The following is a 139,950-nucleotide window of genomic DNA, read 5'->3' on the forward strand; positions in this document are numbered from 1 at the left end:
AGCGTTTAAAAAGTTCTGTGAACATCAGGCTCACAGCACTCAATAATTTCTTTTGGATTTTTCTGGATTTTCCCTTAAATTAATCTTAGGACAAAATGCATAACTCTGCATAAACAATATAATTATATATGTTTTGGCTGTGTTGCTTCTTCGTTGCTGCACACGGGCTTTCTCTAGTTGCGGTGAGCGGGGGCTACTCTTCGTTGTGGTGCATGGACTTTTCATTGCGGCGGCTTCTCTTGTTGCAAAACACGGGCTCTAGGCAAGCAGCCTCAGTAGTTGTGGCATGTGGGCTCAGTAGTTGTGGCTTGCGGGCTCTCGAGCGCAGGCTCAGTAGTTGTGACACATGGGCTTCGTTGCTCTGTAGCATGTGGGATCTTCCCGGACCAGGGCTCGAACCCGTGTCCCCTGCATTGGCAGGCGGATTCTTAAGCACTGCGCCACCAGGGAAGTCCTAATTATATCTTTTGATAAAATATTTAAAACCACAGTAGGCATTTTTGGGGGAAATGCACCTCTTGTTAGATGGCCATTTGGGTTTTCCTGTGGTTCATGTATCATTGATCGATAGGATCAAACAAGCCTCGGTGGACATTAACACTGAATTGATGACCATGTCATAGGCCACTCAGAAGTCGGGGGCTCACGCGAGTACTTTGACGACTGGCTGAGTGTCTCATGTGAGTTGGGGTTTACATTGCGTTGCGGTTAGTTTGATCCACATCCAATCAGTAGATGATGGGGCTGGATGGAGAAGTGAGGGTGGCAGTCAGGTGACAGGAGGAAAGGCTGTGTCTGAACAGAAGAGGATACCTGCCTGAGTACCTGCTCTATGACATGTCACCCAAACTTAACTACTCGAGACAGGCACAAGTTTCCTCTCTGTCTCTGAGGGTCAGGCATCCCGCAGCCACCGGGCTGGGCGGTTCTGGCTCAGACATCCCGCGAGGCTGCCGTCAGGGTGTTGCCGGGCTCCATCGTCTGGAGGCTTCCGTGGGCTGGAGGGTCCACGGCTGCCTCGCAGGGTTAGCCTTGTCGTGCTGGTCGTCAGCTGGGGGCCTGCGTGCCCAGCCTCGTGGCCTCTCCAGAGGGGTGGCCTGGACCATTTTACGTGGCGGCTGGGCTCTGAGAGGGGTTGGGGGAGAGACAGAGAGATGAGGGTGGGAGAGAGGTGGGCAGAGAGAGAGAGACCGCCACGTGGGCCGCCCCCGAAGCTCCCGGCCCGCACCCCCAGGGCCGCCCCCACCACCCTGGGGCCACATCTCTCGTCTGGGATCTTCAATTCCTCCACTGAGGGGCCGTGCGTGGCACACCCCGCACCCCTCCCCTCTGCCCCGCTAACAGCTGGCAGCTGACCCTGGGGCCCATGCCACTCGGGGCGTTGGGCTGGGCTTTGGGACGGGGCACAGTTCGGGTGCAGGTGGTCTTCCTTGCTTCACAGGGACCGGTGGGGAGGGGAGACTGGCCAGGTCTCCCGGGTCCCAGGCCGGCCCCTGCGGAGGGACGTGGGGCAGCGGCCAGAGGCGGTGCATCCGCCTGGTTCCAGTGCCCGGGGTCGGTGCGGGGAGAGCAGTGAGCTGCCCTTGCCGGGCCTGCAGCTGCCTGCGCGGTGCAAGGTCCCCTGGTGTCGCCGGGCGGGGCTTGGCGCTCACCGCCCTCGGTGCCGCAGGCGGCGCGGGGAGCGCGCCGATGAGCCCCTCCTCCGGCAGCTCCTCCACGCACCTGCCCCCCCCCCCCGGGACGCCTCCACCCCCACCCGGTGCTGCTGACAGCCTTCTCTGTCCCTGTGCTTCTGTGGGAGTAGCTTGTGAACATGCCCCCGGAGGCACTCGCTGGGTCAGAGGGCTGGCCGCTTTCAATGCCGAGCTCCCACCGGGGGCACGAGGCCCAGGCCTCTGCCGCAAGGACGGTGCCACTGGCCCGGCCCACCTTCCCCGCTGGGGCAGGTTGGGCCCTAATCCAACAGCGGGCACCCTTGAGTGGAGCTGTGAGAGGACAGACCAGGGAGAAGCCAGTGATCAGGGGCAGAGGCGCAGCCGGGAGCCTGGACCCCGAGGCTGCGGCACCGCGGGCGTGGACGTCAGCCACTCGCAGACCTGAGACGGGTCTCGGCCCCTCGGGCCAGGGAGCCCACGCTGGCGCCCTGCCTCCTGCCCCCGGACACCTGCCGCTCCAGGGCGCACGCAGCCCTTCCGCTCGGGAGGTGCCGCTCCGCAGACTTCGGGGAGAGCGGGGGGAACAGGAGGGGGCGGGTGAGGAGGGGCCCAGGGCGGGCACGAGGCTCTCCAGGGCGGGGAAGGAGCCTGCGCCCCGGGTCAGGGCACCGGGCTTTCAGAAATGCTGTCCCGAGCCTCCCTTACCAGGTGGAGTGAATGGCCCTGGGGTGGTGGGGGAGGAGGAGGGGGTCGGAGGGAAGGGCGCCCTCAGGAATGGGGCTGCAGCGACCAGGGACTCGGCCTCACCTGCAGGGCAAGGGGGCAGGTGTGTGGGCCTGGTCAGGGAGGAGTGAGGCAGCTCAGCTGAGGAAGAAGGGGGGTTGTGCAGGGAGCCCGGGGAGGGCACACAGCCTCTGACCCCACGGTCCCCCACGCAGCAAGGAGGCTGAGGCCGGGGTGCCGTTTGTGGGAATAACGGAGAGACCGCGTACACCCTGGTACACGCCCGCCGCCACCAGGCGGGCTGGGTCCCGGCCCCCCCCACACATCACTGACCGGGCAGAGTGACACCCACGCCTGCCTGTGCAAGAAGACATCGCGAGAGAAGATCTCAATGCAGGACTGAGAGTCCACAAATGCCCCAAAGTCCGGTTCTATTTAAGCCAGAAAACTATGCGTTCACCGTCACTCCCCCGAAACCCGTTTAAAACTGAGCACACGGCGCCCCAGGGCAGCATTCGCACAGCCTGTGTCTTCAGAAGACATGGTTTTAAAAATGTCTTAAGGTAACAAGGATAGGACACCAACATGGAGGCCAAAATACTCTGATGTGGGGCCAGTCTGGGGCCAGCTGGCCATCAGGCAAGGGGCCTGTGGATGGTCACCCTGGACCCCGAGCTTTCTTCTCTCTGGTGGGTCCTTCCGGAGGCCCCCCAAGCCTGGCTTCCTTCCCCAGATCCCAAGGTCCCCGTGGCAGGGAGGGCGGGGCCCCTGCTCTTCAGGTGCCCGGGACACCCAGCCCCAGGGAGGCTCTGACCTCTGCCTGCCAAGGGCAGCTGGGGCTCCGAGAGGGCGCAGGCCAGGGCACAGACCTAGCCCTGTCCCGGCAGATGCCCCCCAGGGTGGGAGGCAGACCACGCCCATCTCCATCCTGCTTTGGGGCACCCGGGCCAGCACCGGTAGGGAGCCGGTGAGTCCCGTTGGTCTCCCCAAAGCCTGGCCTGTTGCATCCCTGCGTTTGCACGGACTGGGCAGAGGGAGGGCGGCTGGCGGGGCCCCCGGTGCAGGGTGCAGGGTGGGGGTGCACGCCTCCCCTCCCAGACTCCGGTGGCCTCACCTCAAGCAGTGGGGCCTTTGTTCCTGCCGCTCTGAGCGCAAGGCTTTCTTGCTCCCCAGCGGCGCTAATTACACCTCTGCCTGCTCCGCCCCATCCCCGGCCTTTGAAGTGGGTGCTGCCCCGCCAGCCTCGCACCCCTGTAATTGCAGCTTCCCTCCAGGCCCTGCTGCTGGTTTTATTGGTTTTTTCACCAGATTGTTGGGGGAAATGACAGTGCAGCTCCGAGTAGAAGGTAGAAGCTATGCTTTTATGGGGCTTAGATTAACGTGGGTTAATCTGTCAAGAATTTTAAGAACAGGCTTTCTGTGGCAAGGATGGGCTTGGCCTGGAGGTGGGAATGGGTGCCCCCGGCCAGCTGGAAACGACGGCCTGGTGGGCCAGGGGGAGGAAGCAGCCTGGTGGCCTTGGCACCGAGGCTGAGGGGTGCGGCCTGGCCTCCACAGGGCGGATGTGCGACGTCCCTTGTCCTGCCTTCGGGGCACAGCAGTCACAGAACTAGCACAAAGCAGAATGCCCTGTGGCCGCCTGGCCACTTCGCATCCGCTCCCTTCTTATAACCAGCTAAGAAAACTAACTTGGGTGATTACACTAATGCAGCTTTTGGTATTTAGTTACTTATTTTAAAATTTTATTTATTTTAGTTATTTATTTTTGGCCGCGTTGTGTCTTTGTCACTGCGCGCGGGCTTTCTCTAGTTGCAGCGAGCGGGGGCTGCTCTTCGTTGCGGTGCACGGGCTTCTCATTGCGGTGGCTTCTCTTGTGGAGCACGGGCTCTAGGTGCATGGGCTTCAGCAGTTGTGGCACATGGGCTCAGTAGTTGTGGCGCATGGGCTTAGTTGTTCCGCAGCATGTGGGATCTTCCTGGACCAGGGCTTGAACCCGTGTCCCCTGCATTGGCAGGCAGATTCTTAATCACTGCACCACCAGGGAAGCTGGCTTTTGGTATTTAAAGTAATCCAAAAGCCTGTTAGTGGGGGAAAAGCAGGGTCATACTCTCTTCTACCCAACTCCACTCCCCCATCTCACATTTGGTCCCAACATAATGGGTGGAGCCTTTAGAGATGACCACTCCGGCAGTAAGCATGCTTCTAGAAACAATTACTTGGGGTTGGGAGGGGGGTTGTGGTGTTGGAAATTCAGCATGGCTTCCTCCTCCAGGCAGGCTCCTGGTGACAGCGAGCTGCCTTCCCTCTTTCTGGGATGGGCTTCCCTGGGCCACATTTGCGGCAAACCTGGCTGAGCCCAGGACCTTCAAAGGAAAACTGACAGGGCCTCCTCGAACCCTAAATGTGACTAATGCTGAGCTCTTGGACAGGGTTCGTCTAGGCGAGTCTATAACAGAGAGTCCCTTAGAAGCTCCTGGGGTGTCATCATAGGGCAGAAGAGTGTGGGAAGCAGTAAGTGCGTGCCTGAGGCACGTGGCAACCCCTCAAGGAGCAGAGGTGCCCCCACTGGGGACAGATCCGGCCATCTGGATCCACGTAGATGGATCACATGGAACTTCCCTACCGCCGTGGTTTCTAGACTTAAATCTTAACGTAGGAGACCCTGTCCCCCTAAAGTGACGTTACATGGAGCTCCAGTCTGTAAGCAGAGTAGGAGCAGAGCTCTGCTGGCAGAGGGGTCAGTGTCGAGGAGCCTCACCTTCTCAGCGCGTCTGCCTCCTTCCCCTGCCCCTCTGCTCTCCCCTCTGCACCCTAGGGTGTGTCCTGAAGATAACCTATGAAGCACTGCCTTAGCTGTAGTCGTCAGGGTTCGCCAGAGACACTGAAGCAACAGGAGAGAGAGAGAGAGGCTGGTTTTGAGGAGGTGGTTCCGACCTGCAGGGCAGGCTGGCAGGCTGGAGACCCGGGGAAGAGCTGATATTGCAGCTCCAGTCTGAATACAGATTCCGGGCAGAATTCCTTCCTCCTTGAAAGAACACCAGTCTTTTCCCTGAAGCTCTTAACTGGTTGGAGGAGGCCTGCTCACCTTATAGCAGGTGATCTGCTTTATTCAAAATCTGCTGATTTACGTGTTCATCTCATCTAGAAAACACCTTCACAGCAACAGCGGACATGTCTGACCAAGCATCTGAGTACCGTGGCCCAGCCGAGTTGACACAAAATCAACCGTCACGCCAGCGAACTTCAGGGCATCGTTCATTTCCCAAATGGTGCACCTGCTCCCAGGACATTTCCTGTGGGCTCTGGGCGGGCAGTCCCAGCCCCCGGAGCGTGGGGGCCTTCCTGACAGTGTGGGGCTCGGCTGTCAGCCCTCTCCTTCCTGACTGTGTGTGGGTCATGGGCGCCAGTGGGCAGTCCCTCCCGCCAGTCAGCGGCGAACGGGTGTCTGCGAGGAAAAGCAGAGGGTAGGGACAAGCTGGGCTTCAGGCCTCATCTGGCGCGAAGTTCGCTAGTAAACTCTGAGCTCCTCGCGACGGGGCTTTGTTTAATCCCAGGACGGGCTCAAATGTCTCCTTCCGTGACTCTGTCCCCAAGTCCCCAGAGGGAGAGCCCTCCTGTAGGTCCTCCCGGTACTTTTGTTGTCTGTGTGGTGAGGTCTAGTGTGTGAAAGCAGAGACCAGCGACAGGGGCGTTGAAAGCTCTGCGTGCTGGCGGAGCAGAAGGGCCCAGGCGGACACTGCCGGGAGAGCGTCGGGGACCCTGGGGGAGCTCTGAGGGACACCTGGGCTTCGCGTGTCTCTACTGATAGGAGGACCTCAAGGGCCAAAGACACCCAGGAGAGCAAAAGCAGGGATTTGGGAATGAGAGGCACCTGGAGGACGGGGAGGGAAGGGCATTTGTCTTGTTAAGAAGGAGAAATGTATTAGTTATTGAAATTTTTGTGATACATTTTTTAATCACACTAATTCTATTTTTAGACATTTAGATTGTTCTACCTTTTCTCCACTGTAAGAAATGACCCCGTACCAGTGAAAATGTTCAAGTCAAAGGCAGCATTTTGTGTATAGATTTGAGATTTTAAAAATAATTGAAATCAATACTGGGATGTCACAGATGCCATTAATATTTAACCGCCCCCCCTCCCCCCAAAAAAAGGAGAAACAGCCAGACAGGTTCCCGGGACATCTGTGTGTGTGTGTGTGTGTGTGTGTGTGTGTGTGTGTGTGTTTCTCCGTCAACCTCGTCTGGCTCATGTCAAAGTAAACTCACTCTGGGCCCTTCTAGAGGTTTACATCAAGGACTCTTAAGGGCTGAGGTGTGACCCCACCTGCATATGGTCAGGTTGGCCGGACACAGTATCGGGGATTCTGGCAGAGGACGTGAGACTTCTGGGCCAGAGACAGAGGCAGTGTGTCCCTCCCATGATGGCAGCAGGCAGCATCTGTACCGGCCCCACAGGGTGACACGAAGGCCCAGGCGATACGCGCACACGCAGTGGGTTGCCTTGTAGGAACCCGAGCTTAGGGAACATGAATGTTGTCTAAAGTGCAGTGTATTCGTTTGCTAGCACTGCTGTGACAAAGCTCCGCAAACCCAGGGGCTTAGAAATGTACTGTTCCACTGTTTCGGAGGCCAGAGGCCTGATATCAGGGTGTCACCACTGTTGCTTCCTTCTGAGGGTCCAGGCTGTCCCTTAGCTTCTGGGGCTTTGCTGGCCATGTTTAGTGTCCTTGGATTTGTAGCAGCATCACCCCGATCTCTTCATCTTCACGTGGCATCTCTCTGTGTGTACGTCTGTGTCCAAATGTCCCCTTTATATAAGGGCACAGTCGTATTGGATTAGGGAGCCCCTGTTCTAGAATGACTCCAGCTTAACCAATGACATCTGCAAGGACACCTCACATTCCAAGGTGCGGGGGTTAGGATTTCAACCTGTGAATTTTAGGGAGACACAACTCAGCCCATAACAGGTGGCAAACATGAACCTTTGTCTCTGGAGGGGACAGTGTCTCTAATCTACGGGACAGTGTCTCTAATCTACGGGACAGTGTCTCTAATCTACGGGACAGTGTCTCTAATCTACCAGACAGTGTCTCTAATCTACGGGACAGTGTCTCTAATCTACCGGACAGTGTCTCTAATCTACGGGACAGTGTCTCTAATCTACGGGACAGTGTCTCTAATCTACGGGACAGTGTCTCTAATCTACGGGACAGTGTCTCTAATCTACCGGACAGTGTCTCTAATCTACGGGACAGTGTCTCTAATCTACCGGACAGTGTCTCTAATCTACCGGACAGTGTCTCTAATCTACGGGACAGTGTCTCTAATCTACCGGACAGTGTCTCTAATCTACGGGACAGTGTCTCTAATCTACCGGACGGTGTCTCTAATCTACCGGACAGTGTCTCTAATCTACCGGACGGTGTCTCTAATCTACGGGACGGTGTCTCTAATCTACGGGACGGTGTCTCTAATCTACGGGACGGTGTCTCTAATCTACCGGACAGTGTCTCTAATCTACGGGACAGTGTCTCTAATCTACCGGACAGTGTCTCTAATCTACGGGACAGTGTCTCTAATCTACGGGACAGTGTCTCTAATCTACCGGACAGTGTCTCTAATCTACGGGACAGTGTCTCTAATCTACCGGACAGTGTCTCTAATCTACGGGACAGTGTCTCTAATCTACCGGACAGTGTCTCTAATCTACGGGACAGTGTCTCTAATCTACCGGACAGTGTCTCTAATCTACCGGACAGTGTCTCTAATCTACGAGACAGTGTCTCTAATCTACTGGACAGTGTCTCTAATCTACGGGACAGTGTCTCTAATCTACGGGACAGTGTCTCTAATCTACTGGACAGTGTCTCTAATCTACGGGACAGTGTCTCTAATCTACGGGACAGTGTCTCTAATCTACCGGACAGTGTCTCTAATCTACGGGACAGTGTCTCTAATCTACGGGACAGTGTCTCTAATCTACTGGACAGTGTCTCTAATCTACGGGACAGTGTCTCTAATCTACGGGACAGTGTCTCTAATCTACCGGACAGTGTCTCTAATCTACGGGACGGCAAGCATGTTGGCTTATTGCTCCCAAGACAGACACTGTCTCTGAATTTCAGGCCATTCCCTCTACAAATACCCTTGAAAAGATATTTCAGAACTAAGGACCCTTGGTGCCCATGAGGCCCACAAGATAAGCAGGAATAAGATAAGCCAGAGACCCAGGGAGAAGTGTCTCCTGACAGTTTGTTATCAAGCATTCAATTCTAATTCTAATTTCTAATTCCAAAATCTATGTACCGTTCAAGGCCATGTGATGCCATGTGATGCAACTCTCCTTATTTAACCAGCAGGAGTGTCATCACGGAGAATCGGGGAGCAGCCGTTAGAATGACGAGACTGGTGTGTATTTATTGGGAAGTTGTTCACAGTACAATAAGTGAACAACGGAAGCAGCAGTGGCTCTGTGTCTCGTGCTCCCAGTACTTCAGGGGCTATTCTAAGCGCTTACTCTATGTACCACCTCATGTAACCCTCCCAACAAACTGGCAAGGCAGGGGCTGTCATTATGCCCATCTCACCCAGGAATTAACAGAGGCACAGAGGAGTTCAGTTATCTGCCTAGGATCTGCACAGCTAATAATTAACAGAGCCAGCATTCAAAGCCAGGAATTCTGGCTTAAGAGTGTGTGTTTTAACCACCGTTCTGCGTCGCCTCTGTCTAGGCACAGATGTATGACATAATATCACATTGTGAAACCACATCAGCTATATGTTTACATATAGGCTTATGGAAAGATCGAGACTAAAATTTTAAAAGTCATTGTCTAGAATTAGAGACACTCTTTCCCCTCTTTTGCTTAATTATATATTTATACAATGAAAATGAGTAATGTTTTATGGGTAAAGTAGTTGTTATAGAGTGAAACTTTTCTTAAGGGCAAAGAGAAGACGGCATTGTCCCCCCTATAAACACCTTTAATCCCAAGGCAGGACGGGGATCTCTACTACACGGCTCATTCCAGTTCTTCTGTGAAGTTCCTCTTCCACAGCTGAAGGATGAGAAGAGGACTCAGGTTTTCCCATCGTTTCCCGCGCTTTCCAAGCCCAGAGATCTTTTCTCTGTCTCAATGCTTCTGGGGCTGCAGCAGATTCCTCGTGCGCGCTGGCCTGCACGACAGTCAGCTCGCAGGCCGCTTCGCTGATCTCTCGTCAAATAAGTCATCGATATTAACTCATGAAGTATAAAGAGTAAACAACTAAACATAAAAGAAATTGTGAGTTTGTTTGAAACGTACATCATTGAAAGAGTCCCAGTCTGGAACTTAACTATGGTCATCATTGGATTAATGGTATTTTTCTTAGGTATGATAATCTTACTGTAGAAACATTGGAGTGTGACCTTATTTTAGGAAACACATGCAGAAATATCTGGGGTGAAGGTCATGTTAACAATTTGTGTCCAAATGGTTCAACAGAAAAAGAGTTTCTATAGACACATATAGGCATAAGAGAGAAGCAAATACGACAGAGTGTTAACAACTGCTGCATTAAAGCACATTTTTTGTCAACTTTTCTGTAGACTTGAAAAGTTTTTTAAAATGTTGCAAGAAGAAGAAGCCTCAAACATTTTCACAAATGAGGCCCAGTTTATCACCAGAAAACAAATTCTTACCATAGTCAAAGGATTCTAGACCATGGGAAAGCCTGGAAAGCCCCCTGGTTAGTTTTATAAAGCTGGGAGAACCTTAGCATCACCCCACGATCAAGATAGTAAGTTCACCCATTGACGACATGTTTTTGAATGCCAGGATACAAGGCTGAGGCCTACAAGGTGTGGCCTGGGCGCCGGGGCTTCAGACGTTATTCAAAGGGTCACCTGAACAAGGGAGCTCCTGCAGGGAGGCTTCCCCGCAGGACTCAATCAGGCCAGGGAAGTGGAGGGTGCTGGGGAGCCGCCCCACCTGGGACAGCCCAGGGCAGGAAGAAGCACAGCCTGGACGTGGCGTGTGTGTGGACAGGGGAGACTGCAGCTGGGGGGCAGGCAGGGCCGGCCCCCAGGCCACACCCAGCATGTTGTCTTTATTCTGGGAGCCACTGAAGGGAGACCAGCCAGGCCAGGTCTGGAGTCTGCAGAGGTGGCTACTGGCAGGTGCAGGAGGCCCAGAGGGCATGGGAGATGGCTGAGCAGAGGCAGTGTGGGACGGGGGTGGCTGGACCAGGAGTGCGGGGGGCGGGAGGCAGGAGTATTTGGGGGTAAACTCAATGGGACTTCCTGAGGGAGGTGCCAAGGATGAGTCCTGGGTTTCTAGCCTGCACCCAGGACGGGGTCTGCTCTGAGTGGGGAGCATTGGGACAGTGCCTTTGAGATGCCGGCGGGTGGGGGATGTCAGGCGAGTAGCTGCAGATACGGCCCGATGCTCAGCACAGAGGTACAGGCTGTGTCCCCTGCGTCCGGGGGTAAGACTGGGCTCCAGAGGCCTGTCTGGGAAGAGAGCGAGGAGAAGAGAAGGATGTGAGTGTGAAAGCACGCATTCCAAGGGCAACGCTGGGTGGACTCGGCCGTGTGTTAGAAGAAGGATGCACCACGACCCCGTGTGCTGACCCCAGGAATGTAAGGATGGTTCAGCATTAGGAAGAGAGCTTGTGATTAATTCCATTGACAAGTTCAATAGACAATATGTGAAATCATATCAATCGGGGTGCAGGAGCATTTGAGAAAAGGCAGCAGCCCTTCCTCCTCTAAGGAAAAGAGGAAAAGAGAAAAAATCCTTTAATATGATAGTGCTTCCAAACTCTACTGTGATTCCCACTGAACTCAGGAGTGAGAAAAGCTCGTCATTGTCACTGTTTCCAACATTGTGGGTTTTTTTTTGTTTGTTTGTTTTTGCGGTACGCGGGCCTCTCACCGTCGTGGCCTCTCCCGCTGCGGAGCACAGGCTCCGGACGCGCAGGCTCAGCGGCCATGGCTCACGGGCCCAGCCGCTCCGCGGCATGTGGGATCTTCCCGGACCGGGGCACAAACCCGCGTCCCCTGCATCGGCAGGCGGACTCCCAACCACTGCGCCACCAGGGAAGCCCTCCAACATTGTTTTGAAGGCTCTAGTTCATGCCATAAAATAAGAAGACAGGCTGGCACACATATTAAAACAGAAGGGCCAACATTATTTTTATTTGTAGACAATGTTTGTCTAGAAAAACGAGAGATTCTAAAATCACTTAGTAAATTTAAAGTTGTTAGATACAAGATAACTGTACAAACATGAACCAGTTTTCTTTTTTTTAATTAATTTTTTTGGCTGTGTCCCACGCAGCTTGTGGGATCTTAGTTCCCCGACCAGGGATCGAACCTGGGCCCTCGGCAGTGAAAGCACAGAGTCCTAACCACTGGACGGCCGGGGAATTCCCCCAATTTTCTTTATACTAGCAATAACCAACGACAAGTGGAAATGGGGGGATTATGTTCATGATGATGATAAAATCACAAATAAATTTATAGGATATTTACAGGAATGACTTTATAGAAAAAGTACAGGATCTCTATAGTCAAAACTATAATTTTTTTGATGAATTTAATTCAAGGTTGGAATAAACAGAGAGATACACATATCCCTGAGTGGGAAGACTTCATATCATAAAAATACCCAGTATTCTGAGATTAATCTCTAAACTTATTGCCATTCCAATAGGTATTCCTGTAATGCTTTCTGCTCATTTGTTCAAATTTCATTTGAAAGGCAGAGATGAGAACCAATCGTATTTAAGGTCATATGGGACAATACGTGAGAATTGCTAATACATTCTTGAAAAGTGAAAACTAGTGCTTATATCCTTTATCTGTCTGTATGAACACTTATTATAAATGCTGTTGTCAAAATAATATGCTGGGAAAGAAAACAGACAGAGGTTAGTAGAACAGAGATTAGTGGAATGGATCCAAGTATACGTAGGCGCGAAATCCACCATAAATGTGACATTTCAAGGTGGTGGGGAAGGAGAGGTATTTAATAAACTGCGTGTGCATAGCAGCTTTCTGGAAATAGAGTTCAACTCACTGCATTCCAAATATGCAAGACCACACTCCAGAAGGATAGAGAGTTACACAAATACAACCGCAGAAAATTCGAAAGTCCTTCAAGACACACAAGTCTTAAGGAAACTGTTGCTGATTAAATAAAGAATTTAAGTACCTGGCAAAAGACAAAAGCATAAAAAAGTATCCAAAAAAAAGCATTTAAACCAAAGCATCAAAAAAGAAGTGACAGGGAGAAAATATCTGCAGTAACCCCTTAGCAGACAGAGGGTTACTAGCGCTAGTTATCTACAGAGGCTTCTTGTGATAAGAAAAGCAAGCTCTATTCTCTTACTCAGTAACCTAATGAGACCTCCCTTATTAGATCACTTTCAAAATGGAATTCTAGCCTGCATTTCCCGCAGACAGTGGGTGTCACGTGCTCCTCGCCAGGTGAGTCAGCGATTGATGGGAGCACGGCTGGGTGCCAGGTGGCAGCCCAGCCCTGGGAGGGGCCCTGGCCCAGGAGCAGTGAGCCTGGGGTCGGTTATCCTCACTGTCCAAGCTTGCTGGGTCCTCCCAAGTCCATCGAGACTCACGGTCACATGCCAAGTGTTCTCTTCTGTTCCCCAGAGACATTTCCAAACATCCTTAGAACAATGGTCATTAAATACCAAATTATGGCCGATTTCAGAGGAGCGTTTGTGCCTTTGAATGACTAAAAACCACTGAGGTTCCACAGTCTGCAGAAGTGACAGGTTAGTTTAATAGAAAGACCAGGGGATTAGGTGATATGTTTTTCTAACCTAAAGTTACCATTTCAAATTTCTCCTTCACCTGTCGCGTCTCCCCGTTTTCCTGGAGGAAGCACTAGCCCTGGCTGGCATACAAGCCTCTCTTCTGGGCTGAACAGCTCCAGAGAAGTGGACACACAGTGGAGAGGGGCAGTCAGCACCACTTAGGCAGCATGTGTTCGGGGACCTTCTCGGGAGGTTTCCTATGCTTTCATTCGGAGGCAGTTAGCCGGCCCAGGATGCGCTGGCATTCCGGCTTGCTCTTCCCGGGACTTCCCAAGAGGGAAATCCCATCTATGAAAAGTTCGCGCAGCTTCTGAACAGCCACACAGATAGGGGCAGGGTCGTGCTCTGTTCTTCTCACACGCATTTGTCTTAGTGGGTTCTGGGGACGCATCTCTGTGACCTTAGTGCCTGTGATGTGGGGAAAAGCGATTTCCACGGCAGATGAGCCTGGGGAAAACTGGGATAGAAAGCCGTAAGCAGCTTTCTTTGTTGCCAAAGGCTCAGAGGCTTCCACTCCTGGGCGCTTGTGTGTCCCCGGGGAGGGACGTGGAATCCCCCTACCCTGGCTGAGTCCCTCAGAGCCGTGTGACTGGGACGCGTTTGCAGAAATGCTGCTTCATGTAAACTGAACCCAGCACGTAGCTCACAGGACGTCCCTGCCGTGCAGGGCTTAAGAGGCACGTTCTACAGATGTGGAAACAATTCAGAGCATTCATGTGACTTGTCCAAGGTCACACGGGAGCCAGTCTAGAGAAGGGGATTCTGAGCTTTTCTCTGCGTTCAGGCACATATTTCTGTAGCTTTAAAAACGAATAAATTTTCACTAAAGACCCTTGTTGACCGTCAGGAGTCTGACTAGTATTACTGGGTCAAATGTAATAGAAGGAAAACCTTTTTGGAAGGGTTCCAGGTAACATAATTTTGATTTTTCAAATCTGGTTGTTAAAAAACAATACATGATTTTATTTTTATCAACCAGTTAAAGGTCAGCAAGAGACTTGGGGGTCAGAGGTTATCGGTCATGTGGCGAGGTCAGCAGGAGTCACAGGGACGCTGCCTGGGTTGGTGGCCCTGCCCGAGGGGCCACCTGCCCATCCTGTGGAAAGTCACCTGTCCTTCTGACCTGCCCTGCCCCACCCAGGGCCACCGTGACCCCGAAGTTCTCATCAATTGCGAAAGAAAAGAGAAGAGCTCAATTTGTTCAATTTAAATTCCTGTCCCTTCTCCAAAGACCAGGCCTTCCCTCTCTGGGGGGACTACGTCCTTCCTCTCATCAAATGGTGCCCGTATCTGTACCGTGTGTGAGCATCTCACAGCTCCTGGGGTCCCGCGGGGTCAGAGTCTCCTTCCCTACCCTGTGGGTCCGGCCGGACCCGGGTGGACAGGGGCCCTGGGGCAGGGGTGAGGGAGGCCCCCCCCCAGGGACCCCTGGCGCTCTGAGGAGGCAGGTGTAATTGGGGCGTCACAGAGTTTCTTCATGTGACCCCAGAAAAAGAGACCCTCTGACTAGGATGTAAAACACCTGCGTGTGGACAGACAGACGGAGAGACAGACAGCAAGAATCTCTGGAGTCACAGCGGCTGTTTTACGGGAAGAGCCTTTCACATATGCTTTCTGTGCCTACAGCCCCCTTCTCTCTGTCTCCTGTCTCTGTCTCTCCCTCCCTCTCCCTCCCCCTCCCCCCAAGCCCTAACCCCAGGGTCTGTGTCCTCCACAAGCCCCTTGTGTGTCAGACCGGCCTCTGCCCACACCTTGGAGCTGGGGCTTCCCGGGAACAGCTTGGGGTTCACAACCATAACGCTGCCTCTGAAACGAGGAAAGGGTGCCCTTTGGGGGCCTGTGAGTTCTCTCCCTGTCCCCTCTCCCTGGTCTGTCCTTGCACACTCAGCGGAGGGGTTTTAAAAAAGAATAATCACACTTAGTAACTGCCCGGCCTGGAGCAGCGTTGCACGTGGACCGCGGTTTGGGGAGGCCAGAGCCCAGTGGCCGGTCGCCAAGGAAACGAACCACCCGCCTCGCGGCCACGCCTCTCCCCGGACGCTCCTGTCTCCTCATTAGCTGTTGCCCTGAAGGACTGACTTCCCTCCCGAGGGAAATTCCTGAAACCCAGCGGTTGACAAACCCACACGCCCCTGGGGAGGGCTGGGCACCAGATAAAAGCCCTGGGCGGCCGCGTGGGGACCGCGGCCAGCTCAGGACCGCCCACCGGTTCTGCTCCCTCCTCCCGGCGGGTGGCCGGAGCTCCCGTCCTCTGCCCGCGGTGGGCGCGGGGTCTGCACCCAGGGAACACGAGCGGGAGTTTTCTGGTTTGCTCTCAGCTCTCCCGATGATCTATTTCTGTCTTTCCTTTGGGAAAAATGCGCTTTGCCAATGACTAATCTCGGCCCCGCCGAGATGTTATCAGCTGTCACCTGCAGGGCAGGACCACAGCCCAGGTGTAAATGAGATAGAGTGAGGCTGCATTGCAGCCCGACCTGCCAGCACCACCTGAGTCCCGTCCCCACCGGGCGCCGCTGTCCCTGCGCAGGCCCCGGGGATGTGGCCACCGCAGTGACCGCCGGGGCGAGGCCGCCCTGGAAGGGCCGAGCCAGGCGTGCGAGGAGCGGGTGCCTCCCGGTGCGGGCGTGTGTGGAGCCCCTGGATGGAGCTTGGGAGCCGGGGCCCCTCATGTCTGTCCTGCTGACTCTGTGCGTCGTGCTCCTGGCCCTGGCGACCCCGGGCCGAGGCGCCGGGAGATGGGAGCCCTGCACGGGTAAGTGGGGGGCACGGGGCGGAGCACGCGCGGGGGGCCGGGAGGGGCGCCGGGCGTGCGGTGCCACTTTCTCAGGCCGAGTTCAGGTCACGGTGCTAAGTGGCCACGGGAGCAGCGGCAGCTGGACCAGGAGGAGGGACAGAAGGTTAAAGGGGGCAGCAGGGCGCTCACGAGAGGAATGCCAACAGGGTGGGGACTGCTTGCAAAGGGCTACCCTTCCCCCATCCCAGGCCCATTCACAGTACTTACCTGCTGGGCCTCCAGGAAGGCCTTACACCTGCCGGAGGAATGAGGCCTAGCGGCTGGCGGGTCACTCGCCCGCCGTGGACAGAGAAGCCAGGGCTGCACTTGGCACAGTGCAGACCCGCCGCTGGGGCCGGGCAGTCGTGTCCCGCGAGAAGAGGGGCACGTGGGGCCGGCCCCAGGCACGCAGACCCCCTCCAGCGGAGAGCGGAGTCGGAGGGGAGATCCCATCCCCTTCTCCTTAGAAAGGCCGAGTTGACCCGCCAGTGACCACGACATCACGCCTCTCTGCAGTTTCTACCAAGAGACTTTATTTATCCGACCTAACGCTGACAGACAGAGTAAAGGGGAAATGAGACCGGAAGCTAGAAGCTGAGCTCGGGGATGGGAGTGAGCGATGCGCGTGCGGGCCTCGCCGAGGGTGGTGGCGCTGAGACGGCTTTGTGCGTGGGCCCCGGTTTATTTGCAAATATCTCATTCTGGGCTCCGGGAATCCTCCCGGGTCCCCGCGTGTTATGGCCCTTTGCTCTGACGGCACTTGGTTCCCAACGATGTGATCAGGAGGTGGACCATGGTGACCCAAGTTTGGAACGCCAACCTGTGTTCACACCGGAAGGGGGGGTTCCATAAAAATCCCCAGCCCCCCAGGGAACAGCCAGGCCGTGCGGGTGGAGGGGAGCAGCCCCCGGGTGTGTGCTGGGAAGGAACACCAGGGCCCCCAAGGCCCCTGCACCTGCTGCGGTCACAGCTTTGGGACGTGTGATGTGCAAGCCACACAGAAGCCAAGGCCACCGGTAGCCCTGAAACACCGCCGCCCCCCACCCGGCTTTGAGCGTGGAGGACAGACCTGCACACGGGGTCTGGGGCGCAGCACACGACCTGCGTCGTCCTGAGCACTCAGTGTCTCCCAGGTGGGGTGAGTCACAGACGTGTATCTTCATGTCCCCTTCAGCACTGGGAAGAGAATCAACTTGCATAGTAATAATAAAGGTTATTTATGAAGCCCGCCCCCTCTCCCCTGAAGGTATGTTGCAAATAGTTAAAAGATGACCCAGTTATCAATACCCACAACCAGGGGGAAAAGATAAAAGCCAAGTAAATAATATGAACTAAATTTGGAAGCTCCCAAGACACTCGATAACGGCTAGTCAGGACTCAAATAGTTACAGGTCACTTGGATCGCATTTGGTTTTGAAAAGCACAGGAGGTTACACCGCAGGGTTTGTGCAGGTTTGGATTTCACTCTCCCTTAGCCCTGCTCCTGGGTCTGTGGTGCTGTGTGTGAAGTGTCTGGACCTTGGCTGTGACGACCTCGGGTTTTGAAGTCCTGTCCCCCTTCCCCAAGCCCGTCCGAGTCTGTGACCATGAGACAGCAGCCCCCTACGGGAGGTCGTGGGGACAGTTTTGCCGCTGAGGAAGTTGAGGTTACATCTCTGCCCCGGGTCTGGTGCAGACCCTCTGATAAGGGCTGGGGCCTGGGGCTGGCCCTTCTGCACAGGGGCATCTGAGGATGGGTCAAGTCTCAGAGAGCCTCAGCTGACCCTGGCAGGCTGTCAGCACGAAGAGGCTGCGGGGGGCAGGTGGGAGGCGCAGGCTGGGAAACCAGCGGCAGCTGCTGGGCCAGCCTCAGGGCGGGAGGGTGAGGAGGTCTGCAGCAGAGAGGCCGGGGCTCCGGGCGCGCAGCGGGTGTGTGGGGCGGGTTCCCCTGGGGTGACTGTGGCAGGCAGGATCCTGGGGCCTCGTTGACCCCAGAGCCAGCCTGGGTCTTCTGATACTCGGACCCCTCCGCTGCTCCCGCAAGCCGGGCCGGCTGCCCCGGGACAGAGGCTGAGCCAGGAGTGGAAGACCTTCCGCTCCCACACAAAGTCCACGACTCCGGGGGGCGTGATGTGCGTGGTGCCAGGAAAGTGGCTGGGGGTGTCCTGCCAGGGGACAGCTTGGTGGCCTGAATTCTAGACCTGGGCTCTTGGTCAGGGAGTGACCAGCCGCTGTGGCCAGAGAGCCTGCCGTCCACCCCCGACTCAGCCTGGCCCGACCCAGCATTGTCTCCACGTGGGCGGGAGGCCAAGGCGGAGGGGTTCTGTGGAAGCCGTAGCGGGGGCAGCTGGACCCCAAGGCTGGGTCACTGGCGGGGTGCAGGGGGTGGGCGCTTGGAGCGGGGTGACCTGCCATGGGGTGTCAGAACGGTGTCCTCTGTCACCTCGGGAAAGTCAGAGGCAGCTCCGCAGCCGGGGCTCAAGGCCGTGCCGAGGCGTGGGAACCGGGCGAACATAGCACCCTCAGCACCCCCTTCCTTCCTTCACCTGCTCGACGCCCCTGCAGGGAAGGCGCTGCGCCCGCACTGTCACACTGTAGCCCGGTCCGTGCGTGGGCAAGGCTCTCGGCAGGTGTGGGGGACCCCGGGGCAGTCAGGTGGTCACACCTGGGGTCTGGGGTGGAGTGCATCCCTGGAGCTAGAGGAAGTGCCCAGGAAATGAGGGGCACAGATCTGCATTACACAAGCTAGTTGGGGTGTGAAGGCTGCAGGCAGGTGGCCCAATGAGGGGCGTGGGGTTGCAGGGGGAGGGAGCCCTTCTCCTCCCTTGCTGGCGCCTCCCAGGAATTCTTCAACCCTGTCCTTTGGGCTCTGTGAATGGAAATGCTGCAGGAAGGGCAGTGCTGCCCAGGGAGTTGGGGAATCCTGGCCACCTGGAGAGGCCTGCATGCCGGTTCCTGGGAGTCCTGTGTGGGCATGACGCCCCCTTCTGGGCTCCAGCAGCCGCCAGCAGGGCCGTGAGCAAAGCCGATGAGCAGTTTGCAGTTAGGGAGCTGCTGCTGGATCCCCAGTCAGCTGTCCTTTGTCCACGTGCGTGCCACTTCCCACCCCGCCCTCGGTACTGGGGGCCCCCGAGGCTGCGTCCCAGCTGCCCCAGCCCCAGGCCGGCGCCCTGTTCAACACCAGCTTCATCTGAGCTCCACACCTCAGGTGGCCCCTGGAGCCACTCTGCGTGGGCCACAGGAAGGAGAGGCCGCCAAGGGGCGGGTCATGTGGGGACCGAGGCTGAAAGGCCCACCTGGCCTGCTTGACAGTTTTGCAGGGCTGGAGTGTGGCTGGCAACTGGAGACACACTGTCAGCCTGACGCCCATTTCCTTTTAAAGAATTCTCAACCGTTAAACCAGGGTGTTGTTTGTCTGCACAGAAATTAGGAAACCAAGAATATTCTTTCTTTTGTTTGTTTATTTTGCGGTATGCGGGCCTCTCACTGTTGTGGCCTCTCCCGTTGCGGAGCACAGGCTCCGGACACGCAGGCTCAGCGGCCATGGCTCACGGGCCCAGCCGCTCCGCGGCATGTGGGATCTTCCCGGACCGGGGAACGAACCCGCGTCCCCTGCATCGGCAGGCGGACTCTCAACCACTGCGCCACCAGGGAAGCCCAAGAATATTCATTTTTATAATGCAACCTCATACACTATATGCTGGTTCTTTGGTTTTGATTTTTAAGAGTAAATCATAGATTTCCAGGAGGTCTTTTTCCGGGATAAGATCTAGGAAGCCACCAACGCACGCTTCGGGGTCTGGGCTGTGTTTCCAGCCAGACTCCCCCATCTCTCCCTCCCCCTCCCCCGCAATCCTCCTCCCCCCACCCCGGGGGGATTCTGCGCTCTGGGCTTACAGGGACCTCTACGTCTGTGTGGGGTGGGGATGGGAGGGCACCCACTTGTCTCCCCATCTTGAGAGTCTGCGGAGCGAAGGGGACGTGGCCCCTGGCTGTCACCCTCGGAGTCCCAACCACACATCTCTGCCTTTAGGAGGGTCCGGGCCGGGGGCTGGGGGCTCCCCGAGCCTCTCGGAGACCCCTCCTCACCCAGCAGCCATGCTCACGCTAACACCCCCACGTGACCCCACCCCCAGCCCCGAGCAGGAAGCCTGAAAGCCGGTTCCTTCCCGCGGGTCTCGGTCCTCGGAGGGGCTGGGGCTCGGGGTGGGGAGCTCACTTTTCATCCCACCCCCAGGTCGGGGCATGGCGCTTTGGGGACTTTGTGGGGGTCTCCGGCGAATCCACTCTAGTGAGCATCTCTGGCAGTGCCAGAGGGTACTTACCCGCCGCAGGGAGGTGCGAGAGGAAAAGGAGGATGCCCACCCCGCCTCCACGGTGACCCCACGGTCGGTTTGCAGCCCGGAGAGCGCCCCCTCCGCCCCCGGTAGGGCCTCAGGTGATGGAAGGGGGAAGGGAGGTGACCCCGAAGGCGGGAGCTGCCCACCTCTGGGCGGGGCGGTGTTGGGGCCACAGCACGGGCCTCGCTGTCGCCCCTGCCGGCCTGGCGGGACCTAGGGGAGCGCGTGGACCGGGTGTGGGTGTCTTCCTACGCCGAGGGGAAGGCGGAGTGTGTGCGCGCGCGCGTGGATATGTGAGTGTGCACGGGTGCGTGAACACGTGTGAGTATTAGTGTGAGTGAGTGTGCGCGCCCGCTCGCCGCTGGGAAGAAGCCGGAGGACATCTACCCAGGTGGTGAAATTCGGTTGTCTTTCTGGCCCCGCGCTTTTCCGCGGTTGCTGCAGCGGGTAACCGAGGGAGACGGGGAATTCTTCCAGGCCGCGGGGGCGGCGGCTCGGCAGCTCCACGTGGCGCAGGCGGGCGGTACGGTGGCTCCGGGCTGGGGCTCTCGGGGTCAGAGGTGGCCGGGCTTGGGTGCTGCCGCATGGGGACGGAGCTCAGGTGGGCGCTCCGGGGACCCCTGCGCTGATGAACGGCCCTCCCCGGGATGCCTCGCTCCGCGTGTCGCGCGTCGGGGGGGGAGGTGTCGAGCGCTGAGCTTGGGGCGCCCCAGGGAAGGGTCACCCGTCGTTGGTGACTGGCCGCCGCCGCCGTCCGCGTGCGCTCTGTCCCCGACGCAGCTGGCTCCATCCAGGGTCGGGGGCTGCAATTCAGTGGCCGTGCACTTGGGCAGGACGCGCTGCACCTTCGTCTCCATAACTAACCCCGAGGCAGCAGCTCCCAGTGAGGGACGTGCCTGCTTTTGGCCACAACCGGGACTGTCACCAGCTGCGCCACCGGCATCCTCCGGCCCCGCAGAAATATGCACAAACGTTCTGTCCCCATCCGCCTGAGGCCCGCCGCTCCTCTTGTTAATGCCTTAATAAAAAAGCCCACACCTCACTACATCATTACAATTGTTTATTTTATTTTTTTGTAATTGGTAATGATAATGGGCTCCGCCTGAAATCCGGAGTGTTATATTTTATGCAGTTAAATTCGTGCTTCTGAGAAGGGCCTGTGGGTTTCACTAGCTGGCAGAGGAGTCAAGGCGTACAGGAAGCTGGGGCCCCACGGTTCACTGGTCTCTGGGATGGGGGTGCTGGTGGGGTTGGCATAGAAGAGGCCCTGGTGGGCAGAGACCCAGTGAATCTTCTGGCCCCTGTAATAGCTGGGGGAATTGATTTCTCACACCTTCTCCTCCATACGAGGGTCCCAGGAGGCAGGGGCAGGGTCCCCTAGAGAGTGGTGGGGAGGGGCGGGGCCCCAGGGGAGGCTGGGTTCAGGACTCCCACCTCCCTCTGCAGCCCCAGAATGTAGGAGGAGGGCCGTAGGGCGCTAGTCTGTCTGTACCCATTTCCACCACCCAGTTCTAGTTGCAGGAGGCCCCTACTTCCACCGACAGATTCCCTGAGGACCCCCATTTGGGGGATAGTGGCACTGGAGAAGCCAGTCAGGGAGTCTGGACCCGGTTCTCTAGGGGAGACCGCCGGAGGGTCAGGTGATCTCTCAGACCTGCGCTAAGGGGGCATTCACTGCTGACCCCCCTCCTCCTGGGGAGCGTCTTGCTGCATTTCATGGCCTCCTGGGAGGGAGGGAGGGGTCACGTCAATAGCAGGGTAGGGTTAAGAGCTAGAGGTGGCCCTGGGAGGAGGGGGGAGGTGGAGGGAAGGCTGGTTAGGAATGAGGGCTGGCCATGGGAAGCTTGGGGCTCCAGGAAACATGGGGGCCCCATCCAGACCGGCCCCAAGGGTCACCCTCAGGCCCCAGAGTGTGGTCCCTGGAAGTCACCTACCTGCTGGCCTCTTCCCCACCCAGCCGGGAGCCGGGGCTGGGGAGGGGGCGTCGTCACTAGTCTATGTGGCACAGACAAAGCAGGTTGGGACGTTTGAAGATTGAATAAAGCTCACAGTTCGAGGAGGGCTGGAGGGACAGGCGCAGCTGGTGGTCAGCAGGAATGCTCCACTCCGGCTGCGTCCCAGGAGGCCAGGAGCCAGTGGGGCCCCGCCTTCCGCGCGTCCTCAGGCTGACCAGGGAGAGCCAGGCCGGGGGCAAGGGTCCCTCTCGCCAAGGGGCCGCTGGCCAGGCGGCATTGGCCACCACAATCTCAGACACACAGCACAGCCACCCAGAGCTGCCCGGAGGTACAGACGCAGGAGTCGAGGGCCTTGGGGCCGACGGGGTGGGCCTCCAAGCTCAGCACCCTTGGAGATGCTCCCAGGGCATGGCTTGGCTCCAAGGCTGCTGAGGCCGGAGTTATTTACGTCAGCCCCGGGGCCGGAAGCAATGAAACATACAGCCAGCTGGGGAGGACGGAGAGTTTATCCACTCAGCTCAAGACCCCGTGAGGGGAGGGGAGGCCACACAGCAGCAGGAGGGGCAGAGACGGAGCAGAGCAAGACCCCCAAAGACTAGGGGGGAGAGCGGTGTCCATCGCTTTCAGGAGAAACCTGGGACCCGCAGTAATAGGGGAGGGCTGTTTCAGGTTCATCTGGACCTGATCTGGAGGCTACGGATGGGCTAAGCCCTGCTTGTTGGGGTCCTAGGTCAGCTCACATTCATGTAGAGGTGTAGACCACAGCTCGTGCTGGGTTAAATCCTGAGGGTGGCTGGTGGCTGGCAATGGCAGAGGTGGGGGTGGCCCATAGCACCTGGCAGGCCCTGGGGGGACGTGCCGGTCAGCTGCGGGACGTGCCCGAGGCGGGGACGCAGCAGGCGGGGCAGCAGGCGGGGCGGCAGAGCAGGTACGCAGAGGAGAGGGTCTGCGGCAGGACGAGGGGCAGGGGGCGGGCTGGCAGCACGAGGGGGCTGAGCAGGGGGCGGCCTCACAGCACACGGGCTCGCAGCACGCAGGTGTGCAGCAGACAGGTGTGCAGCAGACGGGCACACGGCAGGCCTGCTGGCAGGGGGAGCAGGTGCGGCAGGGGGGCTCGCAGCTAGACTGCCAGCAGCACGAGGCCGTGCAGGGGCCGGTGCAGGCTGGTTGGCAGCAGGGGCTGGACACGCAGCTCACTGGGGCGCAGACGAGGGTCAGGCAGGGGGCCGGGGCGCAGCCGCTGGGGGCGCGGCAGCGGGGCTCGCAGCAGCTCTCTGGGCAGTCGTCCACCTGCCAGCAGGAGCCGGTGCAGGAGTCACAGGGACCAGGCAGGCAGAGCCGCTGCCGTAGCTCAGGGCGCTGGAGCAGGCGGACGGGGTGGACGCGGCCATGGTGGGGGCGGTGGCTGGAGGAGGGTGAGAGTGTGTGTGGCGTGCTCGGCTGTTGGCTTCACCCCCTCCTGGGTGTGCGGGCTGTCCTGGGGAGGCCCCACACCCCCCGTCCTGGTTGCTGCTGAGAGCAGGGCCACAGAAAAAGCGGCAGCTTTGCCGTTCCAGGAGCCATCGCTCAGCTCACAAAACTCTTGAAATTGGCTCGGGACGCCTTTACTCGTTTTCGTCCTAGAAAGAAAGCCCAGGGTGGAGTGTAAGTCACCTTGCCATTTTAGGCGGTGTTGCAAGTCGGGGCCGGTGTCTGTGGGCACCGGATCCTGGCCCCTGGTTAGGGTGAGCGCTGCTGGGGTCGCCCAGCTGGCTGAATGAGGTCATGCGCCTCTGTGGTTGGAAGGTTGGAGAGGAGGTGTATCTGGGTTCTAAATAAAGATAACGTGAGTCATGCTTTGTAGGCAGCAGTAACAGCACAGCAGATGGGTCGACTCACACAACAGAAATGTATCTCATAGTCTGGACGTCCGACGTCTGAGGTCAAGGTGCCGGAAGGGCTGTTTCCTTCCAAGGCTGTCGGGGAGAGCCTGCCCCAGGCTGTCTCCTAGCTTCCGGGGCTTTTCTGACAATTCTTGGGGCTTCTTGGCTTGTGGAAGCGCCACCCTGATCTCTACCTTCACCTTCACAGGGCTTTTTCCGTGTGTGCCTGTCTGCGTCCAAAGTTCCCCCTTTCATAGGGACACCAATCAGGTTGGATGAGGGGCCACCCCCAAGACCTCATTTTATCTTGATTGTATCTGCAAAGACCCTATTTCCAAATAAGGTCAGATTCACAGGTGCTGGGGGCTGAGGCTGCAGCGTCCCGTTGCGGCACAATTCAGCCCCTCATGAGTGCTGTCCCTGCTCTGAGGCTGACACTTGGCCGGAGTCTGGGATGGAGGGAGAAGCTGAGCAGGTGTTGCCTTTCTTCTTCCTCAGGGACAGTAGTGAAGGGCGGGGTGCAGGCAGCAGGTGGCCCGACAGGTTTGGAGCACACCCAACATTTCTGTCAGTCCAGGCGTGGTTTGAGCTCATGGGCTGATTTCTTTTTAGTTTATTTTATGGAATAATCATAAAAGGAGTACAGAGAATTCACGTATGCCCGTCTCCCAGGTTTCTCTAGTGATAACGTCGCACAGAACTGTAGATCAATTACCAGGTCTTGGAAACCAGCATTGGGACATTACTGTTCACTAAGGACAGACTTCTCGGGGTCACCAGCTTCCCAGGAGTGCCCTCCCTCTGTCCCAGGACCCCACGGTGCGTTCGTCAGATCTCCTTAGTTGGCTCTAGTCTGGGACCATTGTTCACAGTTTCCTTGTCCTTTGTGACTGTGACACTTTTGAAGAGCAGTGATCAGGTGTGTTGTGGGCTGTGCCTCAAGTTGGGTTTGTCTGACATTTTCTTATGATTGGACTTGGACTGTTACATTTAGGGGAAGAATCCACAGAAGTAATGTGTCCAGTGAAGCAGGGGTGACTTGGTGTTGTTATGTCTAATCACTGAAGATGTGACTATTTCTCCCTTTGTAATTAATGAATATCTGGGGGAGATTCTTTGAGACTTTGCAGATATCCTCCTTCTGCTGAAACATGTGCCCTGTGGTTTCCGCACCCTCTGGGGATCAGGCCTACAGCATGGTGACTACCGTGTGCTAATGGGATTTCCTACTTCTACGGCCCAGCTCCAATTAGTAATTAAAATTCTTCTCTAGGGAAGAGTTGTTCCCCCCCAATATGTTTATTTGTCCTGTTATGGACTAAAGAATGTTAATTTTATTGAGTTTGAGTTTATTGAGTTCTACTACAATATTATCATGATTTTCTTGTTCGAATTGCTTCAAGTTTGGGACAATGACCCCTCTCTGACATTTTGACCACTGGAGCTCTTTCATTTGTCTTTTGGACCCTTCCAGCACCCCTGGAGTCAAGCACTTCTCCAAGGAGCCCAGGTCCCTTGTAGTGGATGGTGGCATTTAGAAACCAAGGCCTGGAGCTAGGTGTGCTCACTGCTGCTGGGTGTCGCTTCCCCCATGCCCCCTGGTGGAGAGAGCAAGGAGGTGCATGTATGTCAACTCACACATGCCTGAACTTGGGGGAACGCCTTCAGGCTTCCACCGTTAAGGATCATGTTAGCTGTAGTTTTTGTAGATTAGCTTTCTCAGGCTAAAAGTTCTCTTCTGTTGCTGAGAGATTTTATCATGAATGGATGTTGGGTTTCGTGAAATGCTTTTTATGCATCTGCTGAGATGATCATATCGTTTTCTTTGTAAGTCTGTTAACATGGTGAATTACATTAACTGATTTTTTAAAACTTTTTATTTTGAAATAGTTATAGATTCACAGGAAATTGGGAAACTAGTATAGAGAGGTGCTGTGTACCCACATTGATTGATATTTGAATATTGAAGAAGTCTTGAGTTGCTAGATAAACCCCACTTGGTTGTGATGTATTGCCTTTCTGGCATGTTGCTGGATTTGATTAGCTAATAGCTTGTTCAGGATTTTCATATCCGTATTCGTGAGGATATTGGTCTGTAGTTCTCTTTCACTGTAACATCTTTGGCTCTGATAACACGGTTTTCGTCATGGGAGCTGGCAAGCTCCTTTTCCATTGTCTACAAGAGATGGTGTAGAGTTGGCATTTTGTCTTCTTCAAGTACTTAGTAGGAATTTCTAAGAAACTGGAGTTTCCTTAATAGATATGGAAATGCCAGTTATCTGTTTCCTCTTTCATGAGTTTCGGTAGTTTCGTCACTGAACCAAACGTGGGCCCGCTTGCGCAGGCACAGTAAAGCCAATCTACTGACGCCGGATTGTGGTGAAGGAAAGCGCAGTGTTTACTGCACGCGCCAAGGAAGGAGTTCGGGTGGCTAACGCTCAAAAGACCTGAACTCCCCAAAGGCTTCCAGGAAAGGTTTCTAAAGACAGGGTGAGGGAAGGAGCTGTGGTATGTGATCATCTCGTGATTGGTTGGTGGTGAGGTAATCAGGAATCAGTATCTTCAGCCTACTGGTTCCAACCAGTCTGGGGGCCACAGGCTTGTGGGCAGCATGCAGTTAACTTCCTCCACCTGGTGGGGTTTCAGTATCTGTGAAACAACTGGGTGGTGAGACTCAGGATATTACCTACAGCCCTTGAGGGGGAACTAAAGCTCTTTGACTTTGTTTAATGGCTAAACTATTATTACTTTGTCTTGCTTGACTGAATTTTCTACATTTTCTCACTTCTCTGATTAAATGTATTCTTTGGAACTCAGGGAAGGCCCAGGAGGCTACAGTTTTTCTACCAACGAGAGGCAGGTGGAGGACATGGGGGCGATGTGTCCCAGGAAGGCCCCACAGGGCCCTGCTTGGTTACAGTTTGTGCCTATCAAGGAGTTGGTCCATTTCATCTAAGGTTTTGAATATATAGGCCTAATGTTGTTTGTAGAGTCTCTGCGTTATCCTTTTAATTTCTTTTTTAAACATTGATTTTATTGAAGTATAGTTGATTTACAATGTTGTGTTAATTTCTGCTGTTCAGCAAAGTGATTCAGTTATACACATATACATACATTCTTTTTCATATTCTTTTCCATTATGATTTATCACAGGATATTGAATATAGTTTCCTGTGCTGTACAGTAGGACCTTGTTGTTTATCCATCCTGTATACAACAGTTTGCATCTGCTAATCCCAAATTCCCAATCCATCCCTACCCTGCCCACCCCCCTTTGGCAACCACAAGTCTGTTCTCTATGTCCCTGAGTCTATTTCTGCTTCCTTTTAATTTTTGAAAAATGTTTAGTGATATCTCATTTTTTGTTCTTGACACTGATACATTGTTCCTTCTTGTTTTTCCCTGTCAGTCTGGCTAGAAGTTTATCAATTTTGTTGATCTTCTTGAAGAACCAGCTTTTGTTTCAATGAATTTTTCTTTTGTTTCAATCACATTGATTTCTGCCCTTCTACTTCCTTCTCCTCACTGGGGGTTCCACTTGCTCTTCTTGTTCAAGTTTCTTCAGTGGAAGCCTCGATGGTCGGTTTGGTACCTTTTTTCTTTTCTCACGGAAGCACTTAGGACCACACACCTTCCTCTTCTTCAGCTGCACCCACACATCCTTTCCGTGCGGACCATCCTGGTCTATAATCTGAGGCTTTGAACGAGCTGATCTCCATGGCCCCTTTCACTCTGATTCCATAATTGCTGACTCACACACAAGTTTTAAGGACAGTAGAATCCGGGGGACTCACGCGCAGCAGGATTTGGGGGCAGCCGAGCCTCTGGGTGCTCAGTGTTTGGACTTCCACTTTCTGCAGCCCGAGGCCACCGCAACCGGATTCATCACGGCTGTTCACATTTTCACTCGCCTGGAGGACGTGCGATAAAGGAACACGGAAAGCTGGCTGGATCAAAGAATGATCGCGCCCAGCGGGAGTGAGCATTGTTTTTATTGCAAAGGTCTCTGAAGTCGGGGCGCCCCCTCATCCTCGCCTCGCCCACCTCGGCTCCCGGCAGGAGAAGACGGGGAGGAGGCTCTTCAGATCAGTGGAGATGCCTCTGTGGGCGGGACCCTGCGGGCAGATGAGCATCCCGTCCAAACCCCCTCGTCCCCGTGCCAGCCCTGCCGCCTGCGTGGCGCGCGCTATCTCCGCCTCCTGAATGTCCATGTGCCTGGTGAGGCCATGCGGCTGCTGGACCCAACGGAGAACATTTGAGGAAGGTTCGGGTTTGGGGCTGGCAAGCTTGGGCCTGGAGATGGACTGGTTCTGCTCCGCGTGCGGACTTCTCTGCGTCAGCTGACTAAGGCGTCCTGGACGCACTGTTGCCTGTTTATGTGAAGTGAATTCACGCCAGCTGTTTACCAGCCGCGTGGATCTCACTCAGGAGACCTACTCGGCAACCCTGGCAGCTGCCCTCTTGCAGGCAGACACAGATGCTCTCACAAATTCAGGGGGGAAGTTACAAACTGACCCACAAAGTGGCCCGGCGCAGGGCTGACCGCACCATGAGGGGTGGGCAGTCCCTCTCCCAGTCCCTGTGAGGCAATCCCATTCAGGGAGCAGCTCCTGTCTGCCTGGCAATATCCCCAACCCCTCCCACAGCCCCCCAAGAAAGGGGGGACCAGCCTCCGAGAGGTCAACACAGAGGCTGCCGTGGGCAACAGCGGGTTCCGGGGGAGCGGGGTGCAAAGGCAGCGGCTGTCGCTCTGCACTCTGCTTGGCCCACTGGACAAGGTCAGGCATTCCCGGGGGCTAACACAGACTCTGGAGGATGACTGAGGGAGGGGACGTGTGTGGATTTGAAAGCGTGGATGTGCGTGCGGCCTGAGCCCGCCCAGGGCGCTGTGTCACGTCTACTGCTCATTGCCGGTGTCCTGCTCTTTCGATGCCTCCCCTGTAGCTTCCATGGCCTGGTCACTACGTGGCCTTTGGCTTTCTAGGCTCTGGATATCCCAGGGACATCTCACGCTCCAGCCTAGAGAGCCCAGGTCCCGTTCGAAGCCCAGCAGCCCTGCCTCACTCCACGTTCCCTGACGTCCTTTAAAGCAAGTGAAGAAAAGCAGATTTAAACACACAACAGGGACGGGCCAGTTGCCCCTTTGTGCTCCATCTTTTTTTTTTAATTGGAGCCTAGTTTATTTACAATGTGTTACTTTCTGCTGTACAGCAAAGTGAGTCGGTTATATACATATATATATTCTTCCTCATATTATTCTCCATTGCAGTTTATCACAGGATATAGAATATAGTTCCCTGTGCTCTACAGTAGGACCTTGGTGTTTATCCATTCTATATATACTAGTTTGCATCTGCTGAGCCCAAACTGCCAATCCCTCCCTCCCCCACCCCTCCCCCGTGGCAACCACAAGTCTGTTCTCTATGTCTGAGTCTGTTTCATTTTGTAGATAAGTTCATCTGTGTCATATTTTAGATTCCACATATAGGTGATATCACGTGATATTTGTCTTTCTCTGTGTGACTGACTTCACTTAGTATAATAATCTCTAGGTCCATCCATGTTGCTGCAAATGGCATTATTTCATCCTTTTTTATGGCCGAGTAGTATTCCATTGTGTATATTTTTTCGTACCACAGCTTTTTTATCCACTCACCTGTCGATGGACATTTAGGTTGCTTCTGTGCTCCATCTTTATATTTTTTCCTGTTTCCTTTTTTAACCAGTGTAATAGGAGAAAAGTGATACCTTGCCACTGTTTAATTTACACTGACTATATTGACTTAGATTTCATCATATTTGAGTTGTTTCTTTCTTAGGTTGCCTGCCTTTGGGGTAAGGATTGTTCTTACTTTTTCCTTGCTGGTGTCCTGGGTGCCTTGGTCCTTCTGTGTGTTCACCCTTTGTCTGTTTTAAGAACGGCAAACCCCCTTCCTGCTCTGTCCCGTGACAACATTATGGCCCGTGGTGTCCTTTACTGAGCGGAAATCCTTGTTTGGATGTGAGCAAACGGACCAGCTTCTTTCTGATGGTTTGTGTGCAGTGTTGAGAAATCCTCCTTAACCCCAGGTCGCAAAGAGAGCCCTCAACTTCTCCCTCTGACATGGAAGTCCCACTTTCCACCCCACCTGGAGTTGATGACCTGTGTCCTGTTCAGGGAGGAATCGGGCCTGGCTTCTCCCCCCACCAAAGCCCAGCTTTCCCACCACCACCCACTGATCAGTCCACCCTCCGCGGATCTGCGTGGAGCCCGGACCGTGTGTCGTCCCCGCTTGCGTGGGTCTCTGAGCCCTTGGACCTCCCCATCACTGGTCCATCTGCCTCTTCTTGGGCCCAAACTGGACTCTTCTGTCACTATGGCAGTGTCATCAGTCCCACTGTCCCGCAGGGCACACCTAATAGTAGCCTCACCTAAGTTCTTGGAAATGAATTGTCCTGGTCCCTGGGCACCCAATGAACTGAACGAAATCCACAGAGGAAAGAGAATCTTATTGGTCATCTCGTTTCCCTCCCTCCCCACCCCCAGTGGAGGGGCCCATCTCAGAGACTGTCTGAAGCTGGCCAGGTGTCCACCTGGCTGCAGGCCTGTGGCTCACACCTGTGCGTCCAGCATAAGGCAGTTGCCCCTTCACCAAATAACCCCGGTCTTCACGGCCCCCAGCACGGGGGACCTCCCCAGGGGACTTTTCCAGGGCACGAGGAGCCTGGCTTCTGGCCAGAACTGCTTTGAGAGATCTCGCAGGCCAACCACAGGCCTCACAAGGACGCTGCCCACTCCCCCCAGACCCGGGGCACAGCCTCACCGGCCACGGCCGCGGCCACACTCACACGCACATCTGCACCCCCGGCCTCCTCTCAGGCCTCCTGTGAAGACACTTTGCCCACTCTGGCCCTTCCTCCCGCCCCCTCCCTGGCCCCAGGGCTCATCAGACTGCAGGCGGCTTCGTCCTGGGCTCCCTGGCACGCCCGTTGGTGCCCTTCCGGGGGGTGGGGGTCTTGCTGGCCCTGTCGCAGTACAGGGTACAGCCTTCACTCCCCTCCTGCTCTGCCTGCTGCTGGGATTGGCTCCTCCGACACCTGCGGCTCAGCCCTTTCTCCAGCCCAGCTGAGCCCCTGACACAGACAGTCGCCACCCTCCCATTTTACAGATGAGGAAACCGAGGCTCGGAGAGGTGCAGCGAGTCAGTCGTGGGCCAGATCTTACGACGCTGAGGTCCAGGTCAGGGCCCTGCTGGTAGCCAGCTTTGAGTTCATCTCCCTGTGGCCGCCACAGTCTCTCTGCTAAATTATAGGCACCACAGGGCAACGACTCTTTATTTTGGAAACTGGCATTTCAAGAAGCCTTTGTGGAACAGACGAAGGCCATGCAAATGAGTGCAAGCCCGGCTGTTTATCCCGCCGGCTCTGGCAGGGGCCCACCAGCGTCACCTGGGCGTGGCAGAGTGGAGAGAGGGAGGCCCGGGTGCGGCCTGATGGAGGCTGTCGGCGAGGGAAGCTGGGGCTGGACCAGCAGCGGCGCCCCATGTGCCTGGTTAGGGAGCAGATCCGGTTTTCTCCGTGGGGTCCTGAACTGGACGTGGGGACAAAAGTTAGGGAAGCTGCTGGTCACCGGCCACGTTCTGGCCATTCCGGGCAGCAGCGACCGAGGTTGTAGGTCAGGCTTCTGTGGCCAGGCGTCTACGGCTCGGCCATTGTCTGTCTGTCTGTCCAGCCCGTCAGCATGAGTCCAGCAGGTGCCAGTGTACATGTCCCATCGGTTAACTTGCTGGAGTCTATCACTCAGGCATCTGGACGTCCCTAGGTGGCACTGACCTCTGTGAACTCGGTCACTCACTCATTCCTGCGTCCAGCGGGGCTTTCCCGGGAAGGCACGAATGCACTGTCTCTGTTAACCTGGGGAACCCTCGGCAGGTGTGTGGGTGTGTGGACCAGGCTCAGGTGGAGAGAGCCCGTGTGGATGAGTACCTGCCAGGCCACAGGCCGCTCGGGCCTGCATGGGTTCTGGGGGGAGGGGGGGGGGACCAGGAAGAGGCTGTTTCAGTTAAACAATGGAGGGACAGACTCGCACTGAGATTAGCCGAGTTCGGGTCCCCCCAGTTGCCGGTGCCTGGGGCTTGGCCGGGCTGAGGCATGTCCTGGAAGCCGAGCGGCCTGCCTGGTGGAGGGCCCACGTTTCCTGAAGGAGGGGCCGGACGCTGGTGGGGCCACAGCTAAAACCACGACGGAGGGCCACTGCCAGACAGGGCCCACGTACCCTGTGTCTCTCAGTTTGTGGGTGAATTTAGGATGCACAGTGTTTACTTAGAGCCCCGTGCTCCCCAGGGACCCCAGCCAGGCACAACCACACAGGATGTGGAATCTGACCCCCGGCCTGGGCAGCCCGAGGCTGGGGTCAGGGTCCATCCCCCAGAACACGGACACCCCTCCACCCCTGAGATGCCAGACGCCTCCCTGGCGTCTCTCTGGGACCCCGTCCCCGACACACACAGCAGCCTCGGGGTGGCCGCCGCCCTTGATGTTGGAGTGCATCAGAGCGCCGAGCTGCGAGCGTCTCAGTTTACACACAGGTGCTTTCCCAGGAACGACGCTCTTTCCTCCCAGGCTGCTTCTCGCTTTCAGTGGCGTAAATGACAACAGTGCCCTGCCCTCCCGTCACAGAGCAGCTGCTGACCCTCCCTCACCACGTCCCCCAGAGGGCTCGCACACCCGTCCTCCCAGACACTGCTCAGGCCGCCACATCCCTCGGTCTCGCTGTCCCCCCGAGGCTGGCATGAGCCTCGGGCCGGAGTCCAGGTCTGCACGCGGCCGGGCCGCCCACCGCCGTCCAGCCTGCCCTTGGTCCCCGCGCTCTCGGGCGTGTCCACACCCCGTGGGTGCCTCCGGGCACACGAGGATGCCCCTTTGCAGGAGGACGTCAGCGTCCCTGCCTGTGTCCCGGCTTGATGGCCCCAAACTCTGTACCATGTTGAGCGCTGGGGCGGGGCAGCGAGTGGTCTGGGTTCAGGAGCCCAGTTCCTTGCGTGCACAGCGCATCCTCTTTCCCGTGTTGGTAAGAGTCCCCGGTGTCCTGGATACGGCCCCCTGTCCTCTCGCCCTTCCCCCGCAGTGTGTTGCTCTGGCCCCTCTCATCACCGACCTCTCCTTCCAGGTTCCACGCTCTTACTTTGAATTGCTCTCTCCTCCTCTCTTCTGTGAGCTCGGTGTCTTTCCTCTGAACGGGTTCAGAGAGACCTCTTGTTTCCTAAATTCCCTCGACTTAATGGAGAAGATGAGCTCCTGTCTTCCACCTCACCTGCCCCATCTGTGACGACCCTGCTCCCCCCGCACTCTCCCCTCGGTGCCGCACTGGTGGCCCTCTGGCCGCTGTGAGTCCCTGGACGGGGGAAGGGGCAGCCCCGGCGAGGGTGGGGGCCAGGCCCGAGCGCGGGGGGAGCGCAGAGGGGGCGTCGTCTGCTCTCATGGCCGCAGCCCCGCTGACTTGCTGACCGATCCCCGTGGTGCGCTGACCGCTGGCTCCAGGGCCAGCACCCCTGTGTCAGGCTCAGACCCTTTAGCAGGACCGCCAGGCCCCGAGGGAGACGGCTCTGGGGAACAGCTGTTTCATTTGCACGTGCCTGCCACGTGTCCCAGGCCATGGCCTGACACATGCTGGCCGAGTCCGGAAGGGTCCAAGGGGCAGCCATGGGCTCTGCTCCGAGCCAGCACTTCCCTCCACTGCGGGGCCGGGTGGGCCGTCTGGAACCCCGCCTCTGGTCACAGGCGCTCCCTGCGCTCCCCGCTCTCCCTTCCTATCATCTGGGCTCAGGTGCGTTTTGTTTCTGATGACCTTGAACTGCGGAGCAGGAGCCGGTCTGCTCCTCTACAACGTGTGCGGAAGGCAGTGCCCAGGCCAGGGCGGCGTCCGGGTCCTGTCGGGGGCGCTGCCCTCCGACGGCACCACCGGGACCGTGTCACAGACGGCTCAGCCGGGGGCTCGGGGATGCCGTGCCTGCCTTGTCTCAGACCCTGGAGGCTTTCCATGCGCGAGCCCGTCTCCCATGGACCACGGGCTCCCCGGGGCCGGGTGGGGGCTTCCTTGTGCCCCGGCACAGCGCCTGGTGGCTGACTTGGAAATGGCAGCAAAACCCAGGGGGCCGGGGTGGGAGGTGGGGAGGAGGGGTCACGGTGGACCCGGGCGGGCCGCGACCCCTGGTGCCTCCACCTGCTCACTGGATAGACGGGCGTCGACTGAAAAAAATGCACAACCTAGAAGTTGAGAGTTATGGTTTATTCAGCGGACAAAACTGAGGACTTAACCAGGACACAGCATCTCAGATGGCTCTGAGGGACGGCTCCGAGGTCAGGGCGGAGCCAGGGTACAGAGGAGTTTTAAAAAAAAAGGTAGTCAGACCATCAAAAGAATGCTGTTAATTAAAGAAAACCAGACATCTCAAGCTAAGGAATTCAGCGTGTTTCTGTGTCTGGGAAGATGCAAGAGTCCGGGCTCACTGAAATCATTCCTTTTTTTTTTTTTTGCGGTACGCGGGCCTCTCACTGTTGTGGCCTCTCCCGTTGCGGAGCACAGGCTCCGGACGCGCAGGCTCAGCGGCCACGGCTCACGGGCCCAGCCGCTCTGCAGCATGTGGGATCTTCCCGGACCGGGGCACGAACCCGTGTCCCCTGCATCGGCAGGCGGACTCTCAACCACGGCGCCACCGGGGAAGCCCAGAAATCATTCCTTTGATGTGCGCCTCAGCTACCTGGGGCCAGCATCCCGTGTTTTCCTGTCCTGAGTCTCCTCAGGGTGCATGCCGGGGGCGGCTGTAATATGATGGCTTGACGGCTGAAACATCCTTTGTTCTCCGATGTGTCAGGAGACGTTCTCAGTCCACACGGGATAATCGTGGCGCCCTGCTCACAGGGCTCTTTCGAGGACCCTGCAGGACACTGAGACCAGAGCTCGGACACCCACACCTGGGCGCGCCCGTAAACGCCCTGGCATAACCCACGTGTGATTTCCTTGACACAGACCTGCGGCCCCTGGACATCCTGGCAGAGGCGGTCCCTCCTGATGGCGCTGCGGTCGGGGTAACGGTGACACAGGTCCAAGGTGCGCGAGGACTTCAGCTCTCAGCCGCTGCCCCCCACGACCTGAGCTTTCCTGCGTCAAGGATTTTCTTCAGATGCGACCTCTTCCCGGAAGAATTTTCCATCGTCGTAACCTTGAAAGTTCCCAGTCTCCCCGCTAAGGTCAGTGACACTTCCCACTCTTCCTGTAGAATGGCCCCCCCTTCCCGTACCTTTGCACGTTCTCAACGCCAGAGCGTGCGAAGGGCATGACTGATCCGGTCAAGAGGTCAAGAGTGGCCGGCCTTGATAGGTAGTGAGGTGCCCATCACTGTGAGTATGCAGGCAGAGCCTGTGTGACCATTTGTTAGGAGTCTGTACAGCAATCATAATTTTCTGGTGTGCTAAGCTGTCAAAGGCTAGGGATAAGGCTCGGAGATTTTAGTCTGACATCCTTTAGCAGGAAATGTAAACAAAATAACAAAAACATACCCTTTTGGGGTCTGTTTACCTGTGACTTGCAGTCCCATCCTCCGCAGATCCAGCTAACATTCCCACCGTCCCCGGCTAGGGTGGAAGCGCCCCTGGAGGTTTCTCCAGGGTCCAGGACAAGGCACTTCCTGGGCGTGTGACCAATCCTTCCCATTCCGATTCTCTCACAGCCAAGGTTCTCCCAGCTGGTTTTCTGTCGACTGTGATTCCATCCTGATTCCCCCGGGGGCTCGTCGTTCTGAACAATCTGCTCTCAGACCCACAGCTGCTGGGCTTTCAGCTGCAGCCATTGCATTTTCAGTGCTGTGATTTCCATTTTCCTCGTTTTTCATGTGAATTCCAGTTCTCAGGTGAAAGTCTGGCTTGTCAGCTGCTTTCCTGAACAAGCCTCCAACCTGTGGGTCCCCTGGGGGGCTGGCTCGCCGTCAGCTCCATCTCTTTATTTACTGTCATCTCAGTAACTTTCTAACAGGCTCTCTGAGATATGATTCACACGTTTGAGGTGCGCAGTTCAGTGGTGTACGGTGCAGTCAGCGGCTCAGTGCAGCCCTCACCACAGCACATTGTAACTCATGCTCATCACCTCGGAGAGAAGCCCCAAGCCCTCTGGCTCCCCCCCTACGACCCCACTCCCTACCCCCAGCACTAAGCAGCAACTCATTGACTTTCTGTATCTGCGGGTTTGCCTACTGTGGACATTTCATATAACTGGAATCATATACTGTAATATATGATCTTTGTCACTAGCTTATGTAGTACGTGTTCAAGGTTCACCCATGATGTAGCATGTATCAGCGCTTCGTTCCTTTTTATGGCCACGTCCTATTTTACTGTGTGTATAGAGCACATTTTGATCACCCCATTCATCGTTGGTGGACATTTGGCTTGTTTCTACCTTTTGGTTATTATGAATAATGCTGCTATAAACATTCATGGACCCATTTTTGTAGGGGCATGTGTTTTCATTTCTCTTGGGTATATACTTAGGAGTGGAATTGCTGAGTCTTAGGGTAACTTTATGATTAACTTTTTAGAAACTGCCAGACTGTTTCCCCAAGGTAGCTGCACCATCTGATATTCCCACCAGCACTGGATGAGGGTTGCAACTTCTCCACAGCCTCACCGACACTTGTTATTATTTGACTTCTCGATTCTAGCGACCCATGTGGGCCTGAAGCAGTATTTCATTGTGGCTTTGATTTGCATTTCCCTGATGAATAATGATGGTGTGTATTTTTTCATGTGTGTATTGGCCACTTATGTCTCTTCTTTGGAGAAATGTCTAATCAAGTCCTCTGCCTAGTTTTTAATTGGATTATTTGCCTTTTTAATTGTTGTGTTATGAGTTCCTTATGTATTCTAGATGTAAGTGCCCTATCGTATATAGGATTTTCAAATATTTTCTCCCATTATATGGGTTGTCTTTTCACTTTCTTGATGGTGTCCTTTGAAGCACAAAACTTTTAAATTTTGATGAAGTCATATTTACCTATGTTTTCTTTTCTTGCTTATACTTTTAGTGCCATATCTTAGAATCCAGTGCCAAATCTGAGGTCATAAAGATTTATCCCAAAGTTTTCTTCCAAGAGCTTTATAGAATTAGCTCTTATATTTAGGTCTTTGATCCATTCATTAAAGTGAAAGGTTAGGTTTGAGTTGAGATCTTTCTTCTTTCTTAATATAGGCACTTACAGCTATAAATTTCCCTCTAAGAAGTGCTTTAGCTGCATCCCATAAGTTTTGGTATTTTGATCTTTGTTTTCACTCATCTTAAAGTATTTTATTATTTCCTTTTTGGTTTCTTCTTTGACCCTCTGGTTATTTAGGTGTGTATTGTTTAGTTTCCACATATTCATGAACGTCCCACTTTCTTCAATTATTAATTTCTAATTTCACTCCATTGTGGTCAGAAAACATACTTTGTGTTATTTCTGTCTTTTTAACTTATTGAGGTTTGTTGTCTGTCCTAGCATATGTTCTCCCCTAGAGAACGTTCCATGTGTGTTTCTGTAGAATGTATATTCTGCTGTTGTTGGGTAGGGCGTTCTACAGATGTCTGTTAGGTCTTGTTGGCTTATTGTGCTGTTCAAGTCTGATGTTTCCATTTTGATCTTCTCTCTAGTTGTTCTATACATTATTGAAATTGGTATTTCACAGTTTTCAACTAATATTGTTGAACTATTTTTCCCTTCGTTTCTGTCAGTTTTAACTTTATGTATTTTGAAGCTCTGTTATTATTTGCATGTATGTTTATAATTGTTATATATTCCTGATGGATTGACTTTTTATTATTATAAAATGCCTGTCTCTAGTTACAATTTTTGTTTAAAGTCTATTTTATCTGATATTAGTAAAATATTAATATTTCCTTGTGGTTGCTGTTTGCATGATGTATCTTTTTCTATCCTTTTACTGTCAATCTATTTCTATCTTTGAATCTAAAGTATGTCTCATGCAGAGAGCATATAGTTGAATCATGTTTGTTTATGCAGTCTAACAATCTCTGCCTTTTGATTGCGTTATTTGCTTTTATGTTATTACTGATATATAGTTGATCCTCATTATTCACAGATTTTGTATTTGCAAATTCACCTACTTTCTAAAATTGATTTGTAACCCCCAAATCAATACTTTTGGCACTTCCAAAGTCATTCATGGACATGCATAGAGCTGCAAAACATTTGATGTCATGGGAACAACATGCGTGTTCCCAGCTGAGGATGACAAGGCAGTGCTCTGCCTTCTTGCTTCAGCTCATACTGTAAACAAGTGCCCTTTTGCTGTCATTTAGAGCTACGTTCTTCACATTTTTGTGCTTTTCACTGGTGACCGTGCTGCTTGAAATGGCTCCCAAACATAGTGCTGAAGTGCTGTCTAGTGTTCCTAAGTGCAAGAAGGCTGTGATGTGCATTAGGAAGAAAATACGTGCATCAGATAAGTGCCATTCAGGCATGAATTATGTTGCTGTTGGAAGTGAGTTCAGTGCTGATGAATCAACAATAAATATTAAACATACATTGTGAAATAATACCATATCTATCTAAATCTATCTATCTCTCTATCTCTCTAACCCTGGCTAATAGTTGGTATTTGACCCTGGTTTCTGACACAGATCTCCTAATCCCTTGGAATTTCCTGGGATAGGAGTTGTCTTTTATTCTAATAAGGCAACTCTTGGTGGGCTCCTGGATGGGAGAGGGTCACCAGAAAGACCAAGCCTTGATTAGTAGCTTGGTACTTTCAGCCCCACCTCCTATTCTCCAGAAAGGGGAGAGGGGCTAGAAATTGAGTTAATCAATGCCTACAAGATGAAGCCTCCATAAAAATCCCCAAAGTACAGGGCTTGGAGAACGCCTGGGTTGTTGAACACGTCCACATGCCAGGAGGGTGATACACCCCAACTCCATGGAAACAGAAGCTCCTGCACTCAGAACCCTTCCAGAACTCACCCTATGTATCTTCATGTGGCTGTTGGTCTGCATCCTTTAAAATATCCTTTGTAAAAAATCAGCAATAATAAGTAAACTGTTTTTCTGGGTTCTGCTCTAGCAACTTATTCAAGGAGTCATGGGAACCTCCAATCTGTAGCCAAGTCAGACAGAAGTTGTGGGTCACCCGGGTGCCTGCTACTTGTAATTGACATCTGAAGCCGGGGGCAGTATTGTGCAACTGAAACCTAACCTGTGGGGTCTGTGTTGACTCTGGTTAGGGTCAGAACTGAACTGACTTGTAGGACACTCATATGGTGTCAGAGAACTTGTTGGGGTGGGTGAAGACCCACACATCTGGTGTCAGAAGCATTCTTCATGAGAGTAAAGGAAAACTCACATAACACAAGGTTATGTATTGATTAGTTGATGAAAATGAGGCTAGAGGCTCACAGGAACCTAAATCTTTATTTCCCCTAGAAGCAATGGTTGAGTACTTGCTAATCCAGTGTTCGCAGTGACTTTCTATAACAATAATGAGCATCAATTGTGGTTGGATTGATGTCTGCTATTTCACTTTTCCGTTTCCTATTTCTCATGTCTTTCTTGTAATTGTGTTCCTTTATTCCTTTTCTACTGCTTTCTTTGCTTTTAGTAAATACTTTCCAATGTAGCAATTTTATTTCTTTAATGATTTTTTCATCATATATTTTTAAGTTTCCCTTTGCTCTAGGGTCTATCATGTACTTACGTTAACTTATCAGAATCAACTTCCAATTTATACCAATTCAATTCCAGGTATATATAAAAACACTGCTCATTTTTATATGCAACTCTATCCCTTCCTGTCTTTTTTGTCCTTCCTGTTACAATATTTCATCTTAAAGTGTTAAAATTCCAAGAATATATTGTTATAATTATTACTTAGTACACTTTTATGATTTTTAAGAAGCTTAGAGAAGAAAGGAACGCAAAGCTTTTGTTATCCTAGCCTTTTTATCATTTCTGGTTCTCTTCACTTTTTCCTGTGGATCTGAGTTCTCATCTGCTGTAATTTCCTTTGCCCAGTACAGTTTTGCTCCCATGTACCTCCTTTGTGCTGATGTTGTCAAATATATTGCATTTCTAAACTATAGGCCCCAAAATACATTGTATACATATTGTTTTATACAATATGCTTTATACATATATTGTTTTATAAATTGTGTTAAATCAAGTAAGAGAAGAAAAAAGAAAAAAATATGCATTTGTATTGTCTTTTCTAATTACATAATTAACTTCACTGGCATCTTTTTTTTCCCTGTGGGTTGGAATTTCTGTCTGGGGTTACTTGCTTTTAGCCTAAAGAACTCCATTTAGTATGTCTAATACGATGAGTCTCCTAATATCAGATTCTCTCAGTTTTTATTTATCTGAGAATATATTTTTCCTCCATTTTGAAAAATAGCTTTTTTGCATATAGGATTCTTGATTGACAATTTTTACTTTGAGCATTTTGAATACATGGTCCCACTGCCTCTGGTCTCCACCGTTTCTGATGGAAAGTCAGCCGTTAATCTTACTGGGCTTCCCTTGTGAGTGACTCAGCATTTTTCTCCTGCTGCTTTTGATATTTCCTCCTTGTCTTTGACTTTTAGCATATTTAGTATGACATGTCTGTTTGTGAATCTTTTGTGTTGAAAAGATTGAAGTGCATCAAGCTTCCTGGATGTGTAGATTAGAGTTTTTCACTTTGACAGTTTTAAGCTGTTATTTCTTTGAGGTAATATCTCTCCATTGCAGTCTGACTGCCATGTGGTCCTCCAGCAGAGTCCCCAGCCCCAGCCATCAGCCTCACCCTGAAGCCCACTGACCCCCAACAAGTCCCTGATGGAGCCCTGGCTACTCTTGCAGAGGCCTACAGCTGAGCACATCACCAAGGGCCCTGCCCTTGCCCCTCAGAGACCTGGCAGAGTACTGTGGCTGAAGAGTGAGGACACGAGGGACCATGGCCAGATGTCACCAGGTCCCAGGTGCAGACCGAGCACTGGGGCATGGGCTGCTACACACTGTGCAGGTGTCTGTGGACAAGGCCCCATGGACAACAAGGCTCTGCTACTGAACGTATATTATGACAGAGACTCCAGGAACTGACAACAGAGGGTCAGGTCACAGCCACCACATCCTTCTGCCTGTGAGGGGGAGTGCTTGAGGGAGGAGATCTTGTCCTAATTTGCACCCAGGGGCTGTAGGAACCCCTGATGCTGTCTGGAGCCCCTGATATTGTAGAATAGGAGGAAGATGTGAGCATTAAGACTCTATCAGGGGAGGTTCTATAGACGTTCAAGCCGCAATGAAGCGAAAGGCATTTGCCCCCATGGTCATTCTCTTTGCGCTAGCCTGCGTCTGCATCCCTGCCCCTCTCTGTGAGCCAGTCTCTGCCCCAGGAGGACACCCGTCCTCACACCTGCCCCAGGGCTCACTCCTAGTGGACACAGGCCCCCTCACCTCCCTCCACAATCAGCAGCATCTGCTCACCAAGTGCATCCCACTCTGTGGCCAGGCCAGTGGGGCATGGCCAGACCTGTCCACACCTGAAAACACCTCCCTCGCCTCAAAGCCCAGATTCTGGGATTGTTCCTGCTTGTCCCTTCCTTTGGAGCAGGAGTTCTGTTTACAAGAGCAGCCCCTGCCCCCAGTGGAGCAGAGGGCTGTCACTAACGAGAGTCACCTGACTGCTACTGTCTCTGCAGAAACATCAAAAAGATTCCTACCGTCTATCCTCTGGAGACAGACGCAGGTCCGGAGAGCCCCACCTCCACCCAGGAGCCTCACCAGGCAAAGGCATTTACAGACAGCTGCCAAACAGAGCAGGACACAAACAAGGAAGGAAAGAACAGACAGCTGCAAAACAGAGCAGGACACTAACAAGGAAGGAAAGGCTTCACCAAGTTGCTGCCGTGCCAACACACAACACAGAGGACGGCTATAAAGCTGGACAGCCCTGAGCACCTCACACACACACACACACACACACACACACACACACACACACACACTCTCTCTCTCTCTCTCTCTCTCTCTCACCCTCCTCCAGCCACCGCCCCCACCATGGCCGTGTCCACCCTGTCCGTCTGCTCCAGCGCCCTGAGCTACGGCAGCGGCTCTGCCTGCCTGGTCCCTGTGACTCCTGCACCGGCTCCTGCTGGCAGGTGGACGACTGACCAGAGAGCTGCTGCGAGCCTCCCTGCCACGCCCCCAGCGGCTGCACCCCGGCCCCCTGCCTGAACCTCGTCTGCACCCCAGTGAGCTGCGTGTCCAGCCCCTGCTGCCAACCAGCCTGCACCGGCCCCTGCACGGCCTCGTGCCGCCGGCAGTCTAGCTGCGAGCCCCCCTGCCGCACCTGCTCCCCCTGCCAGCCGGCCTGCCGTGTGCCCGTCTGCTGCAAGCCTGCGTGCTGCACACCTGTTTGCTGCAAGCCTGTCTGCTGCACACCTGTGTGCTGCGAGCCCGTGTGCTGTGAGGCCGCCCCCTGCTCAGCCCCCTCGTGCTGCCAGCCCACCCCCTACCCCTCGTCCTGCCGCAGACCCTCCTCCTCCGTGTACCTGCTCTGCCGTCCCGCGTGCTCCTGCCCTGCCTGCTGCATCCCTGCCTCAGTCTGCTGCTGACTGGGCACACTGCCAGCTACTCCTAGGGCCAACCCTGAATTCCATCTGTAGTCTCTGCAGCGTCGAGCCCAGTCTGGGATCTCCTTCTGCCCCAGAACCATCCACTTCCACAGCCTGGGCTGAGTCCTCACTGCCCAGCTGGCTCCCTGGACTGGCTCCTGGCTTCCTCTAGACCCTAAGTCTCAGCAGCGTCCTCCTCTCCATCCTTGTCAGATCGTGGACTTTGTTCTGCCCTATGTGAGGGGCCGGTCTGTTAACAAATAAAGTCATTGTCAGGCCCTCTCTCAGACCGAGTGCATATCTGTGCAAACCCTAGGGAAGAGCTTTGATGTGGAGTGTGGCCTTGAGCTGCGTCCAGGGCAGTAGGACCATTGGGCAGGGCCACACAGGCCCTCCCACACTCTGCCTGGGCGCCCTGTGCTAGCAGTTCCCCTGCAGCCTCCAGCCCAGAGATTCCTGCTCACCTGGAGACCCCTGCAGCCTCCACCAGTGAAGGACGGCAGCGGGCAGGTAACCAGGCCCCGGGTCTCACACACTGGGGACTTGGAGCTTTACTAGAGACAAGGGACACTCCGTTCAATAAAGCATCTGCCTTGAAGGCATAAAGCCCACTCCAGAAACAGCTTCAGACAGGCTGGGGCCAGCTGCTCTCCAGTGCCCTGGGCACGAGGGTGAGTGCTTCTGTCTGTGTGAAGAGGCCAGGAGGGAGAGAGCCATGTGCGGTGACGATGGAGCCTGTGTTAGTCAGGGTTCTCCAGAGAAACAACCAATGAGACGTGTGTGTACATATGCAGAGAGGTTTATTTTGAGGAGCTGTCTCACGTGATTGTGGAGACTGGCAAGTCCAAAATCTGCAGGGCGGGCTTCCCAGGGAAGAGCTGGTGTTGCAGCTCGAGTGTAGAGATGGTCTGCTGGCGGAGTCTCTTCCTCCTCTGGGGACCTCAGTCTTTTCTCAAGGCCTTCAACTGATTGGGTGAGGCCCACCCATGTTTTGGAGGGCAATCTGCTTTCCTCAGAGTCCACTGATTTCACTATTGCTCTCACCTAAGAAATAAGTTTGTCATGACATCCAGACATGTTTACCCAAACAACTGGGCACCACGACCTGGTCAAGTTGACACATGAAACTCACCATCACAGGGACCAACAGCCAAGGGGGAGGAGGGATATTTGGAAGTGGCAGGTGTTCACCGAGCGATCACCTCAGGAATTCAAATATTAAGGCAGGTTGCCCTCTTGGGAAATACAGGGAGGAGGGAGTCACCCTGGCCCTGCAGGGACGGTGCTGGGCAGGCAATCACCTGGAGGACGTGGGTGTTCCCCAGCGAGAAGGGCCTTGGCCGGGGACCTCAAATGTAACTGTTAACTATTATAATAGCTCCATTTAAAAGTGAAAAAAGAAACAGGTGAGATTAATTTAACATATTTTATTTAACCCAATATATCCAAAAAGTTACCATTTCAATACGTGTTACTAAAAGCTGCTTTTAAAATGCTTATAGATTCACTATTTGTTCAATATTTTTCTAAAGTGATTTTTGGAAGGAAAAGAGAGGTCCAGGCATTTTGTTCAATCTTAGTTAAAATTTAAAAGCCCAGTTAATATTCCTGTTTAATGATTTAACATATTTTTTAAAATAAATTTATTTATTTATTTACTTTTGGCTGCTTTGGGTCTTCGTTGCTGCACGCGGGCTTTCTCTAGTTGCAGCGAGCGGGGGCTACTCTTCTTTGCGGTGCACAGGCTTCTCATTGCGGTGGCTTCTCTTGTTGCGGAGCATGGGCTCTAGGTGCGTGGGCTTCAGTAGTTGTGGCTCGTGGGCTCTAGAGCGCAGGCTCAGTAGTTGTGGTGCACAGATTAGTTGATCCACGGCATGTGGGATCTCCCTGGACCAGGGCTTGAACCCGTGTCCCCTGCATTGGTAGGTGGATTCTTAACCACTGTGCCACCAGGGAAGTCCTGATTTAACAAGTTTATTGAGCTCCTTCTATGTACCAAGCACTGTTTCAGGCACCGGGGATAGAAGGCTGAACACAACAGGAAAAAATTCTTCTCTAACGGAGTTTACATTCTAGGTGGGGGAGGTGACAATCAATAATAATTAATGCAAAAATTTTAAAAAGTTGGGAAAATGGGTAGGGATTGCTGAGGGGATCTTGCAGTGTTTTGGTATTAAATATTTAGTGTTTATCAGTGTTTTCAAAATACTTCCAGAGATTAATACCTTTATCTTTGTACCTTGTTGCTTTTAATAAGTTAATGTAGCCATATTCTTATCGTATCAGTTATATTGAAAGAAGAGAATCAGTTGTGCATGTCCAGCAAGTTGAAGATCAAATTGAGAGTAATCCTGTTTCCATTTGCATACAGTCATCATCTGTTGATTCATCACTGCTGGTCCAAGTAGGAGGTGGTCCAGACTCTTGATTTCCCCATTGTTCCTTCTGTAGCTCATCCACTGGCCTTTGTAGCATATTCCAAATGATCAAGGCATTTGTATTCAGGGATTGTGACCAACTGTTCTGAAAAGTAAATTTGAAAAAAAAAATGACTTAAATGAGTTTTATTTTGATTAAATGGTAAATTTTGATTAAATGAGTTTTGCGGTAAATTTTGATTGAGTTGTTTAGGACCTTGAAGAATTGTATAATAATTCATTCCTACCTGTATAGAGCAAAGTGGGAACAGAAAAATAATCTACTTTGCATTTCTTATGCTTCCACATGTCGGGTTTTCAAAAAGTTTTAGATCCATTTGTCTGTGGACATTTTTGTTTACTTAGGAATATGACTTGTGGTAAGATGCTCTGTTATTCTTTCATAAAAATAGGCCCTTCTGTGTATCAATACTAAGAATTGTTCTAGGCACCAGAGATACAACAGTGAACAAAACAATTTCTTCTCTTAAAAAAACAAACAAAAAACCCCCCAAAACTGAACATGTGGTCTGGCCACTTTTCAAGGGCTCGGCAGCCAGGTGGCTCTCACACAGATAGAGCATCTGATATTAATAAAGTGTTAGAACCTCACCAGGGTCACTGCCTAGGAAGGATCAGACTCTGCACATACAACCCATCTCGCTGGCTATTTCGACTTGTTTCCCCTTCTTTGCACCGACGCCAGCCCAACCCCCCAGGCGCTCCTGTCTGCTTCATCACTTGGTCATTTGTCTTATTTCTTTAAGTGTTTTATTCAAGAGGGAAGTGTGAGTGGAGTACTTTCTAAGCTCTTGCTTATATGAAAATACACCGCTGTTCTCTTTACTTGAGAAAGATGTAATAATTTGAAAGACGGTCAAATCAGCCTTAATCCCGGATGTTCCCCCAGAAGCTCTGTGTCTTTCACTGTTTGGTGGGAGTGGGGTCCGGAGTCAGCCGTGGGGGGGTTCATTTCCAGACTACGTGCTGTTTCTTCCTGCACAGCGAAGGGGCTGCTATTAATTCTGTTCATTTAAAAACTGCCAACACGTGTCTAGGGTGGGTGGGCTCTAAAGCCCTGAGGCTCCTGAAATTCATGAAGCCCTTCCAGTCCAAACACACACACACCTTTGTGCGCTCAGCTCAGAGTGGCTCACGCTCAGTTTTGTCTCTACTGTTTTATCCTAGCTGCGCCTCCTCCCTCCCTAGCAAACGGACTGTCATGTTTGGTGTCGGCGAAACACACGGTCCGTTTATTACATCTTCTCTCATCATATTTGGGGTTTTCTCTTTTATCTCTGTGATTTGGAGGATCCCCGCCTGGCCTAGAACAGGTGCTCAGACAGTGCTGTCTAACCCCACAGCTGTGGCCAGGGCCGTCGTGACCATCACTGCTCCAGACATCGACCTCTTCACCAGTCAGCCCATGCTGACTTTCAGTTCCAGGCTCCCCAGGATCACATCTTCTTCATCCACGAGGGAAACTGGCTGTTGCCTGGGCTTTACTTTGGGTGTTACCTGGGGTCCGCACGTCTCCACTGCTCGCACGCGGGGTCTCTAGGGGGAGACCCTCTCCCTGTCCCTGAGTCCTTCAGGGCATCACCTCTGAGGGAGGCAACCTCGGGTCAAGAAGGACAATTTGCCCAGCCGAGGAGTGTGGGGCGCACAGCCTGTGCCGAAAGGCACTTGAGTTTGGGTGAAATGTTGATGAAAACGGCTCCCGATTTACCCTGCAGTCCTGCGTCCCTTTCATGGCCCCAGACTCACTCAGACACCTGTGAGCGCTGCTCCTGGAGAAAGTTTCATTGCAGAGTCCACATCCGACCGTGTCCCATTAACGCTCCTCTCGGGCACGCTAGGCTGGGCTGCAAGGGCTCTGGGCATCCCTCACCTCCTGCTGGCAGAGCCTGGGTCTCACACCAGGCCCTGCTGGAACGTGACCCTAGACCCACTCTATGGTCCAATCTTCTGAACCACTTGCATTTTATAAGATGTGCCAATGTCAGTTTACACTTAAGATTCTTCTTCTTTTTTTTTTTTTTTGGCTGCGTTGGGTCTTCATTGCTGCGTGCGGGCTTTCTCTAGTTGCGGCGAGCAGGGGCTACTCTTCGTTGCTGCACGCGGGCTTCTCACTGCGGCGGCTTCTCTTGTTGCAGAGCACGGGCTCTAGGCGCGCGGGCTCAGTAGTGGTGGCACGCAGGCTACACTTAAATTTTAAAATGCTTAAAAGTTAAACTGATATTAAAAGTACCCCAAACACAGGAGAGATGGAACAGAATGCATCAATGTAGAGAGGTGTTCACCTCTAAACCACACTCAGCATAATCTTGCCTCAATAGTTTCCATGACTTTCTGGAGCCAAACAAAGGAGCGAAGGGAAAACATCCTGCAACTCAGGATATTTACACTCACAAGTTTAACGAGGGAAAACTATTGCAGAAACTACGCCAGCACTAATGAGGGGCTCCTGCAGCCAGCTCTCAACCGCAAGGAGGAAGGGCGAGTGTGGGAGCCCCCCTGCCGCACCTGCTCCCCCTGCCAGCAGGCCTGCTGTGTGCCCGTCTGCTGCAAGCCTGTGTTGCACACCTGTCTGTTGCAAACCTGTCTGCTGCAAGCCCGTCTGTTACACACCTGCGTGCTGCGAGCCCGTGTGCTGTGAGGCCGCCCCCTGCTCAGCCCCCTCGTGCTGCCAGCCCACCCCCTGCCCCTTGTCCTGCCGCAGACCCTCCTCCTCTGTGTCCCTGCTCCGCCGCCCCGCCTGCTGCGTCCCCGCCTCGGGCACGTCCTGCTGCTGACCGGGCATGTCCCCCCAGGGCCAGCCGGGCTCAGGTCCCCCCATGACTCGGTCCTCCCAGCCTCCCTCAGTCCTGACCTGGGTTGGGCGGCTGCCCCCACTCGGGACAGGGTCCCCGTCGTCCCCACTGTCCTGGCCTGACTGACCTCTCTCTGATCCTGCCCCGGGAACCCCGACCTTGCTGCACCTCCACCTGCCTCTGGGTCACCTGCCCCCTCCCAGTTCCTCTGCCTGTGTCACTTGGCTTCCACTTCCATCCTGTCAGCACCTCCTCAGGCACCCGGATAAATAAACTTACTTCATCACATGACCCAATTCCTGTCTCTCACCTTCACTGGGGGGAAACACAGGGTTCTGACCAGACACTGGTCTCCTCCAGCCAGGAGTATTCCTAGAGGTGAGGGACTGAGAACCCTAAAGGTCAGTGGCCTGACCCCTCTGGATGGGGCCCCTGCCCTCTCCAAGAAGGTCAGCGCCTGCTCAGGCTCCGGGGTCCTGGGACGTGAACATGGGGGAGTAAAGACGCCCGTCCACCCGGAGGCTCTGGCTGTGACGTCACCGTCCTTCCCAGCCACCCGCCTCACAGGCCCAGCCACCACTGTGAGCATTTTGTCCTACTGTGTCATTTCCACCCATTCCGTGCACTTCCTGGGACTTGGCTCACGGGGAGGCGCCCTTCACATGGAAGATAAGTGCAGGGGCCACACGTGTCCCCTCAGCGCCCGGAGTGGCCAGAGGCCATGTGACCCAAGCTGTGCAAATTGATTTTGCTAAATTAGGTGTTAAATTAACCATGAGGACCATGGAGTTTTTCCACTTCTTTAGTGTAACAGTTACGTGGAATTCACTGATAGTTTTACATGGGCAAAGACTTGCTAAAGAACTATATTCTATATTTAACGTATCTGCTTAGCATTCAGGTTTAATCACTTTCATTTCTTTACGCTTTTTATTGTGTTAGGCTAGAAATGAACAGACTCTAAATCGCACTTACGTACAGTCACGTATACGTGGTCGCTCCCTGGTCCGAGCTGGGGTTGCTGGCGTTTGGAGATCGCGACAAGGGTGGGTGGCGCGAGGTTCGTTAAACTGTGGTAAAATACACGTGACGTGAAATTTCCCATTTTAACCCTGTTAAGCATCCAGCTCAGGGGCATTAAGGACAGTCACACTGTTGTGCAAGCATCAGCACCGTCCATCTCCAGAACCTTTCATCTTCCCCAAACTGAAACTCTACACGCATTAAATAACAGCTCCCCACGACTGCCCCCAGCCCCGGCCCCACCGCCCACCTTTGGCCCCTGTGCATCCGGGTCCCCCAGGGACCTCACATCAGTGGACCGCACACTACCTGTCCTTTTGTGACTGGCTACGTCACTGAGCATCAGGTCCTCAAGGTTCATCCACGCTGACGTCAGAACTTCCTTTTTAAGGCTGAACAATATCCCATTGCATGAACGGACCACATCTTAGTCATCCATTTCTCCATCGATGGACACTGGCTGCCTTGACATGTTAGCTATTGAGAGCGATGCTCGCGTGAACACGGGTGTACAAGTACCTCTTCAGGAGGCTGCTGCCAGTCCTTCTGGGATATACCCAGAAGTGGAATCGCTAGGTCAGATGGTAATTCCACACTAATTTTTTGGGGAACCTCCATACTGTTTCCTATAACAGCTGCACCATTTTATTGCTGCCTTCCCCCCCAGCAGTGCACAAGGGCTCCAATTTCTCCACATCCTCAGCAACACTTGCAATTTTCTGTTTTACTGACAGTAGCTGTCCTCATGGGTGTGAGTGGTGCATTTGGTTTCATCACAGACCCTGGTTACTGTCTCAGGCGCTGCGGCCCAGAGACCCGCCCTCACCTGCCCCCCTGCATCTGCCGCCCTCACCTGTCCCCCTTCACCTGCCGCCCTCACCTGCCCCCCTTCACCTGCCCCCTCACCTGCCCCCCTTCACCTGCCCCCCTTACCTGCCCCCCTCACCTGCCCCCCTTCACCTGCCCCCCTCACCTGCCACCCTTCACCTGCCACCCCTCACCTGCCACCCCTCACCTGCCCCCCTTCACCTGCCCCCTTACCTGCCGCCCTCACCTGCCCCCCTTCACCTGCCCCCTCACCTGCCACCCTTCACCTGCCGCCCTCACCTGCCCCCCCTCACCTGCCCCCCTTCACCTGCCCCCTCACCTGCCCCCTTTCACCTGCCCCCTTACCTGCCCCCCTTCACCTGCCCCCCTTCACCTGCCCCCTCACCTGCCCCCTCACCTGCCACCCTCACCTGCCCCCCTTCACCTGCCGCCCTCACCTGCCCCCCCTCACCTGCCCCCTCACCTGCCCCCCTTCACCTGCCCCCTCACCTGCCCCCCTTCACCTGCCCCCTTCACCTGCCCCCCTTCACCTGCCCCCCTCACCTGCCCCCTCCCTGCCCCGCCCCCGCTGGCCCCTCTCTTGCAGAAGAACGAGTACCTGTTCACGGTGGTGGCGGAGGAGCGGGACTCGCTGCTGCTCGGCCTGCGCTACTCGCCCACCCAGCTGCACTTCCTCTTCCTCCGGGAGGACGGGGCGCGCGCCTGGCAGGTCCGCGTGTCCTTCCGCGGCCCGGCTCTGACGGACGGCCAGTGGCACACGCTGGTCTTGGCCGTGTCCGAAGGCTCCTTCTCCCTCACCAGGGACTGCGGCCTCCCCGTGGACATGTAGGTACCGCGGCGCCGGAGGGGTGGCAGGGGGCCGGGTGCTGCCAGCAGAGCTCGCGGGGAGCGCGCTGGCCCGCGGAGCTCCGCCGAAGGCCGCGGGGGCCAGGCTGGAGAGGAGCGCCAGGCTCATTGGCTGGTGGACGTGGAAGGCCCCGCCCCCCAGAGAGGCGGCGATGGGCGGGAGCGCCCGGGCGGGGAGGGGCCGCAGCCTGCCCGCAGGGGCTGGGGGATGGGACTCGACCCATCTACGCGGCTGCGGAGTCGGTAGCATCGAGGCAAGGCGCAGAGGAAGGTCAGGGTGAGCTCGGGCACCAGGAGCCCAAAAGGAGCTGCCGCCCGAGGAGGCCCAGGTCTTGCTTTCTGACTTTCAACCCATCACTTAACCTCCCTGACTCAGTTTCCTTTTCTGGGACGAGGGAGTAAATATTCACCAGAACATCACCTTGGTAGCTTTGACGCAACCCCGGGCACTCGAGAGCCCGAGCCCATCTCTTGTCCTGGCCGTGGCCTGGTCCCCATGGCCTGGCTCCCGGGTAAGCTGGGCGGGGACGACCCCCACCGGCCCTCAGCGTCCCTCCTCGCTGGCTGGGGCTCGCCACCCTTTCTTTCTTAATCACAAATGGTCCATTTACACTAGATCTATCCTTATGACAAATATTCCTTTCAAAGGTAGACTCTCACTCTGCTTTGTCATTATGAAACTTGTTGGAATAAAAGACTCTCCTTAACACTTACACACTGTTTAAGCCTTTATCACAACTCCGCCCCACCATGCCCCGAATACACTGGGGCCTTTATAGGGAGACGGCGGCTCAGGTGGGAGAGCCGGCGGCGGGGCAGTTCTGTGATGGGGGCCATGTGCAGGAGGACAAGGCTGGCGGTGCGGGTGCTGGAGCTCATTGCGGCGCCGCGGAGGGCTCACACCTGGACCCAGGAAGCCTGGGAGCTGTGCTCGGAGCGCAGGCGTTCTGGGACCTTGCCACGGCCAGCGGCAGCCAGACGGCAGGCCCTGGACGGAGCAGGTGCTTTGACTAGAGGACGTGGCATCATGGTCCGGGAGGTGCTGGACAGTGGAGAGGAAGCACACACCTGGCTCTTCCCCCAGAGGCTCCAGCCACGCAGTCCCCTCCAGGAGGTCCCACGTCTTCCCCATCCCGAGTTGGGCCTCCACTTGCATCTCAAGACCCAACTCCAGCCACATCTTCCCACACACCCCAGCTCACCGAGGTGAACCCCGTCTGGCCCTGACATCATCTGTCCCACGGCCCTGGGCTCAGAGGAGGGGGGCGGGCTGGGCACCCCGTGCCGGGAGGAGCCACTGGAGACGCCCGTGACATGGAGAGGGGCCACTGAACACCTCCGCAGCACACGGTTTTGTAGAAGATCCTTGTCCTGGGGCAAAGAGCGTCCCCCCAAATTCACATCCGCTAGAACCGGAGAATGGGACCTCGTTTGGAAACAGCATCTCTGCAGGCATAACCGAGCTAAGCTGAGCAGTAGGTTGGCCCTGACACAGTGACCTTACAAGGAGGCGTGGAGGAGAAGGCCACATGATTCAGCCACAATCCCGGAAACTCCAGGAGCTCCCAGCAACCGGAAGAGGCGGCAGGACCTTCCCCTGGAGTCTTCAGAGGGGGCACACCCAGATCTCAGACCTCTGGCCGCCAGCACTGCGGGAGAACACACTTCTGTGGTTTGAGGCGCCCAGCCTGTGGTTCTCGTTATGGCTGATCCCGGACACTGATACAGCCTCAGGCGGTGCTGCCCCCATCCTTTTCTACGTAAATAGGCCATGACCCTGCTCTCCCATGGCCCTAAAACCATCCTCCAATGTTTTCAGAATGGCTGATATGCCCTTCCCGGCCACCCTATCGGTGCGAGGAGCCCGGTTCTTCATCGGCAGCCGGAGGAGGACCAAAGGCCAGTTCACGGTAAGTGTGGAGGAGCTGCCTGCCTGGACCTCCCAACACCAGTGCTCCTGGGGGGCTGTCACCACTGGTCTGGCACCCCAGTTTGACACTGTTGTACGTGCAGTTGGGAATGGGGAGCATAAAGGTTCCGTGGAGTCCCGTGCATGCCGGGCACACTCCCACCACAGGGCCTTTGCACCTGCTGTGCCCTCCTCCTAGAACATTTGTCCCACTCCTGCCATGGCACACTCCCTGTGACTTTGGGGCCCTGCCCTGTGCCCTCATGCCATGGAGGCCTTCCCCTGCACTCTGAGGAGACGACACCCACACCCAGCGCTCTCATCCCCTTCCCCAGATTGTCTTTGTAGCCCTGACCACCTTCAGACCAGCTGTGTGTTTGCTCATTGCCTGTCTTTCCCTTAGAGTGCAGGGGGCGGACCTTGCTCCATGAGGGTCAGGGCTTTTGTTTCTTGCCGTGTCCCGTGTAAAGAACCATGCTCTGAATATTTACTGATGGCTTGGATGGATGGGTGGATGGATGGATGGACTAATGGACAGGTAGATGAATGGTGGACGGACAGATGGATGGACAGATGGATGGGCAGATAGATGAACAGATGTATAGATGGATGGATGAATGAATGGGTATTTGGGTGGGTGGATGGATGGGTGGATGGATGGATAGACTAATGGACAGATAGATGGATGGTGGACGGACAGATGCATGGACAGGTAGGTGGGCAGATAGATGAACAGATGTATAGGTGGATGGATGAATGAATGGGTATTTGGGTGGGTGGATGGATGGATGGATGGACAGAGATGGACAAATGGATGGATGGACAGATAGGTAGACAGAGAGACAAGCGGATGGACGTACAGACGGATGAGCATTGTACCCGGTCACTGTAGGGCGTCCACAGGAAAGGTCCCTTCCGTGGTGTAATCACCTTCAAATGGTGCACAGCTCTCCACCACTGCTCCCAATGCCCCCCTTCCCCAACGGGCTGACTCCTCTCTCCTGGCTTTAGAGCTTAGACCCGCACCCGCATTTCCACCCCTCCCTCGGGGGCTGGGTGGGCTGAGCCCAGTGGGCGGGGCCCGCTCCAGCAGTGCAGGTCTCAGTGCACTGTCCCTCTCTCTGCAGGGCCTGGTGAGGCAGCTGGTTCTGCTGCCCGGCTCAGACGCCACCCTGAGGCTCTGTCCCTGCAGGAATCCTGAGCTCGCCCTGCTGTCCATCCCCCCTATCCTGCGGGGACTCGCGGGGAAGCCGGAAGATAGTGAGGTGCTACAGTATCCCTATGGTTAGTAGGCCGCAGCCACCCGCTCCCCAGGCCGACGGTAGACCCTGGGAGCCTTGGCACTTCCAACCTCCCTGGGCACAAGACAGGAGGGCGCTTGGCACATGGATGAAGGGAACGCCGGGCCTGACGCAGACGGCCCCGCAGGGAAGGCAGATGGTGCCGCCAGACCCGCCTCCCTCCCAAGGGCGCCCCCCATGGCTGTTTAACCCCCGCCTGGACCGTGCCCTCGATTAACTGCTCGTCCCGCCTGGGACCTGGGGCTGAGCCTACAATCTTGCGTCCCTAACTCCCACCTGCTGCCAGCTTTGCCCCCAGCGCAGCGTTGGGGCCCTTTCCCCCCTTCCTCTCCAACAGACATCAAGCGTCAGCACCCCACCCCCGCGGGGACCCCGACCTTCATGAGGTTCATTGCTGTTTTCTGGGATCCCCCAGCCTAGAGTGTGCCCAGCTTTGCCGTCTTTAGTTTGTGTTTGCACCTCCCCAGTGTAAAGTTAGTGTTGACGGTTTATTTAAGCCACATCCCCTGCCGTGGAGAGTCTGAAACCCCTCCTCCCTACTAGGGAGGCGGGGAGACAGCCCGACCCTCTCTCGAGCCTCACGAGTCAGGGGAGCCCCCTGAGCAAGCTGGCCCTTAGGCCCAATCCTGGACCCGTGTCCCCAGATTCCCAGAGGCACACGGCCTCGCCGGGACTCGGGCAGGAGTCTGCCCCAGGCCGCTGCCGGGCAGCTCAAGAGGTCGAGGACGCGCTCAGTGCCACAGACTGGCCGCCGGGGCCTCAGCGCGCACGTTGCTGTAAAGGGGCCAAGTGGCACCATCGGGGTGAGGGCTGGACCTGGGATGAAGCCGTGAGCCCCGGGGTCAGGGGTCAGGGGCCTCAGAACTACGCAGAATGGAAGCTGGGTGGACGCGTACCAGCAAGTCTCAGGTGGAAGCGGGGAGCCGTGCGGCGTGATGGCCCAGGGCTCTCAGCAGAGCTGAGGCTGCAGGGAAGAACTAGGTGGGCGGGAGGCGGTCCTGCGTGCGGACGCCACAGGCAGGCCATGGGCTCTCGGGTCTCCCTCCCTCCCGGAGACCCTGAGTGGCTCCTGGCAGCTCAGGGGGTGGAGCTGAAGGCGAAAGCAGGGGTCACCTGACACTCCCGCCTCTGCCCTCCTCCGGGTAGCACGTGCCCACTGGACACCCATCTTCCTGCCTCCCCGCAGAAACCGACATGAAGGTGACGCTGGGATCCCGGCCGCCGTGTACCAAAGTGGAGGACGCCCAGTTCTGGTTTGACGCCGGCCGCAAGGGGCTATACCTGTGCGTGGGCAGCGAGTGGGTCTCCGTGTTAGCAGGTGAGGTGGGTGGGGCTCTGGGGACCTCGGGGTCTTCTCAGAGCCAGCGATACTTAGGGACAGGGACGACCCCCCCACGGAGCAGTGAGCCCACGTGCCTCACCTGGGAATGCGTGCCCTCCTGGGCCCTACTGGTAGGCTGGCCGGCTCTCAGCTCTCGAACCTCCCGGAGGGGGCCAGCCCTGCTCCAGGAGCCCCACTCGCTCTCCTTACCCTCTCCGCCCACTCGGGTCAACATTGGATGCGATGGTGCCGGGAGCCCGGGAGTGGTTCTTTTGGCGGGGAGGTGAGGAGAGGTTCCGTGATGCTCCCCGATGGGGTCCTTGGGAAACGGGAACTGGCTCCGGGGGAAAGTCCCTGAGCCGTGGCCTCTACTCCCTAGTTTCCATCAGGGCACAGCCTTTCGTGGAAGCCGCGAGCCGTGGGAAACATCTAGTAGGGACCTGACGTGTCAGTTCCACCTGACTAGTATCCCTGGGGGCTCTGCAGACCCTAAAACCTGTGCGGGGATGAGAGGCTCCTTTGCCGGGCCTCCTGGTGAGGGCGGCATGGCACTCAAGGCCACAGTGCTCCGGGTCATGGCCCAGGTCCCTAGGGTTGCACCCCTGGACGTCTGTCCAGGCTTCTGTCCTGGGAAGCATTAACTGGGTCTCTGTGTCTCTATCACAAGCCAAAGAAAGGCTGGAGTACGTGGAGGAGCATCAGAGCCTGTTCACGAACTCGGAGACACTGGGTATCGAGGTCTTCGTCATCCCTGGGGCCGGGCTCTTCGTGGCCACTGCCAACCGGAAAACCACATCCGCCATCTACAAATGGGCCGACGGGAAGTTCTCCTCGTACCAGGACATTCCCACGCACCAAGCACAGTCCTGGAGACATTTCACCATTGGGAAAAAGGCAAGTCTGCATTCGGAGTCTTTCTCGATCCTGTTTACCTTGGGAAACCCCACAGAGCCCAAAGGTTGGGGCTCCTTACGTAGATTTTATGGGGAAAGGCACTTCTACTGGTTTCGAAGCCTCGTGCAGGTTCTAAATGCCTTTTAAAGTCAGGCGCGGCTGCGTCTCCGTGTCCAGAATGTGACTGAGAAAGTCTGTTTGGCTTCCGCAAAATAGAGATCAGCCCATTTCTGAGATGCTCCCCAGCTCCGTGCAGACCCACCACTGCCTCCTTAAACCTTGCAGATAATCTGACCTAAACCAGTCAGCAGGGCGGACATCACGTCAGAATGAAAATAGGCCTCCATTCCCAGCCTTCCTTTACTCACTCCATACACACTGGGGACACGTGATGTCCTAATGGAGGTACAGGTGAGGATGGTGAGCTTGGCCCGGAGGCCTTGGGTGGGAAAGCCTCGTGGGCAGCCTCCCCTTCCTTCCACCAGGGCTGCGTTGAGCAGTGGCCCACGGGTCGTGGCTAAGAGGGTCATCCCCTTGTGAGAGTTTTCTCTTTACCCCTCCCCGAGCCCGCCCCCAAGTCACTTGCTCAGTAACAGGTGCAGCCCTGCCCTCACCTGGGCAGGTGTCCCCCCCCACGGGGGACAAAACTGAGCGAAACAGACAGACCTCTGTTCCCCGTCGCTGCCGACCCTCAGGGTCCTGCGCTCCCAGCCAGCCTGGTGAAGGAGTGACTAGCCGTCTGGTTTTATGGTTGATGACATTTTAAAGGTTTATATTTTTTCATTATAAAAAACAACTTGATATCAAAGAAAAATTGGGAAATTTAGAAAACTAAGAAAAAGGTCTGCCCCATCCCCTAAGCAGCGGCAGAGTGTACCTGGGGCTGCTTCAGCCACCGTGAGCGTGTCCCACCCCCGGGCTTCCGGCTCCTGCCTCAGTCACACGACCCACCATCTGGCCTCCAGCTCACGTCACACGTAGGGCGTTGCCGTGTTGTCCTCGACTGCGTGACAAACACATGCTTCCTGAGACAGCAGGGCGTCAAGAGTTTTCCTCTTCACCCGGTGCTGAAGAGCATTTCCGTGCGTAAAGCTTTTCCTGGGCTTGGGAGATAGGAACGGAGCTCATGGGCTGCTACGTGCGGATGCGGCTGCGGGTCTTAATGTGATGAAGATCCGGAGAGTCAGTCGTGGGCTCTTGGGCCCGCCCCAGGCCGTCAGTCCCGGCTCAGCCCCTGTCCCGAGGCCGGTATTCAGAAGCCTCGAGTGCCGGACCCCTCGCACGGATCACGAGAACGCTGTCCCGGTCCTCTCCCCAGATCTTCCTGGCTGTGGCTAATTTTGAACCGAATGAAAAGGGTCAGGAGTTCTCTGTCATTTACAAATGGAGCCAGAGAAGGCGGAGGTTCGCACCGTACCAGAGGGTCCTCACCCACGGCGCCCGGGACTGGGAGGCCTTCGAGGTGTCCGGGGAGCACTTCCTGGCCGTGGCCAACCACCGGGAAGGTAGGGGCTATGGCCTGGACTCCAGGGCCAGGGCAGGGTCACCTGCAGGGTTCAGTGTATCTCATTAAAAATGTGTAATAAACCACACGTGGCCCGTGTCCTCGGGCTTGGCAACCTGACAGTGGCGTCTGAGGGAGGACACACCTGAGCACCCCCTCATCTGTCCAGGTAAGGGCGTCCCTGCCCTTCTCCATTCTGGGCACAAACTCTGTGGGATGCAGTGGGTGCAGTGGGGGACAGTCCTGGGAGGGCCTGGGAAACCTGGCTTCTGGGCCAGGTGACTGCCCTGCGTGGCCACAGTGAGCCCTTCCCTGCCTTGTAGCTCTTGGGGGACAGGGCCCCGGGGGGCAGTCGGCCCTACAGGGCACCTCTGGCCTCGGCAGGCTCTGCGGCTCAGCGATCACCTGAGTCTACACCTGCCGGGGAACTCTGGCGGCGGGTGGGGGGCCAGGGAGGAGACCCCACCACCGCTCATGGGCAGAGAGGACCCCAGGAGCCCGCCACCCAATACCCCCCATGGGAGTGAGTGTCCCGGGAGAGGCTGGACCAGCCCTGGGGGTGGGTGAGGAGCTCCAGGGAGCACGTTCCGGGCAGGCCTGACCAGCGGTGGGGAGCGCGAAGGGGATGGTGGACAGCGTGAGGGGTGAGGCTGGGGAGGGCGGGGGTCCCGCCTCCAGCGTGCTGCAAGGCCTCGGGGGCTCTGGAGACATCCGAAGTCGGGGCCCCCGAGGGTTCTCATCGGGGCACAGAGGCAGGAAGGTCACGTGAAGGGCGTTGCCACTGCTGGGGGCCTGGGGAGGGTGCAGGAGAGCAGGGCCTGGCTGGACTGGACGGGCTGCAGGGCCTGGGGCAGGGTCCGGGCGGGCAGGGTCTTGCCAAGGCCACCGCGAGGCCACAGCGGCCCGTCTCCCTCCCTCCATGACGCTCGGCTTCCAGGCAGCGACCACAACATCTACAGTGTCATCTACAAGTGGAGCCCAGGGGCCCGGCTCTTCGAGGCCAACCAGACCGTCGCCACGTCGGGCGCCTGCGACTGGGAGTTCTTCACGGTGGGGCCCTATGCCTTCCTGGCCGTGGCCAACGCCTTCAACGGCACGTCCACGCAGCTGCAGTCCCACCTGTACGTGCGGCTGGGCGGCAGCTTCCAGCTCTTCCAGTCCTTCCTGGTAAGGACCCTGCGCTCCCCGCCGGCCCCGCACTTCTGCCTGGCACCTGGGCGACGCAGGACCCGGGCTGCACGAGCCAGGACCAGGGCCCCAGCCCGGGCCTCCGTGCCCAGGCGCCTCCCCAGAATAAGCCTCAGGCCGAGCCCCTGGGACCCCGAATATAGCCTGGGAGCCCTAAATGAGGCGGGAGGCTGCCCTGGCACGGAGTTTCCGGCAGCCCGGCTGCTCAGCCGGGTCCCCTGGCCCCTGGGGGCCCTCACGGTCTGACCCACCTTTATGTGGGCGCCAGGCTCTTGCCCTGGAGCAGCAGGCAGCTGGCCTCTGACCTGGTCAGCTATGGCGGCAGCACTGTCCACCTTCCCTGCAGACCTTGAGTGTCCCTCAGCTGGTCCCAGCTGCCGTGGGCTGCCTGGAGGGACCTCTGACTGAGGCAGCGAGAAGCCTTTATTACGTGGCGTGGCCCCAGATGCCCGGCTGAACCACGCATGGGCCTCTGGGCCCCGGGCTAGCGGGCGGCGTCGGCATCCCCTCTTCACGCCCACCGTGGTCTAGGGTGACGATGTGGGGCCCCAACCCTCCTCCCACCTTCCCTCGCCCTCCTCCCTCCAAGCCGCCCAGCTTGTCCCTCTCAGTGTCAGACCCCAGGCCGAGCCCCCACGGATGATTCTAAAATCGAGAGCCACTGTCGGCATTTGCATCGTCCTGGCTGCGTCCCAATGTCGTTCGCGCAGAGCCAAGGGCGCAGCTGTGATCACTCCCTTCTCAGTGGCTTCAGTGGTGGGATGACCTTCGTGCCACCCCAGGGGACAGTCCCTGAATGCGGTTCAGACTCTCCTTTCATGCCACAAGCCCACCACACGTGGCTCACTTCATACGTGGACCCCATGTGCTGCACATAATGTTTTTCGACAAGCTCCTAATTGCTTTTTCTGAAGTCCCTCCCTCCCTCTCCTTTTCTTTCTGGGGAAGAAAACCCCCGTCTCTGCACATGGTAACGTCCCCCGGCTTCTTGCTGGCCATCCCCATCCCCGAGAGCCCCTGTGAACACCGCGTCTTCAGTGCCTCCTGAGTTTCCACCCGCGTGTTGGTGCTCCCATCGCGTCTGCAAGGCCTCTGGCCGGTGTGCGCCCGTGAAGACCCCTCCCTCTTTTCCCATAACCCCCCTCCTGGGCCCTCCTGCCTGTGCTGTCCGGGCTGACTGTCTCTAGAACTGACAATGGTCCCCTTTCTGGAACTTTTCTTTACCGCCATCTTTGGCTGGAGCCACTGTGTCCAAATCTGATGTCCGGTGTTCTGGTTGACCTCAAGGACACCCCGCCTTCCAGGTGCTCCCCGAAACTCCCCAGCGTCCCTGCAGCTCAGCCAGGTTATGTGACCAGGACCAGCCAATGGGTGTTGAGCAGAGTGAACCCACGTCAATCCTGGGCTGAGGGTGAGAGCTCACCCCTCGCCCTCCACAGCCACGTGGGCCACGTGCCCCGACAGCACAGCCACAGGCTGGGGGAGCCGTGACCTCGCTGGCTTCGTCCCAGTGAGAGCCACCTTCTGTGGCGGCAAGTGTGGACACTCATGGTGGCTGCATCCCTTACCCTGCCTCATGTACCGCGTGCAGGATTTTAGGGGGGAAGTTTCCTTGGAAACACCAAGGGCAGCCCCTGCCTCCCCAGGTGCCTTTCCTATGACCTTCTCTGCCTCAGTGCCCACAGGCTTCTTCACAGTGGTTTCCTGTGCTTCCTGTCTGATTGGTCTCAGTGCCCTTTCAACCGGAAGGCGTGCATCCCCAGGCCTGGGAGATTTTCTTAGTTTTTCTTGATCGTCTCACGCTCCCCTCTCTCTAGAACGGTTAGCCAGCTTTCGGATCTCCTGGATTGAATCTATCTTTTCTTTTTCTACAACCTAGAAGCTTTCCTTACCTTTATTCTCTAATCCTGTTGATGAGCATCTTCTTGTAATGCTAGGAATCGTGTTTTTAATATCCAAGTACTCTTCCCTTTAACGGCATTCTGTATTTACTCTATAAATGCGGTATCTTCTTGAATACTTCTGAAGATAATTATAATTTTATTTTTTTAAGAGTTTGTGTAATTTCTTTTTAAGTTTATTTATTTTATTTATATTTATTTTTGGCTGCATTGGGTCTTCGTTGCTGTGTGCAGGCTTTCTCTAGTTGTGGCGAGCGGGGGCTACTCTTCATTGCGGTGCACGGACTTCTTATCGTGGTGGCTTCTCTTGTTGTGGAGCACGGGCTCTAGGCACGGGGGCTTCAGTAGCTGTGGCTCGCGGGCTGTAGAGCGCAGGCTCAGTAGTTGTGGCTCAGGGCTTAGTTGCTCCACAGCATGTGGGATCTTCCTGGACCAGGGCTCGAACCCGTGTCCCCTGCATTGGCAGGTGGATTCTTAACCACTGCACCACCAGGGAAGTCTGATAATTATAATTTTAAAAAATTCTATTCTGTTCCTAGAACCAGCTGAGTTTCTTCCAGTATGAGTGTATGTATATGTTGTAGCCTGACTCTCATGTTCTAGGTCTTTTAGAAAACATCTGGAGGACCCTTAGTTTTCTGTGTATGTTTAACGTTGAGCCTGGCAGTGGGTGGCGTTGTCACTGGCCGCTGTGCCCTGGGGAGCTGGGGACCTGGTTGAGGCCCTTGATGAAGACCTTCCTAAACTGGCCTCTTGCTCAGATGTAGGTGAGGCTGGATCACAGTGTTGGCAGCTACAGGATGATAATCTCCCCAGACAGCTGCAGGAACCCTCCTCATATCACATGCTTGGTGTGACAGCCCTGCTAGGGACCTGTGTGGTTGACCAGAAGGCCGCTTGCCGGGCCTCTGTGCCAGGCTGCAGGACTGTGCTCTCTGGACACCGCAGGAGTCTGCTCCCCTGTTCCGCCGGCTTGTCTGCTAGATATTTGGAAACCGTCACCGCAGATCTCTCAGAACAGTCTTCAGTTCCTGCCGTTGTCCGCCGTGCGGTATGTTCCAAATCCCAAGGAGGTTCTGGCCAGCCTCCTTGAACGCCCCCCAGTGTGCCGGCCCCACGTATGTGAGACCCGCAAACTCTGCATTTCAGGCTGCATCTGGATCCAGCTCCAGCCTGCACCCAGCCCTGCCGTAGGCTCAGACACAGAAGGGAGGCCGGGGCCAAGGGGCAGCGACGGTGCCAGCTGAGGCAGGGCGGGGGCCATCCGGGTTACAGGACCTAAAGGAGAACCAGCTGAGGGGTGTGACGTCAGCTGGAAGAATCACCCACAAGGGCGGGCGAGAGCAGGACCACAGTGGCTGTGAGAGAGCGTGTCTCTGGCCAGCGGGCAGAGTGACTGTGGGGGCTGCGAGGGGGCACTGCTGCCACCCGAGCCCGCAAACGACTGCGGAGCCCTGCCTGAAGGCTGGCTTCTCTTAGACCCGTGTTTCTTCACACTCGAGTCCTCAGAACCCACGAGGTCCCACTTTCATGTTCTGCCAGCAGTTTTCATACTGTTTTAATCCTCTTAGGTCCTGGCGGTGTCTTCATGTGTTTCCACTTGATTTGGAACTTTGCACCATCTCTCACGGCCATGGGCTTTGAAGCAGGAGAGGCCGGTGCTTTGAAAGCATGTGTGGGTGGAGAGGTGCCCACACCGCAGGGAAACCTTTGTGGAGGGACGGCCGGGCAAGGGCGCACGCCGGTGTTTGCGAAGCTGTGCACACGGACGGTGCTGGGAGGGGCGCTGGGCGGGGCACCAGGGCTGCGGGGTGAGTTCCGCTCACCGGGAGGGCCCGGGCCATGCCCACGCCAGGTCTGTGGCTCAGGTGTACGTGGGAGGCTGGCTGCCCACCCTGGACGAATTCCTCAGCCCCACCCTCCAGACCTCCCCGCCTCTCCCACCAGGAATCCTGGAACCTTCCTCAGGTGGCAGAGACCACAGCTCCAACCCCTTGGGCTCGCCATCTTGGACCCAAGGAGGTCCGAGCAGGGTGTGTGCAGGAAGGAATGGGCTCAGGCCACAGAAATCCAGCCTCCAGCCCCTGGGGTTTCTGCTCCCTGAGCTGTCTGGCTGTGGGGCCTGTGGTCACAGTCATCACGTGTAGACCCAGAACGGAGGGGCGGGGGGAGGGGGGAGGGGAATGGTGGGCCAAGATGGCGGGCTTTATTGCCTGGGAGGCGGGGCTGATGGAGGTGCCGCCGGCAGAAAAGAGAACCGAGAGCAGTGGGAGATTCGGGGGGCGGGGGCGCAGCTGAGGGCTGACAGGGGCCCCAGTGGAGAGGGCCAGTGAACCCCAGGAAGCCGTGCGTCGGGGCAGGTGGAGGGGACGGGCAGAGGCGCTGCCCAGAGCTATCGGTGGGTGTCTGGGGATGAGGGTGGAGCTGTGGGCTTGTCAGAAACGTAGTCTCCACCGGGAATGTAGACGTCCAGAAACGAAGGAAAAGGAGGCACGTCTGTAAGGAGGGTGGTGTGAGAGCGCCCTCAGCAGTCAGCGCCGGGAGGGGCCGGGCTCAGGTGCTGGCAAGGGCCCTGGCACTTCCTCCTGTGCCTCGGGTCTGCTCTGTGAGGCAGGAGCGGGCAGTGGACCAGGCGGCCTGGGGAGGAGCAAGGTTTGGAGGGGCTGCTGGGCCAGGGGAGAGCTGGGAGGGGCACCCCCTGAAGCCTCCTAGGATGGGACCCTCACTCACCTTAGCCAGCTGCCCACAGTGGGAATGGCAGCGTCCCCCCAGGGCCCTTTGGGGGGCTGCCTGCCTTCCCCAGGCAGCGCGCCCCGCCCCTCCCTCCCCAGGCACCCCCAGACCTTGGGTCTTTGCTCCATCAGAGCCGGAACCTGAGGGCCTCCTCCCCAGCAAGTGATCCGCTGGTTACCGGGAGCCCACCCACCCTCAAGGGAGGCCGTCAGGGGTTCCAGGTGCTCCCGGCTGCCAAGTCCTGGAAGCACCATCGTCCCTCGAGGTGTTCCAGAGCCTGCCAGGCCCGCAGCCAGGGGACTCCAGGGCAGAGCTCCGGGGGAATTCCGCTCAGGAGGGCGGGAAGGGCCCACCAGCCCAGCAGGTGCCTGGCCTCCTTGCTCCGGCGCCAGGCAGGGTTTGATGTGGGAACTGCTTCTTCTCTCCCTGATGAGTCCCTAATGCGCTTAGAGTCCAGGAGCGGCCTGACAGCGGGGCCTCAGGCCCGCTCACGCCCTGCCCAGGCTGGAGCAGCCCTGGGTGGGGACGGTCCCCCATTCACTTCCGAGCGGGGGCAGCGCAGCCTCTGGCTGAGGGCGCAGGTGCTGGTCCCACCCTGCGAGGAGAGCTCGTCGCTAGCCAGTGACTGTGAGCCGGGGGCCCCACGCTGGTCTCTGCCAGCCTCTGGCGGATAAAATACCGGACACTCAGTTCAATGTGAATCCAGATAAACAACGAATCATTGTTTAGTAAAAGCGTGTCCATACACATACACTGAAAAACCATTGTTTATCTGAAATTCAAATTGAACGAGGCGCCGCGTACTTGCTGTATCTGGCGCCTGACGCAGCTGCGCGCACAGCAGAGGTAGGGTGAGAGCACACCTCCCCTACCCGCCCCGCCCGCGCTAAGCCACGCCCACCTGGATGCTCCTCCCCACCTCCCTGCCGCTGGCCACGCCCCCGTCCTTCCTCCTGGGTTCCTGGCCCTTCTCCCCGTTTCCCAGGCCCTGACAGCCCCTTCACCGACCCCCATCTGCACGCCTCTCCCCCTCCGCGCTGGGGCTCAAGCCAAGTGAGCGGAGGGTGGAGTGAGTCGGAGCTGGAAGGCAGCCCTGGCAATCTGGGATAACCCCTCTTCAGACCAGCCCTGGCCCCTTGTCCTGTGTGGGTGTGTACACGTGCGTGCTTGCAAGCGTGTGCATGTATATACACAATGCATGTGTGTGCATCAGGTATAAGGGCATACAGGTGTATACAGGTGGGTGTGTACATAAAAGCTTGTGTGCCTGCAGGTATGTGCACATGTATACACTTGTATGCATGCAGGATTGTGTGTAAAATCGTGTCCATGCAGGTGTGTGCACGTGTATACACAGGTGTGTGCATGCAGGTGTCTTGTGTGTCTGCACACGTGCATGTGTGTGCAGGTGTGTGTGCGGGTGTGGGCGTTTCCCGCTGACGTGGTCTCATCAGCACCGGGGTGGGAGGAGCTGGCGATCTCACCCACCGGCCTCTCTGGTGGTTTCTGCGACCTGCCAGAGCTGGCGCGCGTGTCACTGCACACTCGTGCGGGTCTTTAACGTCGGTCGACTATGAAGCAGCCACAGAGCAGATGAGGCTGGCGGCCCCGCGGGCCCGAGTGTCCCCACCAGCTCGGAAGTTTCCGGGTGACCCCAGGGGACATAGTGCCACCTCCGGAGCAGCGGTGAGGAGAGGACGCCAATGCACAAAGGCCTCAGCCCAGCTCCTGGCCCGGAAGGGGTTGGCAACGCCAGGTGTCCTGGCCCCTGTCCTTGTCCTCGTGTGTCACTTTTAGCTTGAGCTCCCTTGTTTCGGCTCCTCAGGACGGGCCCAGGCCTGTTTCAAGGGCAGCGGGTCTGCCTGGGATCGGGGCTCCGCGAACCGGGCGGCGACGCCCTCTGCTGGGCGTGGAGAAAACACCAAGCCGGGCGACCTGGCCGGGTACCGGACCCGCCGGGGCCAGAGGGCGCGCTGGGCGGCGCGGACCCATCTGCAAGCGGGGAAGGGACCTCCGAGGAGGGGCAGTCATCAGACCCGCCCTGCCCGGTCCGGGTAAAGAAAAACGGAGCCGCTTCCCACGTGGGGTGGGGATGCAAGTGTTCCTCCAGCATCGCTGGGCGTCGGGTGACTGGCTCTGCCCCCGCCACGACCACCTGCGTCTGGGGACGCATGGTGTCCCCAGGAAGCAGCCCGGTCCCAAGCCTGTGCGCTGCGTGGCTTCCAGGCTCCTTGTCCGTCCAACCTGAGCTGTTCCCAGCTTTTCACTGTCATGAATAAATCTACTACAGGCATCTCATCAAGGCTTTCCGTGGGCAAATTGTTTTTATTTCTCTTGAGTGGAATTCTGGACCATAAGGTAGGCGGATGTTTAACTTTGCAGACATTGCCGAGCAGTTTTCCGAAACGATTCTACCATTTCACACACTCCCCCGCACAGCATGAGCTCCAGCCGCCCCGCGCTCTTGCCAACACCGGGTTTTGTCTGTATTTGCAGTTTTACTTGTTGGGTGTGAAGCGGCACCGCAGTGTGGGTTTTAAGTCAAAATCCCCTAGTGACTAGATGGCGGGTTTCCATCCACCTGCTGGCTTGCTAGAGCCCCCTTGCGAAATGCCTATTCAAGTCTTTTACCCATATTTTATTTTATTTTCTGCCTTTCATTATTGATATGTAGGAGTTCCTTCTATATTCTGGATACAAGCCCTCTGTCACATACATAGTCTTCTATCTCTCTCCTCTGTTTTGTATTGATTCAATGTGTGTGCAGCTGTGTGCTCCAGTAATTACGGTATACGTATTCAACTTACTACAGTCTATTTTTTATTAACCATGAGTCCCTGTTAATATGTACAATTCAAATTAAAAATTTTTTATTTTATATCGGAGTATAGCTGATTAACAATGTTGTGTTAGTTTCAGGTGTACAATCTATTTTGAATTAATATTATACCTTACATCTAATGTAATAACCTTACAACAACATGATTTCATTTGCCCCCACCCGTCTGTCCGGCTACTGTGAGCATGTATAGACTCACACGTCTACTTAGGTTATAAGCTCCACAATTTATCATTTTTGCTGTCGGCTGTCTTCACACCCACATGCTCACCATTCCCAACGCCCTCTGCATCCCCTCCACAGACACGACTCTCCCTTCAGCTTCACAGCTTCCTCCGGTACTTCTCGTAGAGCAGGTCTGCTGGCAACTCATTCGACCACTTTCATCTGAAAATGACTTTATTCTACCTTGAAGGATATTTTCACTGGTTGTAGAATTCTGGGTTCACGTTTTTTCTGTCGTGTACATTAAAGATGGTTTTCTGTCGACGTCAAGCTTCCACTGTTTCTGACGAGACGTCGGGTACCATTGGTACCACTGTTTCCCTATATCGAATGTGTCGTCTTCCTCTGGTGGCTTTTGCAATCTTCTCCATCTATTCTCGGATATTTAAATATGATGTGTCAAGGTGTGGGGTTTTTTTGGTCTTTATTCTGGTTGGGGTCTCTGATCTTCTTGGATCTGTGGTTTGGTGTTTTTAATCAAATTTGGAAAAATATTAGCCATCATTTATTTAAATGTTTTTTCTGCCTCATTCTCTTTTCTTTTCCTTCTGTGACGCAATTACATGCACGTTAGACTGCATTATATTATTCCTCAGTCATAGAGCCTCTGTTCACCTTTATTATAAATGTTTTTTTTACATATTTATTTATTTATTTATGGCTGCATTGGGTCTCCGTTGCTGCACACAGGCTTTCTCTAGTTGCGGCGAGTGGGGGCTGCTCTTCCTTGTGGTGCACGGGCTTCTCGTTGTGCTGGCTTCTCATGTCGTGGCTCACGTGCTCTAGAGCGCAGGCTCAGTAGTTGTGGCTCACAGGCTTAGCTGCTCTGCAGCACGTGGGATCTTTCCGCACCAGGGCTCGCACCCGTGTCCCCTGCATTGGTAGGCGGTTTCTTAACCACTGCGCCACCAGGGAAATCCCTATTGTAAACGTTTTTCCCCCTTTCTGTGCTTCAATTCAGGCAATGTCTATCAGTCTCTCTTCTAGTTCACTGATTCTTTCTTCTGGATGGTCCTGATAGCTCTTGATCCCATGCAATAGATTTGTGAATACAGATATTTTCCTCTTCAGGCAGGATTTCTATTTGGCTCCTTTTAGAGTTTTCCTAGCTTTCCAAATCTCCCCATCTCATTGGTCATCACACACATATTTCCCTATAGATTCTGATCATAGCTACTGTAAAGTTTGCATCTGTTAACTGCAATATTTGCACTGTGTCCACCTATTTCTACTTGCTGTTTCTTCTCTTGATTATGGGTCACGTTCGCCTGCCTGTTTCCCCAGGTGCTTAACTCTCTGGTCAGTTCCTTCAGCCTCTCAGTTGTTGTTTGTCTCTGGGTCCCTGGGATCTTGTCCCCTGTGTGTACACCTCAGGAGCTGGACAGGACTTGAAAGAAGTTACTAAGGAGACATTGGGGCTCCCCCTTCTGGGGTTCCCTCCTTCCTAGGGTAGTCCCCTTCCATTTCTAGAGACTCTGCAAGCCCCAAACTCTCACCTTGGACTCCCAGGTCCAACCAGCCTGCTGCTGCCATTCGAGTGCCGTGCCCACGCGCCCCAGGATGGGGAGTGCCCTCAGAGAAAACGTCAGATAAACACGCATCCGGGGGTCGCATCCCCTCCACTTTCCACCTGCCCTCGGCCCTTGTCCAGCACCTTCAAACAACTGTGTACTTTTGTAAGCATCGCATCCAGAGTTCGCGATTATTACCAGCAGGAGGCTCAGTCTAGTGCAAGTGTCTCCACCAGGATGAGAAGCCGGAAGCCAAGAGGCAAACATTTAAAGACAAGTTCGTGCCAAGTGTCCCATCAGCGCTTCTGCAGCCCTCGCCAGCCCATGGGAACAGAGTCAACCCCTTTCTGCTGACGTGGGATCTCAGACCCCAGCGGCCTCCTCAGGCTGTGGTTCGGGGTCCCCAGGAGCTTTGGCCGCTGTTCCACCAGCCACAGGCCCCTCACTGCTGCAGGAGCTGCCACATCTCCCCTGCCTCCACTAAAGCCCCTGCCGCTTGCTGCCTTCAGGGGTGGTCACTCCTTTTGTTTCTGCCCCACCTTCTCTCTTCAGGGCCCAGACCAGGGCCTGGATCTGGACCCCTCTGGTCCTCCCCTTCCCCATGCACCCTCACCCCAGCACCCCCGAGACGCTGGCCGTAACTTCCTCCTGGATCCCACCCGCAAATCAGCTCATGCAGCTCGAGGTCTGGGACCGAGGTCTGGGACCAAGGCTTGGCAGCCGGCTATTCACATAAAGGTCCAGCCCTGTTGCCCCCCACACACCTCACCCTCGAGGGTGATAAGTGATTTCAGAGGGACGGCACAGGAACCCAGAGATGGGGTGGTCCCTAGAGCCAAAGGAGAGCCTCAGGCCAGGGACAGCGTGTAGTGAGAAACTCCTTTGGAGTTCAGAGCCTGACTGGGGGGAGCAGGGAGGGCTCCCTGGCAGAGATGTTGTAGCAGCTGGACCTCCTGGATGGGCACACTGGGGCATGGGGGAGTGGGCGGCACAGGTGGTAAGAAGCACTCTATGCAGATGGTCCCCTGACTCACGTGCAGTGAGGCTGGGAAGAGCCGTGCTGGCGGGAGGGCCCCGACCCGGCGCCTGGAGCACGCAGGGGCTGGAGCGCGTGGGTGGCCATTCCGAGGGTCTCCATTCACGCGTGCTCTTGGCCCCCTTCTCACCGTTCCAGACGTTTGGCGCTGCAGACTGGGAGGTTTTCCACATCGGGGAGAGGGTGTTTCTTGCCGTCGCGAATAGTCACCGCTACGACGTGGAAATGCAAGTGCAAAACGACTCCTACGTCATCGACTCCGTCATCTACGAGCTGAACGTCACCGCGCAGACGTTCGTCAGGTTCCAGGAGATCCGCACCTGCAGGTACCGGGGCGCGGTGGGGGGCAGGGATCCAGGGGGACCCGCTTCCCGCCCGGTAGCCCGCAGACGGCAGCGCGCCTGTGCCTCCCGGAAGCCACGGCTGCCCCACCCGCTTCCTGGAGGCGTGACGTGGTCTCACTCCCCACTCCCTGCAGACCTTTCTCCAGGGCCAGCTGAGTGATAGTGGCTCCTGTTGTAACCTTGACTCTGCTTTCAAACGATGTGGCTTGTGTGTGTGTTTTTAAACTAAATTCACAGGTGTGTGCAACCATTACCACAGTGACTTTAGAATATTTTCATCGCCTCAAAAGAAACCCCGCCCTTCAGCTATCTTTGCCCCTCCCCCCACCTCCCCAGCCTCCGGCACCCACCAGTCTGCTTTCCGTCCCTCTGGGTTTCCCCATTCTGGACGCTGCCTGTGAATGGAATACATAGGTTGTGGTCTGTCGTGTGTGGCTTCTCTCACTCGGCATGTGTTCAAGGCTCATCTACGTTGCACGTCAGTGCTTCACCCCTTTTACTGACTGAGGAATATTCCACTGTAGTTATTTACCACACTTTGTTCATCCCTCATCAGTTGATGGATATCTGTCTGTCTCCACCTTTTGACCAAACGGTGTGGTTCTGAAGGGTAAAGAGATGCCTCCCATTACCGTCAGTGGCTTTACTGTCCCGCTGCTCTGGAGGGAGAGCGGGAAGTCACGCCAGACGTTCGCTTCCTCCTGGATTAAAGCCAGCGCAGCCCCTGATGTGAGCTGTGGGGCAGACAGTGTAAGTCAGCACTTTGCTGTTTGCGTCTTTTCCACGGCCTCGGTTTTAGAACCCAGCTGCGACTGGCAGGATACCGCACGGGGACCACACGGCTGCCCTGCTGCCCGCAGCACGAGGTGCTGCCCCTCAATGAGCATGGTCACGGCCACGACTTTTTTTAATGACCGAATCGTGACTGGCCATGCCTGGAAGTGGCCTGAGACAGGCTTCCAAACAATAGAAGAAGGAAGCAGTGAGGAGCCCCAGGGCCCCCACTGGCCTCAGCCCCCCTGCATGTCCCCAGGGACCCCCATGGGCCCTCTCACATCTAGGGTCCTGTAGGAGCTCTAGGCTAGCGCCCTCAGTGCCCCACGGAGAAGGAACCCAGGGGTGAGTATTGACCAAGAGAGAAGGGCCCTCTACTGCCTGAATAAGCCATAACCCTGAGGCCACTGGTTGCAGACGCACCGGCCTGACCTTTGGCATCCAAGTGACCCCCACGCGCTGCAAGGCTGTGGCCTCAGTTTCCTTATCTGTAAAGTGGACACAGGACAGTAATGCAGTAATCAGAGTCGTGATTGGGGACCATGGCTGATGCCCAGGTTGGCCTCCTTGGATAGACAGGGCTCTGGGATGTCCTTCCTGGAAGCCCTCTGTCAGACCCCTGGGAACTGAGCCATCTCTGAGCACAGACTCACCCGTAGCAAGTTCAGGAGGCATTTGCTGAAGGCAGGATGCAGTGGTCTGTTTGCAGTAAGAACCACAGCTTGCAAATGTAGGGGAATGTCTCTGTGTCAGCAGACCCTGCTGGCACCGGAACGGCTGTCAGGGAAGGAGCGGGTGAGTGGGTGAGCTCACGGCCAGTGTCCTCAAGTTCCCGCCTCCAGGGGGTGCTGCAGGCCTTCATGGAGTGACCACGAGCTTGAGACTGTTCCTCTATTTCAGCCTCTTCTAAGTGAGTGACCTTTGCACCCATGTTCATAGCATCAGCATTGACACTTGTAACCCAAGTGTCCATCGACAGAGGAATGGATAGAATGGGGTCCATTCTTACAATGGAATATTGTTCAGCCTCAAAAAGGAAGGACGTTCTGACAACTGTGAAAACACGGATGAACCTTGAGGACGTGATGCTCAGTGACGTAAGCCAGTCAGAAAAGGACAAATGCAGTAGAATCCACTGATATGCCCTCCCTGGATGAGCCAGATTCATAGGGACACACAGCAGGACGGCGGGGGCCGGGGGCTGGGGGAGGGGATGGGAGGGAGTGTTTCACGGGGGCGGAGTTTCAGTTTGGCAAGATGGAAAAAGTCTGGAGGTGGACGGTGGTGACAGTCGCACAACAGTATGACTGCGCTTAATGCCGCTGAGCTGTGCACTTAAGAATGGGTAAAACAGACAGTTTTGTGTATTTTAGTACAATGAAATTTTTTTATTTAAAAAAGTGAACAATTAATTTGTATTTCCCGGGAATACACCAACTGACTGTGTGACTGAGAAAATCGCTTCCCCTTCTGTGGATTTTGGAAGTGGGACCTACCGCCCTGAATTCTGAGATTAGGGGGAGAACTGGCTGAACTCCAGCCCCCCGAGTTCCATGGCAACATGTCCGAGTCCCGTGTCCTAAGGTCTGCTCATTGCTTTTGCAGTGCTCTGGACTGGGAGTTCTTCTCAGTGGGAGAAGATTATTTCCTGGTGGTTGCAAACTCCTTCGACGGAAATACCTTCTCAGTAAACAGTATTATTTACAGGTAAAGGCCGTGCCCCTCCTCACCACCTCGGTTCACGTGGCGTGTGCTTGCCTTCCCCACTGGTGACCACAGGCTCAGAGCGAGTCACAGGTTAGCGGGCCCTGTGGGTCACCTGGCACCCAGCGCACCGGAGTGCAGGCTGAGTCTGGGTGATGCCCCTGGGTTAGCCAGGTGACCGCTAGTCTCGCTGAGGCTCACGACTTTGGATTTGGCCAGAGATGCAGTGTGTGGATACACTAATTTGAGAGTTATTCGTATATTATCCTTTAAACGTTTCCATCCAGGCCTACGGTAGACCCCTCTGTTTCTCACGTGTCCTTCAATAAAATTTTACACTTCGTCCTAGAGGCACTGTGGTGTTCGCAATACCTTCACTTCTGGGAGTTTTCCTAGTTGTAAGCACATGTCCATTTCCATCTGCGTATCCTGACAATTAATTGTTGTGTCTGGCCATCCAGCCACGTCATCTCTTTCAGTTCTAATGGTTTCCCGAAGAAATGTCTGTGGGAGCTCTAGAAGTATAAGAACACCTACAAATAAAAGCAACTTTGCCTCTGTATTTCTAATGCTTTTACTGCTTATCTAGTTTTCTCAATTAGCTAGAAATTCCAGGATGATTTTGAATCGTAGGAGCAGTGACCGCCGTTCCGTCGGACTGATGTGATGGAAACGGTCTGGGCGTTACACAGTTTGACGGGATGTGAGCAGTCTCGCCCCGCGGGCATTCTTTAGTGCTTGGCGCGCATCTTCCCGGTCAATCTGTTGACATAATGATTTATGAGAGGTGACCTTGCACTCTGGTCCGAGCGTCACTTAACGAGGATATGCAATTATTTAACATGTCACTGGCTACCAATCATTATGATCGATTTCAGGTTCTTGTATCTATGATAGGAAATGAAATGGCTCTGTGATTTCTTCTGGACACTTGATGTGGAACCTAACTTAATAGGCACACCACCTACACCTGTGGGCTGGGATAGTTTGAACAGTAGGACGAATCTGTTTTCTTTACGATGTGGCTAAATTCAGTTACAAAGCCGTCGGCCTGGTTCCTTTTCAATAGTGTTTGTGGAGCAGCTTGTCCAGTCTCCCCCGTGGCTATTGGTTTAATCAGGTTCTACGTCTCTTCCTGAGACAAGTTTGCTTATCTATACTTTATTAGAAAAATCATCAATTTTCTTTAGACTTTCTAATTAATTGCTGTTTTCAACAAGATAAAGTAATTTAAAAATTTTAAGTAATTTAAAACTTTTAAAAATTTTAAGTAATTTAAAATTTTTTAAAATTTTAATTAAAAATATTAATTTTAAGTAATTTTTAAGTTTTAATTAATTTTTAAATTTTAAGTAATTTAAAATTTTAAGTAATTTAAAAATTCAGGTGGAAGAAAAAATTTTCAAAGATGGCCAAGAAAATGTTGAAAAGGAGAATAGTGAAGGAGGTCCTGACAGCGTGCAAATAAAACAGCATGATTTTTGCTAAACATAAACAAATATGTAGAAGGAGTAGAATACAGTCCAGAAAAGAGCCGATCTTTCACAATCGTCTAGTGTGATAATGCTATATTTCAGCTCAGTGAGAAAAAGATGAATTAATAAAATAATTTCCTGTAATTTTCTGTCCATCTGGAAGAAAACACACCTATACCTCTGCTTCATATTATACACAAAGTAAATTTTATAAGGAGAAAACACTTAAATGTTAAAAATTCAACAACAGAAAGATTAGAAGAAAAGCTAAGATGACTTTGTAAAACCTCAAAGTTCTGCAGAGAAGATGTGGGACCTTCCATAGGCTGGAAAGAGGCCGCCAGGCCGACCACCTACATTTAAACGTTTTCTATGGAAAGGGCGTCCCATTCAAAATCAAAGGACAAACTGTCCACAACACATATGGCAGAACAGGAACCCCACAAATTAATAAAAGATTTGTTTTGAATTTGGAAAAATGGGCAAAAGATATAAATAGGGTCTTCAGAACTAAAAATGGACAATGTGAATAAACATTTAGAAATTGTTGTTTCGGAGCGCGAGGATGACACGTATCTCCCATCTGTTGGGGCGCTGTTTAAAGACCCACAGTGCTGAGTGTGTGTGTGTGTTCGGTGGGGAGGGCTGGCCCTTCCCCACCAGGACAGGAATCACCCCAACCTTTCCAGAAAGTCATCTGGAAAAACATTTAAATTAAAACTACGACTGCTTTTGATCCAGGCGGCCCACTCTGGGGCCTCCACCCAATGGAAACAGAGCTACCTGTCGATAAATTCCTTTTGAAGGGCAAAACCTAGAAACCGCTGACTGGGGCAGGACGAAGGGCTAGGTACAGCATCCTCATGTGGGAGCGGGGGTCACAGGGCCGTGTGCCGGCAGTGGGGTTCCCACATCCAAAGATGGGTGCCAGGTGTGTGTCTGAGGGCCGTGCCTCACTGCCAACCCCATCAGTGAGGAGGGGGCTTCAGCTCGGACCCCACTATTAACCCACCAGGACGCCCTCCCCATCCCCCGCCCGACGGAGAAATCCAAAGGCAATCTAGGATGGGAGCAGGACCCTGGGTGGATCAGAGCAGCCGCGGGGTCTCGGACAGGGCAGGTCCCCCCTTCCGGGCCTCAGTTTCTTCTTTGCAGGCTGAGAAGGCCCCTCCTGGCCCAGCTCCCCGCGATTGTAACCTGGGGGGATGGTGAGGCTGGGATGCTTGGCCCTCCATGCTGTGCCCGGTGGGAGAAGCAGGTGAAGAAGGCAGGGGGGATACAGTGGGAGCCCCAACGCCCAGGCACCTTCTCCTCTCCCTGAGGGCAGCCTGGCGCCGGCGCCCCTGTCCCGAGGCTGACAGTCTCTCCCCACAGGTGGCAGGGGTATGAAGGCTTCGTGGCCGTGCACAGCCTCCCGACCTTCGGCTGCAGGGACTGGGAGACCTTCCGCACGGCTGCCGGCTCCTACCTGGTCTACTCCAGCGCCAAGGAGCCGCTGTCCCGGGTGCTGAAGCTGAGGACAGGGTGATGGGCCCAGGGACCCAGGAATGGGACCCACCTGGCCGCACCCCAGAACCTCACCTGAGAAGGAAGCTCCGGGGACGGGGACGAGCCTGGGAGAAGCTGTGGCTTCCAGAGCCACCACCTCGCCGCCCCTGGCTCTTGTCTAGCCGAGGATGTTTTCACTTCCACCCCGGTAACCATGGTGGCCGGACTCATGTGGCTCTGTGGGTGTCCAGGTGGAAGGCCAGCGCTGCCCCTGCACGTCTGGTGTCCTGCAGGGATTTCGCTTTAAAGGAAATGTTCATACGAAGTTTTACCTCGAAAACAGCGGAGCCTGGTCACCTTCCCGCGGTGCCCACCACGTGGCCAGATGCTCAGTTCTGCCTGGGGAGCCCAGACACGGGAACCGGCTTGATGCTGTCTGACGTCTTTGTACCAGCTATTTATTGTATCCTGTCTAGACTGAACTATATTTATGTGCTCTCTACAAAAAGCACTGCTGCGTCTGTGTGTTTCTGGTGGGGACTCGACCCTCATCGAGAGCAGTCACCGGGCCGTAGCACGCACTCTGCCACCACAGCCCGATGTGCCCTTGGGTCCCTGGTCACCAACACGCCTCTCCTAGCAGGAGCTTTTTCCTCCAGCCTCAGTTTACCCATGAATGCGGTGGGGTAGGTTCAGGTCAGGAATCCCAAGGATGCCTGGCACGGGTCTTGTCTCCTCCCGGAGCCACACCCGTGGGAGACCCCGGGTCGACGGGACCCTCTTGCCTCTGCACCCAGGCTGGCGTCCCCGGCCACCGGGGCTGGCCTTGTGGGTGTACCGGATGCACTTGCAGTGCCAGTGCTCGTCCAGCTCCTCCCAGGTCCAGTGCCCTGAGCCCACACCAGGCCTGGGCCTTCTGCCTCCCTGGGGCGGCTGCTAGGTGCGACCAGACACCCCCCCAGGAGCCTAGGGGAGATGCCATCACCACCGGGAAGCCTCCCCGGTGGAAGGGGACTTCTCCATGCCAGGAGCTTTGCTGGGAAGACCCTGTGGGGTGCCCATCCAGCCAGGAGACCACGGGGCAGTAGCTAAGCCAGGCCTGTTCCACTCCCCAGGCCCCGCCTGCTCTAGGATGGGATATAGGAGCCAGGACCTCAGCGGCAGGAAGGCCCCATGCTTGGGCTAATGTTCTGCTCTTTCCGTCTCGAAATCCTGGCTGACGTTTGCCCAGGATCACACAGCCAGGGGCACGGTAGCAGCTGCAACCACAGTCCTGGCTCTCCGTGTCGGCTCCACGTGAGAACTGGGGAGGCCCAACCACCCAGGAAGGAAAGCTATGTGAGCCTGCTCCCTGGCCATCCTGACCAGGCTTGGGATCTCGAGAACTGTGACTTGAATTCCTAAAGTGGAGAATTTTCTAGAGCCTCCTTCAGGCCAGTGGCTTTGCCTCCTTCAGGCAAAGAATGGGGGGTGGGGAGGGGGGCTCTGGGGCCACTAGGCCGGGGCACCCGTGTGAGAGAGGCGGCCCGGGTCTAGGACGCCCCCGGGGCAGTTCCCTGCCCTTGTATACGCTGCGTACTTTGGGGAAAGAGGAGGTGCCCCCTCCCTCCAAGTCAGGTTCTGCTGCCGCGGTCCCGCATCCCTCCTGGACCCACATATCCTTGCTGTCATCGTCCCTAGGCCTGGCTGAGTCCCTGCCCTGGGCAGCAGGGGGCGCCAGTGGGCCTGGCCCGCAGGGTTATGGATCTGCTGGTGCAGGGAGGGTGGGCCGAGGGTGCCAGAGAAAAATGCAGGGTCCCTAGTTAAACTTGAATTACAGATAAACAATGAATGCTTTTTAAAAAAATACATAGCCCAGTGTTGCATAGAATATATACTAAAGGAGTTCTTGGTGTTTATCTGAGGTTCAGATTCAAGCAGGCTTCCCGTTTCGACTTTGATTTGCTCAACTGCCCACCCTCCCTGAGAGGGATGTTTGGTCGGCTGGGGGCTCTGATTTTAACCGGGATTTGAGGCACGGCCTGAGCAGCCCGTGAGAGGGACAGAAGGAGGGTCACGGGCCAGGGGGCCTGCAGGGAGGCAGCCTCAGTCAGGGTTGGCTGGGGGCTGGGGTGCCCTGTCACCTCGGGGCTCTTTGCACAGATGGACCCCCGGAAGGGCCCCCAGAGGCAAGGCACCCACACAGGAGAGGGGCAGCCTTCCGGGCCAGGAACACAGCAGGGCCTCCGAGACCCCTGTCTCCATGCCTGGGATGGTTGCCTTTTGTGTGTCTGGACGAGATGACCACTTGCATCAGTGGACTCTGGGTAGAGAGATCGCCCTCTGTGATGTGTGGGACCTCGCGCAATCAGTGGAAGGGGTTCCCCCGCAGACCGCCCGGGCCCGGCACTGTGCGTCGGCCCTCCTGGCTCTCCCCCAGGCCCATCTCCCTGCAGGTTTGGGGCTCGCAGCCTCCACAATCCCCCGAGCCAATTCTGATAATGTCTCCTCTCTACACACTGTTTTCCTGGGGAGTCCTCCAGCCCCAGCCCCCGAGGACACAGTGCTCAAACGGGCAAAGGTGCCCGGGAGTCAGGACAGCTGCGTCTAGTCCCGTGGCCGAGCCTCAGTGCCCCCACGTACCCATGAGGGAGGGGCCAACTGGGCGCTGTCTGTGCTCCCCAAGCACCCATCCTACACGGCTTCTCTCTCCCTCGGCTGACCCGGTTGTCCAGCTGGTGCCCAGGGAGGTAGAAGGCAGACGACAACGGACACCAGTGCCGCCAGCGCAGTAGCGACAGAGGGAGCGACCGCCTCCTGTCCCTGCCCGGGGCTTCGTCCTGACCAAGTGATGCCACTGCACCCCTGCACAGTGTCCGATCTCTGCTCCACTGGGCGGAAACAAAAAACATAAATCCAGATGTGTGTAAGTTATGAATGCAAATCAGAGGGGGAACAACGCAGAAAGCATGGCACTGTTTACATCTTTCCAAGTCAGCTTTCGGGCTTCTGTCCTGTTGATAAACATTCCCAAGGCGCGTGCGGCTCCCGGAAGTTTGCACGCAGTGTGACGTGACCACATTCTTGTCCCTTTGACACCCATGTCATATTTCTTCACAGCCACGTCCTGGGGATTGCTGGGCTGGTCATCCTTTGTTAATCCACAGAGATGCAATGGCATTTTCTGTGATAAACAACACTTCAAGAACATCTTTGCACAAACTGTGTTTCTTTGCAGTTTCTTCTTCAGGGTCATGGTTTCCTGGAGAAATAGCTTCTGCGGCAGTGTTTGCGTTTCCTTACCTCCGGGGCTCCCCTCCCTGAAACCCGATCCAGGGGGAGGATGACCAGATGTTCGAATCGCACCTCTTCCACCAGCTATGCCCCCCTACTTCCCCATCTGCCAGGTGTGTCAGTGCCGTGTTGCTGGCAACATTATCTCGTTTATAAAAAGAAACAAACTCTAAGGAAACCATAAAAATCAGACCACAGGATGGAATTCCCTGGCGGTCCAGTGGTTAGAACTCCGCATTTCCACTGCAGGGCGCACCGGTTCAGTCCCTGGGCAGGGAACTAAGATCTCGCAAGCCGCATGGTGTGGCCCCCCCCCAAAAAAAATCAGACTGTGGGAGATAGATGAAGATTTGGACAAATCTTCAAATTGCTATCCTAACATTGTCAACATTTCCCAAGTTCCAATGCAGTTTTTATGCGATGCCAATCAAATCCCAAAGCTGCCCTTTTTAATCAATGAAGCCCCACTGAACATCTCGAAGAACCAATTGGCAAAAATACTTTGAAAAAGTGAGGGAAAGCTTGGAGTCCAGTAAACAATTCAAACTGGTCTTAGCATAATATGGAAAAGTTAAAGTTAGAGATGTTGGAAATAGTCTGGAATAGAATTTCTTTTGCTCTTTGGAGGGAAATTTTCTAAAGGTAAAAACAATGGAAGTAAACGAAGCCAATGAAAAGGGAAGGTAGAGGTAAAGAGACACAGTTTATCTTTGTCAAACACATAACGTTGTGTCTTTTAAAAATATAAATAAGTAGAAATGCCACCACAAACTGAGGAAACATCAGGACTGGAGTCACTCGGACGGTCAGTACTTTGAACGTGTGAGGAGGCTTTACAAACCAGTACAGACCCAACGCCCCACACGGACAAGGGCAAACATTGCCAGCAGGACAAATCCAAACGGTGCAAAACAGACTAAATTGGTGAGCTACGCCCACAGGTCATGGAGCGAACGCCACAACCCCAGGTGCTCCGGGGCCGGCGCGGTGACCAGGACCTGCCCGGGTCCTTCTCTTGGGGCTGCTCTACAGTTGAAAACTGAGCAGAGCAGCTCTTCTGTTTGTAAGTTACTGGCTTGGAAAACCTCAGTCTTGGCGTCCCCATTACTGTGACGCCCAGACTGACAGGCTCTGACTCCAAGGCGACTTCTCAGCCCAGGACAAGGACGGGAGGTTGGCGTCCACTCCGTGCCCTTGATCCAGTGACCCCTGCGAGACCGCTAAGCCCAGGGGAGCCTGGAGGGGAACTAGGTCCTGCTGAGCATAAGCTGGGCTATCCCCTGGCAACACCACTAACCCCAGTGATAACCACCCCCCAGAGAGACAGCAGGACCCGGTCCTTCTGGCCAAGCAAGGCCCGCCCTGGCTGCTGCCCTGCGGTGGGCACAGGGGAAATGCCAGCTGAGCCAAGACAGTGGGGTGCCGAGGGCTCTGGGGAGCAGGACGGCCCAAGGGGGCCGCTTCCAGCTCACCTGTGCGGGCGGAGGAGCCGCCCTGGTGGGGCCTGCAGGGGCAGCCGCTCAGAGCTGTGCCGGGGCGCCTGGGTCAGGGCCCGGGTGCCCACTCTGCACACCGCCTCAGACAACAGGCCCCTCAGAGAATTCCAGCGGAGAGGTGACCCCGCCCAGAGAGGCCTCCAGGCCCTCATCGCCGCCCTTCCAAAGGTCTGCGTGTGCGTGTGTGCGGCAGGGCAGGTGGAAGGGGGAGGAGGGTGCAGAGCCATGGTGAACGTTCCTGTGGGGTCCCTGCCCCGGGCTGGCTGGGCGCTGGGAGTCGGGTGTGACTTGATGAGATAAGGGACTTTGAACAGGTGACAGCTCAGTGTCCTGATTGCTCTGAGAGCCACACCTGCCACAGCCACAAATCCAGTGACTCTGGTCATATGTTTACATAAATGTGCTCTTTTGGGATTTTCTCCGTATCTTAACTGCCCTGATGTCACTGCCCGGCTGCGGAGGCTTCACGGGCCGCTGCCGGACGTCTCTCTGCCGCCCACCGCTGCCCGGCAGCCTGGTCACGCCCCAGCTGGGAGCGCGGCATCTCGCACGACCTTGGGCAAGTGCTCTCAGCACTCGGTGCCTCAGTTTCCCCGTTCATAAGTAAGGGTCAGCTGTCAACATGGGCTCTGGGGTCAGTGTCCTAGCCTGGTGGCCACTCTCCATCTACTCCCAGGCTGCTTCTGCCTCTGCTGCTTCTGTAGCCCTTCCTTCAAAGGCCCCCTCCTCCCCAAGAGCAGTTGGACGCAGAGGGAAGGTCGGCCGGTGGACTTGTCTCTCCGTCTCGCTTTGCACAGAACTCAGGCAGGTGTGTGGCTGCTTCTGACAGCTGAGTCAACCACGCGCCTGCCCTCTTTCTGGCCAGTGTTGTTGCCGTGGTTACAGATGCAGACCCTGGCACACCTGGGTCTCAGTGAGGGCATCTCTGCTCCTGGCCGGCACGGCCACATGCAGGGCGGGACCCGGGAGGCCGGGCTCTGCTCTGCTTCTGGGTCCCAGTGAGGGCATCCCCGCTCCTGGCCGGCACAGCCGCATGCAGGGCAGGGCCCGGGAGGCCGGGCTCTGCGCTGCCTCCAGCTCTGGCCATTCTTCAATCTGGGGCTAAGCCCGGGACTTGCCTCTTTGTTTTGACAGCACTCCAGGGCCCAGATGAGGACTTCCAGGCCTGGGTGTCAGAAGGCCCGGATTCCAGCCCCACTCTGCCCACAACAAGCCAACTCCTGCATCCGCCATTTCTCCCCTTGGACCTCGGAATCTTGGGTTTCTTGTCTGAAAATAAAAACATTCCCGACCGAGCCAGGCCCCCGTGAGAGCCCGCTGAGGTGCCCTGCCCGGCGCCACGTGCCGTCCACGTGCCCTCGTGGCCGCTGCTCTTTCCCAGCGGGCAGCCTGCCCTGGGCCCAGCGCGGGCCTGAGCGCTCGTTTCCACACCCGCTTCCTACAAGACCGTGCAGCTTGGCCGCCGCTGAGACCGACCTCATCCCCATCAGTCGGCACGGCCTCCGTGGGGTCCCCCGTGTGCAGCCCGCCCCCCGGCCCACCCTCACCAACTCCGGGCCCGGGCACCCACCCAGAGGCCCTTCCTCCAGGCCGGGTCCAAGCTGCTGCCCCTCCTGACACGTGGCCTCCTCAAGATGCTGCGCCCAGCCTGGCACTCGGGGGTCCCCCAACACCTGCCCTCAGGGTCCCCGGTTAGGGGTCGGCAAGGCCTCGCCTCTCTCCCTAGCCTGTGGGGGGCGAGGCTCAGCGGGACCCCCAGACGTCCCCTGGGCAAAGGAGAAATGAGCGCGTGTGTGCGCATGTGTGCGTGTGTGTGCGTGTGTGTGCATACACACTTTGTGGGCACGTCTGCTGGCAGGGGCAAGTGTCCAATGTATGGCCCTGTGTGAGCGTGAAGGCGTGCACCTGTGGGCTTGCCTGGTGGGTGTGCGTGCATGTGTGGTGAGCGTGGGTGTGTGTGTCTGGGTGAGCACGTGCGTACATGTGTATGAGTGTGTGGTGCACGTGTGTGCCCAGTGCAGGTGTGTAGTATGTGTGTGTGTGGGGACCATGGAAGCCGGCGGGCTCGGAGTTCCCGCCCTGCTGTGGCCCCCGCACTATGGCCCTTTGTCTGGGAGGGTAGCTCCCATCTTGCAGGGAAGGGAGTAAGGCCAACAGGTGAAGTGAGCTCCTGGGGTCACTCTTGGTCATTCAGCCAAGGCATTAAACACGTACTGACCCCAGAACTGGGACTCAGTGAGAACGAGCAGGGCAGCCATGGAGCTCAGATGGCCATGTGCTCCTAGCACAGCAGCCGCTCTCACAGTGGGGAGACTATTAGTCCCCTGAAGCTGCTGTAACAAAGGACCACACACTTAGTGGCCTAAACAATACCAATTTATTTATTTATTTTTATTTATTTATTTATTTATTTTGCGGTACGCAGGCCTCTCACTGCTGTGGCCTCTCCCGTTGCGGAGCACAGGCTCCGGACGCGCAGGCTCAGCGGCCATGTCTCACGGGCCCAGCCGCTCCGCGGCATGTGGGATCCTCCCAGACCGGGGCACGAACCCGCGTCCCCTGCATCGGCAGGCGGGCTCTCAACCACTGCGCCACCAGGGAAGCCCCCAATTTATTTTCTTAAAATGCTAGAGGTCAGGAGTCCAAAACGGGTCTCACTGGGCTAAAACCAAGGTGTGCAGGGCTGTTTCCTTCCAGAGGCTCCGAAAGAGAGTCCATTCCCTGCCTCTTCCAGCTTCTAGGGGCTTCCTGCGTTCCTTCCTGCGCTCCTTCCCGCGTTCCTTCCCGCGCTCCTTCCCGCGTTCCTTCCCGCGCTCCTTCCCGCGTTCCTTCCCACGTTCCTTCCCGCGCTCCTTCCCGCGTTCCTTCCCGCGTTCCTTCCCGCACTCCTTCCCGCGTTCCTTCCTGCGTTCCTTGGCTGGTGGCCCATTTCCGATCTTCACAGGCTCCCGGGATTAGCACCTGGACATCCTGGGGGGCCACTGCTCTGCCCCCAGAACTGACCTGAAGGGCGAGGTGATGTGAAAGCAGAACTGGCTCACCGGGTGCCAGGCGGTGCACCTGAGGGACCCCAGCAGCAGTGCTAACAACTTCCAAACGGCCAACAGCCTTCTCGGGGCAGGAGAGGGCGTCTCGATTGTAGCTGCTGTCAATGGCCTTGAAGTAAACACTCTCCCATGGACAACCTCAAGCTGTCATCACAGTGTCGACTGACTCACAAAATGCCTCAAAACCTGACAATCGGCCATCACGAGCCTGTTGGAGCCACTCCAGGCAGGCCCAGCACCCCCTGCCCCCCAGCCCTGGCCCGGCTCTTCTAGCTGTGGGTTTGCAGTGCTGGCGGCTCCACAACATGGCAGGGTAGGCAGCGAGGGCAGGTCCGGCCCGGGTCGGGTCGCAAAGCCACAGATAACAGAGCCCCTCCGCAGTGGACTTAAGCACAAACGTTTATTGAGGATTGGCAGTCGGTAGGTGGGGAGGACAGTAGAATGGGGTTTGGGGCCAAGCCTCCAGGAAAGGTGACTCCAGAAACCGCCCCAGGCTCCTGCCATGGGGTCGGGGGGAGCTGCCACGAGTCCAGAACATTCCATCTCCTCCACAGTCTGCAGTGCCTCCTCCCCAGGGAACTTAGTCCAGGACCCAAGTCTCGTGCAAAGGCATCTTGGACAGCGGGCTGCAAGAGAGGCTGGGAAGCACCCGGCACAGGGCTGTCCAGCACCCCCCCACCCCGCCCCACCTCCTCCCTGGACCCGCCTTTATCCCCGCCCCTCCGCCCCTCCGCCCCACCTCCTCCCTGGAGCAACTTTCCTCTAAGAAAAACACAACCAGGTTTAAGGCCAGTCCCGCGTCCAATTTAAAACTGTCGTCCACCCTCCCTGCAGGGGGACTGAGGGACTGGGTCCCCGAGGTGGGGGGCAGCCCCTGGTTCCAGCACCGGGCCCTTCCCGGAGAGGAACCATTTCAGGCATCCTCCCAGCCCCAGCCTCAAGGCCCTCCTACAGCCTTGCAGCCGACCTCGAGGAGGGGCCTGGGGTGCTTCTGGAGCAGAGCTGGGAGCCCAGCCCACCAGGGACAGCCTGTGTGTGTCAGGATGGCTCTGCTGGGGGCTCAGCAGTATGCCTGCTCATCCCCCAATGCTGGACCACCCAGGGGAGCAACTGTGGGTGTCTGGGGGCCCCGAAGTCCAAAGAGGAAGGGAGGTGGGGTGTCAGGAGGCTGTGAATGTAGGATGTCCCCTCCTAGGGTCAGGATCGGGGGTGGGGCTCTGGTTTCCAAGGGGACTGTCCATGGTGAGGCCAGGGACCAAGAGAAGCAGTCTCACGCCGGCCCAGAGCGGCTGGGCAGGGGGACCGGGCTCCCAAGTGGCCCATGAGCCCCTCACTGTCCCTCCCCTCCCCTCTGGCCCCCATGGGAAGGATGAGAGGCCCAGCTGGGTGGCTGTCAGGACGGTCCACTCACTCCGCCCCTCTGCCCCATAAGCAGCCCCAAAGTCATCCCACCCTGACCCCCAGACCCTGTGAAGTGCTACCTCCGCAGGCAGGAGGCGCTCTGCAGAAGCGGGGCTGTGCGCATGAAGCGGTTTGAGGCCTCTCACCTAGACTGCGATGAGAGCCAGGGGCCACCCATGTCCCACAGAGGCGCCACCCACTGCCCCCCGCCTGAGGCACCCCCTTTGCTGTGTCCCCACCACTGTCAACAAGGGTCCCCTCTATGGGCCCGGCTTGACCCCGGCCTCCACGTAACTAGAAGACAGCAGATGCCGGCTCATGCTGGCCCATCGGTGCTGGGCTGGAGGTGGAGGGTCAGCCCGAGGGCCCACGGGTCTGGGGATGGGCGTCTGCACTCCCACAGGGCAGCAAGGAACCGGGTGGGCCCAGGCAGGGCGTTGCCTTCAGCAGTCCCTTAGGGGAGGGGAGAGGAAGACAGAGGAAAGGAGGAGGGGGAAAAGGGCAAGGGGAGGGCTGGGCTCCCAGACACCAGGGCTGGGAGCTGCCATGAGCAGGAAGGGGCTTCCGGGTCCTGCTGGGCTTGGGAGGGAGGTATGCTCTCTGGGGAGACCCCACGAGGGGCGAGGAGGCCAGAAAGGCCAGGGGGCCCGGCAGCGCCCTGACTCTGGACCCGGGATGAGAGGGGGTGGGCCCTCGGGTGTGCTCTGGGCTCCTGGGCCCACTTCCTCTTCCCAGGAGGGCAGAACAGGAGCGCGGCAGGCCCACACCAGGGGGAAGGCTGGCTGGGCGCTGGGTACCAGCAAAGGCTGGGGGCAAAGAAGCCCCACTCGCTCCCCGTGCGCCCCCAGAAGAGCATCTGGCTGGCATCAGGCTCTGGGCTGGTTCTGTGTAAGAGCAAATGAAGAGTTCCCTGGCAGCAAGGAAAGGGCCCCCCAAACTGCCCAGGCTGGCTGGCACCTATGGGACACGAGCTGCAACGGCAAGACCCTGACATCTGCCCCCCCCCCCTCCATCCAGGCCTCAGTCTGCTCTCTTCCCCTGACCCAGGGACTCAGGGTCACGTCCATCGGGCAAACCCGCCAGGTGACGGCTCCTTGTGCGGCAGGACCCCTCTCCGCACTGTGTGCTCCCCGGGATGCATGGGGAAGGGGGACCCAATTCACCCACAGAGCCTGTGTCCCGCTGGTCAGCCGGCGGCCACACGTACCTGCTCCCATGGCGTTTGTCCCATGGGTGGACTGGCACCCAGGCCGGCTGCTTGGCTTTTTTAGTTCCCACTGGAAGGGTGGGTGGGCCGTTGGTTTCCTGAGGACCCCGGCACCATTCTCAGCCTCATCTGAGCCCTGCCCCCCACTCCTGCACCCTGGTCTGGGCGGTGGGCAGAGAAGGGCCCACCCCACACTCAGAGCACAGAGCCCCCGGTTCACACTGTGCGTGCTGTGCCCCCGGTGACCGCAGGCGCGGCGCTGGGGTGTGGGAGGGCAGCGGCATCTGTTGGTTGTTTTTTAACGCACCACAACTGAAAAACCGTGACGCGCTGCGTCAACGCGTAAATGTGTTTCCCACTGCCAGTCCCGTGACACTTTCCGAGTACAAACCTCCCTCGACCTTTACCCTTTCTAAGCATCTGTCCTTTATAGCTTAGATCCATGAGCAATGTACCCCTAACTTGCTTCCCCCCAAAATATTTGAAGTAGTTTAAAATATACACACTCATACAAAAAGACCGTGAAAAATAAAACTGGAAAGACAGATCAGGGTTACACAGGTGGAGGTACAGTCTACCCTGAACATGAATTAGGTAAGAAAACTGAGCAGTAAAGTAGCACTGAGAGTCCCGTCAGCAAAGCTGAAAAGGCGACAGAGTCCCCGTCGCTGGAGGAAACGAAGCAGCCTGTTGAACAGCCCTGAAACAGAGGTCGGTCCTCCCATCCATTGCAAAGGAGCTGCTTAGTGAGTAGAAAAGCAAGGCATGGAGCGACCCAAGATGACAGGCTCCCTGGGGCGGGCCACAGCCGCAGGAGCAGGAATCGGGGACCGGCCACACTTCTCTGGCTGCTAACACGTCCCCCTGAGGAGCTACTATGGACCTTCCTCAGGTTTCTCTCCATGGTTTAATTTTTTTGGTTTTGGGTTGTTATTTTTTTTTTCCCTTCTCACTGGACTGAAATTTTGGTACAAGTGTTACTCTTAACAAACATTCTGAGAATAAACAAAGTTGACAGAGTTGTTCAAAGGTTATATGTTCCACTTATCTCCCGAGAAAAATCCGGTCTCTACCACTTGGCTGTGGAAAGAGCCCGGTGGTTAGAGGTGTTCAGGAAATACTGGGGAAGCAAAGGCAAACCAGTTCCACGGGGCAGGACGACCTGTGCCTACAACCAACAAAATGCACCCAACCTCCTCGGGGAGCCTCACTCATGGGCACGCACCCTTTCTTCTCCGAATGCTGGGGGCTCAGAGGCGGGCGCCCCGTGGGGCAGGCTCCCAGCGCGGAAGGGACGTCTCAGGATGGACGGCCCGGTTTCACATCCCAGCTGGATCACTTCCTGTCCGTGACCTTCCATTTCTCTGAGCCCGTGTCCCCATCTGTCATTGGGTCTGATGGCAGAATTGCCTGACCCGAAGGTGTCCTGTGGAAAGTGCTCTGTCAGAGTGAAACACTGGACAGAAGCAGCCGTGTCACCCTCCCCGGGGGAACATCGAAGGCGGGACTCAGTCACCATCTATTACAAGAGTGACGGGAGACAGGTGGGCCTCGGCCTGCTCGAGCCATGGGGCACTAGGGCGCAGGGCTGATGGGGTCCTTGGACACAGGAGTGCTGGGCAGGGACTTCAGGTACTCCAGGTGCCTCCTGGCGTCCTCCTGGTTCTGGCGCACGTAGTACACGACGTAGGTGATCACCATGGCAAACCAGCCGAACATGGTGAGCAGCATGGCCACGTCGGTGGTCTTGTGGTGGACGCTGCAGAAGCTGACGCCAGAGTCGAGGGCCTGGATGAGCGGCTTCCCCACGTACTCCTCCTGCACCGCGGTGTGGCAGGCGATCTCGTCCACCGAGTCAGGGTCCAGCTTCAGCTCCCACAGGGCCTCCTGCAGGGCGCACTCGCAGTGCAGGGGGTTGTGGGACAGGCGTATCTTGGCGCTGAGCTTGCCCAGCGCGTCCTTAGGAATCCTCCGGATGTGATTGTGAGACAGGTCCAGCAGCCGCAGGCCCCCGGCCAGGCCCGAGAAGGCGGCGGGGCCGATGGTCTCGATGGCGTTCTGAGACAAGTCCAGCTCTCTCAGCTGGTTCAGGTGCTGGAAGGCTCCGTTGGGGATGCGGGCGATCTTGTTGGCATCAAGCTTCAGGAGCACAGCGTCAGTGGGGATGTCCTTGGGGATCTCCTGCAGGCCCCTCCCACTGCAATGGACGGCCACGGCCCCGGCATGGTCAGGGCACTGGCAGCTCTGCGGGCAAGAGGCGCCCAACCGCAGGCAGAAGAGAAGCAGGAGGCAAGAGCCTCCCGTGGGGACCGGCAGGGAGGACGGGCCCTGTCTGCCCATGGGGCCCATCCTGACCACCTGCGGACAGATGGCACGCTGCTCTCAGTGCCGCGGTCTACACCCTTCCCCGCTCCCCGGTGCCGCTGCGGAAGGGACCATCCCACACAGACAGAAACTCTGCTTCCTCACGTGCCAGGAAGAACGGTGTTCTCTTTCGGTCCTAAAAGAGAGGAGCAGTCAGCGTCGCCGGCCGTGGCCTGGCTGGGGACCCGGGGCACACTCTGACTTTGGGGGAGATGTCACAGCCAAACGGACACACTTGACCGGGGTGGGGGGGTCTCTGTGACTTACTCCTGGATATTCCCACCGCCACCCAGAAGAGTAAGGCTGTGCTGACTGCTGGCTGGGGGTGACCGAGAACACTGCCACCCTGCCCTGGACACACCCACTGCACACCTTGGGGGTCAGGGGCTTGGACAGCACGGGGTGATGGGAGTCCCTCCTAGCTACTCAGGGCTGGAAAGCAGGAAGACTGGGCTGCAGGGTTTTCATAAGAAACTGGAATGCAAGGGCGACCGCCGGCCACCGCTGGGAGCCGAGCCGGCACCCTCATCCCCGCGGGGCTAGGCTGCTGTCAGAAGCTCAGCGCTTTGCTAATTGTGACAATCCCTTTGACAATTATAACATTAAAGCTCTTCTCTGTCGGCCCTAATGGGAACAGCCACCCGCACCGGCATCGCGGTCGGCGCCTTTTATTTCAATTATGTTTGAAAAAGGGAAACGAGAAAGGAGAAAAGCCAAGCCCTGGGCGCGCGGCCCGCGCTGGGCGTGGGGTGGCGGGGCCGCGCGGGGCCTGGGCGGGCGGGGCTCGGGCCCCGGGGGGACCCCAGAACTCGGACCTCGGGATGCCCAGGCTCCGGACCCTAAGGACCCCCGGCTGGGGGATGGACGGGGGCGGGGGTGTCCACGCTCCGGGATGAGACGGGAGCTTTACCTGCGCGGCCGCGTCCGGAGGCTGCTGTGCATGAGGCTCTCTGCCGCTCGGAGTCCGAGCCGGCGCCACGCCTGGAGCGCGGCGGCGACCCGAAGGCCTACGCCCAAGTCCGCGGCCGCTGGGTACACACGCGGCTCGGCCTGCGCTCCCGGGGCGGGGCCTGGGCGGAGTCTGGGGCGGAGCTGTAGGGCGGGGCGGAGTCCGGAGCGGGGCGGGGCCTGAACGACAGCAGGACCTGAGAATTAGGGGCGGGGCATGGGCGGAGCTTGTGTGGCAGGACGCGGCCAGGACATCGCGGGGCCTAAAGATGGGCGGTGGGGCCAGGGCGAGGTCCGGCCGGAGCCTTGAGTGGGGCGGGGCCTGGACGATGGGGGGAGGGGGTCCTGAGGACGAAGGGTGTGGCCTTGGGCGGGGCCGTAGAGGCTACACGGGGCGGGGCCTGGGAGCCTAGCTTGTGGGAAGGCGTGAGTCGGGCCTGGGATCAGGATTTTAGACAGGAGTGTGTCTCCTGAGCTGTGGGCGGGGTCGTGGGGGGACACCCCCTCCCCGGCCAGAGCCCCGCCCCTGCCCGTGTCCAGCCCCACCCCTGCCTCTGGCTCCAGGATGTGGGAGGCGGGGGCGGGGGCGGGGGCGGGGAAGTTGGAGACCCTCGGGTCAGCGCGAAACCCCAGAGCGTCTGTCTCAGGTATGGTGCCAGTGGCTGCCAAAGCGTTAATGGAGTTAGGTCTCCGCCCACCTGGGTCTCTTCCTGCCCACCCCCCATATCCCCACCCCCACCCCTCCACCTCGCGTCTTAGGGTCCATGCATGGGCGTCCAAGGCGCGTAGGCAATGTGGGGATTGAGCCATCCTTAGGGTTTTTATAACAGCTTTACTGTGGTGTAATTGATATACAGAAAACCACATATTCAAATTTGATACATTTTGACATTTGTATACACCCGTGAAACCATCACCACCTCAAAGTATTGATAGTAAATACCCCAGAGTTTCCCGTTTGCAATCCATCCCCTCTGATCCCCATCACCAGGCAAGCTCTCATCTGCTCTATCACTAGATCAGTTTGCATTTCCTGTAATTTATATAAATGGAATCGTGGGTGTGTACGTTTTGTCTAGCTTCTCTCACTCAGCATAATTCATTTTGGTTGACCAGGTGCTGATGCGTTTATCAATGGTTATTCCTTTTGGGGCTGAGTAGTGAGACATTGCAGGAATGTTCCACCATTTGTATATCCACTCTCCTGCTCATGGAGATTTGGGTTGTTTCCAGTTGTTGGCTATTCCAAAGAGAGCTGATATGAAGATTGTGTGCAATCTTTTTTGGAGAAATACTCATTTCTCTTAGGTAAATATCTAGGAGTGGAATGACTGGATCATACAGTAGCTTACTTTTAACTTCTAAGAAACTGCCCAAGTGATGGTACGATTTTACATTCCTGTGCTGCGTATGCTGCACATCTTCACCAGCACTTGGTATGGTCACTCTTTTTAATTTTACATATTCTAATAGGTGTGTAAGGGTATATCTCATTGTGGTTTTAATTTGTACTTCACTCATGACTTAAGTGTCTTTTCATCTGTTTATTTGCTGTCTGTCTATCTTTAAGGAAGTGTTCTGTTCAAATCTTTTATGCACTTTTAATTGGGTTGTTTTCTTATTTTGAGTTTTGAGAATTCCTTGTGATTTGTACCAGATATGTGATATGTATATATTTCTCTGATTCTGTGGGTTGTCTTTTCATTCTCTTTAAAGTTTTTCAAAGGGAAATTTTTAATTTTGATGAAGTCCAATTTATCAGTGTTTTATATTTTATGGATCACTCTTCTGGTGTCGTATGTAAGAAATCTTACATATTGCACTTATATTTTGCATTTGGGTCTATTATCCATTTTGAGTTAGTTTTGGTGTACAGTGTGAGGTACGATTCTTCCAACTTTGTTTTTCTATAAAGTTCTTCTGGTCATCCAAGATTCTTTGTATTTCCTCATGAATTTTAGAATCAGCTTGACAACTTCTACCCAAAAAGCTTAGTGGGGACTTCCCCAGCAGTCCAATGTTTAAGACTGTGCCTTCCAATACAGGGTGTGTGGGTTCAATACCTGGTCGGGGAGCTAAGATCTCACATGCCTCGGGGTGCAGCCAAAAATTAAAAACAAATACAAAAAAGCCTAGTGGGCTTTTGTGTGGGACTGCATTGAATCTACAGATCAGTTTAAGAGAATTAACATCTTGACAATACTGAGTATTCCAATCCATGAACATGGTATATCTTCTCATTTATTTAGAGCTTCTTTTATTTCTTTCATTTGTGTTTTGTAGTTTTTGGTTTACAGATCTCACACATCTTTTGTCAGATTTATCTCTGATTTTTTAATGCTATTGTAAATGGTATTTTAAGTTCAATTTATCGTTGTTAAGTGCTAATATATAGAAATAAAATAGATTTTTATATACTGATCTAAACTTTGCTAAACTCACTTACTAGTTCTAGTAACTTTTTAATAGAAGCCTTAGGATTTTCTACATATACAATCACGTTATCTGCAAATAAAAAGAGTGTTACTGCTTTCTTCCAGTCTGAATGTCTTTTACTTCATTTTCATACCTAACTGTGCTGGCTAGAGCCCTAGTTCAATACCGAATAGGAGGAGTGACGGCAGATAACCTTGTTCCTCTTGACCTTAAGGGGAAACATTCAGTCTTTCACATTAAGAATAATGTTGACTGTAGGGTTTTGTAGCTGTCCTTATCCGTGTAAGAAAGCTTCCTTCGATTACTAGTTTGCTGAGAGTTTTTAACAGGAATGGATGTTGGATTTTGTCAAACTGTTTTTCTACATCTATGAAGAATATTTTTATTAGTCTATTAATATGACGGATTATACTGATTGACTTTCAAGTGTTAAATCAACCTTGTGTCCTTGAAATAAATCTCACTGGCTCATGATGTATTATTATTTTTACATGCTGTGGAATTATTTAATAGATACAGAGTTGCTGAGGTTATTTTTTTCTTTGACTGAATGTTATAGCTTGCATCTCTCAAGGAATTGCCCATTTCATCAAATCTGTTGAATTTATCAGCATAAAATTGTTCATCCTTTCAATATAGAGTATGAAGTGATGTCACCTCTTTCATTCCTGATGTTGGTGCTTTGTGTCTTCTCCCTTTCCTTTTACTGACCAGTCAGTATGGAAGTGTGTCAATTTTATTGATAATCTCAAAGAACCAGTTCTTAGTTTCATAGATTTCTCTATTTGTTTCCTTTTCTTTTTTCCATTGACTTCTACTCTAATCTTTTACTTACATTAATTTTCTTTTCTTTTTCTAGTATCTTAAGGAGGAAGATGAGCTCACTGATTTGAGACCTTTCTTATTCTCTAGTATAGGCATATCTTGGAGATATTGCAGGTTCAAGTCCAGACTACTGCAATAAAGTGAATATCAAGATAAAACGAGTCGCTTAAATTTTTGGTTTCCCAGTACATATAAAACTTATGTTTACACTATACTGTAGTCTATGAAGTGTGCAATAGCATTATGTCTAAAAAAATTTATATAACTTAATTTTAAAATGTTTTATTGCTAAAAAAGTTAACCATCAGCTAACCAAAGTAGCACCAAAGATTACTGATAGCTGATCACCATAACAGATGTAATAACAATGAAAAAGTTTGAAATATCAAAAGAATTACCAAAATGTTACAGAGAGATACGAAGTGAACAAATGCTGTTGGAAAAAATGTTGCCAATAGACTTGCTCGGCTCAGGACTGCCACAAACCTTCAATTTGTAAAAGACACAATATCTGCAAAGTGCCATAAAGCAAAGTGCAGTAAGACAAGTTATGCCTGCGTAGGCGTATAAATTTCCAAGTCTTGCTCTAGCTGTGTCCCAAAAACTCTATGTTGTATTTTCATATTCATTAAGTTTGAAATATTTGCAAATACACCTTTTGATTTCTTTTTGACCCATGGGTTTGGAAGTACGTTATTTCATTTCCAGATATTTGAGGATTTTGCAGAGATTATTCTGCATTTGATTATTAATTTAGGTCCATTGTTGTTAGAGAACATGCACTGTATGCGTCAGATCCTTTTAAATTTATTTAGACTCATTTTAAGGACCAGAATATGGCCCATGTTAAAAATTGTTATGTGTGTACTTAAATATGTGTTCTATTGCTCAGAGGAATATTCTATAAATATTGGTGAAGTCAAGTCTGCTGACGGTATGATTACTGATTTTCCATCTACTTGCTTCTTAATTATCGACAGAGGTGTGTTGAGGTTCCTGAGATCTGTCTGTTACTCCTTGCAGTTCTATCATTTTTTGTTTCACGCATTTTGAAGGCTTATATTCAAATTAGTATGTCCTCTTGATTAATCAACCACTTTATCATTATGAAAAGAGCCTCCTTATCCCCAGATTCTTTGCCTTGAATTCTACTTTTCTGACACTAACAGCCACTCCAGCTCTCTGTTCTGATGGGTTAGCGTATGGGATAAGATATGGGATATCTTCCTCCATCCTTTTGCTTTTAACCTCCTATGTCTTTTTAAAAAATATTTTTATTGGAGTATAGTTGATTTACAATGTTGTCTTAGTTTCAGGTGTACAGCAAAGTGAATCAGTTACACATATACATATATCAAATCTTTTCCCATATAGGGCATTACAGAGTATTGAGTAGAGTTCCCTGTGCTATAGAGCAGGTTCTTTTTTTCTTTTTTCTAATAATATTCTTTTTTCTTTCTTTTTCTTTTTTTTTTTTAAACCCCACGTTTGTTTATTTATTTATTTTTGGCTGTGTTGGGTCTTCGTTTCTGTGCGAGGGATTTCTCTAGTTATGGCAAGCGGGGGCCACTCTTCATCGCGGTGCGCAGGCCTCTCACTATCTCGGCCTCTCTTGTTGCGGAGCACAGGCTCCAGATGCGCAGGCTCAGTAGTTGTGGCTCGCGGGCCTAGCTGCTCCGTGGCATGTGGGATCTTCCCAGACCAGGGCTCAAACCCGTGTCCCCTGCATTAGCAGGCAGATTCTCAACCACTGTGCCACCAGGGAAGCCCAGAGCAGGTTCTTATTAGTTACCTGTTTTATATATAGTAGTGTGTATATGTCAGTCCCAATCTCCCAATTTACCCCTCCCCCTCCTATGTCTTTATATTTAGTTTCCTTCAGGATTTCCATGGCATCAAAGTTTCATCCTCCATATATTAACTGCAAAGGGAAAAATAATAGCTTTACAGTGAAGAAAGCCAGCAGCAACTACCTTACATATGTGACCAAGGTTAATATCATCAGTAATAAGACAGACTGACGTCATGTAGCCCTTGACACCACGGACTGAGAAAGCCACGGCATCACTGCCATGGTATTCTTGCCCCAAACGCACAATCTCTTTCCAATCGTGGGAACACGTCAGACATACCCAAATTGAAAGGCACTTTTTACAAAGTGACTGATCAGTACACTTCCAAAATGGAGAGATCGTAGAAGACAAGAAATGGCAACTAAACAGGATGTGGGATCTTGGAATATCCCCGGGCACAGTGGGGAAACGGGGCACACAATAAGGCTGGTGGTGCAGGTGATGGCTTGGTAACCCACATCCACAGGGTGATGGGAACCGTGAGCTCCCGTCTGTCCTCTGTTTCTGCCCCATTTGTCCCTCTGCTCTGTTTCCTTTTCCTCTTTTCCTGCCTTCTTCCAGACTGAGTCCTTTTTGAGCCCATTTTCTCCCTCTAGTTGACTCCTAGCTGGGACTCTTCACTGCTATGCCAGTGGCCACTTTAGGGGGTAGTGTCGGCTGTCACTTCTCATCACAGACCGCGTCGGGTCACATCAGACCACCTGCCGCGTAGGGTGGGAGCCGTGCAGGGTGTGCCCGTCCCCGGCCGTGCAGTGGACATCCACGTGGGTAGGAGCCCCTCCAATCTTACCATCAACAGTCTTTTAAAGGGATATAAATAAGACGAGCCGTGCAGCTGCCGCTATGTTATTGTAGAATAGATTGAAGAGGGGAGCCCCACATTATGGAATATTTTTAATATTTAAGTTAAACACATGAATGTGGTCACCACCCAAAAGTACAGTGCGGATGCAGGTGCATTCAGACATTATGCAGTGGGGGGAGGGACAGACACTCGAATTCACGCTGTGGCTTCTGTTTATGGAAAGTTCAAGATCAGGTGGTGGAGGCAGGGACGGGGAGGAGGTGCGAGGGGGCTGCTGGAGCTGCACGTCCTGCGTCTTGATCTGCGTGCTGGTCGTCAACGTAAGTAAAAAACCCACCAAGCTGCTCACACTTCAGATGTGGGCGGGCGACTGAGGGCGTGTAACTCCTCAATAAAAGAAAACGATGGTGTGCTGGCCACGTGTGCGTTCCCAGGTGGTTGCGCGTGTAGGTGATGGATAGAATGATGGATGGGTCCGTTCAGGGCGCAGTGTTGCCCTCCTGCACCTCACTGGTCCGGGGCCTCACTAGCTGATGACGTCGGAGTCTCCACAGAAGGTGCTGGCAGCCGGCCGGGTCCAGGCCGCAGGGCCACGCGAGAGACCGGCTCACTGTCTACTCCAGACCACGAGCCTGCTCGCAGAAATAGCAGAAACCTTCTAATGCCATCCTGGCCACGTGGTCTGCCCACTGTAGCTGCCCTCATAGATGTGACTGGGCTCCGCGCTGATTACGTCACCCATTTATCCACCTAGAACCCAGGCCTTCTGACTCCAGGGAGAAAGCATGATGCTCCGGCTGGTTAATTGCTTCCCGTCAGGCAGGCTGTTTTGCTAGCAAGGTCTGCGTGCACCTCCCTGGGGAGGGGGTGGGAGGGAGCAGAGCCTGCTGCAGCCACTATGGTGGGGATGAATAAAACATCCTGGCAAGGCCGAAACCTTGCCTGCCCACAAAGACACCTCAGAGGAGCCTGGGACCGGCCCCTCCTTGCGGCGTGGCCGGCCGTCTAGCTGTGTGCTCACCGCCCTGCTCCCCCACCTGCCCGTCCACAGTCAGCAGCGTGGCCCTCAGCCGCCCCGCCTCCTGCCCTCGTGCAGCCGTGGGGACCCTCAGACAGAACCCCAGGCCGGCCAGGCTCTGCTGACTGCAGCCAGCTCGTGGGTAGGGGCTGGACCCAGAGCACCTGACACAGCCCGCCCGCTGCCCAGCACCACAAAAGCAGGGCCTGAGCTCGCCAAAGAGCCCCGATGGATGGATCGCCTTGGGCGACGTTACCCGCAGCAGCTTGGGACAGACTCCTCGGGCTCCTCCTACACTCCCTGAATCCCTGGCTCTCCCGGAATTCCTGGATCAAAAGCCCTGACGTTGGTTCCCCGCGAGGGCTTCCCGAGCACTGGGCCTGAGCAGCTAGGGCCAGCCCACCGCGCCCTTCCCGAAGCCCCTCGGAACCAAAGGGCCTCACGCTCTGGGCCGCCGCCAGGATTCAGCGTGGGAGCAGCGGGCGACCCATTTCCCAGGGCAGTGGAGGCCACCTGCACCTTATCTAGTAGTTCTGGGCTTCCGGGGCAGTCTCCCTCGCCCCCCGCCCCAGCACACAGCCCCCCGCCCAGGTCTCTCACTCTTCCTCTTCTCCAAGTTTTGTCCACTTTGTTGCCCTTTTTCAAGAGCCGAGTTCTGAATATATTCACCACATGCCAGTTCTTACTTTTTACCGCTCATTAAATGCTGACTTGGTCCCTGCCTGAGCCCCTAGGTTGATGCTGTAGCTATTTTTTGAGCTTCTTGAGTCATAATCTCAGATAATTTACTTTCACTTTTTTTTTTTTTGCGGTACGCGGGCCTCTCACTCTTGTGGCCTCTCCCGTTGCGGAGCACAGGCTCCGGACGCGCAGGCTCAGCGGCCACGGCTCACGGGCCCAGCCGCTCCGCGGCATGTGGGATCTTCCCGGACCGGGGCACAAACCCGCGTCCCCTGCATCGGCAGCCGGACTCTCAACCACTGCGCCACCGGGGAAGCCCTACTTTCACTCTTTTCATTTTCAGATAAGTGCATTTAGGGCCCTAGCTGTTCCCTCCCGAGACTTGCAGCCCCAGCCCTGGGCTGGGACCTGGGACTCTCACTGCCTGGCTCTGGCTGCTCCCCAGGAGGGTGCAGGTCTCGGGAGGGAGGTGGAGGGCGTGGGATCACATGCGGCACCCAGCCCGCAGGCCTCACTTGCCCCAAATCCCGAGCAGCAGGGGTGGCCCTGGACCTAGTGCCGACCAGAGGCTCGGAGACAGCAACCGCTCTCCCCACAGAGACACTGCCGCTCCCCATTGGTCCTCCTGCCCTGAAACTAGAGGCTCCGGAGTGAGGACGGAAGCCCCCCACGAGGGAGGGCAGAGGGTGGGGCGCCGCAGCGGCCTTGCCCGACGCCGCCTCAGCTCCCTTCCAGTGGTCAGGGGACTGGTCACTCACGTCCCGTGAAGGCACCTGGAACCACGTGGAACCACTGACGTATCTTCTGTCCTCTTCCGGGGCACAGCTGCGTTCTAACATTACGCTTCGGAAGCCGTGAGCCGAGCGTGGCCTCAGCGATGGAGCTCCCTTGGAGACTTGCTGAGATCCACACACTCGCTGGGTGTGATGCACGCCCACTTCCGTGAATGTTCCGTGTCTGAGAACCACGTGTCTCTTCCGGGCCATGTTGTGGTGGTGGGTACAGAATCACACACACGCCATAGACTGTGCGTACATATATGCGCATGTTACACATCATTTACTCTACCAATATACATATACATTACACACATTGTACCTAAAGAAACATATTGCACACGACTTACACATAAACACATGTATGTGCAAGTTATGCATAATATATATGTATAATATATAATATGTATTTATAGAGAAATACACACACGCATAGTACGTAGGTAAACATGCACACACACGCCACACAGAATGACCTCAATCCTGTTGGCTGCGTTATTCAAATTCCGCCCTATTTTTCTTCCGCTCCTTGATTCCTTGATTTCTGAGAGAAAAGTCTCAAACATTACTGTGAATTTGCCCACTTCTCCATGAATTTCTATCAACTTTGGATTATATATTTTAAAAGGTATTGTTCTAGGTGGATAGCAGTTCACAGAAGTGCTGCCTTCTTGAAGGACTTATACCTTTTCCCACTCAAATACTCCCCTTTGTCCTTAAAAGGACAAACTCGAGCCTTGGGTTCTGTCCTCTGCTGGACCTGTCTCCCCAGTGTTCCTTTTGGGAGTGTTTGCTAGGATGCATCCCTTGTGCTGTCATCTAGTACATGTGTCTTTTGGGTGATAGAGAAAAACATATAGAAAAGAAGAGAAATTTTTAAATTTAGTTTTTATCCCAATATGACTCACAATTTGTGCCATAATTGCTTCCTGCCATTTTATGTGAACCATCTCCTATTGATATTTTTTCTTTCCTTGATTTGGTCGTTCCTTTTGTTTCCTCCAGTGGTTTGACATTATTCCTCTCTTTCTATCCTCTGGAGGTCACCCTGGGCCTGTGATAGATACACTTACAGGTCCCACCGCCTGCGTTTCTCTCCCAGCGCTACGCCCGGTCAGTATCTATTTCTTCCTCATGAGCAAGAGGAGACCTGCGCTGCACTTGGATTCTCTGCGTTTGTTCTCCTGCCGGCTCCCAGGGAGACCAGCTGGGGTTTCAACAAGAAGCTATCATTAAAATTTCTTTTTATATTATGCCTCAACAATGGCAGGACTTGGCCCTACATTTACTGGTTCCTTTGCTTCCACAGAGCTCAGTCTGTGCATGCGTGCATGTGTGTGTGTGTGAGTGTGTGTGTGTGTGTGTTGGACTAAATGTTTGTGTTCCTCCCACAAATTCCTACATTGAAGTCATAATCCCCAGTGTGACTGCATTTGGAGGGAGGACCTCTAAGGAAGTAGGGTTAAATGAGGTCATAAGGGTGGGGCCCTGACTTGATAGAATTAGTGCCCCTATAAGAGAAGAACCAGAGCTCCCCACCTCTCTCCTACACACTCCAAGGAAAGGTCACCTGAGGACAGAGTTCAAGGTGGCTGTGGCCAAGCAGGGGAGAGCCCTCACCAGAAACCGCCCTGCCCACACCTTGATCCCCCACTTCCAGCCTCCAGAACTGTGAGAAAGTGAATGTTCCATCTGTGGTGCCTTGTTCTGCAGCCCAAGCTGACCAAGACAGTGTGTTTTGCTTTTCTGTAATTCATCTTTGTGAAATTCTTTCAGAAAGGGTGCATGAGGAACATACTTTCTGGGTCCTTATGCTTCTAAAAGGTCTTTGTTTGGTGCTGCCACGTGAACACTAGTTTGGCTGGATATGAGATTCGAGATAAAAAACCAAGGCCCCCACAGTGGCTGAGCGCCTGCAGGGTAGGGGGCCAGGGGGGAGGCTCAAGGGGCTGAGTCCCAAGCTGGGGGCCGGAGCCGGGGTCTAGGAAATGAGGAAGAGGTAGTGTGTGTGTGTGTGTGTGTGTGTGTGTGTGTTGGGGGGGTGTTGATTGGAGGAGAAATCATGAGTTTGGACCGGAGGGGCTGCAGGCTGTCCACAGGAGACCCCCTCAGGCCCCAGGAAGCTTGGCTGTGGGCTGGGTGAGGTCTTGGTGACCCAGACACAGCCCCTTGACCACTGCTTGTGTCTATAACTTTATTTGAGGGAAGCACAGAAGAGGCGGGCGAGGCTGGTGTAGGAAAGTGGATTTAATGTGGGGTTTTCACGACATTCCATGGCTCCTGATGGCCTATGAGTCGCTGATGCTGAACTGGGTGGCCCCTCAGTCCACACCTACCGCCCGCTCCTCCCGGGCTCTCAGGGTGGGGGTTGGGGGCACCCTGTGCAGGAGAGCCCCCGCCCGCACGGGGCGTCTGCGTCCTCCCCGCCTGGGTCCCGGGGCAGCACACAGGTAGAGACCTGTGCATTTCGGGAGGAGGCCGGAGCTTGCCTGCGCCTCCTGCGCTGCTAAGGGGCTCAGCCCTGACAGCCAAGGGAAATGGGTCCCATGGTGCCCCGCCCCAGGCCAGGCAAGGGGCTGAGTTAGGTCCCGGTGGAGGCCCTCTCGGGGGTGTGGGCCTGAGCAGGAGGCCACAGGGGAACCCCGACTCTCCAGGAGGTGCCAGGCTTGGGTGGAGACGCCTCTGATGGTGGACATGCTGCTCACAGGATGTGGCCGGGAGGGTGTCCACTGGCCGCCAGCAGGCTCGGGAGATGCAGTGTTGGCTGGTGGAGTCCCCGTGGCCACCTCAACCCTGAGGCCCTGCCTCGCGGCCGGAGCCCACCTGCTCCCTGCTCAGCTCTCCTCCCAGGGCACCCCGAAGCCTCCCAGTTCAACAGCTGGGCAAGAGGGGCTGCTGATGCGGGCGGGCCGTGGGCGGAGCAGCTCTGCCGGCCCCTGCAGAGCTGCCCGGGCTGCGTCCCCAGGTTAGTAGTAGGCCCCGAACAAGGCGGCCACCTTCTGGAGGATGGCCTTGTGGTTGGCGTACAGTGGGATGCGCTCGTCCACCACCTGCCACCGGATGGACACCCCCGCGTCGCAGGAGTACAGGTGCTGCGAGGACAGGGGTAAGATCCTGACTCCCTCCTGAGCCAGCCCTGCCCCACCCAGACACCCCGAGACTACAGACGTCAGGGGGTGACAGGGACCCCACGACCTGGCTCCTGGCCCTGCCACAGGCCTGGCCAATGGCCGCGTGCTTTATCCTTCTGCACAGGCACAAATCAGAAAATGCCCACAAAGCCTTAAAACCCCTTGAAGGAGGAGAGAGAAGAGGTGCAGCCTTGTTCTGGGGTTTTCTGTCCTGCAGACACAGCCCGGGTTTTGTTCCCTGGGACTTCCTGGTCCCAGTTCTGGATTAGGGATACGTAGGACTGATCTAAGTACTGGGGATGGCAACCCCACATAAGTGCTGGAACCAGCCTCCCCTGGGTGTGAGCCTGGAGGCCCCCAAGGTTCCTGGCCAGCCCCGACTGTGCCCCAGCCTCCTTCTGCTGCCCTCTGGCCTCTCCCGGATGCCCCCTTGGTACCCTCTGGGCACAACTCTGACCCACGCAGCTCCCACTCTCTGGTCCTGGCCAGCTCTGGCCCCAGGCCCCGGAACCCCTCAGACCCCTCCCTATAGACCCTGAGGCTCTCTGGAGCACTGATCCCCCGGTCCCCGCATTCCTCAGAGCCTGAGACCCAGGCCACATACAGAGTTCAGCCTCTTCAGCTCCACGTCGCTCTGGTCTGGAAAGTGGACGCTCACGGCCACCGTCTCGATCCAGGCGTTGTCTGTGTTCCTTGGGTCATCCACGTACCCTTTGTACACCTGGGAGGCAGCACAGGTGTGAGCTGTTTCGCCTGATGGACCCCTGAGGCCCCCGGCTTTCTCCCAGAGGAAGGGGCCCCATGCTTTCTCTGCAGCCGGTCCAGGTCTGGGATGTTCTGAGCACAGCTGTCCACTGCACCCAAGCCCCTCCTGGCTCTCCCCCATCCCATCCACCTGCCCCCAACACCACCTTCAGCCTGACTGACACATCGTGGGGACCCACAGCCTCACTCATCTCCCTTCTGGTCTCTGGCCTGCTACCCAGACCTGCCTCGACTGTCTTTGGGAGGATTAAAAAGAGCCAGTGGACCTCAAAACATTACGCAAAGTGAAAGAAGCCAGACACCAGAGGCTGCACGCTGTGTGATTCCACCTATAATAACCGTCCAGAGCAGCAAATCCACAGAGACCGAAAGCAGCCTCACGGGTGCCCGGGGCGGGGGAGGGGAGGGAGTGACTGCCAACGGGTATGGGCTTCCTTTCGGGGTGATGGGATGTTCTGGAACCAGACAGAGGTGGTGACCACACCACGCCGTCTGTGTACTAAATACCACTGAACTGCTCACTTCAAAGTGGTTCCTTTTCTGTTGTTTGGATTGTACCCCGACAAATAAAGAAGTTTATTTCTACAAAGCAGAGAAAAGAGAGATGGCAGTGCTCCCTGCGGGGCTGCAGGGGATAAGCCTGTGAAACTGCTTGGTTTGTAGGGCAAAACCGTAAACGTCAGCCATTGCCTATTGCATCCTGAGACGCCGCAGAGACAGAACCAGCAACGACTCGGATGCCCACTTGGAGGACTGTTTAAAGAAATCATGGCACAAAATATTAGGTGGTCCTGAAAAAGAGCGAGGTGGATTCGGAAATGTGGACCTAAAAATATGGCCTTTGCAAATTAACTGAAAAGCGAGTTACGTCTTTGTGCCCAGCTGTGCTCAGGGCAAGAGGGAGTGTGGGCCGGACACCAGGCGTGCCCCGGCCCCAGGGCGGCAGAGGCCGTGGCCCCCCACTTGATCTCGGGAGGAGCAAACCGAGACAGAGAGAGAAGGCGAGGGGCCCAGAGCCGCGGCCACGTGGAGCCAGGAGGCTCCCCAGCTCCACGCTGCCCGCCCTGCAGCTGTCACGACCTGCACCTTGGGGCCCCAGATGCACAGGTGTGAGCAGAGCAGAAAGATGACCTCACCTCCATGCCCTGCGTCAGCAGGCTCTCGAAGGAAGGCCAGAACTCTCTCCGGAGGACCTGCTTCAGCTTCCGGGGCAGCGTCTCTCCTGGTTCCCGGGAGCCCTGAGCAGAGAGGGAGGAAGGGGCGGGTCAGCACGGCTGTCTGGGGACCTGCTTCCTCTGGCCACCTGCCCAGCATGGGCAGCGGGCCAGCCCCCTGGAGCCACAGGCGGACGAGTGTCTGACAGCAGCTGCCTCGGGGCTGGAGTGACATTGCCCAGAGCCCAGAGTCCACGTCAGCCCGCGGGGCAGGAGGGTGGCCCAGCCTTGAGGCGCGCAGGGCACTGTGGGGAGGCAGCCCCCTGACCTCCACCACCCTGCGCACCAGCTGGGCTGTGTCCTGTCTGCGTGCATCCCTGTCCCCGTGTCCAGCCTCTGCTCTCGCACACCAGGCTCCCGGCCACTCCCGACGCCCCAGACACGGGCCTGCACCCGCACTCCCCTCTCCATCCATCTAGGGGACTCTCTCAGTCCACATCACGTCCATCCACGTAGGCCCTGGAGACGCCCTAGCCCCTCGCTGGGGGGGGGGGGGGCTGGCTCTCGGGGACACAGGGACACAGCTCAGAAGATGCCCGTCGGCAGGAGAGACCTAAGTGCCAGAGAGGGAGGCTGAATGCTGCCAGAGAGCCCGTGGGAGGAGAGGGCCGGGCCTGGGCTCAGAGCCGCGCTCCCTCAGCTAGAGGGCACAGGGGCTATGGCTGCAGGAACGAGAGCCGCCCAGGGCCCTGGAATCCTGGTTGGGGTCTGAAGACCCTCAGTGGCACCACTGCCCCCCACACACCCATTAACTTGCTGTCACAGCAGAGCAGCAGCTGGGCCACCGGGTGGGGGGTGGGGAAACCCGACGGCCTCTTGCTGAGCTGGGCGAATCACGGACTCCCGGGTACAGGCTCAGAGGAGGGGACCCCGGACAGAGCTGCACCCAGAGACCAGCCGGGGGCCTGGTGGGCGACACGGTCCTCCTGCCAGGGTCAGCCTACTCCAACCCCAGAGCAGTGACAGGGTCGTGGCAGGCAGAGGGCAGATTGACGGGTCAGAATCTGAGCGGTTGGGCCCTCTTGGATAGGACAGGCCCAGGGCCTTCCACACCCCAATTCTGTCACCACAAGGCCTCTGGGGTGCACGCCAGCCTTCAGTCCTGCAAGGAGTTGCTGCCCTTGAGCTGAGGTCCTGTGCACTCCTGTCCCCAGCCCCAGGCTCAGCTCGGGCCCCAGGGCTAGGGGCAGGTGCGCGCCTGAGACACCCACCTGGGAGCCACGTCTGACCCCAACCCCTGAGCTCTGCAGGGAGACCCAGTCTAGCCTCCGAGGCAGCCCCAGCCCTGGGCCTGCTGACCCCCGGGATGCAGTACGTGCTCAATTAGTGCTTACACTCCGAAGAGCCCCGAACCCGTTTTCACAACCGCAAAACAAGGTACTAGGAGGGAGAATTCCCTCTAAAAGGCAAGGACCGGCCTCTGTCATTCAGAACCAAGGATCGAGTCTGAGCTGTGCAGGGCAGCGACCACAGGCAGGTGGTGCTCCTTCGCTGGATGGAAGGCACAAAGGCGCGCAGGGCCCCGGGACGGTGGGCGCGGGCTCACCCCGGGCAGCACCCAGTGCTCTGAGAGGGAGCGCTTCACCACCAGCACCTCCAGCATCTTCTTTATGCCCTTCCTGCAGATGGCGCCGTCCTGGTTCCGCCTCCAGCTGCAGGAGGGACGGGCTGATGTCAGCCCCTCCCCCGCTGTGGGGGAGGCCAAGGCACCCCCCACTCCTGAGCACCTGCTCCAGGGGCACAGAGATAGTAACCACCGCTCCCATGACTGCTGGTCTGACTAGAACGGGTAGGCCTTTTGGGAGAGTATTTTTCTATCAAAAGCCTTAAGGAAGCACGTGCCCTGGACCCAGCCCTTCCACCTCTGGGACTCTTTGGAAATGACGGGTAGATGGATATGGACTTTCATGTTGTCTGCGTAGTGAGCCCTGGCCCTGGCTTTGTCCCTCCCCCAAAGGGCCTCTGAGGGAGGGGGACCCACAGGGAAATGAGGGCAGCCTGGGGGCAGGAAGGGCCTGGGCTTTCCTAGGGGCATAGACGCTCCTGCCCTGTGTTTTGGGGCGCGCCCGTGCTTATCCAGGCCACTACGGGGTAGGGCGCGTGGCGCACACTGTGTGCTCATCCGGGGCTACTCACCGGGTGACCACGGGCTGCAGCGTGTGGTTGGGGCCAAAGCAGCTGAGGTCCCCACGCCCGCGCAGCCCTGTGCGGCCCATGGGGTTCCTGGGCGGACAGGGGTCTGCTCAGCCTGACGCCTGCAGCTGGAGAGCCAGGCCAGGGCAGCAGGCGGGGCCTCTGACGGTTCCGCCCACACCTGCCCCGGCCCAGGATGGACGGGAGCAGGGAGGAGGCCACCGTATAGAGCCCTGGAGAGGACCCCCGACACCCACGGGCCCCTTGACCGGTCTGGCTGACTCCGCATCACCCACTGGGGCTGTCCACCCCGAATCCTGTCCCTGGGGGACTCCAAGGCTTCAGGTCACCTTGGCGTGAGTTGGAAAGGAAAGGGGTCTCCTTGGGAGCAGAAGCCCAGCCCCACCGCAGACCCCCCCAGAGAGCGCCTGACCGACCATCGTGCTGCGTCCGAGGGCCTCAGCCGGCCTGTGACCTGGCACCCGACGGTCCCCCCAACCCCGCCGTGACACTCCGTCCTGCTCTCGTCCTGAACACCACGTCCCCCTAGTCCCCTCCCCTGTCCAGGGCTGGAGACGCTCCTGGTCACGTCTGTTCTCCTGCCCCACCCGTCTCCCACCACCTCCTTCCACAGCCTCTGCTCCCTGTTCCAGAACCTTCCCCAGAGGCCCACCACACACCTCCTCCCCCGGGTGCCCTCAACGACCGCCTGCTCCATGGAGCCCCCACGTCCTGGCCATCTGTGGTCCCTCCGCAGATGCTGACTGCCCCTCCCTCGGCCTCCGCCCTGTGGTGCCGCTTCCCCAGCAAACCCCATCAAGGAGGCCCTCTGACCTCCAAACCCCAGGCTGGCACACAGTAGGCATCCACTAAGTGCTTGCTGGGCCTGACGCCGTGGGTCACCTGACATCTTTATGCTGATTCTTCACCTGTACAGTGGGGCTCAGTGCCCGTCCCTACAGAGAACAGACCTGGAAACACCTCCGTCCCCTACACGTAACCCCAGGGGCCCTTTAACAGCTCCCCCGCTTCATTCTCACGATCGGTGCAGCTGGCAGCCGGGCGGTCCACGTCTTACCCCATTTCCACACCACAGGAACGGAAGCCGTAAAGGTTACATCAGGGGACGAGGGCGCAGCGCCCAGGCCAGCAGGACCGGCCCACGGCCCCCACCTCCCCACGAAGGAAACGCCTTATGTGGGTGTTTCTTTTCTTCCATATTTTGTTTGTTTTTATCAGAAAAGCGCCCATATTGCCGGAGAGGAAACCTGACCCCAGAAGGAAACCCCCAGAGGCCGCGGAGAAGGGCCAGGCTGCACTCACAGAGGGAGCCCATCCTGCACAGCGTAGACCCCATGGAAGCTGCGCCGGTCCAGGCATCCATCCACCGCGTTGTAGTTGATCCTGGACAGAGGCTCCAGGGCGCTGGGAGCGAGAGGAGAGGTCGCGTCCCCGACAAAGATGGCGGGACGCAGAGCAGCCGTGGTGAGCCCTCAGGGGGTCCACCACGAGGGCCCCTCCCCGGCTGCAGCCCTCCCAGCATGGCCCAGCCCCCAGGGAGGACGGGCCACCCGTCCAGGCGGGAAGCAGGGCACTCACTCCCCCACAGGGTCCACCAGGTCCTTGTTTTTCCTGTCGGCCGTGTAGAAGGGCGGGCTGTAGATAAGGAACTCCGTCTGCACGACACGGGGGCTCCCCTCAGTCGATCACCACCCCAGGTCAGCTGGCACCCTGGACGGCTGACCTCAGAGCCCAAGACCCTGGGACGGCCCAAAGGGCCTGGGAGCCCGAGCTCAGCAGACCTGAGGATGCACACACCCGGCCCAGCCCCCAGGATGGGGGTGAGGGGCTAGGCTGGGCTCTAGAGGGGAGAAGAGGTCCCAATGGCAGACTGGGGAAGAGTAACAGCCTGGAATATTCCAAGGAAAACTAGAGAGAAGACCGGGGGGGGCACCCACATGCCTCAACCATCTCTCCCTCTCTCTCTCCACCTCCAGCCTCCCCGGCACTCAGAAACAGGGCAGGGACCGTTCACTGGGGACAGGGGGTCGGAAAAGCAGGGCAGTCGGCTGTGTGTGGATGGAGGCCCACCAGCGTCCTGGCTCAAACCCCAGCTCCATCCCCTCTGGCCACGTGGACCGCGTGCCTCCGTTTTCTCATCTGTTGTCATGTCCCTGTGAGGCCGCAGCGGGCTCATCCCGCCCAGGGGGCTGGACTGCTTCCCCCCAGGACACCGGGCCCCTGCAGCCTGGTGGACGCGGCAGAACAGGCACTCACCTCCCAGGGCACCTTCTCGTTGGGCACTGGGAAACGCTGGACGGGGCAGTTGGGGTAGAGGAGGTGCCTGGCATCCACGTGGTAGGCGTCGCCCGGGTCCTCCACCTTCAGCCCGCCGTCCAGCTCAGGGTCCCGCCCCACCGAGGCCTTCTGGGGTGCTGGGAATGGGAACAGCCCCACGGAGCTGAGGGCAAAGCTGGGCCCGGACTTGGGTTCCAGGCGCGCAGGACGGGGCCATCCTCTATGGTCCTTTCCCCCAAACTTCTGGGCTGCCTCTACCTCCCCAAGCCTGGATTGCATGCCAGCCCCAAAGAGGGTACCCTCCCCAGGGCCCCCAGCACTGCGGCCCAGGAGGACAGAGACCTGGGGGCAGGCAACCACCACCTTGGACAGCTCCCAGCAGAGCTCTCAGTAATTAGCTGGACGCACAGGCCCTTATGGAAGCTTGGCCAGCGGAGGAGAACACACTGCTCCTTCCGGGCCAGCAACACCCCAGGAGGGTTACTCATGCCCATTTCCTGGCCGACTGCAAATGTAGGAACAAAGACTTGCTTTCTGTCACCCAGTCGACGTGACTGGGTCTCGGGTATCTGCTGGAGCTGCCCCCACTTTGTAGCTTGATGCACAGGAGGATGGGGCTGTGGGCCAGGCAACCTCTGGAAGTCCCCAGCCTGGTCAAGCAGGGGACTTGGCCACACTCTGCACATGTATCTGTGGGGTGGGCCATGCTCCCCGAGGCACTGGGCCTGCTGCATCTCCTCCCCACGGACCCCCGGACGCAAAAGAGCACAGGTGGTAGAGACCAGCAGCTGGTACAGCCACCCACTCACCCAGGGTGGGGACGCCCTCCTCCGAGCCAAAGCCGCTGTCCCTCAGGGCTTTCACGATCCAGTGCAGCGCTCTGGCCGTCTGGGCCACCTGGAAGGCACGTCCCAAACAAGATTTGGTCAACACCTGCCCCCACACGGAATGCCCAGCTCCCACCCACCCTGTTCCACTGTGTCGCAAGGCACAGGCCCTGCGGCCCGAGCGCCCAGAGTGAGGAGGGGAACCCAGGGCAGGCCCACGGGGTTGGGGGGCACAGGGTCAAGGCACAGCAGGAGGGGCACGGAGGCCGGGGACCTGGCCTCTGCCTGTCCACCCCTCCTCGTCCTGGAGTCCCAAGGCCTCCCTGACCAAAGCCCCTGCATCCACCTCCTTCACTGTGCCTACTGAAGTACATTGTGACAATGAACCTTTATGTCTGTGCCTCCCCCTGACTGGGAATCCTCAAGGATGAGATAATGCCTGCCACCCTGACATTCTCAAGGCCAGCTTTGGACAGGCACGGAGGAGGCACACAGGAGACGTGGGATGGATGGATGGATGGATGGATGGATGGATGGATAGATGATGGATGGACACACAGATGGATAGAGGGAGGGAGGGATGGATGGATGGACAGTTAAATGGATAGATGAATGGATGAATGACTGGATGGATGGATGGATGGATGGATGACTGAATGGACTGGATGCATGAATGGATGGATGGACAGATGGATGGACAGATAAATGGATAGATGGATGAATGACTGGAAGGATGGATGGATGGATGAATGGATGGATGGATGGATGGATGGATGGATGGATAGACGGACGGATGGATGGATGGATGGGCAGATGGATCAATGGACGGTTGGGTGGATGGAGGGGCAGATGGATCAATGGACGGTTGGGTGGATGGAGGGGCAGATGGATGGTTGGGTGGATGGACGGATGGATGAACTAATACACATTACTGTCCCTCAGCATCACTCAGGCACCTGAGCCCAGCTGGCCTATGAGGCAATGACTCTTGGATGTGAGGCCACTCAGGGCTGCCCAGCTGATGGGGGGGCTGTCAGTGGACATTGAGGGGGGAGGGGCGGGTGGAGGCTGCTCTCCTGTTGCCCACCGGCCACCGCTCTCTCATCTGGAGCTGCTCTGAGACACCCACATGCTGCTTTCTGATGCTGCCCCTCAGTCCAGGACATCCATACGCACCCTTGCTGGCCCCGTGGCCTCCCTCCCTCCCAGCATAGCCGGCAGCCTGAGAAGGCAGCCAAGGGCTGTTAGTAATTTCCACGGCCCCCTCCCAGGTTCCAGGTGCCGAGTCTGGAGACAGCGGCGTCTCAGAGGACAGTTCCAAGGAGGCCCGGGGAAGGTCAAGAGTTTGCTCCCTCAGACCAGCCCCTGATGTGGCCGCCACACAGTGCGGCGTGGCAGAGCTCAGGCAGGGGAGCGTTTGGTGGAATTCTCTAGAGGACGGAGAAGGTGCCCCTGCCAGTTGGGAGCAATGGCCCTGATGTCACCGCCCCCTTCTCCTGGGTGGTTTCCCAGTATGTGCACTCTCAAAGCCACCACACCACAGAGCGACCTTCCAGGTCCTTCGGAGCTGTGCCCAGAAACAGAGGTCGCAGCCCGGAACCCACCTGCTCCTCTAGAGAGGCCAGTCTCTGCTCCATGGAGCTCGACTGCTTCAGATGTGCCATTTCCAGCAGGTCCACCATGGTGTCCACCCTGCAAGAGGACACAGCTGAGCCCCGCAGGCCAGCCAGGGGCGGGATGTGAAGGAAGCCTGGTGCCTCTTTGCAGGTGGGTGACCTGTCAGATCCAGCAGCCCAGGCTCTGTTGGCCTTAATTTCACGCATCTTCCTCTTAATTTGAAAGTATTTATACCATACGTTTCCGTATAGAATGAGCACCGCCTAGTGGCCCAAGGGGAAGATCTCGCAGCCAACGGATGCCCCCGGCTCACAGGGCTGCCCCAACAGCCCCGGGCTTTGCGGGGAGCATGGCTGGGCGAGAGGCGCAGGTGTGCAGACGCGCACACGCCTGGCTCATTGCCTCGATTTGCCACGAGTTCCACAGCCGAGTCACAATGGGGAAAGCTACCGCTGGGCACCACTGGGGACTTTGGAAGGAGGAGGGCGCAGCACCGTTGTCTGGGGGATCATTGTTTGGTCTCTGTCTTCTTTTGCTACAACATAGGAATTGCACCCAAGGCGGCCTCTGTTTGTATATGAAAAATACTTCCAAACGCTCTTGTCTTTTGCGCGGGGGGTTCCTGAGCTGTCTTCCCCCCCGCCCCCCGCCCGGTGCCGCGTGTGCTGTGTGACAAAGAGCAAACGTTTCAGGAACCCCGAGGGGACCGCCCTGGTCCCGTACTTGTCACTGATGTCCTGGATCTTCTGCTCCGGCCTCTGCTTCTGCTGGATCTGCTGGTCCTGCAGGTAGTTCTCCTTCAGGTAGATCTCCCAGGACAGGAGGGCCGCCTCCTCATTCTTCTCTAGCTTGTTCTCTGTCGGGGGAGGGGAGCCTCTGACCCACTCGGGGCCCCGCAGGGAGGGGCCGGGACCCTGAGGGGCCGGAGGAGCCAGTCCGCACCCGCCCCCAGTGGGCAGGGTGGGAAGTCGGTGGCCTGAGCGGTCTGCACGCCCACCGAGCTTCCAGAACTCTCCAAGGAGCTGCTGCCCCCACCCACCCCGGCTCCGCCGCAGACGCAGCTCTGGGATGAGGGAGACGGCAGCTTACTGAGCTGCTTGTGTCGCTTGGCGGGGACCTTCAGGATGACCCTCTTGATGAAGAGATGCAGGTGGTTGAGAAGGATGAAGGGGGGCGGCGCGGGGGGCCTGCCCTGGTACTCCTCGATCAGGTCATGGCGCTGGAACTTCCAGATCTGGTCCGTGCGCTCCTGGACCTGCTGGAACGTGTAGCTGCAGGGGCAGGAAGCACTGGTTACAGGGGAGCACGGGCCACCCAAACACGGTTACGAAAACACCCGTGTCCCTGCCCGGCGTGTCTGCCGTGACGGCCCATGAAGAGCACACATATCACCCAGGGGCGCAACTCCAGATGCAGGGAAAGGCAGCTGAACGGCCAGCCCCAGAATTCTGAGCTTCCTGGGAGCCAAGGGGAGAAGGAAGAAAGAAGACCTAGAGTTTAGGTTCTACAAACCTCGTTAGAGAGTAAAACAGAGCTGCCTGTGTTGGGAGAGGGACAGTGTCCTGCACTGGACTCTAAGAGGGGCTCGTCCCTTGGATCTGACAAACAGAAGGGACGGTGTCTTCAACAGCCTGACACATTTATTCTCTGCAACGTGTGTGTCTTGTGGATGGACGTCAACTGACCCGAATCCTTGCCAGAGAGGCCCTCGGAGGGAGGGAGGGAGGGAGGCCAGGCAGGGCCACAATGCAGCCCCTGCCCGCCGGCCTTCTGACCTCTCTGTCTCTATCACAGCCCAGCACAGGTCAGGGTCTCTCACTGTTCAGAACACGTGGTAAATCAGAAAGTGGCGACCTCATCACGCTAGCTGATGAAAGGGAAGAGAAACGGTGCCCAAACCAGGAATTAAGGGATTTTCACCAGGGTCACCACGGGTCCCAGGGGCCCTCCTGCAGAGGCCAGGAGGGGCGCTGAGGGGTTGGCGATGCCCTGAGCCATGGAAGGCAAATACAGGTGATCCTGCCTCGTCCGATTTTCAGTACGTGTGACACGCACCTCCACATCTAGGGTCGAGCTCGGCCAGGTCGCTGCCCCGCACCCCCTCCCTCAGGGTGGGAGGAGCCAGACGTCCACGTGCCCCAGCCCGCAGCCTCCGAGTACTCCGAGCGGCCCGTGCACTGGTCCCGCAGCAGCAGTGCCTTGACGGACTCGGCGGTGACCAGAGAGCGTGGCCGCACACGGTCCACCTGGGCTGAGCCAGGTCCCGGGTCCTGGGCTCCGCCCCGCCCGCACCCCAGGGGGATGGGGGGGAGGGCAAGGGGCGTGCCCCCGGCCAGGCTGGCACAGGGCGCTTACTTGAACATGGCGATGAGGAGGTTAAGCAGCAAGATGTTGGTGAAGAGAAGATAGAGGCACAGCAGGGTGACCGTCAGCCACTCGGGGAAGGCGGGCTCCCGCTGGGTCGCGTCGATCTCGGGGCATTTGGGCTTGTAGGGGTCGGTGCCATTGGGGCTGCACTGGTCCAGGTTGAAGTTCACGCCTGTGACGGGAGTGAGGGGGCAGGTGAACCAGGAAAGCCGAGTGGAAGCACAAGGGTCCTCGGGCAATGACCCCGCAGACCTGGACACCCCCACATCTGGGTGACCTCAGCTGTCAGCTCAGGCGTGAGGGCAGCCCAAAGAGGGGCAACCATCTACACCCAAGCATCCTCCGGGCAGGAAGTGCGGCTGCCAAGGGAAGCCCGGGAGCCAGACCTGTACTCCAGGTGGGCACGTGCCCCTGTCCAGATCCAGCCATCCCACCAGGGCACTTTCTGGGCCCCAGGCGGGGGCAGCACCAGGAGGGGCTGTCATCATAAGACACAGGTCCCAACCCGGGGGAGCAAATTGCGGTGGGAAAGAATTCAAAGAGGAAATGAACAACCATCAAAAAGAGAAGGGAGACACAAGAAAGGAAAAACGCTGCAGAGGCAGCATTCCTATATGTGGAACGAGCGATTACCAAACAAAATGTAGCCACACAACTGCAGACAAGTAAAGGATAATATTTATCCTTTATTATAATATTTGTAATATAATATTACAAAACATAAATATATATCCTGTTTGTGCATTTAAAAATCTCTGAGAAAATATACTCAGTTAATAGTGGTTAACTCTGGGAGGTGGGATTATGAACATTCTTCTTTATACTTAACTTGAATTTAAAATTTTTTTAGCAATGAGTATGCACTGTTCTGTAATCAAATATATTTTTGAAAGTGCTACTAATTTTCTAAGATAGAAACTCATTATAATAGCTAGAAATACCTATATTTTTTTAAAAAAGAGATCAAATCAATAAAATAACCTTCCATTTTAGTAAAGTAAACCCAGAGCAAGCAGAAGGAAGGGAATAATTAAGAGCAGAATGCAAATAAATGAAATAGAGACAAAAACAATAAAGAAGATCAACACAACCAAAATCTTTTTCTTGGAAAAGATGAACAGAATTACAACCTTTTAGCTAGACTGATGCAGAAAAAAAAAAAGACTCAAATGACTAAATCATAGCTGAAAGAGAGGACATTGCAACCAACCTTACAAAAACGGAAAAAACTATAAGGAAATACTACCAAAAAATTGTATGCTAACAAATTAGATGACTTAAAAAAAATGGAAAAATTCCTAGAAAGACACAAACTACCAAAAGTGACTGAAAAAGAAGTAGAAAATATAAATAGACCTATAACAAGTAAAGATATTGAATGTGTAATTTTAAGACTTCACACAAAGAAAAGTCCAGGCCTGGATGGCTTCTCTGGTGAATTCGACCAAATATTTAAAGAATAATGAAGACCAATCCTTCATAAGCTTTTCCAAAATATAAGAGAGGAGGGACTACTTTCTAAGTGATTCTATGAGGCCAGTATTACTCTCATACCAGAACCAGACAAAAACATTACAAGAAAAGAAAACTACAGACCAACACCCTTTAAGAATATAGATGCAAAAATCCTCAACAAAATGCTAGCAAACTGAATGCTGCAACGTATAAAAAGATTTACACACCGTGACTAAGCGAAATATATCCCAGGAATGCAAAGTCCGTTCAACATCTGAAGATCAATTAATATAAAACACCATATTAATAATATAAAGAAAATAAACCGTATGAACATTTCAATTGATGCAGGAAAAGCATCTGACAAACCTAACATCCTTCCACAATACACGCACTCAAGAAACTAGGAATAGAGGGGAACTGCGTCAACCTGGTGAAGGGTATTTACAAAAACCCATAGCTCACATCGCACTTAGTAGTGAAGGACTGAAAGCTTCCCCGACAATCAGGGACAGGATAAAGACATGTGTTCTTGATACGTTTCAACACTGTACCAGAGGTTCTAACCAGGATAATTAGGCAGGAAAAAGAAATAAAAGACATCCAGACTGGAAAGGAACAAGTAAAAGTGTCTCTATTTGCAGATGACATCATCATAGCAAATCTCCAAAAAGTGCGCTTAAAAACTATTAGAACTAATAAAGAAGTTCAGCAAGGTTTCAGGATACAAGTTCAATATACAAAATATAGTGTATTTCTATACACAAGCCGTAAACAATCCAATTAATAAAACAATTCTACTTACAGCAGCATGAAAAAGAATAAAACACTTAGGAATAAATTTAACAGAAGAAGTGCAACTTACACACTGAAAAATAAAAAAATATCATGGAAAGAAATGAAAGATTGAAATAAGTGGAAGACATCACATGTTTACAGTCAAAATCCTAGATGCTCTTTTTGGAAAAATTGATAAGATGACCCAAAAGTTCATGTGGACCCAAGGACCCAGAGGCCAAGACAATCTTGAAAAAAAGAACAAAGTTGAAAGACTCACGCTTCCTGATTTTAAAACTTACTACAAAGCTATACTAGCCAGGACTGTGGTGTTGGCACAAGGGTAGACACAGATCAACGGAATAGAACTGACAGCCTAGAGATAAACGCTTTCATTCATGGTCAGTTGATTTTTGACAAGGGCGCCCAGACAATTCAACAGGGAAAGAATAGTCTTTTCAACAAAGGGTTCTGGAACAACTGAATGCTTGCTGTAAAAGAATGACTCTTACATTGTATACAAAATTAATCGAAACAGATCAAAGGCCAAGAGTAGGTGCTAAAGCTATAAAACTTTTAGAATAACACCACAGGCATAAGTCTTCCTGACCTTGGCTCGCCCAAAAGCACAAATGATCAAAGAGATTGACAAGGTGAGTTTCAACACAACTGAAAACTTTTGTGTTTCAAAGGACAACATAAAGAAAGTGAAGAGACAACCCACAGAACGGCGAATAACTTGCACATCATATATACGATAAGGGACTGGTAACCATATGTAAGGAACACTTACAACTCGATGAAAAGACTAATACCCACTTGAAAAATGGGCAAAGGATAGAAACAGATATTTTTCCAAAGAAGATGGCTCAGAAATCACATGAGGAGATGCTCGACATCATTGGCCATCAGGGAAGTGCAAATCAAACCACAGTGAGAGAACTTCCCGCCCAGTAGGGTGGCTAGAATCAAAAAAGACAGATAATAACAAGTGTCGGCGAGAATGTGGAGAGATTGGAACCTCATACATGGCTGGTGCAGCTGCTGTGGGAAACAGTCTGGCAGCTTCTCAAAAAGTGAGACACGGAATTACCATGTGACCCAGCCATTCCACTCCCAGGTACGCAGCCAAAAGAAATGACAACGTGTCCACACAAAAGTTTACAGAAAACATAGTCACATTAGTCAGAAGAGCCAAAAAGTAGAAACCACTCAGATGTTCACCAACCTATGGATGGATAAACAGAACACAGCAAATCCAACCGGTGGAATATTGTCTGGCAACAGAAAGGAATTAAATGCTGACACAGACCACTGTACGGACGACTCTTGAAAACATTATGCTAAGTCAAGAAGCAAGACACAAAAGACTACGTGTTACATGATCTACTTTATATGAAATGTCCAGAAAAGGCAAGTTCTATAGAGACAGAAAGTCGGTTAGAGGCCACCTACGGTTGAGGGGGGGGAAGGGAGTGACTACTACTGGGCGCTGGGTGTCTCTTTGGGGCGATGCAAATGCTCTAAAATTAGATTCTGTGAATGCACTAAGGACCACTGCAGCGGACACTATACCGCCGAGCCTCACGGCAATGTGAATTAGGTCTCAATGAAGCTCTTCAGGAGAACAAGCTCAGTACACAGAGCGAGTTCTCTGTGTCCAGAGAAGGAGGACTTATTTCTGACTGCAGTGGGAGGAACAGAAAGAATAGGGCAGCATTTAATGCTGGGGGGTGGGGGTCAGCTGATGCCCCAGGGCCCCATCTCCCCGAAGCTGCGAGGTACGGCTCAGGCTCTGCCAGCTGGCGCCCTCCCTGCTCAGCTGGACCCAGCGTGCACCTGTCTCTTTCGGCCACGGCCCCCAGGCCCTCCCTGCCCCACTTCTGTGAGCTTGCAGGACCCCCGCTGGGCTGGCCCCTCTTTTCCCAAGGCTGTCAGGGCCCATTGTACCGTCGATGTAGGCCGGGATCTGCCCGAAGATGGTGAGATACGAGTGGTAGACGACCCCCCGGAAGATCCACTCCGCCCGCCTCTCGTTGTGGATGAGGATGGCCTGCTTGGCCACCCCGAAGGACACGACCCACACGGCCAGCAGGAAGAGGAAAAAGAAGACGTCCTTCATCTGCGGGGACAGGGAGACACCAGGCTGCAGCCCTACACCCTCACTGCCCACAGGCGGGCTCCTGTGTGCCCTGCGGCGGAGGGGGACGCCATCGACGCCCACGGCATGGACGCCTAGAGCCAGGAGCTCCGGGCGAACAGCCCTGGGGCGGCCCCAACACCTCAAAGGTGCGCTGGGCACCCCTGAAGTGCAGGAAGGGTCCAACGTGACCATGACCCAGGAGGGGAGTGATAGGAGCTGTAACCGGGATCAGGAATGAGCTGTGGAGATCAGGCAGGGCTGCCTGGAGGAGGCAACATACAGGCAAAGACCCGAGACGGGCGTGCCCGGGGGTGGGAGCCCGAGGGGCAAGGCCGGGACTGGGGATCTTACGGGGTGTGCCGAAGCCCTGGGGCGCCTCACTTGCAACTGGCGTCAGGGGCCCCTTGTCCCCTCACCATCCGCTTCACGATGATGATCTTGGGCCCCAGCGTCTTGCTGATGGTGAAAATGTGCATCAGACGCAAACAGAACATGATGAAGTCCAGGGAGAGGACGATGCGCCCGGGGTACAGCAGCGAGGGGATGAGCCTGGCCGGGCAGAAGCAGGGCCTCAGCCGGCCACCCCCAGGGCCTGCCCCAGTCCAGGGAGAGGACGATGCGCCCGGGGTACAGCAGCGAGGGGACGAGCCTGGCCGGGCAGAAGCAGGGCCTCAGCCGGCCGCCCCCAGGGCCTGCCCCAGTCCAGGGAGAGGATGATGCGCCCGGGGTACAGCAGCGAGGGGACGAGCCTGGCCGGGCAGAAGCAGGGCCTCAGCCGGCCGCCCCCAGGGCCTGCCCCGGTCCAGGGAGAGGACGATGCGCCCGGGGTACAGCAGCGAGGGGATGAGCCTGGCTGGCCAGAAGCAGGGGCCTCAGCTGGCCGCCCTCAGGGCCTGGCCCCAGCCTCCTGCTCACCTGCCCCAGTCCAGGGGCAACCCCGGGACCCCAAAGTACTAAAGCTGGGTGTGAGCTCAGGGGCAGCGCCTCCCGGAGGGTCTAGAAGCCCAGCCACGGGCAGAGAAGCCAGGCCGCGTGGGCGTCCCGGGAACCAGAGGCTGCGCCGGGCAGTCTCGCCTGGTGGAGAAAGCGGGTCACGGCAGGGCAGACACGCGCAGCCTTGACGGGCAGTGGAGAGGTCAGAGCCCCAGGCTGGGATGCAGGCGCACGCATGCGGCAGCCACCTGCAGTGACAGAGCCCCGAGTCTCCGCCCTGGTTCCCTCACCGGCCCCGGGCGGGGGCAGGGCACCCTCGGGACAGATGCGTCCAGAGAGGAGCTGAGCCTCGCGGGGGTCCCTGGCCTGTGGCCTCATCCAGAGCCAGCCCTGTGGGGCGGCTGCCTCAGACGGGACGGACGGGGCGGGCGCAACACGGGGAGCTGCTCACCGGCAAATCAGCCCCGCCATGAAGAGCAGGATAGCACAGATGTCCAGCTTGTTCCAGAAATCGCTGAAGTACAGGAGCGCCATCTTCATCAGGCCACACTCGTCCGGGTCGTAGAAGAGCTGGGGGGTGGGGGGGACACAGCGGGCCCAGTGCCTTATGCCTCTCACAGCCCCAGCAACCAGCAAACCACGGCCTCCTGGGGAGGGGCCACGGGCAGGACACGTGGCCTCCCTCGCCCCAGCCTCAAGCGAAGGCGTCAGGGGCCAGCTCCCCTCCCACAGGGCGTGCTTCCCGCCCCCTGCAGCGGCCCCCAGAGGAGGGAGAGACGGTGGAGGGACCGTGGCCCTGCTTGGCCTGCCCCGCGGGAGTCCCCACCCCAGACCCCAGCAGCTGGGTGCGCGGGGCAGGCAGCCCCACGGAAGCAACCGGGTCCCCTCCCTGGCACCGCTGGGCAGACTCCGGGAGAAGGGTCTGCCCTCTGTCCTGGGGCTGCCCCAGTGAGGCTGGGGCCCAGGGACTGGGGGCTTCTGCTGCAGGAGGCCGTGCGGGACGAGGCGAGGCCCGCAGAGCCAGCGCGGCCCCAGGCCTGGCCGCCCGCCCTGCACCTCCTTCCTGGGGACCCTGACGGTGCCCTAGGGTCCCCCGCAGGCGGTGGCGTTGATGCCTGTGAGCTAAGCTGGCCTTATCTTGGGGCTCGTGGCTGCCAAGTGCAGAGAGCAGGGGCGCGTCTGAGCAGCGTCTCTCAGCGGGCCGGCCCCTCCCCACACCAGGGGCTCGTGGCTGCCAAGTGCAGAGAGCGGGGGCGCGTCTGAGCAGCGTCTCTCAGCGGGCCGGCCCCTCCCCACGCCAGCTGAGGCTCACGTTCACCGCTGCCTCCAGGTACTGGCAAGTGGGGACAGTGTGGGAACGGGGGGGCGGACAAGCCGTGAGGATCAGCCTTTCCCTCTGCCCCGGGCCTCCGAGGAGGCCTCTGAGCCCGGAAGGGGTCTTTGTTCACCAGGTCGTCTCACGGCGGGACTCAGGATGGGGCCTGGACCACGCAGGGCCAGCGTGGCCTCCAGGGGGCTGGACACTGTGGTGGGCCACCCCTCAGCACCTGACCGACCCCCGGGAAACACCCTGCCCACCGAGGGGAGGGGGCAACAGGAGCTCTGGGTCTAGAATCCTTGGACGGACGCTGCCATGCACCTCGACCCTCGGCCGATGTTAAGCTGTGGCCTCCTGTGCTGGCTCAGGGCGCTGGGGGTGCTTCTGGAGAATCACCAAACCCAAGAGCAGTCTCGGGACCCCACAGTTTGCAGTGCCCTTCACAGCGCGGCCGGGGTCTCACAGCCCCCCAAGTCCAGGAGGCCACGTGGTGAGGGCACCCCGTTTGGGGTGATTAGGGAGGGTTTCAAGCAAAAAGCAGCGCCTGGGGAGGGGTGGCCAGGTGGAGGAGGGGCAAGGGCCGGTGTGGCTGCTGGACCGCAGGCCGCCATTTCCAAGGGGCCCTGCCCGCTCTCAGCGGCCCCGTGAGTCTCGCCGGGGATGGCACTGGGCCAAGGGCCACCGGGAGAAAGTGCCCGAGCCCAGGGAGCTGCCCGGGGGCGGGAGGGTCAGTGGGTGGGGCTGGGGCTGGGGCTGGGCAGGGCCCCACCTGCCGCAGCTCCTCGCACACCAGGGAGCAGAGCCAGAGGTAGATGAGGCACTCGCAGCCCGAGGGCCTGGGCTGGAAGTCCACCATGAGCACGTAGGCGAAGAGGCAGAGGAAGGCGAAGTAGGACAGGATGTTCAGGTGGAAGACGACCACGGGCGCGCTGAAGAAGGCGCGGATGCGGGCCAGGCCCCCCTCGGCCTGCAGCCGCCTGTCCCTGGGGGCAGACACGGGGCGGGGCCGCGGCCGTGAGGCCCTGACGGCGACACAGGCCACAGCGCAGAGAAGGGAGGCCCGGGACCGCATGCGGCTGCTGCCCCTGCACGCGTGGCTTCAGCGGGGGCTCAGCCAGACGGCCCCACGAGGGGTCCCCAGAGGGCCCTCGGGTTCCTTTCGGGCTGTAACAAAATACTCAGGCCACGGTGGTGGTGCGGGCAGGGCGGCGCTCGGCCCCCCGCAGGTACTGGGGGACAGCAGGTCTCGGCCCGGGGGGCCCTCCCCCAAGCGTGGTTCCCCTACGTCCTGGGATCAGTGGCAGCAGTGAGGACCCCCGAGAGAGGGTGCTTGGGATGGAAGGTCCGGACCCCCGGGCCCCCAGCCCCCGGCCCCCACCCGCAGCCAGGCCGGCACCTGAAGGAGATGAGGCCCGTGTAGAGCAGCGGGAAGGCCAGCATGCACAGGGCCAGCTGCCAGAGCCCGTTGTCCACGCAGAGCTGACCCCACCACACCTTGGTCAGGAAGGCCTGCGGACACGGGCGCCGGTGTCAGCGCACGGGCGGCCCCCACCCCTGACCCCGTGCTCCCTGAGGCCGAGGAAGAGGCTGCCTGTGGGCAGGGCGGGGCCAGCTCTCCCAGACAGAAGGGGCGGAGAGCAGGGCTCAAGCCCAGCACTTCCGTCCCCCGTCTCCCACCAGCTGGCGCCTCTGAGCTCTCTCTGGGGTGGGGGTGTGGACAGGACCCCCTCCCCGCCACGTCCCTGGGATCCAGCATGGCCGGCACACGACAGTGCTGTGGATGTGGTGACAGCAGGAGGCTGTGCTCCAAGGAAGCACCAGGGTTCCGAGGGACACCACTGTGTGCCACGCCCGCCTTGTCGCCAAGGAAACGCCAGAGCGCCCGCACTCGGTGCTCCGGGAGGATGCCCCGCCCCCCACGTGCCCCTCGCGAGGCCCCAGGTAGAGGGGGCGGGCGTCCGAGTCCTGTCCCTGGGACCTCCTGGGGGCCTGCTGGGGGCTCCCACATAGGGCCCTCCTGTGCCGTCTGTGTGAGCGGGAGGCCGCGTCTGCCCCTGCAGCAGCGCGGCGGGTGTTTCTGGAAGGTCACCTGGATGCCCCCGTGAGACACGAACTTCATGTCCTTGGCCTCCAGGGCCAGCTGCAGGCAGGTGGTCTTGCCCCAGGCCTCCGACACGCGGACCAGCAGCTTCTGAGCTCTCTCCTCATCTTTGCGGTAGCACTCGGTGAAGACCCCTGGATGGGAGGAAGCCCGCGTCACAGCAGCCGTGTCCCCAGCAGTGACAGCCGAGGACAGGGTCGGAGCAGGGCCTCTCCAGGTGACACAGCCTGAACAGGGATGGCACTGAGACTCGGGGCGAGGACCCCAGGGGGACCCATGAGGAGCTGAGCCCAGGCCCGAGGCCGCGGCCCCAGGAACTCACCGATGGCTCTCTGCTCAAACTCGTCAGCCAGCAGCAGCATCTCCTCCAAGCTGTCCGTGTCCTCCTCCTTGGACAGCTCCTTCAGGATCTTGCTGCAGGCCAACGCCGCGGCGATGCAGTCCTGGCTCTGGGCACCAGGGGAAGCCACCGTGAGGACCTGCATGGCCCAGCCCCGGGAGCCCCCGACACACCGCCCAGGGTGATGAGAGCAGAGGCCCCGAGACAGCACAGGCTGTGGAGCAAGTCCCTGTGGCTCCTTCCATATGAACCGCTGGGCTCACCCAGATCACAGGTAAGCCCTGCTGGTGGCCAGTTTCCTGCACGGGCCGGTGGGGGTGGTCTGCTTACCAGGCAGCCCAGTTGCCTCCCCAGGACGTGGACTGGACACTGGTGCTAGCACAGCCCTGCCAGCACGAGGCCCACAGCTCCCCGGGGGTCCGGCTAACCTCATGCATGGAGCACCTGAGGGGGAGAGGCGGGCACCAGGCCCTCGCACGTCCCTGTCCAAAGCCGGGGTGCCCTGCCTCGGGGGCACTGCCAGTCCCAGGCACCAGCGTGGGGGCCCGGAAGATCTCATGGAGGGTCTCAAAGCTCAGCCCGGAGGCGCTGGGTCTGAGGGCAGTGCCAGCCCGGGCGAGGGGTTGGTGTCAGAGCCTGGAAACCCGGGTTCGGCTTTTCTGTCCCCTGAGCCCCAAGGGGCACACGTGAGGCCACAGTCGGGCCCAGCTCTGTCGCCGACCCCTCCCCCAAGCACCTTGCGCGAGGGCAAACCTCCCAGAACTACGGACAAGCGGGGAGCCACCAGAGCCTCTGCTGGGACCCTGGGGGGAGCGGGCTCTCGAGAGCAGCCTGGAAATGCCAGCACCTAAAAGCGGGGCCTCTCTGAGAAAAAATGACAGAACTTTACTCTCCCGTTACGAGGAGAGTCAGCTCGAACTAAAGGAAAGCCACACAGGAAGACTTGGGCCTGCGGTGCCCTGTTTCTCAGGGAGCTCCCCGGCAGGTCCCCCGCAGCGGGTGACGAGGCCGCACACAGGCCCAGGGACTAGGACCCGGCAGGCCAGCCAGCAGGCGTTCCCAGACGGCCTGCCAACAGCTCAGGGCAGTGGCACCTGGGAAGCGCCCGTCTCAGTAACAGATTGTGTCTGAGACCCCCAACCATCAATGGAAAGAGAGGCCGCCCCTCCGGGGATGGAATCTGCCTGCAGAGCCTACAGACCGGGGGGCAGGGTGGGGGGCCCAGCACGTGCGCTGGCCACCAGAACGTGTGGGTCACAGAGGGCGGCCTGCTTGGTGTGTGTGCCAGGTGGGCCTTGGCCCAGACAGACCACAGGGGGAGACTGCGTGGCACTCCTTTTTAAAAATTCTCTTCTTGCCTAGGGCCTAGGGCCAAGCTCTCTGTCCTCCAACCCTGGACACCCTGAGCTCCTTCTGCTGTTGTGGACACCCACTGCCCTCCCTGCATGGCCCTGTGCTGCGGACCAACCCCTTGCGGTTGGCTCTCTGGCCAGGAGCCCCAGCTAGAGCCCTGTCCCTGGTCCCCCCATAGCCATGCGTGCCAGGAAGCGGGTCTGGGTACCTGAGCCCAGATGATTTCTGCCAGCTCCCGGCGGTTCTGGATGATGGCCCAAATGAGCAGATCACGGACAGGGTCCACGGTGAAGGCCACGTGGCCTGATGAACGTTTGTACAGGGACCGGAGACTCACTCCCTGCACCTGGTGAGCAGCGGACAGTTAGAGCCTCACCTAGGGCCCCACGAGCATTGAACCCCGGGGCCTATGGAGGGGCCCGAGCTCAGCCCCACCGTCCCTGCGGGATGAGCCCTGCAAGCTGCATTTCCAGCAGCACCCAAATCTTTCTCATGCACACCGGGGTTTCTAAAGCACCCCTCTGGAGACGTGAAGACACGCCCAAAAAGTGCAGTACCCAGTTACCTCCCACACCAATATCTGTAGACCTTTGTGGCTAGCCAGGCACCCCAATGTTTCCTACTCTTCTCTGCTGGCATCAAAGCCTTCTTCTATGAAGTAAAATTCTAACACAGTCTGTTAATAGATTCATGCTGTGAGCTCCTCAAGGGAACCTACACCATGTCTCCTGCAGAGAAGGTCAGCAAGAAACACCAGACAGACAAAGTCATGTGTGAGTGGGAAGGCCCTGACCCCAGACACACTCAGCCTACAGTGATATGAGAACCCAGGCTTCCTGGCCCATCAGTAAATAAACACATCCTCAGACAGTCTGGAAACAATTCCCAGAAGCAAACAACACACTTCCCACATCACACACAGAACTGCACTTTCCTTAAGTGATTTTAGAAATCACCTGAAGACTCATCTTTATAAAAAAAGAAAAATTAGTTCATCTTCTTAAATTACAGACATAAGTCTGTGTGAGCTTCCACTTGAGCACATTCCAACTGGACATCTTAAACACAGTGGAATCAAGAAAAGCAGAACTGTAAATATATAAAACCAAGCCACAGCCACATCATTCTCAGGGGTCAGGAAGAGCTCACACAGGACAATGGACAGATTTGCAAACCTGAAGGAAGTGGATAATTTTCTAGCAGGAAAAAACCAAAATCAAATATGATCTTAGAACAGACAGAAAACCTAAACATCGGGACCATCAGGAAAGAAAATGAGAAAGTTATCAGTTACTACCCAAAAAGGCACCGGGCCCTGATGGACTCCTAGGGGAGTCTGCCAAGCTTGTAAGAAGCAGTGAACTCTGGCCACATAAACTGTTCCAGGGCGGAGAAAGAAGAAAGGCTTCCCAATGTTTTTACAAAGCTAACATAAAATTGATACCAGAACCTGACAAATACAACATCCCCCGAAATAAAACTACAATTAAAGACTTAAACATTCTGATGCAAAACCCTGAAAATATTGGGAATCCAACACCATACTGAATACATGTTACCCTGCAGTCGAGCTGAGATTCAAAACAGGAATCAAAAAATAAGAACGACCTATAATTCACCAAAGTCATAGGTCAAAGAAGAGCAGTTCAACTCCTCAAAAGGCATCTGACAAAGATCGGCACTGAGGCTTCGTTTGTAAAAACTTAACAAGTCGGAAGAAGAGGCTCCCTCACATAAATACAAACACCAGCGTTGTTCTTCACGTCGAGAGGCTGCGGGATTCCCATCAAATAAGGATGCAGGCTAGACAAGCCCCTGTCCTACTGTTGCAACACACATGCGTCTCACAGAGATACACGTGGGACATGCTGACCTGGCTACACAGACACCGATTACACCTGTGAGCAGGGCTCGGGGCACAGGGCACAGGGGAGAGCATTCTCCCCACATAACTTTTGGTACCATTGGAGGTCTTCAGAAAGGGAGAGTTATGGACTGAACTGCGTCCCCCAAATTTCATATGTTGAAGCCCCATCCCCTAATGTGACTGTAATTTGGAGATGGGCTTTCAAGCATGTGATCAAGGTTAAATGAGGTCATGAGAGTGGGGTGCTCATCCAACAGGACCAGCGTTCCTTGGAGAAGAGGCAACAATACCAGACACACTGAGGACAGGCCGTGTGAGGACAGGGTAAGAAGATGGTTGGTCCCCTGCAGGCCAGGAGAGACCTCACCGGAAGCCCACTGCCGACACATTGACCTTGACTCCAGGCTCCAGGGCAAGGAGAAAAAGACGCCTGCTGCGTAAGCCGCCCCACCTGTGTTACGGCAGCCCAAGCTGACTTTCCCAGTGAAAATAAAGCCCGTGTTTCAAAGGTCCGAGGACACAGCGGTGCGCATGGCACACGGCCAGCACTCACACTGAGCTTGATGTTGGGCACCGCGAGCAGGAGGCGCGGGCGGTCGCTGGAGCGGGGCCGGGGGTACAGCGGCTGCGTGGAGTCCCCCAGGAGCTCCCGCAGCACCTGGGCCACGTGGTGCATCTGCACACGGGGCGCCGGGCGCTCGGGCTCCTCGGCCAGCGCCTTTTGCAGCTTGTAGTGGAACAGGCAGGTGGGCTCCAGGTTCTCGTACAGGTAGAGCAGCGTGTCCCACGTGACGAACTCCTTCAGCCGCACCCCGTTCTCCAGGAAGAGCTTTACGAACTCGGGCTTGTTGGCGATGAGGGCGGCCGTCATCATGGGGTACAGCTCTGAGGGCTGAGAGCGGGCCGTGGGGGGCCGTGCATGCGGTCATCGCCCCGCACAACCCTTATCTCAGTGCCCCCGAGATGGGGATGCCAGGAGACGTGCCAGCCGCCCTCACTGAGGGCAGAGCTGGGGTCTGGACGAGGCCACCTCAGGGCCTGCCCTTGTTCTGAGGCCCAGCACGCCCCTCCCCAGGGCACCCCCCACAGCCTCACCTTCCACTGACGCTCGTCCGTGAAGATCTCACTCCGGGCGATGTCCACGCGGTTCCACGCCACTGCTAACTTCAGCTGGTGGTCCCAGTTCTCGTGGCCAAAGTGGTCGTGGCTCCGAGAGGCTGCAAGTTAAAGCACACGCGTCAGGGCCTTTGATCTGGGCCTCCAAGCCACGCCCCATCCATCAGAGTCCGAGAGGGAGGGGTGTGTCCCCAACCCGTCTCCATCATTTTAATTGAACAGATAAGGTCACAGAATCACCGCCATCCCCCACCCTTCCCCTGCACGCACCCTTATAAAATCCCTTTTCCTTTCAGTGGTAGAATCAGAGAATCTCTGGGTTTCTGTCACCACTCCCACTCACCCCAGCCCTCCACGCTGTCCCCAGCTCCTGGTCAAGCCCCCACCCTAAGTTTAAACTAGACACGGGTCTCTGAAAGGCAGGCGTTTCAGATTCACACTCAAAAGTTGGACCACAAAGACCATCACATTTCCTTCCTTTGCCCTGTTTGCAAAACCACCACCTCACCCAGGTTCTCAGTGCAAGTATTTTGCCCAACTAGCTTCTGCTCTTGCTGGGTTAACATTTTAAAACATGGGTTGTTATTTGGGGAAAAAGAAAAAAGAACTTTGACCCTTACCTCACACCACACAGAAAAAGTAACCTGAGGCAGATCATAAACCTAAATATAAAAGCTGTGGCTACAGAGCTTCCACAGTGAAACAGACGAAAATGTGTGCAACTGGGGGAAAGGAAAAGATTTCTTGGGATGCAAAGAACATGAATCATAAAGAAAAACATTAGTAAACTAAAATGTGTTAAAATATAAGCCTTCTGCTCTCCAAAGACACCTCGAAGGACGTATAAAAGCAGACCATGAGGGGCTTCCCTGGTGGCGCAGTGGTTAAGAATCCGCCTGCCAATGCAGGGGACACGGGTTCGAGCCCTGGTCCGGGAAGATCCCACATATCGCAGTGCAACTAAGCCCATGCGCCACAACTACTGAGCCTGCGCTCTAGAGCCCGAGAGCCACAACTACCGAGCCCGCATGCTGCAACTACTGAAGCCCACGTACCTAGAGCCCATGCTCCACCACAAGAGAAGCCACCACAATGAGAAGCCCGTGCACTGCAAGAAAGAGTAGTCTCCGCTCGCCGCAACTAGAGAAAGCCCGCACGCAGCAACAAAGATCCAACACAGCCAAAAATAATAAAATAAATAAATTTATTGAAAAAAAAAAAAAAAGCAGGGCTTCCCTGGTGGCACAGTGGTTGAGAGTCCGCCTGCCGATGCAGGGGACACGGGTTCGTGCCCCGGTCCGGGAAGATCCCACATGCCACGGAGCGGCTGGGCCTGTGAGCCATGGCCTCTGAGCCTGTGCGTCCGGAGCCTGTGCTCCGCAACGGGAGAGGCCACAAGAGTGAGAGGCCCGCGTACCGCAAAAAAAAAAAAAAAAAAAAAAAATCAGACGATGAACCAAGAGAAAATATACCCAACACATAGATCCGACACAGGATTTGTATGAGAATATGTCAAGAACTCATACACCTCAAAAATAAGAAGACAAATAAACACAGACACAAGATCTGACAGACATTTCCCCAAGATGAAATACAGATGGCCAGGAAGCCCAGGGAGACGCAAATCCAAACCACACCGAGATCTCCCTTCACGGCCACCAGGAGGGCTGTAGCTTCAAAGACTGACAGTACCAAGTGCTGGCAAGGGTGCAGAGGAGCCCAGCCCCACATCCATGGCGTGTGGACGGAGGCACAGAGAAGCGAAAGCTATCCTCTGCTACGACAGCCCCTGCTCTGCCGTCAGCGCTGGCCTGGGGCTGGTGTCCCGCCAGGGTGAGGGGCTGCTCAGCGCAGAGCAAAGGCTTCTGGGCACCAGGGATGTCTCAGCCATGGCAACACCGGCGGGAAGGGCAGGGTGGCACTGGCTTCCCTCCCCCACAAGAAGTGGGAGAAGAGGGAAGAGTGAAGTGTGGGCCCGGGGAGGACGGGCTGGAGGGCAGAGGTCAGACTACGGAGCAGAAGTCGGTCGAGAGCTCTGTTGGTCTTGAGGACCCCTGCGTTTGGACTCTGCCCTGCGCTGGGGGCAGAGGCGTTAACCATGAGACAGACGGTGGGGAGACAGGAGCAGTTTTCCAAGGCTCTTCCTTTCTATGCTAGAATTTTATGAGAAACTGATGACCACTAAGGGGTAGATCAGTGCAGGCGGCACTCAGATTTCAGGGGAGAAGGTAAGCTGAGAAAGGAGCCTGTTCCCCAACACTGGTGGTGGGCGCCCACCTGCCCAGGGGGAGCATGAGGTAGGCCTGGCGAGGTCCACCACCAGCTGCCCTCTGACCAGCGCATCTGCCCACGGGTGGCATCTCTGGCTCCTCTAGGCCAGGACTCAGGGTCCCGAACCCTCAGCCGGCTCCTCCCCCTTGTCCCCACTTTGCCTGCCCCTCACCCTTCAACAAGGCCTGCAGGATGGCCACATCCACGTCCTGCTGGCCATCCTTGCCTTCCCGGAACACGGTGAGCAGCTGCCGCCTCCGGACGATGTCTTGGATCTGCAAAAGACGGTCCCCACGTGAGGTGCCTCCCGCCTCCCCAAAGGCACCCTGAGAACCAAGGCCCTGGACACGGAGCCAGAGCCCCAGGCAGGAGTCCTAACTGCTTGTGTAGCCAGGGCCCCCCGCCCCCCCCAACCCCAGACGGTGAAGATGAAAGATGCATGAGGACCAAACACACGGTGTTTGCGAGTGGCCTGTGGGGTGGAAAACACAGCCCAAGTGTAAAGCATCTTCACCTCACTGATCGGTCACTGATCAACACTCAGCATCACTTAACTGAAGACTTCTCCCCGGGTCCTCCTGCCTGGGGGAGGACCTACCCACCTACCTGTCTGTCCTTCCATCCATCCACTCGTCCATCCAATCAACTACCTACCTACCTAGCTATCCATCAGTTTGTGTGTGTACGCATGTATGTATGTAGGTATGTGTGTGTCTGTATCTATGTACCTATCTGTTCACCCTACCCACTTGTCTACCTACTTACCTACCCTACCTACCTACCTACCCTTCTATATATCTACCTACCCACCCCATGTATCTATTTAGCTAGTCGCCCCATCTACCTATGTATCTATCTACCTACTTATCTATACACCTAGCTACCTACCCACCCTTCCAATCTATCTATCTATCTATCTAGCTATCTATCTATTTATCTTTCTATTATGTATCTATTTTATCTATCTATCTACCTATCATCTATTGCCTATCACCCGTCTAGCTAGCTATCACCTATCGTATCTATCATCTCTCAGCTGCCGTGTCTGCCACCAGTAGCTGCCCTGCCTTGAACCCTTCACCCTGAGATGGGGGGGAGCCATCCACTAGCTCCCCACACCCCCACAGCTTCAGGCTCCTCCCCCAGCTCCCGGCCGCCCCACCTGCCTTCCCACCTCCTTTCGCAGCCTGGCCATGCAGCTCCCGCCTCTGTACAGACCGCTCCCACCTAGAGGGCCCCTTGCACACCCCACCTCCACCTCTAAGACCCCAACCTCCCTAACCCCTCGGGGTCCAGCTTTCATGTCAACTCCAAAATACCCCTGGTCTCTCTCCCCAACCCCAATTCCATCTTCCAGCTGAAATCGCTCCGGGATTTAACCCTTGCTTTGGTTCACAGGATGAAGTAGCTACTGTCAGCGTGTATGTGCTGACTGACCACTTAGCACTCTCCCAGGTGACCTTGCTCCATCCTCTGAGTTGAAGTGCCAATTACCCCTACTTTGCAGATAAGAAAACGGGATTGCTGAGAGAGGGCCAGCAACTCCTCCGACCCCAGCTATGTGGTGCTGGCCGCGGGCTGGCAATGAGACCCCCATGGCAGATGTCCACACCCGCCAAGGGCCACACCCAAGTACCTGCCATGGGGCAGACCAGCCCTGAGGTTTGTGGAGTGAATCAGCGATCACGGCTCTGGGGGTCCTCGCCCCACTGAACGAGAACAACCACTGAGGGCAACCCCCTGGCTTGAGGCTGGTGTGTATGAAACACCACTTGAAGGCCTCTACTTGGCAATGGATTGAAAACACAGGCCCCTTTAAACCTAGGCAGGTTAGATCCACTTCTGAGAACTGCCTGAATAATTTACAGACTAACTGAGGAAAGGCCACAGAGCCGGCCAGCCAATCCCCACCATGTCCATTGGCAGCTGAGCTGACGCCAACAGCAAAAATAATCTCACAGAACATTGGCTTCTAAGGAGGTCCTCTGAGGCCACAATAAGACAGACAAGAGCAGGGTCACTGTGCTGCCCACAAAAACCGCCTGGCTCCCCTCGGAGCAGGCCAGCTGCCCTCCCCCTCCCCAGCCCCCATCCGGGGTCCCAGCCCTCCCCGTGGTCTTTGGCTGCTGGGCACAGACCGTCCACATGGCCTGAAATTGGACGCGGTGGGGGCTAAGCTGCTCCACAGACGTGCCCTGAAAAGCACGTGTCAGGCATTTAAAACTGAATTTCCATGAGTTTTTACAGCCTGGCTTTAGCATCCACGGAGCTGGATGAAAGTCACAGACCCTGACTGCTTTGTCAGCCCCAACTTGTTGGGGAAACCAAGGGTCAGAGAGGCACTGACTGCCCCCATCCCACAAAGGATCCTGCCAGGAAACAGAGGTCAGGTGACCTCGGGGTGGGTGAGCCCCTGCCCCCGGGGCCCAGAGTGCGGCCAGACAGCAGGGTCGGCAGGACCACAGGGGCCGCAGGTGTGGGGGTTCTCCGCCGGCCAAGGGCTTCGTGGGTGATCAGGGCTCAGCCAGCGCTCTCCTTCACACCTACCCCCCTTGGAGGCTGGGGCCATGGCCATGGGTTAGGGTCCCTCTGCAGAGCTCTGGACTGGGGAGATGGCCAATTCTGAGGTCCATTCCAAGTGCCCCAGATCACCCAACTGAGCCAAACAGCCTCGGAGTATGTGAGAGAGAAATTCCTTCTTTTCAGGACCTGGAGAGACTTCCTGCGCTATTTCTCCCCCCAGTCCACCGAGGACCCCGTCTATAAGGGATGCTAGCAAAGTCTACACCCATCTGTAACCAGTGTTGTCTCCCACCGTAGCTATGAAAGAGCAAATACCAATGCACTTTAAAGCAGAAATACTGAAATGCAGGGCAATTATGGTCCTGGGCCGTAACAGCCATGGTCTCCCTGGGTCAGGAGAAAAGGACCAAACCAGAGCTCTTGGGGGTGGTGGCACCCACGAGGCTCACGGCTCAGGAGCTGAGGGGATGGGCAGAAAGCGAGGCCCCAGAGCCCCCAGCCCAGCCCACAACCAGAGCAGCCCACTTTCATCCAGTTCATATGATGGCGTTCCAGAAAACCTTTGGAATCCGGTGGGCTAGTTAGAAAATGCCACACTTAAAAAAACAAACGAAAGAAAGAAAGAAAAAAGACAATGAAGAGACCAAGCTAATGGTTCAGACTCCGGCACAGCAAAAGGCCACTAGTAGATGAACATGACATCCGAACTGCCTGAGTTTGGTCAACAGGGATGAACCAGAGTTCACTTCTAGGTTCTGATAAACGCACCAGGCTTATGTCGGATGTTGACAGCAGTAGAGTTGGGTGAAGGGCAGACAGAAACCCTCCACTACCTGTGCTGCTTTTCCACAAATCTAAAATTATTACAAAACAAAGACAGAGAGAGGACAGGCCGGCACGTGAAGTAAAGCTGAGGCCGTCCTTCCGATGGTCTCTCTCTGCACTTGTCACCGCAGGGTCATGTCCCCAACTCCCTGTGCTTCCACTCAGTACCTCCTGCCCACAGAGCAGAAAGGATGCCCGTTTTGGGCGTAACTAGCTCCCTCCCAGGTCTCAAGTCTCCAAACCCCCTGGAGATGGGGGGAGTCCCCCAGAACACTGGTCCCAGGATGGGCCCAGTCACCGATGCCTCTATCTAAGGGTGCACGTGAAGCAGCCCCCAGATCACCACATGGTTCCCGGAACCACGCACGGGCCCCCATCTGGCACGTCTGCCCGCCTTGCCGACCCCAGAAGGTCTCCATTAATCTCCCCAGTGGCGTTGAGGTCACCAGGCCTGGAGGCTGGGCCGGACCCTGCCACCCACTGCCGTCCCTGGCAGCACCCCTCTGCCGGAATCTGGGCTCCCCACCCCTCTGCCTCCCCCGGGGCCTCAGCGCCAGCCTCCTGCCCGCCCAGGGCAGCAGGGTCCTCATGCCCTGCGGTACCGGCCCAGGCCCGGAGCTCTGCAGGCTAGAGGCTGAGCACGTCCTCCCTTGAGGACAGACTGCTGCCTCAGCTGAGGGCTTCCCACCTGCCCTGGGCCCACTGCCTTCCGGGCTCACAGCCCCCCCACCTTCTGCAGATCACTCCCGTGCCCGCCCCAGGCCCGCTGGGGTCCCCGTGTCTGGCTTTGGCGTGCCCTGGTCCCGCTTACCAGGCTGACAGCGTCTAACCTACCGGCTGCAGGCCCACGCCTGGTGACTGATGCGCCCGTGTACCTCACCTTTTTGGTCCACTCCACAATCCTGCTTTCGGTGAAGGTCTCGAACATCTCCTGGAAGAACAGGCCCAGCTTCTGCTGAATCAGGGAGATGGTGATCTCGGAGATGGGCAGGCTGGCCACCTGGGCAATGACGTCAGCCACTCGTCCCGAGCCCTCCACGATCACGCATGGGGTGCCGTTGGTGATGGCATTGTAGATGGTCTGCAACACAGGGGCTGACCGTGAGCCCGGGACCTGACTCCACACCCGCACGGACACCTTCTAATACAGAGATGCTCAAACAGAGTTGATGTCTGGCTACTGAGAAGTTTACAGAAGCCATTTGCTTGGTAGCATCCCACCGCTCAGAGGGAAAGTGGCTAATCCTGATGTGCGTGGGGTACGCACCCGATTCGCCACCTCCTTCAGGCCTGTCACTCAACACCACTGTCAGAAAGGTTTGTATGTTTCCACCCTTTGATGTGTGGACGGAAGCACCATCTCCAGAAGGAGGGGACACTGCCAGAGTTCCGCCCCCTCATTAACCGGGACATCGAGGGAGACCCAGGGTGAGCAACCTGAGGAAGGGGTTCTACTCCAGCAGGAAGGACGCCCTGTCCGGGCGATGCTGCAGGAGAGCCATGGTGGGAGTGGGGACCAGATGCATCCCGTTCTCCCAGGGACCCCAGGATCCTGCGCTGACCTCCTGCGGTTACTAAACATAAACAGACACTTTCGATGATCCCATAAACAGAACGTCATGCTCTTGCCCCAGATCTGCAGGCTGTAATGTCGTGTGTTACTACAGCAGAGGTCAAGTTGGCCCGCGTTCCACAAGGGAGGCCCATTCCACGCCAGAGAGTGGGTTCTGAACAGAGGTCCACGGCAGCATGTCACAGCCACTGAGGATCCTGCTTTACGTCTAGCTGCTGGTCCCACGGGGCTGGGGGGCAGCCGAGGGCTGTACTTTGAGAGCCCCGCCCGGGAGTCTGGGTGCAGATCTGCAGAAACCCCCCATGGGCTGCCCGGGGGTCCTGGGAGGGGGGCATGGGCTCCACCCTTGCCCGAGGCCCCTCTGGGGCCCCTCTTTCTTCTGTGCAGGTCAAGCCCCAGGGCCAAAGCCAGAGCACCCCTCCTGCGGCAGGGCCACTCAAAGGGCTCCGACCCCCCCACCCAGTGGACAGGATCCCTGTCCCCTCTTGCTGATGACCCCCCTGCGGGGCTGGTGACAGCACTTGGGGCAGTCGTCCCACCTGCAGCAGGACTTGACCCCCAAAAGCACACCCCGCCCCCCCCAGCCAGGACTCACGTGCAGTGTGCCGGGTCCCCCCTCCAGCACCACGCAGACGATGGGGATTTTGATGGCCACACCTAGGACGAAGCACAGAGCCCAGTTTGGGATCGTGGGCCCCCCACCCCTGCCAGCTGCAGCCCCTTTCTGGGGTGGAGGGAAGGCGAGGGCTGTAGACCATCCTCAGCTGGTCCGCTCTGCCCGGCTGGCCGCCGCAACCAGCCTGCTTTCTGGGGTGGAGGGACGGCGAGGGCTGTAGACCATCCCTGGCTGGTCCGCTCTGCCCCGCTGGCCACCGCAACCAGCCTGCTTTTCCCTGCAGCCCTTTCGTGGCGCCTCGAATCTGGGCAGGGCTGGGGACATGTCAAGCCAGCGGGCACCAGGCATGGTGCGGGAGCACGGCGTCACAACTCCGTCCTCTGGCTAGCCAGCCCCACCCTCAGCCTTTCATCCAGCCTGGCAACCAGGAGGGCTTGTGACGATTCTAGAAACTTCTTTCCCTGGGAAGCAAACATTCTTTCCAAGAGCCCACATGGTCTCGCCGTCCCCACACACTCACACCCCCCCAACACTCCCCACCCAGCTTCTCTTGGTCAAAACAAGTGCTCCAGGTGTGGTCCCCAGGCCAGCAGCATCCGTGTCCCCTGGGGACTGGGAGATGCAAGTCCTCACTACCCGGACCTGTGAATCAGAGACCCTGGGGGTGAACCCATACCCTGGGGACCCCTGATGTGCAAAGAAGCTTGAAAACCTCGGCTCAAAGGTGTCCAACCGACCTGCAAATCGTGAGCAAAATCCTCTGCATTTGAACTCCCAACACCCCAGAATCCACCCCATCCCACCCACAAGGGAAGAGATGTCAAGGTCCAAGCTTTGCCTACCGCACGCTCTGATTTCTGAACTGAGACGTGTTTGTGATGTAAAGTGACCGTAGGATGCTATGACCTCAGTGCCTGCCCGAACTTTCCTTCTGCTGGTTAAAAGGGACGCAAGAAGATGAACACCTGAACGAGTGTACAGACATCCAGGTGTGTTCTGACCACGCCCCCCCAGCACCCCACCTGCTGAATGTCCTGGTTACGGCCAGCGGAGCCCCAGACACCTGGACCAGCCTGCTCCCCTCTCCCCCCGAGCACCCTGGAAAGCGTGCCTCGCTCACCTCCCCTTTCCTTGGTCTGCTCCGATATGAACTTCTCTAGCTTCGTCCTCAGGGGAATCTCGACGCCGTAGCGGCCATGGGTCCCGTCGTCCACAAGGATGAAGTGGGAATGGTTGCTGTCCAGACAGGTCAAGTGCCCTTGGCCGTCCTCATCCATGATGTACTCAGCTGGGAAGCCGCCCTGGGGATGGAGAGGTGGGCACGGACAGACAGAAAGCTCTACATCTTTCCCACCAAGAACAGGCGCTCCATCAGGCTGGATAAGTGACTCCCCCCCCACAAGATGTCAGGCTCTAATGCCTGGAACCTGTGAATGTTCCCTCATTTGGAGAAAGGGTCTTTGCGGATGTGATGAGGCTAACGGTCTTAGCCTGGGAAGATTAACCTGGATCATCCAGGTGGGTCCTGAATGCCATGACAGGTGTCCTCAGAAGAGGGTGCAGAGGAGAAGGAGGGGGCCATGTGACCAAGAGGCAGAGACTGGAGCCATGCGGCCACAAACCAGCCGCTGGAAGAGGCAGGGAATAGCTCCTCCCCCACCGTCTCTGGGGGAGCCTGGCCCTGCCGACATCCCGATTTGGGCCGGGTGGTACTGGTCTTGGAGTTCTGGTGTCCAGAAACGTCAGAGAGTACATTTCTGTTGCTTCAAGCCACCAGCTCTGTGGTCATTTGTCCCAGCAGCTCCAGGACCCAGATCCAGGAGGGGTGGCTGCCGGACCCGCGCATACGGCCCCTGGTGTCCACAGAGGACGGCAGGTGGTATCGCAGGAAGCCTTCTGAACTCGAAATGGGGAGACAAGTGCAGAGTGATCTTGGAAGTCAGCCAGTCTCCCGTGGTCTCAGATTTCCACTCCGTATAACAAGCTTTCAAGACAGAACCGGTCCCGTCCACTAAGCACATCTCTGATGCTGACACAAAAGGACAAGGGCCGAGGGGCAGACTGGCCCGATGACAAGCATCTGTGACGGACACAAGGAATCACCTTCCAGAGGATGCTCTCCCCAGGAAGTGAAGGCTGCCGCCGCCGGCCGGGAAGGGCAAGGGCTCGTTCATAACTCAGCCCTCACGGGGCTGCTATAATCACGTCTCCTCAGCAAGTCAAGGAGACTTGTCGTTGGGGCCAGTGTTTCCCCCAAACTTTCCTGACTCCATGAAGTAGGTGGACATGTGCTCATTATGTCACATCTACCGTCCTCCAAAATCTCACTGAATGAATCGGATGATCTCTTCCACTCACATCCCCGCATTTAAGCGATTGCTTCTCAGGGCTGCACCCGGGTGAATGGACGCAGGAAGGCTCTGTCCTCAGTGGGGGAACCAGAGTGCTGTCGATTCTGGGGCTAGAAGGCCAGGCCCTGGGATGCTCACTGGCTGTGTGCTCCCGGCCAAGCTACCGCCTTCTGCAAAGTCCATGTCTCATCAGGGAGGCGTCAGGAGGAGCCCCTGACCAGTGGCGGCTCCAGAGACTCTTGTGTGGACCCATCCCGTGATCTCAAGGGAAGGTACCAGAACCCAACCAAGGTAGCTACTCGCCTGGGGTCACCAGGCTCCATGGCGTGGGGCTTGAGCCTGGGCCTCCTGTGTCCCTGTCCAGCCACTCCCCTCCACACTGCGTTCACCCTGCTGCCCAGGTGGTGGCCTGTCCGCTGAGCACCCGCTAGGGTCCTACACGCTGCTGCGCCCCGCCCCCGCCCGCCCCGGGAGTAGCCCCCAGCTCACCGCGGGGTGGATGAGGCTCTCCCGCTTGTGCAAGGTGCCCCACGTGGCGATCCCGATGGTGACCACCTCCCCTTCGCTGTAGCTGCTGCTCAGGCTGAAGACGCGCACCGCCTCTCCCACCTGCTTCATCACGCCCGTGTGGGACCCCCCGGTGATGATCCAGGCCCCTGGGAAGGAGCAGAGGGCCCTGCCACGCACACGTCCGACGCCTACGCCCTGTGCGTCTCCGGTGCTCACTGCCCCACGTCTGCAGACCCTCTACCCCAAACCAGGGCCTCAGGGAAGCCCCGCCACGATCACATCCTCCTGCGGCAGCTGGGAGCCGCGGTTCCCCGCGTTGCTCAGGCGGGGGCGGGGACAGGACAGGACCCCCGTCGCTGACTGCAGGCCTTGCCCTCTCTCCCCACCTCCCTGCTGCATCCCTCTGTCCTGCTCTCGGGAGCACGGCATCTCAGAAGTGTCTCTGAATGTGTCTGTTTCAAAGCATCACTAGTGGAGAGCCAACCAGAGCTGCGTCGGCCGCCACGCGCAAGCCAAGCACAGTGGCGGACGGCGGGGGGTGAGTCTGACCGGACACACACCCCCCCCACCCGGCCCGGGCCTGGCCTCCCAGGGACGCTCCCCCCCGCCCACCACTCCCAGGCCTGAGCCCCTCCTGTGGTCTGGGCCCTGGGCCCTCCAGCCCCGGTGCTACCTGTGGTCTGGGCCACCTTGACCAGGCCTCTTCGGAAGACGCTCTTCAGCCTGGGCTTCATGTTGAAGTCCTTGGCCCCGCCCGTCACGGAGATGAGAAGGTTGGGGACGTCCAGGCCCCAGTGCTGGGTCATGAGGTGGTAGATCAGGCTGGAGGGCGTGTCCTGGGACAGGCGGACGTACTGCGGGGAGGCCAGAAGACCCCAGAGGGTCAGGGAGCGGCCACCCCCGCCCCAGAGCCCAGCCGTCCTGCACCAGCAGTGTCTGGAGCCCCAGCTGGGCGGGCGGACGCTCACACCCGGGTCCAGACCCCGCGAGTAAAAGTGGCCGCACCCGAGCGGACACTGATTGAGGGAAGGGGGAGGCTGCCCGGAGGAGACCAGCCCCTGGCCCCTGTTTTGGGAGCACCCCCGGCCTGAGCCCCACGCCCGAGTCCAGTCTCCCTGGAAGGCCACGCCCGCCATCACCTCCACAGGGTCTGACCGGCTGCTGCCCACCTGCCCCGCCCCCACGCTGCAGAAGACCACCTCCCCCCTCCCCGCTCCCACCAACGCTCCGCAGAGGACGCCCCTCTCAGATTAAGCCAGCTGTGCCCGGGGGGGCCTGGCATTGCCCCGACACTGGCTCACGAGGGGCAGGGCTTGGGGCCGGTGCCCACCCCAGCCCGACCCTCCTTGTTCAGCCTCTTGGGCCAAGTGGGCAGCGTCCGCGACTCAGAGTCGTCGAGGGAAAAGGTCACACCCGGCTAACAAGAAGCTCAAGGTCCCAGAACCCCAGCACAGAAATAAGTGGCTACACCAGACCCTCCAGGACAGTGCGGCCCAAGAGCTGCCACGGAATCCTCCGGAAGGCTGCTGGAGACCAGGGTGGCCGGGCCTCCGATTCAGCAGGTCTGGGGGGGGTCCAAGACTCTGCTTGGAGGTACTGCTGGTCCAGCGATCCCTCTGAGTCTGCAGCAGCTGGGAGCTCAGCGGGGCCTGGGCCTCCGGCTGCTGCCGCCCTCCCTGCCCTCGTGCTCCCGGGCAGGCCTGGGACCCCGCCCCCCGCTGGCAGGACTCTCGCCTCTGCTCCTGGGTCTCACCCCATCCTCGAGGTCCTTCCCACTGCCCTCCCTCCCCCCCCGACCCACTCCCTCCTGGCAGTGACAAAAGCCATCCGGGCCACCCTGCCCACACCCTGCAGAGCACCAGCAGTGGCCCTGCCTGCTCCCTGAGGGCACCGCGTGTCTCCCGTTCGCCATGCGAGCCCCACCCACTCCGCCCTCAGTGCTGGGCAGGTGGGCTCCGCCCCAGGTTTCCGCCAGCCTCCCACTCCTACCCCAGGGAGTCCCAGCCACCTCGGTCACCCACAGTGGGCTTTGGTCCACAGTAAGAGCAACGGAGTCAGAATGGAAACCAACCTTTCCCACCTTCTGGCCCAAGCCCGTGAAGACAATGTCACCAAAGGCATCTGTTGGCATCTCCTGGACGTGCTTTTTCGGGTCCCACTCCTTGCCCTGGAAGGCGTGGGGCCTGGTGGCCTCCTCCAAGTGCTGTTCACGCATGTAGCCGCACTCACACACCACCTTCCTGCAAAGCCACTCGGTCACCAGGGGTGACCAGCGCCTGCCCCCGCCCCACTGCGAGTGTCAGAGGAGGCCCAGAGGGGTCAGGACTGGCGGCCCAGCAGGGCGAACGAGGCACCCCAGCCGAGAGCCGGTGGAGACACACAATCGTCAAACTTCTAAAAACTAAAGACAAAAATCTTGAAAGTCGGAAATGACACCTTACCTATTAGGGGAAAATAATTCCAACGACCAACTTTGAATCAGAGCCAGAAACAAGTGCCAGAAAGAAGTGACACGACATTTTTCAAAAGACAAAAACTACCAACCCAGAATTCTACACCCAGCACAACTATCCTTCACCTACAAAAGGGGCGTCAGGACATTCTCAGATGAGAGGAAACCAGGGAACTACCCCAAAAAGGCTGGCCAGAGAAGGGTCTCTAAACAGAAACAAAACGTTACAAGAAGGAATTTTGGAATATTAAAAAGGAAGAAAGAGCAATGGAAAGAATAAAAGTATGGGTGAATATAGCACATTTTCCTCCTCTTGAATTTTCTGAAGTATGTGTGATGTTTGAAGAAAAACTGCGCCATGATCGAACATAATTCTCAGTGCATGCGGACGAAATTTTGTAAATAATTATATTATAAACGGGGAAGGGCAAAGTGTTGTAAAAGGTGGGACTGTTTCTACACTTCATTCAACTTGGTAAATGTCAACACCAGGAGACTCTGATGAGTTTTGGATACATCAGTAGGTAAGGAGATGTCAGTAACATGCGATGAGTTGTGGATAGATAACGTAATACCTGGAACAACCACTAAAAAAAAAAAACAGCTATGCAAAGAGATACGGTCAAAAACAGCATAGATAAATCAAAACGGAACTCTAAGAATGATTCAGGTAACTCACAGCAAGGTAGGAAAAGAAAAACAGAGAGAAATGTAAACAAGAAAATACAGTGGCAGACTTAAGTCCTAATATATCAACAGTCACATTAAATGTAACATTCTAAATACACTGATCAAAAAAAAACAGAGACTGGCAGAGCAGGTAAAAAAAATAATAAGACCCAACATTTGCCGTCCACAAAAACCTCACTATAAATATTGTGATGGCGGCCACTTTGCTCCTCAGCAGCAGACAGGAGGCAACTATCAACACACACCACGCGAATGGATGTCAAAGGCATCCTGCTGAGTGAAAAAAGCCAATCTCAACAGATCACACTGTGTATGACTCCGTTTATATGACATTCTGGAAAGGAAGCAGTTATAGGGATGAGAGCAGATGAGTGGTTGCCAGGGGTTACAGATGGTGGGGAAGAGGAGGTGACCGTGTAACCACTGGTGGAACCATGGGATCTACCTGTAGTATCTTTGCAACTTCCTATAAATATATAGTTATTTCAAAATAAAAAGGTTTAAAAAGCACACAGTGCAGGCTCCAAGCAGAAACTTCTGGACACAGGGCTAGCACGATACACGTGGTCCCCCAAAGAGAACACCCGGCTACCCCTTTTCAACTGTCACCTCCTCTCTTGCCTTGTCTTCCTGGGTTGAAATCGTCTTATTCCTTTACGGCTCTTCTTTGGGGTTGCAGGAGAGAGAGAAGACAGCAACCGTGCTCTTTACAGCTTGTTTAATCGGAAATCTACACATTTTTTTAGAGTCCTGCTTTTGCTAGTAACAAGTGACCTGGAAGACTAGATATAGATGAGACCAAACCAAAAAAGTCCCAAAGCAGGTGAAACCTGAGCCAATGACATGGGGGAAACACAACTGGCCTCAGAGAGAGAAAACAAGTTTCCCTGCTGCTTCCGGAGTGCTTGTCCGCAGGGGCTTCTGACTCTCAACTTCTCAATCGTTAAATGGGGAAAATAATACACTGTCTGACCTCGAGCTTGCAAAACTTGTGAGGGCCAAATGAGGTTCTATATGGGAAATAATTTATAAAATTCGTGTAGCTTAACTAACCGTGCAGAGAACCAAGGACGGGTTAAGACGGCCATGGCCCACCCTGTACCTCAGTCTCCTGGGCTCACTTGGGTGCCCTTTCTCCACCCACAAGGCACGGCCCTGGCTACCCCTGGTCCCACTGCTTAGGCCGGGGCCCCCAGGGCTGGGAGCACAGGGCCAGCCATAAGGAACTCCCAGCACGCCCCGTACACCTTCCTCTACGACCCCTAGGGACTCAAGTCACTCGCAGACTCACCGGGCTCTCTCTGAGCACCTCGTGTCAGCTCCTCCATTTACGGAGGAGAGAGCTGGGTCCGAGGCGGGAAGGAGGGTCAGGACGAGGACCACTTTTATGATGATTTATGACCAACGGTGACGCTGTTCCTGGGGTCCTGGGATGTGCCCAGGGTGTGATCACAAAAAG

At 56.2% G+C, this 139,950-nt stretch overlaps 4 protein-coding genes and 1 pseudogene across 5 annotated transcripts in view; 2 read left to right on the plus strand and 3 right to left on the minus strand.

The window, feature by feature from the left end:
- Window positions 1–15,668: 15,668 nt before the first annotated feature.
- Window positions 15,669–74,835, plus strand: TSPEAR (thrombospondin type laminin G domain and EAR repeats; the record flags this gene model as incomplete). The annotated part of the gene is made up of 12 exons (XM_082839919.1): window positions 15,669–15,951; window positions 35,117–35,337; window positions 50,389–50,627; window positions 52,468–52,558; window positions 53,685–53,841; window positions 55,045–55,176; window positions 55,847–56,073; window positions 57,392–57,578; window positions 58,515–58,744; window positions 69,149–69,336; window positions 71,734–71,835; window positions 74,682–74,835. The coding sequence occupies exons 1-12, from the start codon at window positions 15,867–15,869 to the stop codon at window positions 74,833–74,835; spliced, it is 2,013 nt and encodes a 670-aa protein (XP_082696045.1). The 5' UTR covers window positions 15,669–15,866.
- On the minus strand, window positions 23,109–23,637 carry KRTAP10-12 (keratin associated protein 10-12; the record flags this gene model as incomplete). The annotated part of the gene is given in 3 exon segments (XM_082839624.1): window positions 23,109–23,188; window positions 23,191–23,589; window positions 23,592–23,637. Coding segments are annotated over 3 exon segments (525 nt in total).
- On the plus strand, window positions 42,165–42,721 carry LOC309962242 (annotated as a pseudogene). Its single transcript has one exon. The product of its transcript is annotated as an uncharacterized misc_RNA (transcript).
- Window positions 74,836–86,794: 11,959 nt separating the features above from the next.
- LRRC3 (leucine rich repeat containing 3) lies at window positions 86,795–87,568 on the minus strand (the record flags this gene model as incomplete). The annotated part of the gene is made up of 1 exon (XM_082839077.1): window positions 86,795–87,568. The coding sequence occupies one exon, from the start codon at window positions 87,566–87,568 to the stop codon at window positions 86,795–86,797; it is 774 nt and encodes a 257-aa protein (XP_082695203.1).
- An 11,672-nt stretch (window positions 87,569–99,240) lies between these two features.
- The window catches only part of TRPM2 (transient receptor potential cation channel subfamily M member 2), a 49,801-nt gene continuing 9,091 nt past the window's right edge, over window positions 99,241–139,950 (minus strand). Inside the window, exons 4-33 of the mRNA XM_082839920.1 lie at window positions 137,421–137,589; window positions 136,023–136,203; window positions 135,329–135,495; window positions 133,609–133,789; window positions 132,468–132,529; window positions 131,180–131,380; window positions 127,124–127,226; window positions 124,660–124,781; window positions 124,118–124,456; window positions 121,906–122,043; window positions 120,327–120,453; window positions 119,993–120,138; window positions 119,300–119,412; window positions 118,673–118,886; window positions 117,037–117,155; window positions 116,069–116,201; window positions 115,460–115,631; window positions 111,266–111,449; window positions 110,000–110,181; window positions 109,634–109,766; window positions 108,898–108,985; window positions 107,276–107,363; window positions 106,446–106,603; window positions 105,768–105,844; window positions 105,492–105,593; window positions 104,172–104,258; window positions 103,582–103,687; window positions 101,958–102,059; window positions 100,661–100,777; window positions 99,241–100,017 (exon numbers count right to left, since the gene is read on the minus strand). Of these exons, the coding sequence (XP_082696046.1) occupies window positions 99,892–100,017; window positions 100,661–100,777; window positions 101,958–102,059; window positions 103,582–103,687; window positions 104,172–104,258; window positions 105,492–105,593; window positions 105,768–105,844; window positions 106,446–106,603; window positions 107,276–107,363; window positions 108,898–108,985; window positions 109,634–109,766; window positions 110,000–110,181; window positions 111,266–111,449; window positions 115,460–115,631; window positions 116,069–116,201; window positions 117,037–117,155; window positions 118,673–118,886; window positions 119,300–119,412; window positions 119,993–120,138; window positions 120,327–120,453; window positions 121,906–122,043; window positions 124,118–124,456; window positions 124,660–124,781; window positions 127,124–127,226; window positions 131,180–131,380; window positions 132,468–132,529; window positions 133,609–133,789; window positions 135,329–135,495; window positions 136,023–136,203; window positions 137,421–137,589 (4,237 nt within the window). The 3' untranslated portion in view covers window positions 99,241–99,891. The remainder of the gene's footprint in view (window positions 100,018–100,660; window positions 100,778–101,957; window positions 102,060–103,581; window positions 103,688–104,171; window positions 104,259–105,491; window positions 105,594–105,767; window positions 105,845–106,445; window positions 106,604–107,275; window positions 107,364–108,897; window positions 108,986–109,633; window positions 109,767–109,999; window positions 110,182–111,265; window positions 111,450–115,459; window positions 115,632–116,068; window positions 116,202–117,036; window positions 117,156–118,672; window positions 118,887–119,299; window positions 119,413–119,992; window positions 120,139–120,326; window positions 120,454–121,905; window positions 122,044–124,117; window positions 124,457–124,659; window positions 124,782–127,123; window positions 127,227–131,179; window positions 131,381–132,467; window positions 132,530–133,608; window positions 133,790–135,328; window positions 135,496–136,022; window positions 136,204–137,420; window positions 137,590–139,950) is intronic.

This window comes from Leucopleurus acutus (assembly GCF_964270905.1).
Source record: "Leucopleurus acutus genome assembly, chromosome: 5".
Taxonomy (NCBI): domain Eukaryota; kingdom Metazoa; phylum Chordata; class Mammalia; order Artiodactyla; family Delphinidae; genus Leucopleurus; species Leucopleurus acutus.